General features: G+C 52.2%; 5 protein-coding genes across 13 annotated transcripts in view; 2 read left to right on the top strand and 3 right to left on the bottom strand.

Moving 5' to 3' along the window:
* The window catches only part of CDA (cytidine deaminase), a 20,592-nt gene extending 1,148 nt beyond the window's left edge, over nucleotides 1-19,444 (top strand). The window contains exons 2-4 of the mRNA XM_060080456.1: nucleotides 9,706-9,817; nucleotides 15,390-15,447; nucleotides 18,922-19,444. Of these exons, the coding sequence (XP_059936439.1) occupies nucleotides 9,706-9,817; nucleotides 15,390-15,447; nucleotides 18,922-19,038 (287 nt within the window). The 3' untranslated portion in view covers nucleotides 19,039-19,444. The remainder of the gene's footprint in view (nucleotides 1-9,705; nucleotides 9,818-15,389; nucleotides 15,448-18,921) is intronic.
* Nucleotides 19,445-29,422: 9,978 nt separating this feature from the next.
* On the top strand, nucleotides 29,423-46,080 carry PINK1 (PTEN induced kinase 1). Of its 2 annotated transcripts, XM_060089087.1 has the most exons (8): nucleotides 29,423-29,875; nucleotides 35,206-35,487; nucleotides 36,886-36,986; nucleotides 40,481-40,663; nucleotides 42,007-42,170; nucleotides 43,123-43,250; nucleotides 43,589-43,825; nucleotides 44,642-46,080. In XM_060089087.1, the coding sequence occupies exons 1-8, from the start codon at nucleotides 29,480-29,482 to the stop codon at nucleotides 44,897-44,899; spliced, it is 1,749 nt and encodes a 582-aa protein (XP_059945070.1). In that variant the 5' UTR covers nucleotides 29,423-29,479; the 3' UTR covers nucleotides 44,900-46,080. The 2 variants fall into 2 exon arrangements, with proteins under 2 accessions (XP_059945070.1, XP_059945071.1); XM_060089088.1 differs by lacking the exon at nucleotides 40,481-40,663.
* A 371-nt stretch (nucleotides 46,081-46,451) lies between these two features.
* On the bottom strand, nucleotides 46,452-55,959 carry DDOST (dolichyl-diphosphooligosaccharide--protein glycosyltransferase non-catalytic subunit). Its single transcript, XM_060089089.1, has 11 exons — nucleotides 55,711-55,959; nucleotides 55,369-55,479; nucleotides 50,501-50,587; nucleotides 49,536-49,639; nucleotides 49,307-49,401; nucleotides 48,918-49,011; nucleotides 48,504-48,652; nucleotides 47,972-48,119; nucleotides 47,218-47,338; nucleotides 46,989-47,095; nucleotides 46,452-46,881 (listed from the first exon to the last, which is right to left on the bottom strand). Exons 1-11 carry the CDS (start codon nucleotides 55,865-55,867, stop codon nucleotides 46,732-46,734), a joined length of 1,323 nt encoding a protein of 440 aa, XP_059945072.1. The 5' UTR covers nucleotides 55,868-55,959; the 3' UTR covers nucleotides 46,452-46,731.
* Nucleotides 55,960-58,812: 2,853 nt separating this feature from the next.
* KIF17 (kinesin family member 17) lies at nucleotides 58,813-107,111 on the bottom strand. 2 transcript variants are annotated; one of them, XM_060080479.1, is made up of 15 exons: nucleotides 106,881-107,111; nucleotides 100,910-101,056; nucleotides 99,888-99,989; nucleotides 94,242-94,431; nucleotides 90,302-90,754; nucleotides 85,276-85,385; nucleotides 80,359-80,506; nucleotides 78,263-78,816; nucleotides 77,251-77,331; nucleotides 75,753-75,958; nucleotides 73,228-73,459; nucleotides 63,118-63,376; nucleotides 61,933-62,000; nucleotides 59,959-60,076; nucleotides 58,813-58,991 (listed from the first exon to the last, which is right to left on the bottom strand). In XM_060080479.1, the coding sequence occupies exons 1-15, from the start codon at nucleotides 107,109-107,111 to the stop codon at nucleotides 58,813-58,815; spliced, it is 3,078 nt and encodes a 1,025-aa protein (XP_059936462.1). The 2 variants fall into 2 exon arrangements, with proteins under 2 accessions (XP_059936462.1, XP_059936452.1); XM_060080469.1 differs by having other exon boundaries at nucleotides 61,933-62,003.
* Nucleotides 107,112-108,533: 1,422 nt separating this feature from the next.
* Nucleotides 108,534-121,329, bottom strand: SH2D5 (SH2 domain containing 5). 7 transcript variants are annotated; one of them, XM_060080514.1, is made up of 10 exons: nucleotides 121,260-121,329; nucleotides 116,725-116,853; nucleotides 116,309-116,392; nucleotides 115,472-115,813; nucleotides 114,549-114,695; nucleotides 113,016-113,264; nucleotides 112,689-112,863; nucleotides 112,210-112,318; nucleotides 111,558-111,717; nucleotides 108,534-108,618 (listed from the first exon to the last, which is right to left on the bottom strand). In XM_060080514.1, the coding sequence occupies exons 2-10, from the start codon at nucleotides 116,809-116,811 to the stop codon at nucleotides 108,553-108,555; spliced, it is 1,419 nt and encodes a 472-aa protein (XP_059936497.1). In that variant the 5' UTR covers nucleotides 116,812-116,853; nucleotides 121,260-121,329; the 3' UTR covers nucleotides 108,534-108,552. The 7 variants fall into 7 exon arrangements, with proteins under 7 accessions (XP_059936497.1, XP_059936515.1, XP_059936487.1 ...); XM_060080532.1 differs by lacking the exon at nucleotides 108,534-108,618 and adding an exon at nucleotides 108,671-110,893 and having other exon boundaries at nucleotides 115,739-115,813; nucleotides 116,309-116,389; XM_060080504.1 differs by lacking the exon at nucleotides 108,534-108,618 and adding an exon at nucleotides 108,671-110,893 and having other exon boundaries at nucleotides 116,309-116,389.
* Nucleotides 121,330-130,745: the final 9,416 nt, after the last annotated feature.

A 130,745-nucleotide genomic window follows, 5' to 3' on the forward strand; every position in this document is an offset into this window, starting at 1 on the left:
CTCACTTGTGTGCCTCTCATTGGTAACCCTGCCCACACCCACATCCCCTAGCAGCCCCGGGCCAGGTGTGAGCCCCTGCCTCCACCACTGCTCAGCTGCGAGTCTGGCTGGGAGCCACATCTCCCCCTCTATAGTGGCCCCTCTGGGCTGTCCTTGAGGTTCATCTTATCTCTTGTCTTTTTGGTTCTTTCTGGTTTCACGAGTCACCTGGGTCTTAAACATCTTTCAGCGGGAAGGACCGTGACTCACGTTATCCATCTAACCTTTCCAGTCTTTCAAGGCAGTTATTATATCGGCCCTTTGCAGAGAAGCAAACTGAGGCTCAGAGAGGTTAAATGCCCAAGATCACAAGCTGAGATGGGAACCCAGAGCTCCCCTGACTCCCAAGTTTGCTTTCCTGTGGGGAATAAAGAATCTCTGAGTGTCATGTGGAAATTCAGTCCTGGCCCGGGGGCTCAGATGAGCATTAAACATTAACCACCACCTAAAACAACGTTGCAATCCACACTGCCCCATGTCTCAGGGCCTTGAACATGCAGTCAGCCATTGATTCCTTCCAGCGTTTCCATGCCCCCTCCAGCTGGTGTACAGAGAGGGGCCCTCCCCACCCTTGCATTGATTTATTCATTCAACAAATATTTGCCAAACACCAATTACTAGGTAATGTACCAGGTGCTGGAGATACCACTGTGAGCAGAAATGACAGTCCCTGCCCCCACGGAGGTCCCCTCCTCTTGCACAGGCCATGGCTCAAAGTGGGAGCCTCAACCAATGATTGTAGGAGAGAATGGATGAAGTGAGCAGAGGTGTGGCCTATTTAAAGGGCGGGGAAGGACCTGATGTCACCGGAAAAAGGGTCATGTGGTGGGCATTTATGGAGTTCTTATGGGATGGGGTATAGGCCCTGGAGGAGTTAAAGGCTCCTGGGTTTGCATCCTGGCATTGCTGTTTCTCAGCTGTGTGACCCTGGGCAAGCCCCTTCACCCTCCTGAGTCTCAGCTTACACATCTGTAAACCGAAGATCACAATACCGGCCTTTCAGGATGGCTGTGAACAAAGCTGGTGTTTCTGGCCTGGTGGTCCTCCCTGATTGTTGGTGCCTGTGTTGCATTAGTCATTAAAGATGTTGAATTTCACCCCCGCTTGTGAGGCTTTAAATAAGCTAATGCCTTTAAAGGAGCTAAAGTGCTTAGCACAGTTTCTGGACCAAAATAAGAATATCACAAATGGCAGCTGCTTTTACTGTTAATGGGGTGATGATGATGATTTGGAGGCAGATTGTGGAGCACTTCTGAAGGCCAGGTAGAGACACTGAGATTTGATGAGGTAGCAAGTAGGGAGCCAAGAAGAGTAACAGGAAAGTGGGGTTTGAGGACAATGAGTCTGACAGGTACACAAGGAAGACCGGGACAGAGGAAAGAGTGTCAAGGGGACAATGTCTGTCTTACTCACTGACAGCATGTTGCCTGGCCTATAGTTAAAGTTCGCTGAATGCGTGAATGAGTGGTTTGGCCTAGGACAGTGGCAGATGGGATGAAGAAGAAGGAAAGATCTGAGAGGGCTTATACAGGACTAATGGACTGGGTCTAGGGTGGGCAGTATTAGAATAAAGGAAAGGAACATGGTTCTAGGATTTCCAGCCACGGAGGCCAGGGAAAGGATGAGACAGAGTTGGATTGTGCTGGGGACATGGTGGGCAGGGACCAACAGCCATATTAATAACTACAATGGATTAAGCATTCTCTAAGCACTTCTATGAAAGATCTTTTGTAATCTCACAGCCACCACATGAGAGGAGACAATGAGAGTCACATGCACTAGTCAGAGCACTTTGAGTTGCAAATGCCAGAAACCAACCAGAACCACAATGGGCAAGAGTAGGTCTTGCCTCAGGGACAGCTGGATCCAGGAACTCAAATGCCACCACGCTCTTCTTTAGCCTTCTGGATGCTGGTTTCTTTCTCTTATCCTAAAGGTGGGCTTTCTCCAGGCATCAGGGAACATGAGTGCAGGCATCCCTAGTTTACATTCTTATAGCCTTAAAAGCAGAGAGGACAGAACTCTTCCCCACGAGCTCGAGATGGAAAAATTCCAGGGAAGGGCTCTGATTGGTCCATCTCCAATCACATGCACATCCCTGGGCCAACCACAGTTGTCGTGATGGGGTAGCATGATGGGGCCAGCTGATTCACACACATATTCCTTCTCAGTGCAGGGTGGGTGGGTCTATTACCACAAGAGGGACTGCGGAGGTGCCAAGCAGACCAAACCAAGAGCCAAACACACATTTTATAAATGAGATAACTGAGGATCCGTTTTATCTGCTTCCAAATTCCTTGCTCTTTCTGCTGCCCCTCGCTGCATGAGGATATGTGGATACACAGAAGGGGGCAGAGAGAGTTGTGCTGAGGAGGGGGACACATGGAGGGCATTTACCAGAATCCCTGGACCTCCTTACTTAGAAGGAAAGAGAGGGTAGATGGCGGTGAGGCAGGGCTTGGAGAGGAGGGACCTTGAACAACCAGAGGAAACCTGATAGGGCATCAGGGGGTGAATTAGAGACGATTAGGAGGCAGAGAGGGCACAGCTGAACTTAGACACTGAGTTTACAACTCATAGCGGGACACGTCTGCCCAGTTCTGTAACTGTCTCCAGCTGAACAAAAGACCAGCCTCCGTGGAGTTTGCACCCTCAGAGGCAGCTGGTGTTCTGTCCAATTCAAAAGCAAGTCTGAGGGCTTCCCTGGTGGCGCAGTGGTTGAGAGTCCGCCTGCCGATGCAGGGGATACGGGTTCGTGTCCCGGTCCGGGAAGATCCCACATGCCGCGGAGCGGCTGGGCCCGTGAGCCATGGCCACTGAGCATGCGCGTCCGGAGCCTGTGCTCTGCAGCGGGAGAGGCCACAACAGTGAGAGGCCCGCGTACCGCAAAAAAAAAAAAAAAAAAAAAAGCAAGTCTGAGAGCTTTGCTGTCACAATCTCATAATAATGATCTTATTTCCTCTATTACCCCTGACCCCGGCCAGGGCCTTGTGCCCCTCGCAGCTGGGCCACCAGGATGGTAGTTAATAACGACAACAATTACCTTCTGTCACTGCTGTGGGGAGAGCGACAGAGAGAGGAGGAGCTCACCGGGGAAGAAAGAGATGCTGGGGGAAGGGACAGTGAGGACACAGAGAGAAGAGTTAAGATGGGACACAAGGGGGGGTGTGGGGGGACGAGGTCAGCCCGGGGCCCCCCACGTGATGGTGCTCAGCCAGCAATGGTGGATTGCCGGGTGGGAGGGTGTGGAGGAGACTCATGGAGGACCACCCTCCGGGCATCACCCAAGGGACGGGGGAGTTTCTCTTCTTCAGCTCATGCTCTTGGGGTGGTGGTCGGTCTCTCCCTTTCCTCAGAGGGATTGCAGCACTCCATATTTGGCGGGGAGGCAGGGGGAGCACTTTTCTGGATCATGTGTAATTAATTTGGGAGGGAAAAAGCCATGTTAAAAAACAGAAAAAAAACGTTTAAGGACGTCCTGGTTAATTGCTGAATTCGACTTGGCTTGGCTTAACCTTTAAACCTAATCCTTCATCCGTCTTCCCCCGACCAGCCCCTGATTCCCTCCCTGGGATCCCTTTCTCCCCCAGGACCACCCTTTGGAGCTCTATATGGCCCCGCTCCACAGCGTTTGACCCAATGCAGGCTCCCGGCCCCACCCATAGCACTTCTAGGTGAGTCAAAGCAGGCTTCCCTAACCAGCTTCCTCTCCTTACAGCCCTGCCCACCCTCCACGCCTCGCTCCCGCTGTGCCCCCCACCCCAGCTTTGTCCACTGGTCCCCTGCACTGTCACTCGAAAGCAGCTTATTACAAAGATGAGCTTCACTAAAATCCCTCGACTCTATAGCTGAGTTGGAATAGAATGCACTCGTGAAACTGTGCGTTGCATTTGCAGCAGAGGCAGGAACATGGAGAGAGTGGAGTATTTCTTCAAGCACGTGAACGTGACAGTTCTCTAGTCCAGTGATTCCCACGTGTGGTCCCAGACCCACAGCCTCAGCACCTCCTGGGAACTTGTTAGAAGTGCCAGTTAACGGGCTCCAACCCAGAACTACTAAAGCAGGAACTCCAGGGGTGGAGCTGAGAAATCTTTAAGAAGCCCTCCAGAAGATGCCGAGGCCCACTTGCTCGAGTGTGATGAACCCCTGCTCGAATCTTAAGATCCCTCGGAAGGCAGAGCGGACGCAGAGAGGGGGGACATGCTCTCCGGCAGTGCTCTCTTCTCTGGGGGACTGGGTCCCAGTCACCTCCTTGTGAATTTCTTTCCTGGCTGATGTCTCGATGACATCCGACTCCAGCCCTGCCTTAAGCAACAAACCTCCTCAGAACATGGCCTCACTGAAATGCCACAGAGAAAGACATTTCTTTGTATCTGTCATGCCAGGATGTGAGTTGACTCCCTGACCCCCACCTCAGATTTACCCTCTGTAAAATGGGGTTAGAATAGGATCTGCCTTACAGAGTTGTTAAAAAGGTTAACAACAGAATGCAGATGAAGTGTTCCACGGGTGTCTGGCAGATAAAAGGAGAGCAATTAAAGAAAAGATTAAAAGAAAGCAATGAGTAATAATAGCACTATCATTGTAGTATTATTTCTGGTCCAATCTTATAATTACGGATTTCTAACTTGGTGCCATCCCAGCCCGTCTCTCCTGTGTGTTTCAGAGTCAGTGAAGGGAACACAGGGAATAGAGTTGGTTTGCCTGTATGGATGACGTTTTGTACTCTGGGCTATAGGGAAGCAAAACAAAATTGTCTGGCCTTTCAGGATCAATAGTTTATGGGTTTCCTTCCTCCCTTCCTCCTCCTCTTTTTTTTTTTTTTTTTTTAGAAGCAAGACTTGGAAATTACACTTGAACTTGCCAGAGGCCCCACATACAGTTATTCCTTTGTATCTCAGAGATTTAGCACTAAAGTGGGAAATTCCACTCTTTCGATAATAAGTAACTGAAAGCCTCACTGGCCTCACTGTTTTAGGCCCTGGGCACACTGGCTGTTCCAGGCCCTGAGCATACAGCAATGTACAATATAGACAAAGTCCCTGCCCTCAGGAATTTCTACTTGGAGGATAATGGGGGAATTAGATATTAAAGACATTCATTTCAGGAAAGTGTGAAGTGTTAAAGCAGGATAAATGGATTAAGAGGGTGGGAGGTGAGGGGGGAGGAAACAATTTTAGATAGAGTGATCAGGGAAGGCTTCTCCTGAGGAGATGACGTTTGAGCAGAGACCTGGGTAGAGTGAGCCATGTGCTTATAGGGGGAGGAGAGTTCCAGGCAGTTAGAACAGCCGGTGCAAAGGCCCTGTGGCAGGTATATACTTGGGGAACAGCTGGAAAGCAAAAGGAGTTGAGGTCCAGGAGGTAGGCAGGTTGGCACCAGATTACGAGGGCCTTGTAGTCATGGAAAGGATTTCAAAGTTGCCTGAAGGACAGAGACAGGGCCATTGTGACACCTTGTCTGGGAGGAACAGAGAAGCTCAGTCATACAGGCCTTCCACCACCAAAGCCTTGACTTTCATGCAATTAAGAACAGCAGCTCCAGGGCTTCCCTGGTGGCACAGTGGTTGAGAGTCCGCCTGCCGATGCAGGGGACACGGGTTCGTGCCCCGGTCCGGGAGGATCCCACATGCCGCGGAGCAGCTGGGCCCGTGAGCCATGGCCGCTGAGCCTGCGCGTCCGGAGCCTGTCCACAAGGGGAGAGGCCGCAACAGTGAGAGGCCCGCAAAAAAAAACAAAAAAGACCAAAAAAACAGCAGCCCCAGCTGCTGAGCACTTACTCTGTGCCAGGCTTTGTGCTCATTGCTTTACACACGCGATCTCAACTCATTCTCACTAGAGGCCTGCGAGGAAGGTGCTGTCATCTTCATTTTACAAATGAGGACACTGAGCCTCAAGGAAGTTCAGTCCCTTTCCCAAACTTTCAGAGCCAGGAGGGCAAAGGGTCCCAGGGCAGAACGAAACCTACCGGATCTTTCTACAAAAGTCTATTTGAACAGTAGGGTATGTGAGTGCACTCCCTTCTAGAACAAACTCTCCCTCTCCTTAAGTGGCCTGTTGAAGTTTTTACACACAGTAAAGGAAGAGTTCTCTATATGAGGTCATTGTGAACTTCAAAAGCAGACACAGGCAATCATCCTGAGAGTCCGGGCCCTTTGCAGTCTGGCAATTTGCTTTAACATCACATCAGCAAAACCCAAGATTTATGTGAATCACGTCTAATGGGAAAAGTGTCCCTGAGTCAGGGATGAGGCAGGGGTGGGAGGGTTGCTAGACGGGAAGTGGAGTGGGGAGCAGCTCTTTTGCTTCTGGGAGAGGCAGAAGTCAAAGGCAGCAAGGTCACAGGTCAGCAAAGGTGGGAGGGGCAGGCAGGTATGAGCAGGCAAGGGTATGTTTAAAGGAAGCCATTTCCAGCAGGCATCAGGAACCTGGCTGGGGAGACTAGGTAGGGAGCAAGAAAGACTCATTCATTTATTCATTTAACTGTCACTGACCTAGCAGAGAGCCTGAGCATTTAGGGGCCACTTATCCAGGCTACAGTAACTCACATGTGAATATGAACAAATGCTTTGCCAAAGTAGGCAGTCGATAAATATCAACCACTCCTTTCATGGTTGCAGCTCCCTGATGGCTCCCTGTCCTGTATCCCAACTGTATTAACTGATTTCTGTAGGGTTGCAAATGATAGGAATACTATTTTTTAAACTATTTTAGGCAAAAGGAGGGTGCATTGGTTCCTATAACTAAATGGTGGCAGAGCTGGAGTGTTTCTGGGCTTCAAGGGCAACTGGCATCAGGAGGCCAGACTCTTTTCCCACCATCTCTCATCTGAGTGTCCATTTCATTGCCTCCTATGGGTCTTCTCCATAAAGAAGGGAAACTAGTTGGGCCCAGGCCCAGCTCCTGGTGTTAGAGAGGGACTGATGGTCCCTCACAGAGAACTCTGATTGGCCTAGTGTGGGTCAGGTGCTCAACTCTGATTGGCCCAGTGTGGGTCAGGTTTCAGCCAACACTTCCACTCACATCCCATTGGCTAACCCTATAGGACTACCCCAAGCTTCTAGGGGGGCTGGGAAACATAGTCTCCAGCTGGGTAGGCATGTGCCCAACTGAACTCCTGTGGATTCTATTGAGAGTGTGAACACTGGGAACAATTAGTCTTTGCCACAAGACCCCCTGTGGCCTATAAGTATCTGTACATCTTTCTTCCCACATGTAGGACCCACTTATGAACTTTCTGAGGGTGACAACCCAAAGTCCACCCAGTCACTGCATCCCGCTCTAAGAGCAGGATCCCTTGGTGGTGCACAGTCCACCTTCTCAGGTCGGGTGTGGCCTTGCTAATCCAGTGGCCTGAAAACTAAAAAATAATCATCTGCCCCCCACTTCACACACACTCTGGCCATATACAACGTGGGGCAGGAAAGGCTAACAGTCATCACATCTCCCATTAGGAAAATAGAACACCTGTTGGCCAGCAGTCCATGCAGTTATCAGAGCTGCTGGGCAAGAAGTGTGAAAACTCCCTGCCCTGGGGTACACCTTGCCTCCCCTTTCTGCTCTGGGGGTGACCCCCTTGTCCACTGCCCACTGGGGCCCCTGGCTTTGCCCTCTGGGAGCTTCTTCCTTGACCATTATCCTCCTCAGCCTTACCTCTGAAGTGGGTGTTGGAGAGAATGCTCTCCTTGGGGGCACACAGCTCTCTCAACTTACTTCTGATGGTGGAGTCTTGGGGGCCCCTGATTTCTTTAGGAATTGAACAATCACAGGCTTTTGTAGGCCAGACTTTTGGTTTCTCTGACTATCCAAATCTATGAAAAACGTAGAAACCTTCTGGTCTGTTTGCTTCCACTTTCATACAGGAGTAGCACACCCCAAGAATCCTTTCTGTGCAATAGTTCTTAAGCCCGCCAACTCCCTTGTTTACTAACTGGCTTCCCTGCCCAGCCCAGCCTTGCTGCCTCGTTTTAATGGTGGCCACCTTGAGGCACCCGAAACCATGACTGGGTGGAAATGACAGCCTTAATCAGATCTTTGCCACAGGGCTGACTCACATTGCTAGGTAGAAAAGTCCTAAGAGTGTGTACCATGGTTTGCCTTCCAGGTTATTGCAAGGTGGGGTTTTACCAAATAATCTGCCACAGAGTAGCAAGGGCCATCAGCTTTCCATCTTGCCACATCTGTTTTTTCTTTCACATTGCCCAACTGCTAAGCCAAGGCCACATTTTTTTTTTTTTTTTTTTGGTCAAAGCTACATCTTATTTTTAGCACAAATTTCTGTTTTAGTTAGATACAGTTTAAATTACTGTAACAAAAATATCCCAAAATACCATGACTCATACCTGACAGAATTCTCTTTTTCTCTCACATGATGATTCGGAGTTGGCCACGGTCCCAGGTTCCTTCTGTGCTGTTGCTCCTCCGTCCCTATGAACATAAAGCACGTGGTCAAAGCTGTCCCACCCCAACCCAGCCTATGGAGGGGGAAAGAAAGAAAGTAAAGGGCAAGCAGTCTCTTTACAAAAGATGTGATCCAGAAGTTTCCTACCTCACTTTGGGCCACATCCCATTAGCCAAAACTTAGTCACATGGCCGTACTCTGCTGCAAGGGAGGCTGGGAAATATAGTCTCTGAGTGGCCATGTGATCAGCCATATGGGAATGGGAATCACTTGTATTACTTAAAGGAAGAAGGAGAAAATGAATACTGGGGAACAATGAATATCCTGCCTCAGGGAGAAGGGCAAGCTATGAAGAGTGACATACTGAATAAGACACCCTGATGGTCAGGGGAAAGCCCAGCTCCTGTGGCCATTGGTTCATGGCCTCACCTCCCTGAAAATGCAGAGTCTGTCAGCCAATCTGGCTATGCCAGTGCTTTGTCACCTGGGAGCAGCCCTTGCCCATTGTCCCCAGGAACACTCCAGAGAACGCCCCTGGGGTGAAATCCCTTTGTGCAATCACAAACATCTTTCGCAAAGCTTGAGAGCTTTTGTTTGTTAGTTTGTTGGTTTTGACAGTTTTGTTTGCAATACAACTCACAGAGAACCCTGGTTGAACTCTGACAGCTGGTATTCACACCAAAAATTTTGGAGACTTCCCTGGCCGTTGGTCCAGTGGTTAAGACTCCATACTTCCACTGCAGGGGCCACAAGTTCAATCCCTGGTCGGGGAATCACGATCCCACATGCCGCGCCGTGCTGCATGGCCAAAAATTATTTTTTAAAAAAAATTTGTTTTACTCGGGTGCAATCTTTGAATCAGGATCACCACCGCACCCCACCCTGTGGCTTCTGTCTCTGAGACCCAGGGTGGGGGGCTCTGCTCCTCTTCTTACGCCTTGGCATCTCCCTTGGCCCTGACCTGACCTCTGATGGGGAGATGAGGCTGAGTTAATCTGCCCTATGATGCTGCCCCTGCTTCCAGGCTGTGCTTCGAAATGCAGGCATCAGATAAGTGATAAGAGTGGGAGGCTCTTGGGAAAAACCACTGCACCAGTGGGTCACGGAGTCTCCCAATGCTTCTGGTCAAGTTGCCCTCTCCTTGCCCGCACCTTGTTCCTAGAAGCAGGTCCCTCCCAGCACTGGAATGGGGCAAGCCTCTTACTCCACACATACAACAGGAAGTGGCTCTGCTGCAAATAGCACTGGGCTCTCCTCTCTTCTCAGGGTGCAACATAGAAAATGCCTGCTACCCACTGGGCGCCTGTGCTGAACGAACCGCCATCCAGAAGGCCATCTCAGAAGGGTACAAAGAGTTCAGGGCAATCGCTATCTCCAGGTGAGTGGGAAAGGCTGCTCACAGCAATATTCATTCATCTATTCAGCCAACATCCACCACACACCAGTTATTCATCCATTCATTCATCTAACGTGTTTATACTGCGCTTCCTATGGTGTGGGGCACTCTAGGGCTGGGCTGAGTGCTGAGGGTAAAAGATAAATAAGAAATGAACTCTGTCCTTGGTGAGCCTGAAGAGCAGGTAAATAAGCAAGACAACTCTAAGACAAAGGCAGGCATGCTTTTGTTCTAATAAAAGCGCAAAACACAACAGAATTCCTATAAGATACAATAGAAAGACAGCATAGAAACAAAGCTAGAGGGACCTAAAAATCACCTGGTATAGACTTGCCTGGCCACTATACCCATTTTACAGTTGAAAAAACTGAGACCCAGAGACAATGAGCAACCTTCCTAGGAATTAGTGGCGAAGCTGGGACAGATACATATCTAGAGTCTTGACTCCAGGGCTCATTCCACTGTGCCATGCTGTGCCAGGAAAGGAAACCTTCTTCCCTGCTCTTGAGCTGATACTGAGATCCGTCCTTCACTGTGCCAGCTCCTTCACTTGGCATCAATCACCTCTACGTGCAAGAACCAGGATAAAAGGACAAGCTGGTGGGGTGACACCCAGGCAAACCCAGGCTATGGTCTAAACTGATCAGATTCCAGCCCAGGTTCTGGCTGAACAAGAGCACTTATTAACTCTCTCTACAGGCCCCAGGCATAATTATCCAAGTTCCCACTGTGTGCCCGCAAAGGGAATTCGTTGAGTTCTTACTGGCCCTGGACCCAGACTCAGTGGCTTCAGGATTCAAAGCATGTGAATGGGCTCTTTTATTAATTTGGACCCCATTACGTTTCTGATTTAATGACGAATTGTTTCTGTGTGTACTGTTGCATTGTCTATGAGAGAGAGTTCTCGTAGCAAGATAACAGTGCAAGGAAAATAACTTGGGAAATTTTGAATCCACCCCGAAAGAGACTGCAAAGCTGACCAAGTGTTGGTCTTCAGGGACATCTGGGTGCATGGGTCATGGACTAGGTGTAAATGATCTCTTCATTGTGGTGGAGATGCAGGACCTTTCTGGCAGAAATGTTGGGTCTGAGAGCAAGGCCTATGGCGTCTGTGTGACAGAAACCAGCCCCCATTTCTTTTTTTTTTAATTTTAATATTTATTTATTTTTATTTGGTTGAGCCGGGTCTTAGTTGCGGCAGGCGGGCCCCTTAGTTGCAACGTGCGAACTCTTAGTTGTGGCATGCATGTGGGATCTAGTTCCCTGACCAGGGATCAAACCCAGGCCCCCTGCATTGGGAGAGTGGAGTCTTAACCATTGTGACACCAGGCAAGTCCCCCCATTTCTTTTATAAGATCCTAAATTTGGCCTCAGTCTGGCCCCCAAGGTGGTCCACATTATCGAAGGTTTTCTTCCCTGAGTAACGGAAGCCAAGGATGCACTTCTGGAGAAGGGCCCCAGCTTCCGAGAGCTCTCCCTGTGACCAAGGTCTGTCCTGGCTTCCCTCCGGCTTCAGGAGGAATAAATGAGGCCGCCCTGGGAACATTTTGTGCGGACGAACAGGGACCAGGATGTGAATTACACTTTATAAAAAGAGGGTGGGGGTAACTCAATTTCAAAGCTGATCCAAGAAAATAATGATATTCTGGGGCAAAGGAGGCCAAAGTCAACAAAAGGATAATGGCAAGGTGGCCCTGCTCTGTTTAGAATGTTCCAGATGAAAGGCTTTTTCTCTTGGTCATTATCTACTCTTAAAAAACATGACTGAGTTTCGTTAGTGATGATTAGCAAATGTCCTTGTTTACACAAAAACCGCATTTTTCCAGCACCCAACTGCTCCTCTCCGGGTACTCAGCCTGCGCCAGCATTCCCGAGCCAGAAAAGCAGTCATTACTGCACTAATGATTTGTTAAATTGAGAGTGTGGATTTAGAGGGTGAATGGGAGGTGCCAGCTCCCTTGTTAACACTGATGAGTGTGAACAGTCTCAGAGAGGCCCCCTCGAGACCTGTAAAGTGGAAAGTGCACAGCTCAGGTGGGATTTTGCTGACAGAGAGATAAGCTTGCCCCACTGGGGTCCTAGCTGTCATCATCAAAGTCGATAGGTTTCCAGCCTGTCAAGTCTGATAAGCTGGCCTCAGTGTGTGACTAAGGTCAGCACAGACCACAGGAAACTGTCAACACCCGGCACAAGGTGGAAGAGGCAAAGGGCAGCGGAGAGGGAGAAAGGGAAAAGGAGGAGAAAAGGTCCCCGTGCACCCAGGACCTTCTGGGTTGCTTCTTCTCCCAAGCTTCTCATTCTTTCTCTTGGCTGGAATGTTGAGTAATGCTTAGGAGCCCAGGCTCCTGGGTTAGTGAGACCTGGTTTCAAATCCTTCTCCACTACTAACCTTGGGCACATTGCTTCAACAATCTGAGCCCAGCTCTTCTTCTGTAAAGTGGAGGAGAGTAATGCCTACCCATTGGGCTCCTAAACATTACTCAACATTCCAGCCAAGAGAAAGAATGAAAAGCTTGGGAGAGGAAGCATCCCAGAAGTTCCTGGGTGCACGGGGACCTTTTCTCCTCCCTTTCCCTTTCTCCCTTATTTATTGTGTATTAACAATAATTATCATATTGTTTAATAGGTGCCTAGAATGTGCCAGGCATCCTCCGAAGTACCTTACAGTCATCATCACATGTTAATCGACAGACATTTATTTATTGAGCAATTGAGTAGGCATTACTCTCCTCCACTTTACAGAAGAAGAGCTGGGCTCAGATTGTTGAAGCAATGTGCCCAAGGTGATCCTGGGTTCAAATCCTGGTTACCAGCTCTGTGACCTTGGGCAGGTCACTTCACCTTTCATGACCTTTAACATGCAGATGGTAAGAGTACCTACATAGTTCCTGTCTTATAAGATTATAAGGGGTTAAATGAGTTAATACACACGTGGCCCTTAGCCCAGTGCCTGGCCCAGAGAAGTGCAATGTAAGTGTAAACCATTATTATTGAGCTGTCTCCCAGTTCTCAGAGCTCTGCTGCCAGGATGTACCATCTTGTGACTTTTGGTGGTTGAACCTGAGACCAAATCCAACATTCCAGTGGAATGCATGTTCATACCCCACCTTGAAAACCCCAGTGCAGGTCACCCTCTCCAAGGGGCTGTCCCTTGGGCAGTTAGCCATGCATGTCACAAGATTGGGAAAGGAAGTGGTGAGCTTGGCAGGGGCCAGATCATACAGGGCCTTCTAGGCCATGGAAGGGAGGCTGAATTTCACTTAGAACACCTCTCCCGTAACCCTAACCACAGTCTGCCTGTAGTTATGACATTGGCACGCAGATTTTATCTCCCTTCCAGATGGCAAGGTCCTTGAAGTCAGGGATTCTCTGACTGGCCTTTGTTGCTCCCTCCCATGCTTGCCTATCATAGAGCAAACTCTGAGCCAACATGTGTGCAATGAAATAAAAAATAACAGAGGGCTTCCCTGGTGGCGCAGTGGTTGAGAGTCCACCTGCCGATGCAGGGGACGCGGGTTTGTGCCCCGGTCCAGGAGGATCCCACATGCCACGGAGCGGCTGGGCCCGTGAGCCATGGCCGCTAAGCCTGCGCATCCGGAGCCTGTGCTCCGCAACGGGAGAGGCCACAATAGTGAGAGGCCCTCATACCGCAAATAAATAAATAAATAAATAAAATAACAGAGTCCAGCTTCCAAAGAGCTTATGAGAGGCTCTGGCTGCAACATCGGTCACCTGGCAACCAGATGGGTTAAGTTGGCTCAGGGTGCCTCCTGGGCAGGGGTCTCCACCCTCTCACGTTCCCATGGGATCACTGTGAAGCTGAGAGTGTGTTCAGAGAGGACCCACCTTGCCATGAGCAGAAGCTTTCTTTGACTGGACCTCCACATGTAAAAGGGAGCTGTCATGAGGATTAAATATAAAATAGCACCCCTCCACTCTCTCTCCCCTCAGCTGCTTTATTCAATGCATAGCATCTGTCTCTGTCTCCACTTGATACATGGTTGACTGGTTGGTTTATTGGTTGGTTGGTTATCTGGCTCATCTCACTAGCCAAAAACTCCTGAGAACAGTGAATTTTACCTGGTTTGTTCACTGCTGTATCCCCAGCACTGACAGTGCCTGGCACATAGTAGGTGCTCAATAAATAAATGTCTGTCGATTAACATGTGATAATAACTATAAAGTACTTCGGAGGATGCCTGGCACATTCTAGGCACCTATTAAACAATATGATAATTATCGTTAATACACAATAAGGTAAATTAATTATACAATAGTACATAAAGCACACAGTATGTAATAAAACTGTATATGACAAGGTACTAAAATTATGACAGAGCTTATATATGTGAAGGAAGAGTGCCAGTGATTAGCAGAGGTGATAACAATGCGTGTATAGCATTCTAAAGTTTACCAAGGACTTTGCACACCTGATCTCATTTTATCTTCTAAGCATTCCTACAAAGTGGAGGACATTATTCCCCACATTTTAGAGGCAAAGAAATGACCCCTGCATGGGTTAAAATGACTTGGTCAAAGTCTCACGTAGTTAGCAAAAGGAAGAGCTGATCAAGAACCAAATTTTAAATCCTGTAATAGTCCAGAGGTATCACAGAGCTGTGGGTCTCAGAAGAGCAAGGATGGTGGTAGCCACTGGCTTAACCTCTGGGGCTTCATCAGGCTTGGAGGCTCTTACAGTTTACTCTTTCTTTAAACACCATCCTTTGTCCTGCTCAGGGCTGGAGGACTGCCTTCAGGTGCCTTCACTCTCAGAGACAGCCCCTTGGCTGTAAGCTTCTTTTCTCTGACTTTCTCCGATGCAGGGAGCCCAGTTTTCTCGTTGACTCACATATGTCTCAGGGCCTTTGCACATACTACATCCCTTGCCTGCAACACAGAAAACCCCAGAGCTTCAGAGTAGCACTCTGTTACTTCATCTCACTGAATATATGTTCTTGAAGGTAAAATGGTCATTCTGACACTCAGGTTATAGTGAGAATTAAATGAAATAATGTCTGTCGAGTTCCTGGTAAAGAGCTTGGGGGAGAGCAGGTGCTGACTAATGGTGACGTGTGAACTCTACACTTCCTCCAAGGACTGGGCCAAATGCCACCTCCACCATAAAACATTCTCTCTCCCTCCCTAGTCAGGGAGGGTCTCCTAGTTACCATGCATTCTTACTGCATTTTGTTTGAAATGATAACTCATCTAGTTTTCTATGTCACCCACTGGGCTGAGCAATCTCCTGAAGGCCAGAGACCAAGTCTCCTTAACCTTTGCGTCCCTGGGGCGTTGGTAAGAGTAAGTGCTCACTAAACGTTTACTGAACTCACTGATGAAAGTAATGGTCCTGCCCATGGCCTTGCCTCCTGCAAGTGCAGAAAGCTCTGTGCGCTTCTTCTCAGCCTCTAGGATGCAGCACACCTGTGAACCAGGAACTGCCTGGTGGGATTTGACTTAATCTAGAGGCGGGCAGGACTTGGGGCCTGGAGTTTAGCAATTGCCCTCTGGCCTCCGAAGAGACTGATCCGTGTTTGATTCTCTGCTTCCGCAGTGACTTGCAAGATGATTTTATCTCTCCATGTGGGGCCTGCCGGCAGGTCATGAGAGAGGTAAGCAGCTTCCCTTTCTTTCTGGAACGGATGCCTCCCTGCTCTTCCCCAGGCCTTGGGAGCTGAGCCAAGCTGCCAGCGAGGAGACACAGCAACTGTCCTGTTTGCTGGGTTGGCTGATTCCTAAGGCCTTCCCAAGCTTGCGTGAATCACTGGAAATTATCCTTTCATTCAACAAATACTTACTGAGTGTCTGCTCTGTGCTGGGCATTGACCTTGCTCTGGGGAGACAGCAGTGAAAAGACAGGCCAGGCCCTGCACTCACAGACTTTATAGTCTAGAGCAGGAGACAGACAAACAAGGAGCAAAATAAATCAACAGTAGAGTTTCTGGGAGGGGTGAGGGCTACAGAGAAAAGAACGCAGAGAAAAGGAGTCGAGAGTGACAGAAGGGGCAGCTGACTCTAGATCAGTGTCAGAGCAGCAAACAGCAGCCCAGGGGCAAATCCAGACTGCTGCTTGTTATTGTAAATAAAGTTTTATTGGCACGCAGGCACGCCCACTCACTCACACGTTGTCTCTGGCTGCTTTGGTCCTACCGCAGGAGAGATGAGGAGTTACAACATGGACCTTATGGCCCGCAAGGCCTAAACTGTTGACTACCTGGCCCTTTATGGAAAAAAGTTTGCCAACCCCCTGCTTTAGATGGCCAGGAAGGGCCTCTCTCGGAAGACGGCATTTGAGCAGAGATATAAATCATGAGAAAAGATGAGGCAGACCGAGGTCTAGAGGTTTCCAGGCAGAGGAAGCAGCAAGTTTAACGCCCATATACTTGGTGAGTTGGAGGAGTCGTATGAAGGACGAAGAGGCTAGAACACGGGGGCAGGGGTTGGGGGGCGTGGTGATAGGAGGTGAAGTCAGAGGGGTGGGCAGGGACCAGATCACGCAGTAGGCCATGAATGGAGGGTATGTTTTATTCCAAGAATAACGAGAACTGAATCGTACACTTAAAAATGGTTAAAATGATTTTACGACATTAAAACAAAAGTTGGGGGAAGAAAAGAATAAAGGGAATTCACGGGTTGTTTTTAAGAGGGGACTTAAAGGATGTGATGTACTTTTTACAAAGATCTTCTTGGTGGAAGTCTTCAGTTTCTTCAGTCCTGAAAACAAAGGGGTGGATTTGGTCGTGGCTTCTGAATCTGGGCTCGGTGAAGTTTTTGATGTGTAAACATACATTGGGGGAGGGGGGATGTCCGTGGCTTTGGTGGGCTCGCAAAGGGGCCTGTGTCCCCCAGAGTCCCCAGAGGCTAAAGCCACAAGTTTAAAGAATTCCCAGGCCCTTGGGCTCTGATGTGACGTCATTGGCCCCTGTAAATACAGCGTCTCATTTAATCTCCACCCCCGACCTGGAGGGAAGTGTGGGTCATTATCCCCATTTCTCAGAGAAGTGAAAAGACCTGCTGAAGGACATGCAGCCGGTCAGTGGAGAGCTGGCATTCACAGCAGTTCAGGCTGACTGCAAAGCCCACGCTCCCCCCGGAAGCCTCCCTGCCTTTACGGTCCTATAAATGGAACAAATTATTTTCGGGCCCAGTGGAGATATAATGATGCTTTGCAGAATAGGACGTGCTTGTTCCATGGGGGCTTCTACTCTGGGAGCTATCTGAAATGGGGGGAAGTGGGGCTTGCTTCAGTTTTGCTTTTGTGCCTTGGGGGTTTCAAAGCATCTCTCGAACATGCAAACATCTCCGTTCTCCTTCTGCTTCTTGCCAGGACTGAAAATCAGGCACAATTAGCAGAACTCATGTCCCAAATCCAGATGAAAAATGCCACCACCAAGGCACTGAATTCACAATAGGCACTTCATCTCCCGTTAGAGGGGCACGAGTGGCTGCCCAGCACCATGGCATGTGCAAGGCCACATAAGGAAAGCACATCCGAGTGCCAACTCCCTGACCCCCGAGGCCCTGCCTCTGTCCAATTGCTTATTGCTGTTTTCTCCAAACAGATTAGATGCTGGCAGATGAGAGAAGGGGAATGGAAGAGCTGAAGGAGGGAGAGGCAAAACTGAAACCAAAATGCAAATAATAAGAGCTGAAGCTTGGGGGCCAGGGACCTGGTGCTTAAATTCACCTCCACTCAACTCTCACCCATACCCTCAGGCAGAGCCCGCCAAGCAGAAAAATTTCCTCCCTTAAAACATTAATTTTAAAAACCCAGAAAAAGGAACGAAATTGGGTCATTTGTAGAGACACGGATGGATCTAGAGACTGTCATAGAGTGAAGTAAGTCAGAAAGAGAAAAACAAATATCGTATATTAATGCATATATGTGGAACCTAGAAAAATGGTACAGATGAACCAGTTTGCAGGACAGAAATAGAGACACAGATGTAGAGAACAAACGTATGGACACCAAGGGGAGAAAGTGGCGGTGGGGGGAGATGAATTGGGAGATTGGGATTGACATGTATACACTAATATGTATAAAATGGATAACTAATAAGAACCTGCTGTATAAAAAAATAAATAAAATTAAATTTTAAAAAGATAATAATAAAGTAAAATAAAATAAAAAGCCAGAGACGGATTGTCCCTGGTAATAACTTGGTGATTCAGACTGAAGCGTGAACAGCAGGCGGCAAAGCTGAGCGGTCACTAGGAAGCGCAAGTCATCAGTAGGAATGGCTTCCATTGATGGAGTATTTACTATGTGCCAGGCACTGCGTGCAGGCACCTCCAGGACTCAACACTGGCCAGGCAGAGCCTTGGGCTGTCAACTCCAACTCCAGGAGTCTCTCCATTACACCACAGCTGATTTAACTCTCCACCTAGGACACCTATCTTCCTGCCTAATAAGTCTTTTGTCTCTAAAACCACTTCACAGATCAAGACACACACAGAGACCCAAAGAGTTTAATCATTTGCCCCACATCACACAGCCAGCAAGTGGTAGCTCCTGTTATGTAAGAGAAAGATGGGGACACAGATTTGGGCTAAAACTCTGCTTTCCTGACGTTACCCTGCAAAACCTCAGTTTCCTCATCAGTAAAATGGGGATAATATCCCCCTCCCTCAAAGGGTAGATGGCTAAATCCTGCATGTTCAATGTCGGGTGTGTGATGAGGCAGGCATGCCACCTCTCCTGGTTGTCAGGACTTATCGAGAGGCTCTAAGGGAAGCAGATATTAGTTGTTCTTTTTCACAGCAGGAGGGGATCTGGCCCCAGGGGTTAGATATTGTTCTTGTAAAGCCCTGGGTGAGTCCGTAATCAGAGAATGGAGCATTGATTGCCCATTAGCAATGTGCAAGCACTGTGCTAACTGCCTAGTGCCATCTTTCATGGGCTCCTCCCTCAAGCTCTATGCACCAGGTATGATTATTGTCATTCCCATTTTACAGGTGAGAAAACCGAGGTACAGAGAGGCATGTTAGACAGTAAGAGGTAGAGCCAGATTCAAACCCAGGTCAGCCCTCAGCCCTCACCCCTTGGCCACACTGCTTCCCTCACACTGGCTTTGTCTCTTTTCCAGTTTGGCACTGACTGGGCTGTCTACATGACCAAGCCGGATGGCACGTACATTGTCAGGACAGTCCAGGAGCTGCTGCCTGCCTCCTTTGGGCCCGAGGACCTGCAGAAGATCCAGTGAGGGATGGGGAACACCCACCGCCTGGGAGACCCTGGGTTCCCACACGTGCTTAAGGGGACAGCCACCCAGAGAACTTCATGAAGACGTACTCACAGACCTGGGGACGCCTGCCTAGTGGTCCCCAACCCCACAGGCGCTGGGCAGAGATGACTTTTCCAAATTGCACTCAAGCACTGGGGTTTCTACTGAAGTGATACAGGGTTTCCTTCCAGCCTGGGCCACAGCCCCTCCTTGCAACCCTCCTTGTCCTCCCTAGGACTCAGAGCACCCCGTCCCTCCCTTCCTGTGGGCCCTCTTTCAAATTCCAGCCAAGTCTGTGCTATCCTGCTTGGTTCTATCCTAAGGTTCTATCCTGCTGTGAGCGACTTTTCTAATTATAAACATTACAGAACATACTGATTCGGAAGAGCACAGTTTTGCTCTGTCTTAATTATTGTGTAGCTCTTAGGAGGGGCAGGGTGATTTGTCTATAGAAAGACCTGGATTCTTTCTTCTGGGAGAGGAAACAGGCACCTTGGACCTGTGTAGCTGGTGTGGAGAGCTGAGTTTTTAGGCTTCCTGCCCCTGCCTTCTCCAGATGGGAGGCCACTGGGCTGGATCTTACTGCCAACAGCTATTTCTAGAGTCATTCTGGGCTCAGTTAGACCCGGGCACTGGATGCTGTCACCCCCAAGTATAAAGGGGGAGGCGTGAGTTTGTCTAGACAGCATAGCAAATGTCTCTGTGAGGACCTACTCTGTGTCAAGTACTTTTGTGTGGATTATTCTGTTTTTAAAGTACTTGACGACTCAGCAAAGTAGCTATCTCCCCCTTCTTACAGATGAGGGCCCTGGTTGAGTAACTTGCTTTAGGACTGCAGCAAAATTCAAACCAGAATCCAGGTCCTGTTACTCCCACTATGGTCTAGAAACAGTGCCTGCTCTTTGCCACGCGCTGTGATGTGGTAGATCTGGAATCTGAACCAGGTCTGTCTGACTCTGAGTGTTTTTTCCATTCTCCCACAGCTGATGTCTGGCTGCCTTTATTTACTGAGTCTCTTTTATATGCCAAATACTGCAGAGAGAAAGATGTATAAGAAACAGTCTCTGCCCTTGAGAAACTTGCAGTCTGATGGGGAGAGAGAGCTGTAAACAGGACTAATGCACAGAAATACACACTGTGGTCCAGGAGGGTACCAAGTGCACAGTGGGCATAGTTGCCGGGGGCATGCTGCCTTCTGGGGAGTGAGGAGGGTCAGGGAGGGGACTGTTTGTTGGTACAATTAGGGAGGTGAGGACTGAATAAAAGAAGGAGCTAGGCTGGCCCTGTAAAGGGGGCTGACAGCTCTGGGTGTCCTCCCTGGAGGAGTTGGCCTTGGGGTGAGCTTTGGTGGCTGGGGTACGAATAGGGTGTAGATTTGCTCTTTCCCAGGCAAGCAAGTTGCTGGGGGCACAGGAAGTGGACAGGTAATTCACCCCTTCCCTGGGAGTCCTTTCTACTGAGATCAGAGCATCTGCAGGGGTTACTGTCCGGTAAGGCTGGCTTTTCCATTACATACCCAGACCTACCTGCTGCCATCCTGGGAGCAGTAACCAGGAAATACAGGAAAGTATTTCCAACATTGCTGCATGATGCAAAACTCCACCCTGCCTTTCTTTAGAAATGGCTGCTGCGGCCTCCAGCACACTCTTCTGAATGCTGTCAATAAAGAAGAGTGGAGAAAGAAAAAGAAAAAAGGAAGGTGAAAGAAAATAGGCCAAGATGTTAACATCAGTTAAACTTCTGCTTGATGGGCGTCTAGATTAGTGTTTTTTTTCCTTTGTACATGTCTGTATTTTTTAAATTTCCACAACATTTTTTTTTCTATTTAACAAGAAAAAAATGGTCTAGCACAATGGTTAAAAGTTTGAACTTCAGAGTTGAACAGCCTCCAAACTGTGTGGCTTTGGGCAAGCGATTTCATTGCTCTGAGTCTCAATTTCCTCATCTGTAAATCAGAGATGACAGTTCCCAGCGTACAGCATTGTCGTGTGGATCAAAGGAATTAATGCCCTATTGAGAGCCCAGTGCTGGGTCCTCAGTAAGCTCTTGATACATGCCAGCTGTTCCTTTTATTAAGGGTCCTTTGATGATGGATTTGATTTTTGCAAACAGGCTTTTACATTCATTTAGCAATTGTTTATTGAGTGCCTACTGTGTTGCAGGGCTGGGACCTGACCCTGGGGATACAATAGTAAATAAGACATAAAATCCCTGCCCTCACAGGGTTCTGTCTACCTGTGGCAAATGACATCTAAATGATTCTAGTACTTCATGACAAGGGTCACCCAAGTGGAAGAAGGTGCTCCAGGGACAAGTCACAGGAGGAGTGGAGCTTGCCTGAGAATGGGCAGAGCAGCCCTGAGGAGGGGATATTTCAGCCAGGGCACAAGAAGGGTCAGCCCATTAGAGAATGCGGTTTGGGGAGGGTCAAAGAATGAGGACTGTCTGGAGGACGAAGCCCAGTGTTCTTATACTTCATGGAGACAGACTGGGGAAGGCAATTTGCAGAGAAGGATTCCAGAAATTATTTGAACAATGCCCTCTTGGAAGAATGACACTCATTTGGCTGCAGAGAAGCTGGGATGTTTGTTTAAAATAAAAGCACTTTCATTTTGCAGTCCCGCCGTTCTGAGGGCTGTGATTTCAGAGCAGCACGTGCTCTATTGTTCAGGGCTGTCTGTGTTTTTTAGGACCCTAAAGTTGAGTCCCAGATTCCCATGGACATATTCCAATAGAAGCATGTATATTTCTGTGGCTCTTGCCAGCTGCTGCTAATTGCTTATGTAAACTACAAGATTCTTTAGGATTTCCTTTTGGGAGGGAGGAGGGCACAACTATGATTGATGGATGCCAGGGGTACTTTGGGTGCCTGTGTCAGAAATGAAGCCAGAAAATGCTGTTCAAGAATAAATAATGGGGGCTTCCCTGGTGGCGCAGTGGTTGAGAGTCCACCTGCTGATGCAGGGGACACGGGTTCGTGCCCCGGTCCGGGAAGATCCCACATGCCGCGGAGCGGCTGGGCCCGTGAGCCATGGCCGCTGAGCCTGCGCGCCCGGAGCCTGTGCTCCGCAATGGGAGAGGCCACAACAGTGAGAGGCCCGCCTACCAAAAAAAAAAAAAAAAAGAAAAGAAAAAAAAAGAATAAATAATGGAATGGCCTAATAAGTCTCATGCACACACAGTATTTTTTATACAATTATATGAGCACAGAAACAGGCGTGGAAGGAACAACTAGTCTGTTAATAGTTTTTGAGGGGATATGGGAAGGGGAAGTTAAGCGAGGGGAAATTAAAAACCTGTTTCCTGTTCTATAACTGAACAGGAAAAAAAAATGGCATAATGATTGTGTTAGTTACCTATTGCTGTGTAACAAATTATGCCAAAATTTAGCAGCTTGGGACAACAAAAATTTATTATCACACAGTTGCTGCAGGTCAGAACTCTGGGCTAATCTAGGTCATCTCAAGGTTTCATACAAGGCTGTAGTTAAGGTGTCAGCTGGGGCTGCAGGCTCATCCAAAGGCTTGACTGGGGAAGGATCCACTTCAGAGCTCACAGGTGTGGTTGTTGGCAGGATTCCTATGGGCTGTTGCTGTTACCATTTAGTTCCTTGTCACTTGGACCTCTCTACAGGGCAGTTTACAACACAGCAGCTGGCTTCCCTCAGAAGAAGCAAGCAAGAGAGCAAAAGAGGGAGCAAGACAGTTACCAGAGTCTTTTGGTAACCTAACCATGAAGGTGACATCCCATCATTTTGCCAAATTCTATTCCTTAGAAGAAGTCACTAAAGTCCAGCCCACAGTCAAGGGGAGGGGATTCCACAAAGCCGTGGTTGGCGGGGGCGGGGGGGTGTTACTCTAAAGATGTAAAAATTGAAAATGTACATAGACAGGAAAAAAGAAGAAAACAGAAAAGTGGGTAAGGGCGGCAGGAGGACCAGAAGAAGCAGGCCTGGTTGGCCCTGTTAAGGAGTTGACCTAATTCCAAAGGGCAGCTAACAGTTTCAGACGGGGTGGGGTGGGGTGACATGGTCAGCTTTGTGCCTTAAATAGCTCAGTCTGCCAAATCAGGAGATAGTAGAGAACTGAAGGAAATCATAGAAGAAATAGCCAAAGGAGTAAAATAGCATGCCTCTGGGCTTAGAGGGAGTTGGAACAGGAGACCATTTGCTTTTCATGATGAGCCCATCTCTATATACTGTTAGTGTTTTTTTAATCCAAGGATGCATATTACTTTTATTTAAAAGACTTTTTTTTTTTTTTTTTTTTTTTTGCGGTCCGCGGGCCTCTCCCGTTGCGGAGCACAGGCTCCGGGCGCGCAGGCTCAGCGGCCATGGCTCATGGGCCCAGCCGCTTCGCGGCATGTAGGATCTTCCCGGACCGGGGCACAAACCCGTGTCCCCTGCATCAGCAGGTGGACTCTCAACCACTGCGCCACCAGGGAAGCCCTAAATGACTTTTTAATTTAAAAAAACAAAACAGAAAGAATAAAAGAAAGAAGCTTGTAGAAAGGAGGTTCATTTAGCAATAGTGTAGTGTAAATTCTAGAGAGCAAACACAGCAGTTGATTCTGTTGGGGGCGGGGAGTGAGCTATTTGACATTCCTGTTGTTTCCCTCTGGTTTCTCCTCTGGCTCATCCCTGAGAAGGTGGAGTGAGTCATGTGATTGCGAGTTTGAAAGATAGCCCAGCCCCTTCCTCTCTCCACCCCCTTGGGAGGGCTGGAGATCCAGCAGGCCCCATGCTGGGTGCTAGGGGATCTAAGGTTTAAAAATCACAATCCCTGTCCTTACAGAACTGACTGTTTAGAAGGGGAGACAGAGAAGGGGCATCTAGCCCAGTCTAGGAAAGGTCAAAGAAGGCTTCCTGGAGGAGGTGACCTCAAGTATGAATGGGGATTCTTTCAAAGAGGTAAATTAAGACAGAGGGATCAGCATGATGCTTGGGACAACTGCAAGTAATTCGGTATTGCTGGACCACAAAGGGCAGGGAAGGGGCACAGCAAGAAAGATGCTAGGGCCAAAGAGTGAAGCACCTTCTCTGCCAGGCTAAGGAGCTTAGGCTTGATCCTGAGAGCAATGGGCAAGGGCAAAGAGCCTGCGAAGGATTTTAAGCAGCAGGGGACATAGCCATATTTGTACTTTGAATAATCACCGCAAAGGCAACAAACTTATCGGACTGCATAAACCACAGACTGTCTGAATGTCTCAACAACACCACACCTCCACAATCCATCGCCACCACATTTGCATCCATCTTGCCCAGGCAAAACAGAGACACTTCTTCCCAATGAAATCTCACTCTCTGCCCACCATTGTCGGATTCTAACCTCTAAAAACTACAGCTCAGGAGATCCAAGTAGCTGGATTTTAATCTGGCAGCAGCTTTGCTCCGTCAACAGTTTTAGCAAAAACCCCTTCCACCTCTGCTGGCAATTTACAGATAACATTTCTGAAATGGTCTGTGGATAAAGGATGCTGCTGCCCTGGGAAAACGTGTCTGTCTCATGCCAGGAGGAGACAAAGAGCATTGAAATGGTGCCAAAGGACATCGTCCACGAGGGAAGGTCAAACAGCCCTCAACAGTTCTCTTTTTTAAGTCTTGTCTTTTTCCGTTTTTATATTAGCATCAGCCTTTTTCGCCCTCATGTCCTTTGGGGGAAGGTTAAATGATGCCTCTTAGGAATATTATGCACTTTATCAAAACTATACATACAGTCTTGCTGCCTGGAGGGAAGAGGGTACAATGAAGACACAGGATGCCACAGAGCAGAGTGTATACTAGAAAAGAATCCTGTGGCCTCTCCAGCAACCCCTTCCATTCTCCTCTAATTCTTGTGGCTGAGCATAGTAAAGGTTGCCTTGGATGTTTAATAAATATTCTCTGAATGAATGAGACTACTCCCAGACAGAATATTAAATCTGCAGTATAAACAGATATTTTAGCAGAAAAGCATATGCCATATCCCCGAATTCACCTGCATGGGATACCATTATGGGAGAAACTCAGGATGATTCCCCTGAGACCTGAGACATGGTACCACCATGGAAGACTTCCTTCTCAGGAGGACAGATGAGAACAGTGGAATCAGGGCCGTGATCCTTACGAAAGGCAGCCCCTGGGGCCCACACAATAAGGCTGTATCTCTACCCTGAGAAGGGAGAACATGGAAGGAACCCTGTGATCCCTGCTGGAAGCTTCTCTGTGTAGAAATCCACTTGCTTGCCCTTTCTTTTGTTTTTTTTTTTTCTGTTTTGTTTTGTTTTGCTTGCCCTTTCTATACAGAGGTCTGCTGAAGAATTGAGCTTCACGCTGTGTTTGGTTTAGACATGTCACAAGCACCTTAGATTTTTCTACAGAAGGAGAAATGAATGAGTCCAGTGCTCTCTGTTGAACAAGAAACTGCACTGTCTACAATGTACGGTTAATTAATATGAGCCTGGAGATTTCATTTCTACACGTGGGTAGATTAAGCATCACAGGTTCAGCAGGTTTATTTGCAGGTTAGGGAAACAAACCCAAAGGCCAATAACAACTGCACTCTTTAACTCAAAAACATCAATGCAATGTCCCTTTAGTGAATGTCTTACAAGCTTCATAGTCATTACAAGCCTTATGGTAAAAGGTTACATTCCTAGGAGAGTAAAGAAAATCCTTTTCGTTAAAATATTAAATATCTCAGAGAACTTCTTGTTCCTTCTCAGTAAACATTAAAGAGCTGTAATGATAATGACACACAGCAGATGGGTAGATTTAAACTTTAAAGGAGACCTTTGCCCCAACTGACTAAGTTTCCATGGTTGAGCCTGTGGTCACTGGAGTGTGAAGTTTCTCCAACCTTCTCTTCCTTACCTTTCTCCAAAGGACAATTTCAACAGAACATTTTAAAATTGTAATTTAAAATTCTCTGAGATCGATCAAAAAATTAAAGATAATATCTGATTTCCATGTACCTCTATAAATAAATTGGAAGGAAATTCATCTACTTATTTATTTATGTCTCTCCCAAATAAATATGATTGCATATGACAAGGGGCCTGCTATTTCTCCCCATAGGAGAGATCAGAACACACAAACTGCTGAAACAGTTGGCCACCTGTCTCCAGCCAGGGGTCCACACCATGGCCAAGCAAGCCTGGGACCAGAACTCTTCAGATAATTGAAGATCCCTCCAGCAACAGCTGCTATTTACATGTCCCTTAATTTCATATTTAAGCAGGAAGGAAGGAGTGTGAAGCCTTTTGCTTGCTCTGTCTTGGTGTCCCACCTTTTCTATCACACCATCATCAGAAGAATCAAAGTAAAGATGCTCCCTAATGTTGGCGGGCCTTAAACAATGGAAAGTCCCATCCTCTGTTCATTCAGGGAAAGGCTGACTGAGATGTGTGCTACAGCAGAGCAAAGTTCAACTCAAGGTCTATGATACAACAAAGCTCATTATTAAAATGTATTTGTTGTTTGAAACCACTGAGTGCAAAGACAATTAAGTAAATTCTGTGAACTTTATCACACTATTCAAACTAAGTTCATTTTTCAAAAAAATTTGAGACCATGAATAAGTTAGACTGAATTTTTTTTTTTTTTGGCCATGCCGCACCGTGAGGCTTGCGGGATCTTAGTTACCCAACCAGGGATTGAATACAGACCCTCGGCAGTGAAATCTCAGAGTGCTAACCGCTGGACTGCCAGGGAATTCCCTCAAAATGCTTTATTTTATTTTATTTTTTAAATTTGCTTCCACCTTTTCTTTTTTTGTGTCTATTTTTTAAATTTTTTATTGCAGTATAGTTGATGTACAATATTATATAAGTTGTACAACATAGTGAGTCACAATTTTTAAAGGTTATATTCAGTTTATAGTTATTACAGAATATTGTCTATATTCCCTGTGTTGTACAATATACCCTTTTTGCTTATTTATTTTATACATAATAGTCTGTACCTCTTAATCCCCTACCCCTAAGTGTCTGTCAACAAATGAATGGATAAAGAATATGTGGTATGTATATACAATGGAATACTACTCTACCGAAAAAAAAGAATGAAATGTTGCCATTTTCAGCAACATGGATGGACTTGGAGGGTATGATGCTTAGTGAAATAAGTCACAAACATGGATAGACTTGGAGGGTATGATGCTTAGTGAAATAAGTCACACAGAGAAAGACAAATACTGTATGATATCACTTATATGTGGAATCTAAAAAAATAAAACAAACTAGTGAATATAACAAGAAAGAAACAGAGTTGCAGATTTAGAGAACAAACTAGTGGTTATTAGTGGGAAGAGGGAAGGGGGGAGGGACAAGATAGACTGAATTTTTCAAAAATGCTTTCATTACGTTAAAAAGCTTTATGTAAAATGTTTACGGAAATATTACACACAGAAAATTGCACAAATCAAAGTGTACACCTAGGTGAATTTTCATGACATGAACATACCCGGATTAGGAAAGAAAACATCACCAGCATTCCAAAAGCCTCTTCAAGTCTCCTTCTAGTAACTACCCTTCCAAGGGCAACCACTATCCTGGCCTCTAACACTGTAGATTAATTTTGTTGGCCTTTGAGCTTTATATAAACGGAATCACATAGTATTTATTGCTTTTTATGTTTGTCTTCTTTAAATGATCAATATATTTATAAAATATATCTATGTTGTTGCCTACAGTTGTAGACACTTTTATGGCTGTTTAGCATTCCATTGGGTGTATATACCACAATTTATCCAGTCTACTGTTGATGGCCATTTGAGTTGTTTCTAGTTTTACACTATATGGAATAGTGTTGCTATAAACATTCTTGGGGAAACTATATATGCATTTCTATAGGTAAATGCATACATAAAATACAAAGTAAAATTACCAGCTCCCCACTATATGTGTGTGTATATATATATATATATATATATATATATATATATATATATTTCAATATGTTTCAATTCAAAGATGGATCTTTTTGCAGTTGCCTATTTTTATTCGTATTTACTACTATCCCTACTTACTATACAGCACAGAACCAGAGCTGTGCTGAACGTTGTAAATGAGCCCCAAAATAAATGGATTAGGCTGTGCCTTTCTACCCAAGCAATGCTGAGGTGGGTCTCAGGCCAGACAAATGTCTCCTTGCCCTGAAGCTCACCTGTCACACACAGATTAACAGGGCTACACCTACAAAAATATTCTACATCTCTTCCAGGGCCTCTTACCCACAACTATCCTTAGGGGTAAAGAGAATAGAGGTACCCATGATTACAGCAACGTTTTTAAAATGGCAGCACCACAAAATATACCTCCTTAGCCTGGGGAAGGCATAGTCCCTTGTTAAAGAATAGCCCACTGACCAAATAAATCATGTAGACCTTGTCTGGATCCCAGTTTGAATAACTGTAAAATAAGACAAAACAACAGGGAAATCTGAATATTGACTGGATAGTAAATGATATTATGGAGCTAATGTTAATATTTTCAGAGGTGATAATAATATTATTTATGTTTTCTTTAAAAGAGTTATCACAGCAATAGATATTTAGGTATTTATAATATAAAGTCATTACAATACGATGTCTGGGATTTGCTTTAAAGTTGGGGGAATGGGGCATAGGAAGGTATGCATAGATGAATAAAATAACGGCCAGTTGTTGAGAATTGTTGAAGCTGGGTAATGGGTACATGGGGTTCACTATACTATTCCAATATTGTGTGTTTGAAAATTCCCATTTAAAAAAAGGCAAGGAAAAAGAAATCAGTTCGAATCCCTTTATCGGTCATTTCTAACAGCAGCTTTGGGTAACAGGGCTCTGCCACTAACAAGCTGTGCGACATTGACATTGGGCAAGTCGCTCCACGTCTCGGGGACTCAGTTCACTAATCTGAAAAATGTGGCTTTTGGGTGCGATTTCTCTTGAGGTCCTAAGAAGCGAGCAGGGACCGTGGGCTTGTTGAGAGGAGCCTAAGGGCACTGGGAGACAAGGACCCAACAATCAGGGCAACGTGAACTTTAACCTCAGCTCTGACACATACGACCTGGGATCCTCACTGCCCTCTCCATGCCTGTTTTCGTATCTATAAAAATGACATTCCTATCTCATTGGTGGGAAAATTAACAAATGTAAAGAGTCTGGCACGGTGGATGATAATAAATGTTTCCCTTCTTAATTATTCGATTTTGCCCAGAACCAGCGATGTTCACACTGAGGACCACCCTGACACGCTACTCTTAGACCCTGGGTACAAAAACGCAAGAAACTACCCGCCGCTCAAGTGCGCGCCCAGCGCCCTCGCGCGCCCAGCCAGGAAACCGCCAGAGTGGCGGCCCCGCCCATTAGCGACCGCGCCTGCGCAGAGGCGCCGCCCCCGAAGTTTGTTTTGTCGGGCGTCACCGACGCCTGCGGCTCCGGGGAGGCCTGGGTGCGGAACCATGGCGGTGCGACAAGCGCTGGGCCGGGGCCTGCAGCTGGGCCGAGCGCTGCTACTGCGCTTCACGGCCAAGCCTGGCTCGACCTACGGCTGGGGGCGACCGGAGCGGCCGGGCCCCGCGGCGGGCTGGGGTCGAGGGGAGCGCCCGGGCCAGGCCGCGGGACCCGGCGCGGAGGCGCGCAGGCTCGGGCTCGGGCTCCCCGGCCGCTACCGCTTCTTCCGCCAGTCGGTGGCCGGGCTGGCGGCGCGGCTCCAGAGGCAGTTCGTGGGGCGGCCCCGGGGCGGCGCGGGCCCTTGCGGCCGGGCCGTCTTTCTGGCCTTCGGGCTGGGTCTGGGTCTCATCGAGGAGAAGCAAGCGGAGGGCCGACGAGCGGCCTCGGCCTGTGAGGAGATCCAGGTGAGCTCTGGCTGCGGGCGGGGGCCGGAGCAGAGGCGGGCTGGAGTCAGGCTGGGGGGCGGGGCTAAGCGCGTGGGCGGGTCTCGAGTTGGGTGAGGGGCGGGGCCAGGTCTGGGTGCGGTGGGGGCGGGGCTGGGAGGCATGTACTGATTGGGGGCCCTGGATCAAGATTTATCTTGTCGGAGCTGGAATTTCTGGGCAGTCATCGGTTAAGGCTCATTTTCTTTGTTACTGATCTCGTCATACCCGGCCAGGACCTCACTTTTGTTTTACTGTCTTCCCTTCCTCAGCATGTTTTGAAAGATAATGTTAATTATAGCTCCTCTTGCAGCGAGGCCAATGACTTTCCATAAATTTTCTAAAATTTAAGGACAACTAAATCATAATAACACTTCTATTCCTGAGGTAGCTGTCATCCACAATTTATGGATGAGGAAATATACTCAGAGAGGTGAAAGGTGAAGTAACTTGCTGAAGTCACACAGCTAATAAAGGGCAGTGCCCCAAGTCTGACTTTCCGGAGCCTGTGCCCTTAAACCACTGTGCCAGCCAGGCTGCATCCAGTTTAGTCAATTAGTGACATAACTGAAACCACAGTAAAAAGCAAGGACAGCAGGAGAAAACAGCAGACCTAATGGGTTTTAGTTAACCTGCATAGAGTTATCAGAGGTGACTAGAGACACAGGGGTTCTTAGGCTTTTTAAATGTTTTAAATAGCTCAGAGAATTCTGTTTCTGCTTAACCAAAATCTGTATTTCTTCAGAGAAACAGAACCAATAGGATGTGTTTATAAAAAGGGAGATTTATTTGAAGGAATTGGCTCTGCCGTTCTGGAGGCTGGCAAGTCCAAAATCTGCAGGGTAGGTGGGCAGGCTGGACACCCAAGGAAGAACCATTGTTGAGTTCAAGTCTGAAGGCCATCTGCTGGCAGGATTCCCTCCTCTTCCAGGGAGGTCGTTCTTCCTGGGGTTTGGAAGCACTCACTGAGTTAGTACAGCCCGTGCATTTCACAGCTTAGCGCTGAGGTGGTGGAAGGTGGCGTGACTTGCCCAAGGACACAGCTGGTTGAAAACCAAGCAGTGTCTCCCATGTTTCCTGGTTTTCAGCCCAGTTCGTGTTACTCATCACCAGAGTGTCTCACGTTTGCGCTGTCCCCTTTGGGGCTACAGGAAACACCTGACCTAGTCCCCAGCCTCTGGACTTGTCTTTTGCTATAGCTCAACTGGCAGAAGCCAAGGTCGGCCAACTTGACAAATCCTACTTAAAATTAGGGAGGCTGTTTTTAAACTGAGGAGCTTGACCCCCTAAGCTTACCATCCTCCATGGCCTTTCCTCACACTTCACCTTTCTGGGGCTTAAAATTTTTAATTAGTTGCCAATTAATTTAAAAATTTGGGCATTTGACTTCTTTTGAAAGAAAAGCACCAGGTCTGGCAACTCTAGTGCTAAAATCCTGTATGGTGTCATGCTGGGGTAGAACACTGACCAGTGCCTTTAGATGCATTTGGAAAGCATTTGGGGGAAAAAAACCTATATAAAATAGGCAAAAGACATGAATATATATTTCACCAAGGGGAGATACAGATGCCAAATAAGCATATGAAAAGATGTTGAACATCACTAGCCATTAGGGAAATGCAAGTTAAAAATACAATGTGATATCTCTGCATACTTATCAGAACAGCTAAAATTTTAAAATTAATGATAGTAGCAAATGCCTGTGAGGATGCAGAGAAACTGAACCAATGGTGAGAATATAAAATGGTGCAGCCACTCTGGAAAATAGTCGGCTGTTTCTTACAAAGCTAAACACGTATTCGTTTTATGACCCAGCCATTGCAGTCTTGGGCATTTACCCAGAGAAATGAAAACTTATGTTCACACAAAAACCTGTACATGAGTAGCTGCTATGGAAAACAGTATGGCAGTTCCCCCCAAAAATTAAAAATAGAATTATCATATCCCAGCAATTCCACTTCTGAGTATATATTCACAAGAACTGAAAGCAGGGACTTGAACAGATACTTGTACACCTATGTTCATAGCATTATTCAGAGTAGTCAAAAGGTGGAAGCAACCCAAGTGTCCATCAATGGGGGAAAAATAAGCAAAATGTGCTATATACATACAATGGAATATTATTCAGCCTTTAAAAGAAAGGAAATTCTGACACATGCAACAACATGGAGGAACTTGAGGATATTATGCTAAGTGATATAAGCCAGTCACAAAAAGACAGATACTGTATGATTCCACTTATATGAGGTATTTAGTCAAATTCATAGAGATGGAAAGTGAACAAGGGCTGGGGAGAGGGGCTGGGGAGTCACTGTTTATTGGTATAGAATTTCAGTTTTGCAAGATGAAAAAAGTTCTGGAGATGGATGGTGGTGATGGTTACACATAACAGTGTGACTGTACTTAATGCCACTGAACTGCACACTTAAAATGGTTAAAATGACCAATTCTGTTATGTGTATTTTACCACAATTCTTAAGAATAATTTTTAAACACAGATGTTCACGGCAGCATCATTCATAATAGCAAAATATTAAAAACCCAAACATCGGGGCTTCCCTGGTGGCGCAGTGGGTTAGAGTCCACCTGCCGATGCAGGGGACACGGGTTCATGACCCGGTCCGGGAAGATCCCACATGCCGCGGAGTGGCTGGGCCCGTGAGCCATGGCCGCTGAGCCTGCACGTCCGGAGCCTGTGCTCCGCAATGGGAGAGGCCACAACAGTGAGAGGCCCGCGTACCGCAAAAAAAAAAAAAAAAAAAAAAAAAAAAATCCTTCAACAGGTAAATTGTTAAACAAACCCTGGTACAGCCATACAGTGGAATACTAAGCAATAACAAGGAGTCAACCATCGATAGGTAACAACCTAAATGAACCTCAAGGGCATTATGCTTATAGAAAAAAAGTCAGTTCCAAAAGGTTACATCCTGTGCGATTCTATTTATATAACAGTCTTGAAATGACAAAACTGTGGAGATGGAGAACAGATCACTGGTTGCCAGGGGACTGGGACGGGTGGGGGTGGCCCAAATACACAGAGGTGGCACAGAGGAGTTCTTCTGTGGCGACAGAACGCTGTCTTGATTGTGGTGATTGCGTGTATCTGTACGGGGGATAAAATTGCATAGAGTTACACGTGCGCACACGAAAGAATGCAGGTCAGAAAAGATGGTGAGGGACTTCCCTGGTGGTCCAGTGGTTAAGACTCCGCACATCCACTGCAGAGGGCGCGTGTTCCATCCCTAGTTGGGGAACTAAGAACCGGCTTGCGCGCGGCCAAAAAAGAAAAAGTGAAAACTGAGTAAGGTCTGTAGTCTAGTTAACAGTAGTGTACGTTGTCACTTTCCTGGGCTTTGTATTAATGCTTTTTATAAGATGTCACTTGTGGGAAACTGGGTGAAGGGTACACAGGACATTTTGTACTTTATTTTTTTTTCTGCTTCTTGTGAGTCTATAAAAGGTTTTAAAACATGTATCTCATTCTCAAAACCATGGTTGCTAAAGGATTACTCTGCAAGATATTGCTTCCACTCCACAGAGTTTAGAAACTAGTTGGCAAGGCAAGACAGACTTTCGTTTTTTAAAAACATTAGAAGTTATCATACGAGGTGTATTAGCTCATAGGTTCTCAGTGCTTTAGGAACCCTCCAGAAGGAAAGGTTGCTGTGGGCTGGGTTGTCAGGACTGGTTATAGGGGAAGCAGGAGCTTGAGTTGGGACTTGATGGATGAGTAAGGATGAGCAGGTAGAGTGAAGACAATAGAAATAGGGGGCGGGGGAGGGGAATAGTTTGAGCAAAGGTTCAGGGAGAGGCATGTGAGAGACCAGTGTGGACAGTGCAGACCAGCCTGCAGAAACAGTTTTCCCACGTAGGAAGTACCAGGACAAGGTACTGAATAACCTGTCAGGTTCTTGAACCTGATGAGTGACACGTGAAAGCAGTGTGGTTTCATCCGGCTCAGAAGCAGGTGAAGGGAGGACGTGAGTGGGAGAGTCTGGAGCTGAGTGACTAACCGTGAAGAGGGAGGGGTCAGGAGATCAGACGGGATTTGAGGGCGAAGGCAGAGTCTGGGTGACTGTAGAAATGACGTCACCTGCCTGGAGTAGGCAAGAACCCCGATTTGGGGGAAATAGCCTCGATCCCAGTGCATCCCCACAGCACCTGCGTTTCCATCTATGTCCATCAGAACTCTTGTATTCTTGTTTCCTTTCTGCAATCAGAATGGCCCACCAGATTCCTAAGAGGTAGAGACAGGAAGACAGATGTATGGTCAGGCCACTCAAGATGGCCGTCCTCTTGCTCTCTGTGCATCCCCTGCTGGACCAGTCCCTGCTTCACTTACATCCTACTCACAGGAAGGTGCTTGCCCCCTGCCCCAGCTAGCGGTTGTTCTAAGCCTTAGGCCAAAACAGCTCCACCTGCTAGTTTATTAAAGGGAAACATCTGCCCTCGTGATGGTCATTAACCTGAGGGGCTGTGAGGGACGTGCCGCAGCCGCTGGTTTCCCTGGTAACTGATGAGCCAACCTGATACCAATTTCCCTATAAAGGGTAGCCTTCTTCTCCCCTGACTAGTGAAGATTAGTGAAGATTGCTGCCGTGTCCTGCCTGCTGTCTGCCACACACGTTGGGATGTTGCTCCAGGACCTTATGCTGCAGACGTGTAAGATGCCCCGTCCAATAAACCATTGATGTCCTTGTCACTGTCTCCAGGCTCTTTCTTCAGTCGTCTCAAGGCTGGGCAGATACAAGGCTTGCAGGCCTGTGGGCTGCAGCCCAACAACAGGACCTGATGACTCGGCTCCAGGGAGCCCCCTGATTTTACTCCCTGGCCTGCAAAAGCAGCCTGAGGTCATTCACAGGTGGGTGGGGGGGGCTGCTGACCACATGCTTCTGCCCGTACACAGTTCTTGGTAACCATCCAATACCTGCCTGCCGAGGTCTTTGCAGAAGGAGCCGTCTCCACAATCAGAAACCTCCAAGCTTGTGCTGGGAGCTTGACAGACAGCAAAGGAGTGATGTGCCAGCTGCAGAATTTGAGAGTTCTGACCTCTTAACTAATTCATGATGTTCTGTGTTGGGCTGTCTCGGTGACTGCAATGAAGTGACACTTTACGAAGAATTATTCTGAGTAATGAGAGAGAGAAAGCAGGATGGCCTGAGCCCAGGACGAGCAGTGAAACCCAACTTGGTTGTGTTTTTATTGGCTCTTGGTCTTGTCAGTGAAGAGCTCGCCTCACTGTACCTCCCCATCCCTTCACTGAGGCCTTACTGGGCTCCCGGGCTCACGGCACCTGCTTTTTTTCTTCACAGGCAGTTTTCACCCAGAAAAACAAGCTGCTCCCCGACCCACTGGACGCTAGACGCCGGCAGGGTTTCCGGCTGGAGGAGTATCTGATCGGGAAGTCCATTGGCAAGGGCTGCAGTGCCGCTGTCTATGAGGCCACCATGCCTGTGTTGTCCCAGAACCAGCCGGTGGCAGGGAGTATCGGGCTTCTTCCAGGGAGAGGCCCAGACATCATTCCACGAGAAGAGGAGCGAGCCCCCCTGGCCCCTGCCTTTCCCTTGGCCATCAAGATGATGTGGAACATCTCGGTAAGAGTGGGGCCTTCCATCTCTAAAGTCGGCGTTTCTCAAAATGCCCATCTTGTGGGAACCTCACAGCGCTTTGTCCCAGGCAGTAAATAGGAAACAACACAGATTTTCCATAGTACAGGTGCCTCACGCTCTTGCACAAGAGTCTGAAGCAGCATGTCTCAGACTGTAATATGTCCATGCATCGCCTGGGGTCAGGTTAGAAGGCAGATTGTGGGCAGCTGCTGGGGGGTGGAGCCTGAGACTCCCCCCTCCTACTAAGGAGCCCCCAGGCAATGCCCACGCTGCTGGGCCGTGAGCCACACTGAGTAGCAAGTGCCTAAAGCGTCCAGGCCAATCAGTTAATTTCAGGGCTGCAGTCTGCACCGGCCTCTCTCTCCCTGACCTGCCACGCTGGGCACAAGGGGCGGCACGCCTCCCGCCGCCCCTGCAGACCCAAGGCTGGCTTCTCGCCTCCCTGCTCTCAACTCTTGTAGAACTCAAGACTTTGGGAAATTGAGTATTTTTCCCACCTGAAAACAAAGACTTCTGTCCATTTAGAGTAATTTATCTTGCCATTACATGGAGGGTGGGGGAGGAGAGGTTAGGAAATTCATCAAGACCTGATGTGTTTCCTCCTGCCCAGAGCATCTTTCCAAGGCTAAGGTGGGACACAGGCACACAGCTCACGCTGGACACTGAAGGATGCAGGTTCAGGTTTCGATCTGGGGAATGGAGGTTATTAGACTGTATACATCCATGCTGGGCTAATAGCTAGGAAGCAGCCAAATCCTCGACCTAGGAAACATCCAGTCTTAGTATCAAAACTCCCACTGGTTGGGGCACGACAGCAAATGCATTCACAGAAGCTAAAAGACTTGATTCTTAAACTATTCTTGACAGGTTTCACAAGTCCTGAGAGCTGTTCGTAATGAAATGAGGAAAATAAAGTGCTTTTCCTTGTTTTTTGTTTTTTATTGGGTGATGAAGAGGGCTGTTCTGTGATTCGGCACGAGTTTATCCAGCAGGGGCTTGTCGGGCTGGGCCTGTCTGCTGAAGGGAGCCTGCGAGGGTGAGCGTTAGTGCTCGGTGGTCAGGTTTGAGCCTGGTGGTGACCGGAGGCATCTATGGCAGGAAGAAGTGTCCCTGCCTTGATCATCTTGACATCTCCTCCTGCCGTGGGCACCTGAGCTGTCAAAGAGTGTGAGGTGTGGGAGGCGTCCTCTGGGTTGGCATGGATGGCACCTCTGCCCTCTCTCTCCCAGGATAAACTCAGCTTGGCTTCCCACTTCAGAGAGGTTATCTTAGCTTGAAGGTCAAAGCCAATTCTAGGCAGTAGCTGTCCTGGTCCAGATTATAAGGAGGGCCTGGACTTGCTTGGGCCTGTGTAACCCTGGATTTGTTACGGCTGTGTTCCAGGCGGGCTCATCCAGCGAAGCCATCTTTAGCACAATGATCCAGGAGCTTGTCCCAGCCAGTCGGGTGGCCTTGGCCGGGGAGTATGGAGCGGTCGTTCACAGGTAAGCACCCATCTGCCCACCACACAGAGCAGAATCCCCACCTGTGCCCTCACCACTCGGCACAGTGTCTGACACGACACACAGTAGACAGTAAATTCTCACTGAATGATGTAGTCAGTGATGGATTTTCAGTTGGTGGATAATTGGGAAAGACTGTAGACAGTCTGACCGTGGTGGAAGATGCAGGGGGCTGACTCACGCTGGAGTAGGGAGAGCAGGCCATCCACAGCTGCCCAATTCAGAGCGATGGAAAATGGATCTGGTTTCTGATGCCTAAGTCATGCCCAGGTAGAAACAAATCGAACTCTGTCCCCAGCGGAGGCAACACTCACTTCACGAATAGCTGCCGTGACCCGATAGTGCCAAGAGATTTTTTTTTTAATGGCCTGTTCTCCGTGTGACAGAGGAGCCTGAGAAGTCGGGAGCAGAGTCTAGCGTGGGAAGTGCTAGAATAGCGTGCGCTCAGGTGCTCAGGGAGCCCAGAGGTGTGTGCGTTGCAGGGGTTCGGGGCCATTCAGAAAGGCCTCTTGAAGGGACAGTTTGTTCTGCCTCTTGGAAGATGGATAGCCATTAGCTAGGCAAAGAAGTAGGAAAAGAGGCTCCCTCCACAGAGGGGAGAGTCTGGATGGCAGCCTAAGCTCACCTTGGCTTTGCAAACCCACAAGTTGTAAAAGATAATACTTGTGCCAGAGGAGACGCTGTGCTCCTTTTAGTATTTGTAGACCCCCAGGAAGAGGTGGCCCACTGTGTCTTTGGTGACTTACTAGAGGGTTGGTCTGTAGATCAGAAGCAGGAAGGTGGAAATGGGGACTTAAGGAAACATACATGGAAGACCCCTTCCAGGGCTTGGAAGGCTCTAGTGTGACTGAGGGTCGGTGCAGGCCTAGGGAAGTAGCTGCTTGGTAGGCTTAGCCCTGTCCTCCTCTTCTCTGGATTCCTTTGTAGGGAAGGGTGGGTGTCAGCTGATTCCTTTGGTCTAACTTTATCCTCTGGTGCTTCCTTTTGTGGTGGAAGCTCAGCCAGCTGACATGGTGCTGCCGTGCAGACCTGTCACTCTCCAGTCTTCTACCCACTGTAGTGTTTTCACAGCATTTAGCTCCATCTGTCCTTAAATCGTAGATGTCTTTGTCTATTTATTCATCGTCTCTGTGGCTGCACTGTAAGCTCTCTGAGGGCAGGGCTTTTATGTTTGTTTACTGTGTACACCGAACAGCTCAGTGAATGTCTGCGGAATGATTAGGTGAATATGGCAGAAAGTCTGTTACCTAAAGTATTGATGACATCAACTCTGTCTCAGGAGAAAGACTCCAAGACCCTGAGAGCACTGGGTGGATTTCTTCCTAGCCTTGCTCATCCAGGGACCTCAGACTCAGCCCTTGTGATCTGCTCCTGGGGCTGCTTCTCCCACCTGATTTCTTATCTTCTCCCATTTACACCCTATGCTCCACCGTGGTGAATCCATATGCCCTCACCAGATGCACACAGGCCTCTTGTGTGTGCAGTTAGACCCCCACCACAGCCTCCGGTGCTGCTCCAGTTCCCCGCCCCCCCCCCACACACACAGCCTCTGGTGCTGCTCCAGTTCTACACACACCCACACATACACACACCCCCACACCCACACACACACTCTGGTCCTGCTCCAGTTCTGTACACACACACATACACACACACTCACACACACTCCAGTCCTGCTCCAGTTCTACACATACACACACACACACACACACACACACGTCCTGCTCCAGTTCTACACACACACACACACACACACACACTCCGGTCCTGCTCCAGTTCTGCACACACACACACACACACAGATACACTCCGGTCCTGCTCCGGTTCTATACACACACACACACACTCCGGTCCTGTTCCAGTTCTACACACACATACACACACGCCTCCCCAGCACAGCCACACGCTTCCTCTGGGCTCTCGTGACAACCAGGCAGCGCTTTCCCAGTGTGGCACTGACAGCCTTGTGCTGTGATCGTGATTCTCCCACTGCCCCTAATGGCCGCAGGCTAGGAACAGTGCTTCGATTCCTTTGATCGCCTAGGACGGGGGCCCATTTGGGTGGAGTCCAGAGGAGCTGTACAAGGCCACATGGTGGACTGGCTTCAAAGCTCGGAACTGAGGCAGCTCTGAAGACAGGGCATGTGTCGACCTCTCTGTGTTGTCCTGACGTCTCTGGGCTTTGCTCCATCCTCCTCCTCTGCCACCCAGCGTCCTTATTTCCTACCCATGGCTACACCTCTGGCTTCCCTCAGGCCTAAAGTTCATGTGCCCAAAGCACAGTGAGGGCGAACAATACTGAAACATCGGAGTTTGGAGCAGAGAAAGATTTATTGCAGGGCCATGCAAGAAGGATGGCTCATGCCCCCAAAACCCCCGAACTCCCCCAGGGGTTTCAGCAAAGCGTTTTTAAAGGCCAGGTGAGGGGAGGGGGTCACAGCGTATGTGATTGGCTCGTGCACAGTTCTCTGGTTGATGGTGAGGTGACAGGGCGGTGTCACAGGGGTTAACTATCAATCCTTAGGCCCCAGTAGGCCTGGGGGCCATGAGCGGGGGCCATGAGCCCGTGTCTTCCACTTGGTGGGGGGTTGTCACATCTGTAAAACAGCTCAGGAATGTGCATCAGTTACTGTTATCCAGGTACTTCGGAGAGGAGCTAAAGCAGAGGACACGGGGAGGCCCCGTAGGGTCCTGCTCTGTGACAGCATCCTTCCACCCTCAGCTCCATTGCCGACTGCCCAGTTACTGCCACGTTTCTTCACTCACTCACTCCCCAAAGAGAGACAGACTCTCCCCTTTTCCTGCCAGCCACTGGGCCTCAGACATGACTGCAGGCTCGTTGCCCTTGGGGTAGGTGCTCACCCTTAGTCCCAGCAGCTCTGAGCCGGGGGCAGGGCTGGTACACAGCAGGTGGTTTTGCAGCCCTGGTCATGCAATCCCGAACGTGGCCATTGTGTCTGAGCGGCAGATGTGCGCATGGCAGCAGGTGACATGTCTACCATGAACTGCATGTGTATCCATTCACTCAGAGGTTTACTGGGCTCAGACTCCCTGCCAAGTGTTACGCTAGAACTTGGAATCGAGGAGATTCTAGGTCCTTTACAAGCATTAACTGCATGAGGTATGTTACCACCTTATCCCCCTTTTGCATTTGAGCCCAGAGAAGTTAAGCAGCTTGGCCAAGGACTTGGAGTGGCAGGGGTGGGATTCGATCCCAGGCCGTCTGATTCCAGGGTCTCCTCCACTGTGTTCTGCCACCTGGGATGGATGGACAGTGGACGGACTGGTGGAGTCACTGAATGCAATGAGTCGTTGTGGGTTTTCCTTCCAAAACCAGGCTCTGCACCTGGGGCAGAGTTCATAGGAGGAGCTGGGCGCATGAATGCATGTCAGTATTGAATGTGGCCTTAGACTGTTATATTTCCAAGTGTCCTATCTGCTACTGGCCTCATGTTTGTCCCACTTGGCTGAAAAAGAAGGTCCAACGGGGGTCCCAAGCAGCTGGCCGCACACCCCAACGTCATCCGCGTCTTCCGCGCCTTCACGTCGTCTGTGCCGCTGCTGCCAGGGGCCCTGCTCGACTACCCTGACGTGCTGCCCCCGCGCCTTCACCCCGAAGGCCTGGGCCACGGGCGGACACTCTTCCTTGTCATGAAGAAGTAAGTGGCAGGGGTGTGGCAGGACCTGTAGTGAGCAGTGTGCCTGGATCCCGGGGTTGCAGGGGAGAGGGATCCCCGCCCTCTGGGAGGCCAGGCTGAGGGCGTATGTCTGCCCTGTGGAGCAGTTTCCCTTTAGGACAACTTTTCATGAAAACAGAAACACGTGTTGAGTCAGAATATACTTTTCCCCTAGTGCTGTTAGTGCCTTTGGCTGTTGCCCCCTCTATGCCCACCTCACCTGGTTTCTTTTTTTTTTTTTTTTTTGCGTTACGCGGGCCTCTCACTGTTGTGGCCTCTCCCGCTGCGGAGCACAGGCTCCGGACGTGCAGGCCCAGCGGCCATGGCTCACGGGCCCAGCCGCTCCACGGCATGTGGGATCTTCCCGGACCGGAGCACGAACCCGCGTCCCCTGCATCAGCAGGCGGACTCTCAACCGCTGCGCCACCACGGAAGCCCATCACCTGGTTTCTTAACATAAACTGTTCTCCTTCCTCCGTCCCTGCACCCCTGGCATTGCCATATGGGTTTTAAAGGAAACAAGCATCTGTACTGTTACTTTTAATATGTGAGGCCCCAGCTCTTACTTCCTAATTTCAAGATGGTGGGTGGGAACAGAAAGGATACTTGGGGAAAAAAGAAATCAAAAAGTTCAGGAAGGGCTTCCCTGGTGGCGCAGTGGTTGAGATTCCGCCTGCCAATGCAGGGGACGCGGGCTCGTGCCCCGGTCCGGGAGGATCCCGCGTGCTGCGGAGCGGCTGGGCCCGTGAGCCATGGCCGCTGGGCCTGCGCGTCCGGAGCCTGTGCTCCGCAACGGGAGAGGCCACAGCAGTGAAAAGCCCCGCGTACCGCAAAAAAAAAAAAAAAAGTTCAGGAAGAAGAGGAGGGGCTCCCCTGGTGGCGCAGTGGTTAAGAGTCTGCCTGCCAATGCAGGGGACATGGGTTCGAACCCTGGTCCGGGAAGATCCCACGTGCCACGGAGCAACTAAGCCCGTGTGCCACAGCTGCCGAGCCTGAGCTTTAGAGCCCGCGAGCCAGAACTACCGAGCCTACACTCTAGAGCCTGCGAGCCACAACTGCTGAAGCCCGCGCACCTAGAGCCTGTGCTCCGCAGCAAGAGAGGCCACCACAATGAGAAGCCCGCGCACTGCAATGAAGAGTAGCCCCCGCTCGCCGCAAATAGAGAAAGCCCGTGTGCAGCAACAAAGATCCAACACAAACACAACCAAAAATAAATAAAAGATAAATAAAATTTAAAAAGAGGAAAGGCCATCAGAATAATAGGAAGCAAGCTGCTTGGGATCCTTGGTGCACAGTAGCTGAGGCCCTGTCGCCCTCTCTGCCAGCTACTCCTGTACCCTGCGCCAGTACCTTTGTGGGAACAGCCCGAGCCCCCGCCTGGCCACCGTGATGACTCTGCAGCTCCTGGAAGGGGTGGCTCACCTGGTGCAGCAGGGCGTCGCACACAGAGACCTGAAATCTGACAACGTCCTCGTGGAGCCAGACGCAGGTAGGTGCCCCGCTGCACCTCCAGGCGGTCCAGGGCACTCTGGACTTTAGGTCTGGGGACATTTAGGAGCCTTTGGGTCTTTTTTGATTTTTATGTTCTAAGTTGTTATGTCTTAGCTCTGTACACAAGAGATGAGCACTCCCTCCTTCAAGATGGAGGGTTTTGTTCCCTGTGTAGGACCCGTGGAATGGTGGTTAACAGTTCCCAGATTCCTTTTGGTTGTCCGCTTACAGAACAGAAACCTCAGTGGTGGACATTTTCTTGAATAAAGTGAAAGAGAGGTAGACTTTAGCTTAATGTAAGAAAGAATTTTCAAACAGTGAGCACTGCTTGAATGTCAGCCCAGCTGCCCCTGGCAGTAAGCTCCCCGTCATTGGAAGCACTCAAGCGAAGCTGGATGACCACTTGCCTGGCGATCCTGTAAGAGAGTCACACCGCTGGTCAATTTTGAACTAGAAGATTTGAGATAATTAAATATGCAATTCTAGAGGAACTGACTTTTTAAAGGATGTCTGTATGAATCCTTTTACAAATAACTAATTCATAATGCACCTGTTTTTTAGGTTTGGATTTGAGGTTTCAAGTTCAAAGACTCTTGGCGATCGTTTGAGCCAGTACCACCTGATTAGTAAAACAAGAGCTGCTCCTTCGATCTTGGGAGAGCGCCAATTACTAGATTAGTTAGATTGCGCCAAATTGTATCCCGTTCTTTGCTTGGGGACCTTGATTTCCTAGAGGCACATCTGTACTTGTGTGGCTGGCCCCGCTCAGCTCTCCGGCGAGTGGGCAGCTGTCCAGGCCTTGCTGGCCTGTGCTCCTGGGTCAACATGGAGTCCCTGTGAGCCCCTCGCACCCACATCCAGAGGGTGGCTTTAGTGGAAACATAGGACCTCAGGGCGGGGGGGTTGGTGGGGAGAGACTCGGCCACTCACCTCTGCCTGTCCGTCTGCAGACGGCTGCCCCTGGTTGGTGATCACAGACTTCGGCTGCTGCCTGGCTGATGAGCGCGTCGGCCTGCAGTTGCCTTTCACCAGTTGGTATGTGGACCGTGGTGGAAACGGCTGCCTGATGGCCCCTGAGGTGAGTCCTGCTGAGCGTGTCAGGTGCCATCAGCAGAGCCTCTCCCACCAGGTTTCCTCACTGTTTACTCAACACTTTCATCTTTTCTGACCCACGATGTATCAGAAGTCCCTTCCCTGCCTCTTTGCTTAAATCTGGATCTGTCTGATGTTCCAGATGTGAGTTCTGTCAGCCCAAAGCAGAGCTGAGCAGATTCTCCTGCATGTGAGCTACAGTTCACTCAGGTTCTGGGTTCCCTGGGACAGTTCAGATTAGTCTGTGAATCGGGTGCCGTGCAGGAGCATGAATGGTTTAGAAGTACCAGCAGCATGACTGCTCACCGGTTGCTTTCTGAGCAGGTGTCCACAGCCTGCCCTGGCCCCCGGGCAGTGATCGACTACAGCAAGGCTGATGCCTGGGCGGTGGGAGCGCTCGCCTACGAAATCTTCGGGCTCCCCAATCCCTTTTACGGCCAGGGCAGGGCCCACCTTGAGAGCCGCAGTTACCAAGAAGCTCAGCTGCCAGCACTGCCGGGGTCGGTGCCTCTGGAGGCGAGGCAGCTGGCGAGGTCGCTGCTCCAGCGAGACGCCAGCAAGGTGAGGCCATCCCCAGGTTTACAGGGATTGTGTGGATGGAAACCTCGGTTCGTGTTCCAGAGTAAAGGTCAGGGTTGGGCAAGCACTAGAGTGACAGGCAGCTCCTCTGTCTTACAAAGGTGAAGGCCAAGTATAGGAGACTTGCGTATAGATAGGAGTACGGGAGCTGGCCACCAAATTAGTCAGGATCCCAGCAGTTCAACTCCTCTTGGTTTTAGTTGCTTAAAGTTACTCAGAGGGAAAGAGACGCAGTTTCAAGAAACGTTTAATGAAGATGTAGCTTAAAGAATCAGCCGAGATCTAATCAGATGTGATGACATCTCCTAAGAGATCTGGACATTGTGAAATTACTACAAAGGCTAACATACTTGAAACCTGGATTGGAGTGGCAGGTCCGGTTGAGGTGGCATGTTTAGTGCCAACAGCCTGGACAGACCGGGGCTCAAACTGCTGTCCTACCACTCACCCCTCACCGTGCGCAGCAGGCTGTCACGGTCACGGTAGGTGCTCGCTGCTGCCCATCGTTAAGTCGTGACAACTCCCCTCACCCCAGACATGGCTCCTGGGCCTTCCAAGGTGGGGAGGCTCTTCCAGCAATGCACACTGCTCCCCGCCCCCCACCAATTTGTACCCATGGAAAAGCCGGGAGTGTGTGTCAGGTGAGTGCAGGGCATTGTAGGAGAGAGAAGGGTGGAGAAGAATTTGCTCAGGGCCAGAGAAGAGAAGGCCCTGCAACGAGGATGCATTAACAAAGCAGGCTGTGGGTGAAGACTTTGTCACAGGTGTTCTAAGCGTCAGCTTCCCTTCCTGTTACAGAGGCCATCTGCCCGAGTAGCTGCTAACGTGCTTCATTTAAGCCTCTGGGGTGAACATACTCTAGCCCTGAAGGACCTGAAACCAGACAAGATGATTGGCTGGCTTCTCCAACAATCAGCCGCCACTCTGCTGGCCAACAGGCTTGCAGAGAAGAACTGTGTGGAAACAAAAATGAAGATGTTATTTCTGGCCAACCTGGAGTATGAAGCGCTGAGTCAGGCAGCCCTCCTCCTCTGCTCGTGGAGGGCGGCCCTGTGACAGCTGATGTAGCTGGTGAATGAATTACTAAAAGAACTTCCCGTATGTGTCGTGATGGTCTGTGAGTGCTGAGGGAGGGGCTCCTAGGTGAGGGGTGTGGGAGTCAGGAGAAAAGATGGTGCAGGGTGGGCCAGTCAGCCAGAGAGAAGGCCTCGGGTTTGGCAAGTGGAAGGAACAGCTTGAGTTCACAGTCTAGCTACTAACTCGCTCAAGCAGTGTGAATTTGATGCATCATATAACCTGTGTGGACTGAAGTTCTCTTACCTCTAAAATGAAGAAACTGGTCTGGATAGAGGTCGGCAAAGTTTGTCTGTAGAGGGCCAGTACTCAGGCTGTTGCAGCTACTCAACTCTGCCATTGCAGCGCAAAGGCAGCCTTAAATATGTAAACAAGTCAGTGTGGCGGCTTCCCAATAAAGCTTCATTTAGGGACACTGAGATTTGGATTTCACGTGTCACTAAATAGTCTCAATTGTTTTCAACCACTTAAACGTAAAAACTGTTCTTAGCTTGCAGGCCTACAAAAAACAGGCAGCAGGCCAGACTGACCCATAGGCCAAGTTTGCCAACCCCTCATCTAGATGAATTCAGAGGCCCTAACTAACTCTAAAAAGAAACACTGGCTAATCACTAGGCCCCTTTGTGTATCAGTGCTGAAAATGTGACTAGCTCTCTGCGTACAGATCCAAAGGAATGAGCCCACTGTACCAGGCGAGGGGCTACTCGGGTGTAAGCTGCTGACCAAAAAGTCCCACCTTAAGCTCGTGTCCTGTCTTCACAGACCTCTGAAAAGTTAGTGACCGAGCAGGTGAGGCCAAGCTGAGGCGGGTTAGACCTGCGTTCCACGTTAGAGTCTGCATGTTACCTGCACTGAGGCAAACGTTCGCACAAGTCAGGGTATGCAGGTATCAGAGTGAAAAACGCTGAAGTGAGGCCTGAGATGCGGGAGCCTCTGCACTTCAGTCACGCGTCCTGGAACAGCTCTGAGAGAAGCATCGCCATGGAGCTCGTCCAGCTACTGAATTGAGTCTAGCAGGGCTAACATGACTGCTGAAATGGGAATTAACAGTGCAGTGTTTTAAACTTGCTGATTTTCCCCTTCTGACTAGCATTTCTTACAGGAATTGTGAAAAATTAAATGCATATTTACAACTACAGAACATGTATGTGCCTGGAACTGAATACTTGGCTCTAAGAGTGATTCTTATACCATAAAGACAAACGATCAATAACGGGGAAGGGGTTTTACATACAACTTTACACATGCTTTTTAGGAACACAACTATTGTCTAAAGCAAGGTGAACATAATTTAAGGTTCTTTTCAACCAAGCAGTTCTGTAATTCTGTTATAAAGTCAAGCACTGTTGACTTCCTAGATTTCCAATTTCAGTGATTTCCCCACTGGCCTTTATTAACCTTATTTTCTCCCTTGACGTTTAGAAGCTCTGTCATTTCCAGTCTTCAGCAAAACTAAAAAAGGCCACTTACTGTTTTGTATCCAGTCATTTCTCAGCAGCACCCACACCATCAGCAAAGCACAACGGGGGCCAGATGAAGTTTGAGGGGCGATGTTTCTCTTTATTTTAGAAATGAGAGTTGACTTCACATGTGGAAAACACACTTAGCATTCAAGGTGGAAAAACTTAGCAAGTATTCCCTAACCCCCCACCCCTTGGTACTCAATGTTCCATCTCCCCCTGAGGTAAGCTGTGCCACTGTCCATGGCTTTAAAAAAACACCCCCCCCCCAAAAAAAGACCCACCATAAAGGGGAGAAAAAGCCATCCTATCAAAACCCTCCATGTCTTGAAAGGAGTCCAGGGCGCCGGCCCCTCAGTCAGACTTCTCCTTCTCCTTCATGTGTAAGAAGACGACGCTGAAGATGAAGAGCCCCACCATCATGGAGAAGGCGCTGGCATAGTAGGGATAGGCCGAGGGGATGAAGCGCTCGTACTGCGTGTGCTGCAGGGGCCGCACCGACACCTGCGACACGACACGGGTGGCAGCCCTGAGCACGCGGAGGGGCGGGCGGGGCAGGCGGGGCAGGCGGGGCAGGCGCTGGCTGGGGGCGGGGCTGCGGGCCGGCTTACCTGCGTGGAGGAGTACAAGTGCGTGTAGCCTAGCCGGTTGTAATCCACTTTGAACTGGAACACGCCGTACACGTCAGGCAACTTGAACTGGACGCTGTACTTGCCAGCTGGGGAAGAGCCGAGACACGTAACCAGGAGGGGCTTCCCGCGGCATCTGCTGGCCGCACGAGAGCCGGCCCGAGGCAGGGACAGGCTTCCCAGAGTTTTCTCTCGCAAGAACTGCACTTACCTTTCCTTTTCAAGAAGGTCCTCACGAAAGGATCGATGCGGACAAACTCCAGCTGAATGTCATCACCATCAAAGGGGACCCACTTGCCGTCTGAGAGCTGCTCAATCACAATGCTGTACTCCTGAGGCGAAAGGCCGGTCAGCCGGGGTGGCCGGGGACTGGCAGGACGCCCCCAGCCCTCAGCTGCACTGAATCCCCACCGTGAGTCTGGCAGGAACCCCCAGGGGTTCTGAAAACCCGGGCAAGCCCCACCCACCGCCCCTGGACAGTGATGGAGGACACCACCCAGCCAGCTCACCCCCCTGACTCGTACCTGCACCCCTATACAAGCCCGTGGAAGCCTGCACCCAAACACTGCCCTTCCCGAAAGCACCGGGCACTCCTGGGCATCCCTGCTTCCATATTCACTGCTCTCGCCTTTCCCTACTTCTCTTCCTGACGGATTCATCCTCAAGGCCCAACTCAAATGTGGTTTCTCTTGTGAATTCCACTCCTAGCAGAGTGAATCAGCAAAGCCCCTCCCACCTCTGCATTCGCACAGCAAAAGCACACCTCCTCCAAAGAAGGCCGCCTGTTAGGATATGGGTTACTAGGCAGGCTCTCCACACCCCAACCGACTTTCTCACAGTGAAGATGAACTTATTCAGGCTTGTTTAGGCCCCTCAGGCCCAACACAGAAATGTTCAGTAAGTGCTTTTGAGCAGAATCAACTTGGCCAAAACCCGGGGGCCCTCCCGCTCCAAGGAGCTCTTACCACGAGGTCAGTGACAGTGTAGGCGTTGGGTGGGGCTGTCTCGCCCACCCGATGATGGGACACAGGCCCCACACGTAGGACACCCTCCTCCTTGAACACCCAGCGGGAAAGGGCCACAGCTAGCTCATAGTTGCCTGTCTGGGAATACCTGCAGAAGGGGAAACAGGAGAGGCTGGAGCGCTGGAACCAATCACTATCCACCAAGATAAACCACACACAGCCAATTTCTGCCTAGAGGCCATACACATCTAGGGATGCTGGTGAACAGGAACACAGGAAAGAAGGATAGGTGTCAGCTGTTGCTTTGGGTGTCACCTGCACAATAAACACACAATTACCGAAACGTCTCCAGATAAGCCGTCACTACCCTGAAAAGTCTGGACTGCCAACATCAACAATATAAAGTCTTCAAATAATTTTAAAGCACCTGAAGACAACGTAGCCTCTGACACTTTCAGCTAAAAGCCTCCTTCCTCCACATCCACGCACACCTACCGCCCAGACCACACCCCTAAGCACCCCCTGCATCTACCTCGGGGAGCCGGGCGCGGCCTTCTGCACCGCCGAGTTGAAGAAGGCGTCGCTGAAGAAGTCGAGGGAGCCGCTGAAGATGACCCGGGCGTTGTTCCTGGCCTGCAGCCCCGCGATGAGGAGGGTGTTCTTCCCCACGGCATGGGGGTACTGGGAACGACACGGGGCCGTCAGCCGGGAGAGCCAGGGCGAGGGACCGGCAGCGGGGCCTCGGGACAACCTGGGCCCCGGCTGAGGGCAGAAGCTGAGATCCACCCCCTGCCCCGCTGTGGCTGCCCTCGTCCCCCTCCCCCCAACTTCTCATTTCATTGCCTCCGAGAAGGGTGCTCTCCTGCTTGCTTCTCGTTTTCAAACAGAAAGTGCTCCGCTACCAGGCCCAGGGCCAGGCGGCCTCACGGCGGCGAAGGCCCCTCACCTGGGTGATGGGTTTGTCGGGGAAGAAGGAGTAGGAGGTGGAGGAGCCCGTCAGGATGTCCAGCACCAGAGGATTGTCGGGATCAGCCACCATCCTGGAGGACGAGAGAAGGGCCAGCCCGGACCCCAAGGACTCAGCCCAAAGGACCGGGGCCCCTCCAGGAGCCATTTCTTCACAAGAATTAATCCTACTTTCTAAGAGCCAAACACCTAGCACTCTTCTTGCTGTCACAACGGAGCCTAACTCTTAATGTCACATGTTAATCTCATCCACATCCTCTGGGGGGAGGAAAGCCCCCCAGCAGTCACAAGTTCGGGCTGGCTTCCTGACAAAAGAAAGCGATCCCTTCTTCCCACAGGGTTTCTGCGAGCCTGTCGCTGCTCACTCACCCGACACCTCGAAAGAGGACAGGATTCAGAGACGACTTCCCCATGATGGTCGGGGCCTTGAGCAGGTTCTCCGTGTCGGCCACGATGAGCGTATGCTGCAAGGGCAGAGGGAAAACCAGGCTCAGGAAAAGGCGCCCCAAGCCACGGAGCCTCTCCGGACCCCCTCCCAGTTTCTAGGCTGAACTTTGCTGTTAGGGCCTGAAACCTGGAAGGTGACAGTCCTGATTACCTGGCCAAGGTCTGAGATGTCATAGTTGTGATGGTCGATGACAGCTGTTTTCTCCTCGTCAAATTCGATCCCACACTCACTGCCCAGCTCTCGAAGAGGGTCACCTGCAGCACAGACCCAAGAGATGCCTGACTGACCCTAAGGCGGGCCCTGGGCTAAGCAGTGCCCCTCGTCCTAGCGTCCTCACGAGCCGCTCTCTACCAGTCAGCCCCGGGGCCCTGCAGCTTCAGCAGGCCGGGCGCAGCGCCCACTGGACCCCTGGGCGACAGCACGGTGTTCTGCCTGCGGGAGTCGGACCCTGAACTGACAAGTGCCACCACCTGGCCCTCTCCCTCCGCAAGCACAGTGACCTTGGTTCTGCGCAAAAACCTCCTTGGAAGCAAAGTGACTGGCGCGGACGAACTTGATCTGGATGAGCCTGGGCTTCGAGGTTCCTCTCTTCCTCATCATCGCCCCACCAAGAACCCCACCCGATACAGTTTTAAGAACCTATCAACGCTGGAAGGAATGAAACAAGACTGGTCAGTGGTGTCCACTGGTGCAGCTGGGCGGTAAGTACATGGGATTCGGAACGCTGGAACTCTCCTCTCCCTGCTTCTACGTATCTTTGAAAATGTCCGATGTGAGAAACACAAAAATAATCTGTCAAACCTCCCCTCTTGCCTTCTTTTCATAAGAGAAGAGCCACCAAAACAACACGAAAGAAACGAAGGAAAAAGACAAAAACAGAAGAAGGGAAAAACAAACAAACAGGGACCCCAGTCCTTAAAAGGACCCACTTCTCATCTCATGGGCTCCGGTCACAGGAAAACACAGGAGGGACCAAATGGCACTGGAGTTCCCTCCCTCCCTCCCTGGTGAGGCCCCCCTCCGTGAGTGCCAATTTGGCAGCTTCCATTTGTAAAGCCCTCTAAGCTCCCTGGGGAAATGGTGGAAAACACCAGAACTTCCCAGGTCAGACTTACCAATGTCTGAGCTGGCAGCTACCAGGACACGGCCTCCACCGTCGATAAAGGTACTGATGGTCTCCACGTTGATATTTCCCCCGAAATCTGAAAGAATCACCAGACTCGTGACCCAGAAGGTTCTTGTAACTGCCCCTCTGACATCTGGGCAGGGAAGGTGGCCCGCAGACCAGCCGCAATCAATCACAGGATAGCACCCTCTGGAGGCCCAAAACGAGAGGGTCCTTTACAATGCATGCCCCGACACAGGGCAATTCTCCCAGCTTCCCCAGTGTGAAGAGCCAAAAACAATGGCTCAAATTCATAAACCTTTAGAAGTATGAACGAAATAATCAAACACCTACCAATTATAGCTGTCAAGTTAGTCATACATACTTCAAGTCACACATAAACTATTCATCTAGAAATGTCGCATTTTCCCACTCACGTTTCATGAAACAATTTCATTCACACTTGTCACCTGCACCTTTCACATCAGTATCTTTGTCGTCACTTGAGCCACTTCTGGGGTCTCCTAACACAGTCTTCCAGGCCCATCAACCTCACTTCCATCTAAGCCATCTGAGAAGCAGCCCTTTTGAGTTTGAGGATGGTGCTGTCACTCGACACTAGGACTCCTCTGCCTGACGTGAGAGGTTTTTTCCCTATTAATCCTACAGATTCAGATCCAGGACAGCCATAACAGGACCACTTCACATACTGTTGTTTGTCTGTTTGTTTGTTTGTTTGCGGTACGCGGGCCTCTCACTGTTGTGGCCTCTCCCGCTGCGGAGCACAGGCTCCGGACGTGCAGGCTCAGCGGCCATGGCTCACGGGCCCAGCCGCTCCGCGGCATGTGGGATCTTCCCAGACTGGGGCACGAACCCATGTCCCCTGCATCGGCAGGCGGACTCTCAACCACTGCGCCACCAGGGAAGCCCCACATACTGTTTTGAAGTGATCACCAAAAAGGTGCATTAATTTCCAGCACCTGTAATTGCGAGAGCATGCCCTTTTTTTGGTCAATCAGCTGGGACAGCCGCAAGCATCCAGAACTAGCACTGAATGGGGCTACTGCCGGCTCCTGAGTCCTCCCCAAAGTGCGCCCTGACGTTCAGCATAAAGTAATGGCGGGAGTGCTTAGTAATTCACTGATTCATTACATGAAAATTATGTCCTGTGTGCTGAGAAGAAAAATAAAGGGGGGAGAGGGGCTGTGATACATGCACACTGATCAGGGAAGCCCTTGGGAGAGCACAGTGCCTTTGAGCAGGTGCGAGAGCGAGCTGGGCAGATGGGGGCGCGAGCATCCCAGGCATCAAGAAGGACGGGGCGAGGTCCCCGAGGCGGGGAGCAGGTCTCCACTGGAGAGAGCAAAGCAGCGAGAAGCAGCAGAGCAGGCCAGTTCCTGCAGGCTCTGTGGGCCCCATGACGACAATGGCCACCAGAGGAGCCACTGGAGGGCTTTGAGCAGGAGACCAACGTGATCTGTTTATATCTTTAAAGGATGGTTCTGGCAGCTAGGTGGGGAATCGGGCACAGGGGGTGAGGGTGCAAGCAGTCACGGGTTAGGAGGCCACTGCGATCTCCCAGGCAGTGAAGGGTGGTGACTGGACCACAGGGGTGGAGGGGGAGGTGGGGAGGGGAAATGGGGAGGAGGGACCGGCCTACACCTGCATTCTGAAGGCCAAGCCTGATGTGGGGTGTGAGAGGGAGAGATGCACTAAGGACAACCCCCCAGGATCTCTGGCCTGAGCAACTGGAAGGTTGCAGGTACCATTTACTGGGACTGGACACAGAAGTCTGTCCATTACATCCACCGGGCAGTTAGAAATGAGTCCACAATATAACTCTGTGAAGATCTAATAGGAGAACGGCGCTCTTTTCTGAGGCATAATTTTCAGGAGAATAAACTAAAAGCGTCGTGCCTTTCCGTCAGGCATAGACGGAACATCTTGTGTGTGCGGACTCAGCCCTCACAGCACGCTAAGCCATCCATCCACCCTCCTCCAGAGAGGTCAGGCAGATCCTCAGACAGCACCGTGGTGTGGCACAGTGGTTCCCAAGCGAGGCGACTGTGCTGCTCAGAGCAATGCCCGGAGATGTTTCTCATCACGAGGGGGACGGAGGCTACTGCCGTCTGCTGCATAGAGGCCCGGGACAGCACACAGCACAACACTGTCCAGCCCAAAATGTCAAGAGTGTTGAAACTCTAGCGTAGTAACACAGGCTATGAAATTGAGATACCCGAGCTTCGATCCAGGCAACCCCTTCACCTTTCTGAGCCCGTTTCCCCATCTGTAAAACAACTCAGTGTTTCCTGGGTGCAGAGGATGTGCGAAGGATCCTTCTCCTGTAGCCGTTACTGCATGTGCCTTGGGAGCTTCCGGATCCCAGAAAGGACAAGGAACCCACCGATCTCCACATGGAGACGGAAACCAGGCCAGCGTCCTCACACCTAAGGGGACCACGTGGTAGCACAGGAGGGCCCTCGGAGTGGGGGCCAAACTCTTACCCTGAACCCAGCCCCCAGCACGGTAGCCTCCTCCCCAGGCACCCAGGAGGGTTTCCTACGATAGCGTTCCCCACCCTGCAGGGCAGACAGGGTGACAAGAGATGTGGGGTAGGGCGTCAAATAGCACTGCGTCTCAGAGACATCGTTCCCCTTCCAATTATTTTTCCAGCCTTCTCGATCAAAGAGAATGGTCACAGTCCGATAACTGGTCTTAATGCTTCTCTAAACTAGCTCACCTCCTCTTTTAAGAGGACGCCTCGGGCCCAAAGCCTTCAGCAGACTGAGAATCAGCTAGAACTTGACAGTGCTGCATTCATTCTATTTACAGGTACCCGCTACTGACAGCAAATGATGGCACTGGCTTTCCATTTGCAGTGGTGATAATGGGTTCATTGCTAGTTTCCTTTTAAACTGGTATTTTAGTGTTGTTTTTTTTTAAAGCAGGTCAATTTGAAGAAATATTTTATTAGCACAAATGATATGGAAAATGTAAAAATCATGAAGGGAGAATGGAATTGACTGCGATCTGTGAAGCAGTTTTTTAGGCTCTGCCGTTTCTCCCACCAAGAGCAGCCTATCTCAGCCTCCTCCCAATCTACCTGCCACTGCTTCCCTGCCCCTCAGAGACACTCCGGAGCACAATCTGCGCGGTCCCTCCACTCCATCTTGGACATCCCAACACGTGGTTTGGTAACTCCTTTCAAGTCCTGATTTTTATTTATTTTTACTTCCTCACAGACAGACTGAAAAACTCAAGGGCAGGCTCTGTGTCACTCTTCGGTACCGATTTCAGAGTTCCACCACAGCAGCAACCTGGCAAACGCCAATTAACCTGCTAAAGGCTCCATTCGCCTGCCTAGTGACTTGAAGATTTTAACTGGTACAACTACACTTGCCTCCAAAAAGCCAATTCCAAAGGCCCATGCTGCAGGGGAGGTGGGGGCAGCTCGATAAATAAAGGGAACTTGGGGAAAATACGTCAGAGATTTGGCAGAACCCCGTCTCACACAAACCACAGAGAATAAAGTTGATGCCAGTGAAGCGAAAGCCTTCCTAAGCTTCATCAGCTGAAGGAAGAGATGGCAGTACTGTCTTACCCCAGACACGGACAACTTGTGTCCTGTGAGAAGAAGAGAAACTGAAGCCACTAAAGAAGAGAATGGGGCTTCCCTGGTGGCGCAGTGGTTGAGAGTCCGCCTGCCGATGCAGAGGACACGGGTTCGTGCCCCGGGAGGATCCCACATGCCGTGGAGCGGCTGGGCCCGTGAGCCATGGCCGCTGAGCCTGCGCGTCCGGAGCCTGTGCTCCGCAACGGGAGAGGCCACAGCGGTGAGAGGCCCGCGTACCGCCAAAAAAAAAAAAAAAAAAGAAGAGAATGACTGGGATGCTCACAAAAAAAACACGACAAAAGGGAAACAGCCAAAGGAACAGGGGTATTTAGTCTGGAGAAGAAACAACTGAATGGGCCCTGATTATGTGAAGGCTATGTCTGTAAGCAAAATAAGCATTAGACCTATTCTCTAAGGCCCTGGGGAGTATCAGAAACCCTTTCTCTCCCTGCCCCCAAATAAAGCAGGAAGTGGGAGACGAATTCCAGTTTAATATAAGAACTTCTTAACAGAGTTGTCCAGTGGTGGAGTGGGTTGCCTCGTAAGATAGTAAGCTCTCTGTCACAGGAATGTCAATTGGAAAATCTAGTGAAGATGTTCATTCTGATCAACAACCAGCCTTCTGCTAAGCCCTGGACATATCCACCCAGCCTCAAACAGGGGGTAAGACTAGGTAATCACTAAAGGTTCTTTTCAGCCTAACTATGACTCCATCGGAATTCTTAGGATTAACTACCATCAGTGCCCCTTAACAGCAACCATATTTATAGCATGCCATTTCCTCTTTCCACACAGGCAAAACCAATGGGAGGGGGAGTGTCCATCTTTGTTATCAGGCCCTTTAACAGAGAAAACTCCCTTCCCTAAGTAGCAGAGCCAGGAGGTTTTGGTTTGTTTTTGTTTTTTGTTTTTTGGCCTCGCCGGGCGTCTTGTGGGATCTTATTTCCCCGACCAGGGATTGAACCCGCACCCTCGGCCGTGAAAGCGCACAGAGTCCTCACCACCAGACCGCCAGGGAATCCCGAGCCCGGAGTTCTATGGTCTGCAACAACACTCGATCCCACAATCCTCAGCTGTGTCTTCTGGAAAGGAGATGTCCTCTCCTAAGCCCAGGTTAGAAGTAAACATTTTCCTCTTCTCTGTTGGCAGCAGCGCCCAGGGCTGGCGACTCACCCCATCCCAGAACATGCCCAAGATCCTGAAGAAGGGGATAAATCAGTCCTGGGCCTCGAATCCCAGTTCTGGGAGCGACCGGCAGCCCTTACCTTCTACCGAAGGGGAGAAGATGATGAGATTGTCATAGAGGAACTCCCCGTACTTAATGAGGGACAGGCTGGGGTCATCTGCGGTCTTGAATGTGAGTACAAACCCCCGATCTGGAGGAAAAAAACAACGAGCTGAGGCAGATGGGGACGCAAAGGGAAACCACCGCTGCAGAGATCATGACCGTTCTCCGCCCCCACCCTCCCGCCCCACTAGAGGCAGGTCAGACCTGGACGGCCAGCTCATGGAAAACTAGTGGGAGGCAGGACGGCCAATGTCCTCGGGCTTGGGGACCTTTCCAACCCCAGACTTTCACCTGCCTCCCCCTCGAACCCCAGTCTCACCCTTCAGGCTCCGGAAGAAAAGCGAATGCGTCTCCCGCAGGTTGAGGTTATCCAGCAGCACCAAGGTGCGGGGACCGCTGGCGCCGACCAGGCCAAGCAAGGGCAGCAGCAGCAGCCACAAGAGGGACCAAGCACGGGCCGCGGCGCCGAGCCCCATCTTCCTGCTCCTGCCAAAGAACCCAAGCACCTGGACACCGGAAGTGCCCCTTCCACAGTCGCCCAATCGCAGCCCGTGGTCATGGAGTACCACCCGGAAGTGATCCGGGTACGTCGGGGCTGGGCGTTCGGAGCCGCTGTTCGGACGGTGAGGAGCGGGGAGCGCGGCCGGAAGTGCACCGGTAGGAGGCGGATACTCTGAATGCTATTGGTAGAAGGGGCGCGCGGCTCCGCCTCTCGAAAGGAAAAGGCTCAATCCTAGAGAGACAGCTCTGCTGCCGCGGCCAATCAACAGGGTTAATAGCCCCTTGGTTCCGCCCATCCTGGGCTTCCGCCTAGAGCCCAGAACCCGCTTCCCGCCGGAGCTTGGGACTGATGGGCGGATCCAGCCTCTTGAACTTATTCGTCCTGGTCTGGGCTGTCGCGTTCAGGACAGGGTCTGGGGCAGTGGCGGCGTCAACTCGGGCCACCTCCTCTTCACTGGCCCAGGACATTCGACTAGGAACAAGGCCCCACCCCCACTGTCTCCAGGGAGAAAGTGGTTGGAAAAAGATCAGGGACCGCGGAGGAGGTGGGGGATTTGTCCTGCAGCTCAGAGGCCCAGGGCCTTGGCGCGGGCCTGTCCTCCCCGGCCTGGTGGACCACACTGGAGGCAGTGTGGATGGGCGGCGGACTGGCCTACCAATCAGAAGCTCTAGCTGAGTTCATTTCGAAGCCCCGTCTCTCACTAGCCCTGTTACCTGGGCATTTCCCTGGTCTCCAGGCCACTGTCCTAGGCTGGCGAGGCCCAGCTCTCCTACTTACCTGTGTGCCTTTGGAACAGCCTTGGCTCGTGGGAGGGCTAGGGCGGGTTTTGAAGCACTTCGTGCAGAGCCAGGCTGAGCCTCCACTCAGTACTGCTGGCCCCCGCCCCTTCTAAACTGACACAGGGGCAACCCGCTCACCTCAGACCTGCCTCAGTCCTACCACGGCTCTAAGTAAAAGCTACCACAAGCATCTCCAAGACTTCAGCTATTCTCTGGGTCCCAAACACAATCCCAGGGCAAATGGTGAAGGTAACTGGAGAGAGAAGGTAGCCGTTCTTTTCTGACCTCTTATACTTGTCCACCAAGCCAAGAATGCGGGGGCAAAAGTCAAAAAGTCTCACTGTGCATCTCCTTAATGGATTCTACCTCCATCCCCTGCATGGAAGGTTAGGGCTGCACGGAAAGTTAAGCCTCACCCCTAGCTCCTGCCCCGCAGCCCAGCCCTCCTGTCCTCCTGCACACAATGCCACGTCAATCCACCTCAAGCTCAGACCTGATGGTGCCGGCCCGTTGCTGAGCAGTCTGCCACAGCTCAGGGGCACCCAAAGGCTATTTACTCAGGTCTCCACCTAAACTCATCTTGGCAGCCTCATCAGCTTCTCCATCCCTGCTCAGGGCTTCCATGGAACAGTTCTGCTCCCACCTTTAACATACCCTGAGCTTCCCCACCTCCTGCCTTTTGTTCATGCAGCCCCCTCCACCAGGAACCCTCCTCCCACATTCCCATCTTAAGCCCCAGGATCTTCTCCATCCTTTATGGTAGCCCTACCCACTGCTGCTCCCTTCACAAGGGCACCTTGTTCCCCATAAAGACCTGATCTTACATCCTCTTACTCAAAGTATGCACTGCGGCCTGACTTCCCTTAGACTGATCTCCGAAGTTTCCTAATCACCTTCCAGCCTAGCTTCTCCAGGGCGTGAGCTCCTTGACCCAGACATGTGGCTTGTGGCAGGTATCACAGTAATTAATACAAAATATGGAGGGGGAGGATTTAGGGGGACTAACGGAGCACCTGCTATGCACTGGGAACTTTACACACTATCTCATTTAACCTTCACGATAACCCTATGAGGTTGGTATCCCCATTTCACAGATGAGGCTCAGCATGAAATGAGGCTTAGGATAGCACCAAAGGCCAAGACTTTTCCCTCAGATTGTGGGCCCCTCCCACAGGGCAGGCCTGGGATACAATGGGCAAGGGGATGGGTCTGTCTTAGGCAGCTGGGGTGGCCTGGGTTCATTTCTGGCCATGTTAGGACATGCAGTTCCAGCACAGCCCCTGAGGGCCATCAAGGCCTGGGTCTTCTCTGGGCCTCAGCAAGATGTGGCCTCTATTTTCCAAAACAAGGACTCTGCTTTCCTGGACCACAGATCCTTCGAGAATCTAACGACAGTTCACATTCACATGCTCTCCCCAGAAAAAAATGCACTTATACTCACAATTACAGGGGATTGCAGAGACCCTGGAGCCTACAGGCAGTTAAGGATCCCTGCTCCAGAAAGAGCTTCCCCATGAAGGCCAGGCAGTGGCAGGGAGGGGCCCCAGTGATGCTATCAGAGGATCAGAGAAGGGCAGTTCATCAGTTAAAGGCAGTTTATTAGGGCAGCTTAATGTGGTGTGGCCTCCTCTGGGCCGCAGACCAGCTGGGAGTAGGCAGTGCGGGAACAGCTGCTCCAGGGCTCCTGTGCCGTCCCACAGGGCTTCCTCACCAAGCGGGGCCTACTGGATGGAGGCACAATTTTCAATCACCAAGACATTGAACTTGACCCATGTGGAAGTCACTGCCCCCCTCTATCGGGCTGCTAGTGAAGGCCTTGAGGCAGGGCTGAGGTTTCTGAGCCCACGGAGGCACAGGACAACACTGGTGGGCACAGTGGCGGGCAGATGAAAACACTGACGTGGCGTGAAGAGCCGGAGCAGGTCTCTCCAAGGATGGTCCAGCCTCCGAGGAGCTCATGCCCTGGGTAGAGTGGACTCTCTGGGTAGCAGGGAGGGGACTGTGCTTTCCCAGGGCCAGGGCCCCCTCGGGCACCCCCAGTACTGTGGGGGGCAGGTGGGAGGAGACCTAGCTGGGTCTGCCCCGGAGGGGCCTGGCAGTCTCACAGAACCCGAAGGCAGGGCAGCAGCAGGCAATGTGTTCACAGAGGCTCACCACCAAAGCTGCTTCTGCTTTTCTTACGCCTGGCCTTGGTGAAGGGGATGTCAAGGGACTTAAGGCGGAAGGGCCGAGGCTGGAGCATTTCAGGGGCCTGGGTGGGTGGGATGGCAGAGCTGTTGCCAAGTGGGGAGCTGAGGCCTGGTGGCGAGCTGTGACGTGCTGTGGAGAAGCAGGGCAGAAGCACTGGTCAGCCAGGAGCGCAGAGGATGGAGAGAAAAGACTCCATGCGTGCGGCGTGCAAAGTCTGGTCCACCCCCCACCCAGCCAGAGGCCCTGGTCCCGCAGCTGGGACCCCAAGCTCTGAGAAGCTGCTCTGGTTGAGGCCTTGGACCCAGCACTAAGGGTCTGCATCCAAAGGGTCTGGGCTGGGAGCATGGAGTTTTAAAGCCTCAGGCTGAGGCAGCCTGGACTGTCAAGCCACACAAGCCTGGTTCACATCCCTGCTCCACCACTTCCTGGAAGTATAACCTTACGGAGCCACTTCTCTCTGAGCCTCAGTTTCCTCATCTGCAACATGGGCATGATGCCAACTACTCGACTGATGTCAGTTCCTTTCCTGTCCAGCTTTTCCCTCCTTCTTCCTCAACTCCACCCATTCTGTCTCTCAAATAACCTCTGTGTAGAAATGAGATTTGCTTTTTATTGGTATTTTATTGGAAGCCCCGTGGTCTTTGATTTTAGTTTTAAAAGCAGAGGAACAAAGTGATTTTCGATTCTTGCTTGTAAAAGTGTGTTTTGCTTTTGTGGTCCTGTTTGCCCCCACTTGGCTCAGTGGGAGAAAGTCACCATACTGGCATCTGAGGAAGCTGGTGAGCAACTGACCAAGTCCCAGACAACCAGGCTGGGGCCCAAGCTGTGTGCTGAGGACCTTCTGCGTGTCGGGGAGACAGAGGATCCAACCCAGCACCTCCCCACCGGGAAATGGAGCAGGGGAGGAGAGGGGAGGCTGTGTACTGAGCACTTCCCACCTCATCTCACCTCATCCTGAGGAGAAGGCATACACCCCTCAGTTTACAGCTGAGGAAACTGAGGCTGAGAGAGGAAAAGGGGTTTCTGACTCAGGCCTGTGTGACTCGAAATCCTCTCAAGGAGGGCCTGGAGGACAGGAGGCGGGCAGGGTACTCACCGAGGCTCTTCATGGGACCCGTGCCGAGGATCTGGCTGGCCCGCTTAGGCCGGAAGTAGTTACTGGCAATGTTTTCGCTGTCACTCCGACTGAGCATCAGCCTGTAGCGGTCTTCTTCCTGCTGAGATTCCAAATCCTCACAGGTTAAGACCCCTTGTTTGTGCAGTTCTTACCTGGCCCCTTACCCCGGCTTCAGCAGGCTCTGCCAGCCTGGGTGGCAGGGCTGCCCTGAACCTCACGGCCCACGTTGGTGTACCCTACACTTCAGACCCCAGACACTTGCAGTGGGATCTAGGCAGCTCAGGGCAAAAGGGTCACAGTCACCAGCCAAGCCTACACACGCTCCTCCCCACCTTCCACCCCCATCTTCCTTGGGACGGGAAGGGCCTCATTCCTCCTGCAAAGCTCAAAACAAGGTCCATCGGGGCAAGGATGATACTGCACACCCTAAACCCATCACAATATATTCATAGAACAGGTGATACAGTACTCAGCTCACAAGCTTACTTCTGATCATGAGAACTGGAGTCCCAACATTTTTATCGCCAAGGACTAGTATTTTTCACTGCTATAGTGGATTTCTTTTCTTCAGCCTGAATCTCTTCCTTCAGGGAACTACCCTTCTCCCACTTGACATGGTCCTGGTGGGGTGATCATTCATAGCACCCTAATATCACCACTCCCACCTGCCCATCCCCTTGCTACACAGCTGGACATGTGATCCAGACTGGGCCAATCACAGAACTACATCTTCTGGATATAGTCATTGGTCCAAGAGTAGGCCCATGACCCAGGCAGAGCCAATCAGAATCTTGCCACAAGCATTGGTTTAAGGATGCTCTAAAAGACCAGGTCTCTCTTCCTATTGGATCACCAATTGCTAGCAGCCATCTTTCCTGCCACATGGAGAAAGCCTGCCTGAGTCCAAACCTAGGATTCCAAGTGAAGCAGAGCCAAAAGGTCAAGAAACACACAGAACCAGGACTGGTTGAGCCCCTTGATCCAGCCATGCCTGAAACTGGTGCACTTAACATGAACCAATAAATTCCCTAGTTTGCTTACTGGAACTAAAAGCATTCTAATCTAACCCATTTGTGGTCCCAGGTTAAGAATGTTTGTTTCCGGAACAACTTAACACTTTTTTTTTTCTTTACAAAGTTAAGGCATCAAAAGCAGCCGATCAGAGCTTTAACCAGCCTGAGTTGCTCAAGAGGAGATGCTTAGCTGGAATTCATTAACCTATGAGTGGCCTTATCATGACTGCAAACGTATTTTCTGTGTAAGTTTTCCAAAATATCTGTAATGGTTTAAGGCAGGGATCAGCAAATTACAGCCTATGGGCCAAATCTGGCCCACAGACTGTTCTTGTAAAGTTTCATTGGAAAGCAGCTGTGCTCATTTGTTTACATATTGCATATGGCTGGTTTTGTGCTATCATGGCAGAGCTGAGTAGTTGTGTCAGAGACCATATGGCCCCCAGACCCTAAAATATTTACTGTTTGGTCCTTTAGAGAAAAGTTTGCTGACCTCTGCTTTAAGGATATATATTTGTTGTAATACAAAACAAGGGAGATATGAAATAAAGTGACTTTAGAATCCCAGTGACTGTTTATGGAAACTCTGAGGATGCTTTCAGTCCAAGGGTACCAGCTGGGACTAAGGGAACCAGAATGAACTCCTTGGCCACTGGGATTGAAGCTGAAGCTTTCTGTCCTTCACCAGCAGGGTGGGCTGCCTTGAACCCTGCTTTTCCTCTGGTCTTTATGCACACAAAGGGCTTTTGAATGAGGGCCAGAGGGGGTGGAGGGTCTGGGTGCAAAGAATTACACAGAAAGGGTCCTGGCTCAGCCCCCCACTTTAATCATGAGGTGGACAGAAACAGAGTCCAGTTTCTACAGCAGCGCTGACCCACTGCACCTTGGGGGCCAAGCCTGCCCGGTGCCAGCTCTCCCCTCGCTCTCCCAGAGACCTTACCGTGCCTGGTTCACCGTTGTCCACTGTGGAGGTTTTGCGGGCTGATCTGTTCTGTAGCCCTGTTGAAACTGCTATGAGAAAACAGAAGCTGAGGTCACTGCTGCCTGGAATGAGGGCCAGAGGGACAGGGGGCTGGGCGCTCAGGCCTGGCTCAGGCTTGGAGCCAGGGGAGGACACCTCCCAGGCCAAGCAAGGGGATGGCTTTGGGAAACAGACAACAGGAGGGCTCAGACCATAGAAGCCACTCCACTGCCTCCAGGCTAGAGAGCAGGTGGGCGCAGGGAGAAAGGCCACTCTGCCTGCAGACTGTGGGAAATGGGGTGGCTGGAGTTTCAGTAGGGATGGTGCCAGTGCCGTCTGTGATCGTCAGAGATGTAGGACCTGGATGGATACCCTCTGACCAGGTGAGGACCGGTGAGGGCCCCGTGGGATGTAGGAGCCTGCTGCTCCCTGAACGGGCAGAGCCAGCACGTGGCTGAGGAGGATCCACCGCAAGTCTGACCCTACTCTGACTCAGCGGAGGTGGGGAAGCCTTCAAGATCATCTTTTCCAACCCCTTCTTTGTGAAGATCAGGGGACCAAAGCCCAGAGAGGGACAGTGACCAAGATAAGGTCACACAGGAGGTCAGTGGCAAAAGCAGAAGGTGAACCAGGCCTGAAACTTGAACAGCTAGTTTCTGTCCCTGGCCTACAACTCACCGCTATGACTGTGATTTTGGATAAATCACTTACATTCTCTGAGATTCCTCATATGTAAAACAGGTGTAAAAAATCTTTGTCCTTCACAGGGTTATTGTAGGATGAAATAATGACAATGATGATCATGATAAGAAAATGTACCACACATTTAAGGTGCGCCAGGCATGGCTCTAAGGGTTTTACATGCACTAACACATTTTAAGCCACCCAGCAATCTTTAAGGAAAGTGCTGTTATGAATCCCCATTTCACAGAGGAGGGCACTGAGTCCCCAAAAGGTCACACACAGAATGGTGGAGCCAGAATTCCAACCCACATCTGTCTGACTCTTAGGTCCCCAACATTTTGGGTACCCAGAGTCACATGTCTGCTGTACCCACAGCCAGCAGGGAGAGGTGCATGGCCACCTGTCAGCCTGCAGGAGGGCAAACTGTGGAGAAGGGCGGGGACAACTGCCGGGGGGGGGCAGCGCAGCACAGTTCCTGACCTACTGGGAGGCTGGTTTTTATGATGATGGGCTGGGGGATCTTCCAGAAGCCATTATCCTCATCCCAGCAGGACTCGCGCCTTATCTTCTCCAGGTTGCTATAGTTACAGTCCCGGCGAATCAGGGGCTGCACCAGCTCCAAGAGCTGCTGGAAGAGCTTAAAGTCACGTTCCTGCCGACGGATGGTGGCCAAGTAATCGATCTTCTCTAGCTCGAACTCTGACTGCAGATCTTTGATCTCCACCTCTGCTGCTCGAAGCTAAAAACAAAGGATGACAAGCAGTGAGCAGGAAAGACATCGACACATTTCACCATCCATCTGACCTCTGCATCCGCTCCCTGCCCCTCCGGCCAGCCACTCATCCTCTGCTCACTGATCCGCTCACCCGTCCATTCTGATCTCCACCGTCGGTCCTGTCATCCTTCCATTGATTCATTGACCTTCCCTCCCACCTCTCCACTCAGTGTTTAAATGAGCACCTACAGGGTCCACAGCCCTGCAGAATGCAGGAAGAGAGGCTGATCATCAACCCCCACTGCCAGCCCTCAGTCTCTATCCCACACTCATACATTTTATTCAGGAGCCTTTTAGAAGGCTCCACACATAACACTGTAGTCACCACGGTCCTACAAGATCTCAGAGAACTGTACAAATGCTTTTTTCTAAAAGAAGCAATAGGCATAAATTCTCAGACTCAACAGTCCTTGCTCTCCCACTGCCACAATCCTGTTATGATGTGACAAACACCAGACTTAAGAATCAGACCCACTTTGATTTAACCATGGGTTCCAGATTTTTTTGATCTCCTGCCCAGGTCTGCCAGACTGGCCCTCCATAGCCTCCTAAGCATGGGGACTCCCAACTCCAACCAGGCCCTCCCTGAACCCCAAGACACCTTGGCGCAATCTGTTTCCTCAAAGAGCAGGGACAGTTTGATTAGTAAAGAAGACTGTTTTAGGGCTTCCCTGGTGGCGCAGTGGTTGGGAGTCCGCCTGCTAATGCACGGGACACGGGTTCGAGCTCTGGTCCGGGAGGATCCCACATGCCACGGAGCAACTAAGCCCGTGGCCACAACTGCTGAGCCTGCGCTCTATAGGCCGTGAGCCACAACTACTGAAGTCCGCACGCCTAGAGCCCGTGCTCCACAACAAGAGAAGCCACCGCCATGAGAAGCCTGCGTACTGCAACGAAGAGTAGTCCCTGGGCCTCCCTGGTGGCGCAGTGGTTGAGAGTCCGCCTGCCGATGCAGGGGATGCGGGTTCGTGCCCCGGTCTGGGAGGATCCCATGTGCCGCGGAGCGGCTGGGCCCGTGAGCCATGGCCGCTGGGCCTGCGCGTCCGGAGCCTGTGCTCCGCAACGGGAGAGGCCACAGCAGTGAGAGGCCCGCATACCGCAAAAAAGAAAAAAAAAAAAAAAAAAAAAAAAAAGAGTAGTCCCTGCTCACCGTAACTAGAGAAAGCCTGTGCACAGCAACGAAGACCCAAGGCAACCATAAATAAATAAATAAAAGACTGTTTTAAGTTCATGGGAGGGCTTTCCTGGTGGTGCAGTGGTTAAGAATCCGCCTGCCAACGCAGGGCACATGGGTTTGAGCCCTGGTCCGGGAAGATCCCACGTGCCACAGAGCAACTAAGCCTGTGCACCACAACTACCGAGCCTGTGTACCACAACTACTGAAGCTCACACGCCTAGAGCCCATGCTCCGCAACAAGAGAAGCCACCGCAATGAGAAGCCTGTGCACCGCAACTAGAGAAAGCCCATGCACAGCAACGAAGACCCAATGCAGACAAAAATAAATAAATAAAATAAAATAAATTTTTTAAAGAATTTTAAAATAAATTCATGGGAATGATAGTCACATGTAACCAACTGAGAACACAGGATGCCTGGTAGGACACAGGTGGGCGGGGAGCCATCAGGGAGGGGTGGGTACACAGGGCCTTCAATTAAATTAATTATGCTCCATGAATGTAGCTAGATAATAGATACATGGCATTCATGGTAACAATCTTAATATATTTTTGTACATTTGTAATCATTCACAATGATTTTTATAACAGCTTTATTGAGATATAGTTCACATCATACAATTCACCCATTTAAAGTGTACAATTTAGGAATTCCTTGGTGGTCCAGTGGTTAGGACTCCACGCTCTCACTGCCAAGGGCCTGGGTTCAATCCTTTAGCAGGAAACTAAAATCCCACAAGCTGTGCAGCACAGCCAAAAAATAAAATAAAATAAAAAATAAAGTATACAATTCAGTGGCTTTTAGCATATTCAGAGTTGTACAATCATCACCACCTGTCTACTTTCTGTCTCTATAGATATGCTTATTCTGGACATTTCATATAAATGTAATCATACAACATGTGGTCTTTTGTAGCTGGCTTCTTTCAATGAACATAGAGCTTTCAAGGTTCACCCATGTTGTAGAACATGTCAGTACTTCATTCTTTTTCCTGCCAAATAATATTCCATTGTGTGGATATATCATATTATTTTTTCATTCATGATTGTTTTCATTTGCAGCTATAATAAATAATGCAACTATGAACATCAGTGTACAATTTTTTGTGTGGATATATTTTTGTTGTTCTTGAGTGTAACTGCTGGGTCATATGGTAACACTATGTTTAAGCAATTGAGGAACGTCCAGACTATTTTTCAAAGCAGTATATGGGGGCTCCACATACCCACAAGCAGTATATGAGGCCTCCAATTTCTCCACATCCTCACCAACATTTGTTATTGTATGTCGTTTTTACTACAATCATCCCAGTAGGTGTGAGATGGTATCTCACTGTGGTTTTGAGTTGCATTTCCCTAATGGCTAATGATGTTGAACATCTTTTCATGTGTTTATTGGCCATTTGTATATCTTCTTTGGAGAAATGTCTGTTCAGATCCTTTGCCCATTTTAAAATTGGGTGGTCTTTTTATTCTTGAGTTGTAAGTTTTTAAAATATTTTCTAGATGCAAGCATCTTATCATACTATATGATTTGAAAATATTTTCTTTCATTCTGTGAGATGTCTTTTCTCTTTTTTGATAGTGTTCCTTGAAGCACAAAAGTTTAATTTTTTTTAAATACCTGCTGGTTCTTTTTTTGTTTTACTTTGTTGTGTTTTGGCTGCACCCTGCAGCTTGTGGGATCTTAGCTCCCTGACCAGGGATTGAACCTGGGCCCTCAGCAGTGAAAGTGTGGGGTCCTAATCACTGGACCACCAGGGAATTCCTACAAAAGTTTAATTTTGATTAAGTCCAATTTATCTTTTATTCCTTTGTTGTTTGTGCTTTTGGTATCATACCTAAGAAAGCATTACCTAATTAAAGGTAATAAAGATTTAAACCTGCATGTTCTTCTAAGAGTTTTATAGTTTTAGCTCTTCTATTTAGGTTTTTGACTCATTTTGAGTTAATTTTTGTATACTACATGAGGTTGGAGTTCAGCATCTTTCTTTGGCATGTGGGTATCTAGTTGTCCCAGCATCATTTGTTGAAAAGACTATCCTTTCTCCATTCAATCATCTTGGCACCCTTGTTGAAAATCAACTAACTGTAAATGTGAGGGTTTATTTCTAGACCCCCAGTTCCATTCCACTGATTCTATATGTCTGTCTTTACACCAGTACCACTCAGCCTTGATTACTGTAAATTTGTAGTAAATTTTGAATCAGGATGTATGAGTCCTCCAACTCTGTTCTTTTCAAGATTATTTTGGCTATTCTGAGTCCCTTGAATTTCCATATGAACTTTAAGATCAGCTTGTCAATTTCTTCAAAGAAGCCAGCTGGTTCTTTGAGAGTGATTGCATTGAAATCTGCAGATCAATTTGAGAAGTATTGCCATCTTGTCAAAATTAAGTCTTCCAATCTATGAACATGGTATATCTTTCCATTTATTTAGATATCCTTTTCTCTCTCTCTTTTTTTTTTTTTTTTGGTCACGCTGCGCAGCATACAGGGTATCTTAGTTCCCTGACCAGGGATCGAACCCATGCCCCTTGCAGTGGAGGTGCAGAGTCTTAACCACTGGACCGCCAGGGAAGTTTCTATTTAGGTATTCTTAATTTCTCTCAACAATGTTTTATAGTTTTTGGAATATAAGTTTTGTACTTCTTTTGTAAAAGTTTTTCCTGGGCTTCCCTGGTGGTGCAGTGGTTAAGAATCCACCTGCCAATGCAGGGGACACGGGTTCAAGCCCTGGTCCAGGAAGATCCCACATGCTGCGGAGCAACTAAGCCCATGCACCACAACTACTGAGCCTGTACTCTAGAGCCTGCGAGACACAACTACAGAAGCCCGCGTGCCTAGAGTCCGTGCTCTGCAACAAGAGAAGCCACCGCAATGAGAAGCCCGTACACTGCAACAAAGAGTAGCCCCCACTCTCTGCAACTAGAGAAAGCCCACGCGCAGCAACGAAGACCCAACGCAGCCAAAAATAAATAAATAAGTTTATTTTTTTAAAGTTATAATGGAGAAGGATACCCCATAGAGGAAAGCAAATAAAATAAAATACCTAAGTGTAAAATTAACAAGATATGTCTAAAACCTATATGAGGAAATCTATAAAATTCTCCTGAGTGACATAAAAATTGATTTGAACTAATAGAAAGATATGCCATGGATGTTCCTGAACAGGATAACTCAACTTCATAAAACTGTCAGTACTCCCAAGCTAACTTATAAATATAACATAATTCTCCCCAAAATTCCACCCGCTTTTTTCTTTTTCTTTTGAGCTAACCCAATTGTTTATAAAGTTCATTTGCTGGGGGGAAGCAAACAAGAAAGAATAGCCAGGTAAAACCTGGAAAAGAAAATCACTAAGAGAGGATTATGAGATTATAAAACAGATTATAAAGCCTCTGAATTTTAAACAAAGTAGCTGACACTGGTACATGAATAGACAGAGCAAGAGAAATGAACAGAAAATCCAGAAATACATCTAAGTACATACAGAAACTTAGCATACAAAAGAACAGCACTGAAGTCAGCGGAGAATAAATGGACTTTTCAAAAAATGGTGCAAAAGATAATATTGAATCAGCTCCTCACATGTGCACCACAATAAATTCCAAGTGGATCAGAGATTTAAATGTAAAAACAAAAAACAAAAAACTCCATACAAGTTCTAGAAGAAAACACAAGTGAAGATTTCCAACTATGACTCAAAATCTATACGCAATAATTTAAAAGTTGCTCAACTTGACCAAAAAAAATTTTATGGAAAAATACCATAAAGCATAGTAAAAAGTGACAATAACAAACTAGAAGAAAAAATATTTCCAACTTATATCACAGACCAACAGTTAATATCTCTAATATAAATTATAATACTTCTTATATAAAGAGCTCCTACAAGTAGAGAAGAAAAAGAACCACCATCTTGTGAACACAGTTCCGAGAATAAAACCTGCAAACATCCCTAAAACATATGAAAAAATGCTCAACCTTGCTCACAGTATAAAAAATGCAGATTAAAACTGCACTGAATCATAAAATAAATGTCTTGGGAATGTAACACACAGCATGGAGACTACGGTTAATAACACTGTGTTGCATATTTGAAAGTTGCTAAGAGAGTTGATCTTAAAGGTTCTCATCACAAGAAAAAGAATTTGTAACTGTGTGAGGTGATGCATGTTAACTAGACTTATTGTGGCGATCATTTCACAATATGTACAAATACCCAATCATTATGTTCTATACTGAAACCAATATAATGTTATATGTCAATTATATCTCAATTTTTCTTAATGTAAAAAAGGAAACTATGGACTTTCTTGGCAGTCCAGTGGTTAAGACTCCGTGCTTCCACTGCACGGGGCATGGGTTCCATCCCTGGTCAGGGAACTAAGATCCTGAGTGCTGAGCAGCGTGGCCAATAAGTAAATAAATAAATAAATCTGGGGGGAATAATGTGAGGACTCCATTTTTTAAAAAAAAAAAAGAAAACTGGGCTTCCCTGGTGGCGCAGTGGTTGAGAGTCCGCCTGCCGATGCAGGGGACACGGGTTCGTTCCCCGGTCCGGGAAGATCCCACATGCCGCCAAGCGGCTGGGCCCACGAGCCATGGCCACTGAGCCTGCGCGTCCGGAGCCTGTGCTCCGCAACGGGAGAGGCCACAACAGCGAGAGGCCCGCGTACTGCAAATAAATAAGTAAATAAATAAAATAAAATAAAATAATTAAAAAAAGAAAACTACACTGAGGTACTACTTCTTATCTATCAGAATGTCAAAAATCCAAAAAATTTTCAGTATAATCTGTTGGTGAGGCTGTGAGAAAACACACGCATGTGCGCTAGTGGAAGCACAAAAGGACACAGCCCCCATGGAGGGAAGTTGGCAATATCTAGCAAAATCACACATGTATTTACTCTTTGTCCCAGCGGTCCCAGTTAGAGGAGTTGATTCCAAAGGAATCTACCAAAAATATAAAAGTAGTATGCACAGACTATTCACTAGAGCACTCCTTATTGTAGCAAAAGACTGGAAATGTCCATCATGACTTTTGAGTAAACAATGATACAGCCTCACGGTGGAGTACCATGTAGCAGTAAAAAGGAATGAGGAATATTTCTAGATATTGCTATGGAGTGATCGTCAGAATATATCATTATGTGAAAAAAAAAAGCTAGGTGGGGGAAGTGTGTATTGTACCTACTTTTATCCAAGAAGAAGGAGGATATGTATGGGGAGAGGGACGGGTGTACACACACACACACACACACACACACACACACACACACACACACACACGTTTGCCTATATTTTAAAAATATATACACAGATACCTAAATCTGAATCTCCCCAGAGAGAACCTCAGAAAAACATACAGAACAATGAGGAGAAAAAATAAAACCATCCTGAGCCCAGGCACTGATCGGGAGACAGAGAACACTAGAAGCTTCAAATTACCAATAAATTCAGCAGACAGCTCCTAGCCCACCCCACAGGGGGATAAGTGGAGGGCACCCAGGAAAGCATAGAGTGGAAGGACAAGGTGACAGAAGGCAGTTAAATCACTCCCCAAAGAGAAAGCCCCACTCTGACGGTGGGAAAACACTGAAAACAGATCTGACATTGGGAAATTGATAGGAGAGACTGAAATGTGTGCAGGACTCAAACTATTAGTCTCTCTAAGGCACTGCTCTGGAGGTCATTTAGAGAGCACTTAGAAGTGGGAGATGCCCCTTGAGGTGGAAATTAAAAGTCCTGCAGAAACAAGAGAAAATTACAAAAGAAGCAATGGCCCCTCTCACCAAAATAAATAAATAAATAAATAAATAAATAAATAAATAAATAAATAAACTGCTTTGGAAGGCAAGATTTTTGCCCCTACGATTTTCGTCCCCTGGCGTTATGCCTATGAGTATGTTATCTTAAATGGCAAAAAGGCCTTTGCAAATGGAATTAATGTTATTAATCAATTGACTTTAAAATAGGGAGATTATCCCGTATTATCAAGTGGGTCCAAGGTAATCAAGTGTGCCACGTGGGAGAGGGGGGCAGAGAGATGGGCAGAAGAGGTGCATTGGAAGGGAGGCTTCACAGAAGTAAGGCAGGAGGAGAGTCAAAGAGATTGGAAGCAGGATTCCCTGGTGGTGCAGTGGTCAAGAATCCGCCTGCCAATGCAGGGGACATGGGTTCAAGCCCTGGTCCAGGAAGATCCCACACTCCGCGGAGCAACTAAGCCCGTGCGCCACAACTACTGAACTCGTGCGCCTAGAGCCCGTGCTCTACAAGAGAAGCCACTGCAATGAGAAGCCCACGCACCGCAACGAAGAGCAGCCCCTGCTCGCTGCAGCTAGAGAAAGCCCACGTGCATCAATGAAGACCCAATGCAGCCACAAATAAATAAATAAAATAAATAAATTTATTTTTAAAAAATCCATTAAAAAAAAAAGGAACTGGAAGCAGGAGAGGGACTCTATCATCCAGGCTGCCTTTGAAGGGGGACAGGCGCCAGGAAATGCCGGCTGCCTCCAGAAACTGAGAATGACCATGGCTGACAGCCAGCAAGGAGATGGGAACCTCAATCCTACAGCCACATAGGAATAAATTCTGTCAGCAACCTGCAAATGGATTCTCCCCTAGGACCTCCAGAAAGAAATGCAGTCCCGCCATACCTTCAGTTCAGCCTTGTGGAATTCTAAGCAGAGAAACCAAGCCACGCTGTACCTGGAATCTGACCTACAGAACTGTGAAATAATATATTTGTGTTGTTTCAGGCAACTAAATGTGTGGTAATTTGCTACAGCAGCCATAGGACACTAATGAAAAGCTGTATGTAAAGCTGCGCTTCCGCATGGCCAGAAGAGTGTGCTATCAAATAGGAAAGCCTAGCAAGGCACCCCGAACCTTTACCTCTGTATGGCTGTTAGCATAACTGATGCCATCCTGGGCCCATTCAGTTCCTCCTGTCCTTTCACAGACCCTACCTAGGGCTGTACAGGGTAGTAAATCTCTTCTGTGCAGGGCTTTGTAGTTAATAGATACTGTTTAACTATGATGAAGTCCAGGTAGCCTCTATGCTCTGGTAGTCTCCAAACAATGAGGAAGACCTTTCCTGACGTATTCCCACTGCCCACAAGACTAGTTACCCATTCATAAATCTTGACTTAAAAGTGCTCCTCCTGTTTTCAAGTACCTACCCCCACACGCTAGGTAAATACAGAATTGTCCCAACGCCCCCTCGGTGCTGCGGAGCGCGGCTGCGAATGCTTCCGAATTGCCACCTGCCCAGTCCCACCCTGTGACTACCTTACCCTATAATCAACTGATCCACTGATTATATGGAGCTGCCTGCCTCGTTTTTCTTTCCCAAGGTGTCTCAGTTTGGTGGGTACTTTTTGTTCCCTCCAACCTCCAACAACCTCTGCATTCAATTGTCACTGAGGCTGCAGAAAAACAAGACATTATGAAATCAACAGAAGAGAGCAGATGTATCTAATCAAAGCTACTATAAGATACAGAAAATGGAAATCAAAGCATTTCAGCAGAAGAAAATTCCCCCCAAAGCACAAGCACACGGAACCAAACAGATTAAAAATATAACTCAACACCCCAATGTGAATAAAGTTTCCTTAAAGAAGCACTCACAGATGTGAAATTTGCAAGTCAGAAATCCAAAATCTTGAAATGGATAAAAATGAAGAAGATGTCAAGTGGGACATTAACACAAAACGAGGAAAGAATTTTTTAAAAACTTAAGATATGTGGACCAAAGTACAAGAAAGACCAAATTCAGTTAAGGACATAAGGGGTATTAAGAAAAGGCATGAAAACAGCCAAGAAAAAATGTAAAACTAAAGACGTTTAAAGAGGAAAAAGTATCAGCTTTATGCTTTGGCAAGATCCCTTGGTTGCCTGTGTTGAGTGGGGGTGCGGAGCGGGGAGCAGGTGGCCAAGGAGGACATTACGAGGCCCAGGCCACCCGGAGGATGGACTGAAGGACATATGTGTCTGTTCACAGATGGCAGAGCCTCATTCTCCTCTAGTCCCCACTCCCCAAGCTCAGCCAGGTAACTGCCTTTCTGTTCCCCGAACCTCGGACCTCATTCCGGGCACTGGACAGTCTCTCGGCCCAGACCGCTCTTCCATCAGGTCCCACCTGAGAAGTCACCACCTCCACAAGAATGGCCCTGTCCCCCCCATCTACGGTGGCCCCAGGAACTTCTGGGGTTCTGCTAATGCTCGGTGCCTCCGTCTGGGTGCTGGTTGCACAGGGCACTCACTTTGTGGAAATGAATTCAGTTGTGCATTTGTGATTTGGGCATTGGTGCTTTAAAACAAGTAAAAAATAAAGCCGCCCCTACCTCCTGCCCCCCACCATTCTCTTCATCGGGCTACCCCTCCCTAGAGTCTCTTGCTTCTTTCTCTGCTGCGTTGTTTCTTACACACACACACTTCCCCTGGAACGCGAGCTCCAAGAGTGCAGAGACGCACCTGTCACCGTGACGGCTTCCAGAATAGGGTGTGTCATACAGCAGGTACTGGAATACATACACGCAGGTGTTAAGACCAGGTGTGAAGGCCCCGCCCAGCGTTGCCTGCATGTGGGGGTGGGGCCAGCGGGGGCGCGGACTGAGCCCAGGGCCTCACCTTCCTCTGCATCTTCTCCAGCAGCTTGCTCTTGGCCCTCACTTCCTCCTGGATGGAGTCGTAGACGTTGAGCAGCACCCAGTCCCCGCTGTCCTCGTCTGAGTTCTGCAGGGCCGCCACCAACTGCTTCTTGCGCTCGTCTGCATACCTCTTCCGCCGCCTGTGCTTCTCCTTCAGGTCCTTGTTCTTGGCCTGCTCCCCACCGACCACCTGCTGCTCCAACAGCTGCAAGCTGCCCTCGTGGAGGAGAAAGCAAACGTGACAAAGTCTGCCGACCACTGAGCACTGGATGTCCAGCCTGATCTCATCGACTCCTTCCAACAACCCCACTTCACAGACACGTAAACTGAGGCCCAGAGAGGTGAAGCTGCTGGCTCGGAATCAGACCCAGCATTCCTGCCAGGTCTCCCTGACTCCAAGCCTGTGTGCTCAGCCACCCAGCTGGTTCTGCCCCACGAGAAGGGCGAGAGTCTCCCTCTGGAGCCAGAGCTGCTCCACCCGCCTCCCGCCTCCTGGGACTGATGGTGCCACCACAGGGCAGGCTCGCGGCCGTGCTCCCAGGCAACCTCAGGGATCAGAATACCCCTGGGTTGTGGAGAATGTTCCATACAGTCAGTACAAAATGTTTAATCAGGGAACATTAAGAACAGTTCGTTTTTTTAAATATCTGTATCTAAAATGCTAAAAAAATGTTTAGAGTTTTGCCTTTAAAAGTACGAATTTGAGGGGGCTTCCCTGGTGGCGCAGTGGTTGAGAATCTGTCTGCTAATGCAGGGGACACGGGTTCGAGCCCTGGTCTGGGAAGATCCCACATGCCACGGAGCAACTGGGCCCGTGAGCCACAACTACTGAGCCTGCGTGTCTGGAGCCTGTGCTCCGCAACAAGAGAGGCCGCGATAGTGAGAGGCCCGCGCACCGCGATGAAGAGTGGCCCCCGCTCGCCACAACTAGAGAAAGCCCTCGCACAGAAACGAAGACCCAACACAGCAAAATAAATAAATTAATTAATAAACTCCTACCCCCAACATCTTCTTTAAAAAAAAAAAAAAGTACAAATTTGAAATAACTACAAAGGCTCATGCAGAACTCCCTACTCTCTAATAAAGCACCACAGAAGTATTTTAGACTCTGCGTCTTTCCAAAGGGACATAAGGGGAGTGTAACTGAAGACGTTCCCAGGATTCATAACAGGATAGGAGATCATGCTCAAGGGAAAGAACAGAACCACGCAAACTGAGCAGCCGGGCCCAGACCCGCTTCAGGCTCAGTGCTCGGCTCAACGGCAGCCAGGATACAGGGGAGTCACATCCAAGTCACTGCTCTGCTTAAGCCCTTGTAGGGTCCCCATCAGGATGAAGGCCAAGCCCCGGGGGCACATAGGGCCTCCCTGTCTCACCTCCCTCTGCCCCCACCACCCCTAACTCACTCCAGCTTCAACTCAGGGCGGCTGCTTCTCCAAACACCCAGACTGTTTCCACCCCCTGCACCTTTGTGCCACCTTAGGTGTGCCCTGTACCTCAAATGCCACCCCTGAGGCATCCTCGTGCAAACCTTGTTCAGGTGTCCCCTCTTCTGAGAAGCCCTCCCCGGCCACACTCCAGACCACACCGTGAAAAACGCCACATGTGCCATGTGTTTTCTGTGTGCGCGACACCAAGCTCCCGCCTCTGTAGGCGTCGTCTCATTTGACCCTCACAACAAGCTTCTCGAGATTCTCACTATCACCCACTGTATAGATGAGAAGCTGTGGCACAGAGAGGTTAACCTCAGCCTAGGTGGCAGAGCTGGGAAGCGGTGGAGGCGGACGGGAACCCAGGCAGTGACTACACCGAACCTGGTTCTAACTGCTCCAGAACCTGCCTCCCCGGGCCTCGTGTACCTGCCTGCCCCTGGACTGAGAGCCCCTTGAAGGCCAAGGCGACATCCCATCTATGCTTGCATCCTGGTGCCCAGCACATAGTAGTTGCTCAGTTAATGTTTGAACCGTGGACTGTGGGGCCCGGAGGGGGCTGAACCCCTGGCCGTGGGGCTGACTCTGTCATGGAGGTGAGCCTGACAGTAATCTCATCTACAGAGGTGAGAACCAAGGCTCAGAGATGTTAAGCGACTTGCACAAAGCTGCAGAGCAAGTGAGGAAAGCCCGGCCCCGCAGGCGCCCCAGGGTGTGTTTGGGGTGGCTTGTCCCTAGGGGGAGCACATCTTCCATCAGGGAGGAACTGGAGGCTTGGCTGGGACCTGGGGAAAGCCTGCATCGCCTGACCTGAGCTCCTGAAGCCTGCAGGCCTGGCCCCTCAAAAACCAGGCGGGGATCTGGTGGTCCTGTGCTGCTTCGTGAGCAGAGCCCTGCCACCTGACTGACCCGAGCACCATCCCTATCCCGCTGCTCCTGGAGAGGATCAGCCACATCAGGAGAAGACCTGGGTGGGGCTCAGGAAGAATCTATGGGCACTTCCACCCCTGCGCGCAGGGCATAGCTCCCTCCCGCCCCACATGGGGTCCCCCCCCCCCCGGGCTCAGGTGCTTACCGGGCAAGCACCCGCTGCTGGTCCACAGTGGGCAGTAGGTCATCGGTCAGCACTGCCACCTCCATACTGTCCCTTCTCGCAGTTGTCATGGCCAGCAGAGACTGAGGCTGAGCCTCCAAGGCCACCTGGGCTTCACCCTCGGCTCCCACACTGGGCTCTGCTGCCAACACCACCTCCTTGGTCACTCCCGGGCCCAGGTCAACCTCCTGAGCACAAAGAGAAACCCAGGTGGAGGCGGGAGGCCAACACCTGGACACTAGCTCACAGTGGCCTCAATCCCAGACGGGGGCAGCCCGGCCCCTGGCAGTCTGGGACGGATCACTTCTGGCTCGGGCACACCCAGTTCTACAAAACTGCACCATTTTCACCAACACCCCCCCAAAACGGTCCCCCAGCTCCCTCTCCAACCCCTCACCATCCAGGCTACACAGGGCAGCCAGCGGGATTTTCTTAAAATATAAATTGATCCTTCACAGCTTCCCATCACATTTGCAGTAAAATCCAGTTCCTTCCATGGGCTGCCACACCCTCCATGCCCGCTCCCTGCCTTCTCCCCCCAACCCCATCCATCCTGCCACTCCTCTGACCTCCTTTTCTGTCACTGAGAAAGTCAAGATCTTTCCAACCCCAGGACTCTGACACTTGCTGACCCCTGCTTGGTGATCCCCCCAGCACCTACCTCCTGCTTTGGTCCCATCTCAATGTCACCTGCCGGCCGGGGTGTCCCAACCTCCCTGTCTCCCATCTCCTAAGAACCTGCAGCACCGGCTCCTACCCGGAGATCAGGTCCAGAAGCCGGCAGATCGCTTTCTCTCTCCACAAACGTGGGCGGATTTAAAGCCTTCCTCCCAGTGCCCTTGGCCGGTTGTGTTCTCTGAAGCAGAAGAGAAAACAAGGGTGGGGTCTGAGAGCAGCAGAGCTCAAAACGGGTCCCCCACCCCCGCGGGGGTTCCCTGACGGTGCCTCCGGGGCCCCCAGCCCCTGCTCTGCGGCCCTCGCCCACTGCACATGCTGGGCCTCTATGCTTTAGACAAGGGCTCCATGGCTGAGGACAGTTTGAAAATCGCTGTGGATCAGTGGCCTCTTATTGACAAATCGACAAAAAGAGAGGTGATGGCTCCTCTGATTTGCACGCTGCTTTGAGATGGGGATAAGCTGGGGGAGGGCTGGGGTTGTTGTCCCTGGTTTTTTTTGGGTTTGTTTTTGTTCTTTCTTTATTTATTTATTTGGCTGCACTGGGTCTTAGTTGCGGCCCATGGGATCGTCACTGCCGTGTGCAGGACCTTCGTTGCGGCATGCTGGATCTAGTTCCCCGACCAGGGATCGAACCCGAGTCCCCTGCATTGGGAGCGCAGAGTCTTAACCACTGGACCACCGGGGAAGCCCCTGTTGTTCCAGTTTTACGAGTGAGGAAACTGAGGCCAGAGAGGGAGGAGACAAGCAGAAGCATCCGGGAAGAATCAGGCCCCTGGAACTGCCCCCGCCCATCAGTACTCACAGTCCTGGGCAGGTGGTCGTCGGCCACCTCAGCTTCAGACCTGAGGTCACCAGGCTCCAGCAGATCTGTCCGGGAGGGGTGCTTGCAGGAGAACGGGGGCAGGGGGAAGAGGAGAGGTTGGGCCAGAATCATCCTTTCCTGCCCTGTCCTGCCCTGACCTCCCCCTTCAGCTCCCCACCTGCTCACCAACCCCACCACCTCTTCCTGAGGGAAGGAGGGGAGACTAGATGAGGGGGGAGAACAGGGGAGAGAGGAAATGGGGGAGAGAGGAGAGACACTGCTATGTTGCAGGAGTGTTACCTGCATGACCTCACGTGAAGCACGTGTCAGCATCCCCATTTTACAGATGAGGAAACTGAGGCCCAGAAACGTGACTGGACAAGGTCACACAACTGAGTGAGTGGTAGATCTGGGATCTGAGCCCAGGTCTGATTCAAAGGCCTGTGGTCTTTATAACCACACAATCACACACACACAGGGAGGGAAGGGAAGGGAAGGACAAAGGAGAGAAGAGAGAAAAAAATATTTTTAAACATAAAAACAGAGGGTTGAAGAGGGAGAAGGCACTGGACAAAGGGGCAGGATGGAGGAAGAGCAGCATCTCAGGATTCCTGGGTAGCCCCTGAAAGGTAGCTGGATTCTCACAGAACCCCCTCCCCGACAAGAGCATGAGGGTTGACCAAGGCCACCTCCAGCTCCTTCAGGCCTGGAGCTCAGTGTAACCACGGCAACCAGCAAACTCCCTGCACAGATGTCCCTCCGTCAGCAAAACAGGTGCCCAGCTGGCATCGCCTGGGATCTCAATCCCAACCTTCCTACTGATTTACAGAGCATTAGACAGAGCCTCTCTTTCCCAGACCCCTGAACAGCTGAGCTGTTGCCACGCCAGAGCCCCCGCAGAGATGGTGCCGGCGGTGCTGGAGCGGCAGAGGTTAGACGTCTGCACATGCCCAATGACCTCTGTGCCCCAGCTGAGCTCTGCCCCCATGGCATCCTGCATGACATCAGCTACCTGTGTGGTGACCTTGGGTACGTCCGCCTGGGGCACGTCCAGCCTGGCCACCGTGGAGGAAAGTCTGGCCAGCTTGGCTTCCACGGCAAATGGGTCATGCAGGCCCGGAAGTAGCTCCAGGGCCTTCAGGTGGGGCTCTTCTCCCTGGAGGAAGGGCTCCTCCTCCCACAGGGGCTCCGTGGGCTCCCGGCTGACATCCTCATCTAGGAAGTGTCCACTCGGGGCCTCCACCTCAGGCACAGGGACCTCCAGGCTGGAGGGCTCCCTGGGCCCAGGGAAAGCCGTGGAGATGAAATTTTCTTTGAGCGTGGAAGACTCATCAAACCCAAGAGCAACCTCCGACTTGGAGGCCTCCACCTTGGGCAGTTTCTCAGACCTGGAAGAAACCTCAGTCTTGAAGACACCCTCACTGGGCAGGGTGTCAGGCATGGAGTAGACCTCGGGTTTCACGGCCATCTTGTACTGGAAAGTAGGTGAGTACTCAGAACTGCTGGCGAACTCAGCCCTGGACGTGACCTCGGCCTTGTAGAGGACTTCTGCCTTCAGGACAGCCTCTGCAAATAGAGACCTTCCTTTAGCTTTTTATAGGGTGGACAGGCAGGACCCTTCCCTGGAAGCTGGCCCCAAGCTCACCATCTCCAAGAGACCAGCTTAAGAGTCAGAGCCTCCCAGGCCCCTAAATACTGGCTTCCCATCTCTGCCCGTCTGCGCATCAGAACTCGAGCCCTGTCTCCTCCTACCTCTTCCAGGAAGCCTTACCTGACCAGCTCCATGATCTTTCCATTCTCTGACCTCCCCAGCCAGCCATCAAGTGCTGGGCTCTTACCACTCTGCCTTGGGTCTGCTCTTAATACATAAACTGACTTCCCTGCAGGTATTATTGTCTCCAAGGCAGAGAGCTCCCAATCAGCAGATTCCACTCCCAAGACCCTCAGGGGCCTCGCCAGGGTCTCAGGGCCCTTGTCCACAGGATAAGCTAGAGCCATGGGATATAATGAATGCTGTAGACGGATATTAGCGAGACCAAATAAAATCCCTTGGAGGCCTGATATTCAAAGTGGACTGGAGGGAACTCTTCCAAGGACAGAAAGTGCTAGAATCTGCCCTTCCCTCTTCTTCCAGGTCTACACCAAGAGCGGCATCTCCCTGCCATCTGGGATGGGAGATGATCGCACAGGCCTCCTGCTCCCAGCTCATGGGCAGTAGACCAGCTCCTTTACATCCCAGCCTCTTCTTTGTCACTGTGTCCTGGGCTCCCCTGAGAGGGTCCTGATGTCCCCTTTGCTGAAAGAGACATCCACTCCCTGGCTCATGGCCTGAACCTCTCCAAGCCTGAGTCTGCACACCTGCAATGTGAGGATGCGGTGAGTCCCAACTCACTGAGGGAGTTCGGGAGAAGCACCTACCTACCCAGTACCTGGCACACGCAATGCCCAATAAACGGTACCAATGATATGAACATATCGTCATCATTACGAGGTGGATGTTATAGTGACTGAGTATAGTATTTGAGTATTAGGAAGTCTTGGGCTGCCTGGCAGCACAGGTGTCTGAAAGATACTGGTGGGATGGAACGTTCTAGAATGTCAAATAGAAGATAAAAATTTCCAGGAAGGTAAAAGTTCTTGCTGATGATTAAATGCTTATTTGGGGATGTGGTTGCTTTGGTAACAAATGGCCTCAAATGTGAAAAGAGACTGTAGAAAATGTAGAAACTGGGGGAAAGGACTTACCCATAAAACATGGGTGATATGTTATAGCTCTAAGTCAACCTTGGGTGGCGATCCAGCCTGTGGCCAAGGCATCACGAGGCAGTGCTGTGGGTAAGAATACTGGCTCTGGAATCAGACTGCTGGGTTCAAGTCCTGGTTCCGCTTTACCAGCTGTGTGGCCATGGGCAAGTTACTTACCCTCTCTGGGCCTCAGTTTCCTCATCTACAAAGTGAGGGTGACTGTGGTGCCTGCCTTGCTGGGCTGTTGTGAGGACTAAATAGAACTGAGCCTGGTGCATGGAAAGTGCTCTATAATGCCAGTCAGTGGGGTGAGGAGGAGAGCAGGCTGGCCTCCCTCCCGACGGCTGGGGGGGCGGGGCCCACCTGTCTCCTTGCGCAGGTTCTCCTCCAGCGTGGACAGCTTCACGTCGTACGAGCTGCGCAGGGCGGTGATGTCCTCCTCCAGCCGGGCCCTGGACTGCTGCTCTGCCTCATAGTCGGCCCTCAGCCGGGCCAGGCGCTCTTCGTACTCCTGGCAGAGGTGGGGGGATAGCAAGAGGGGCAGCATTTTACCCCCACTTCCAAACGCAGCTTTCAGTAATCCTCTTGTGTCATTCAAACAATCCAGGAAACACAAATAAGCCAAAAGAACAAAATTAAAACTACCTCCTCAACACTAGGATGATTCCTGGCTGGTGAAGACCCTTCTGCACTTTCCTCTATACACTTTTTTTTTTTTTTTTCTTTTTGCAGTACGCGGGTCTCTCACTGTTGTGCCCTCTCCCGTTGCGGAGCACAGGCTCCGGACGCGCAGGCTCAGCGGCCATGGCTCACGGGCCCAGCCGCTCCGCGGCATGTGGGATCTTCCCAGACCGGGGCACGAACCCGTGTCCCCTGCATCGGCAGGCGGACTCTCAACCACTGCGCCACCAGGGAAGCCCACTCTCTATATTTTTAACGGGCTAATAATATGCATATCTGTCTGTAATCTATTTTTTCCACAGAGCAATAGATCATGAACACCTCTCTGCATCAACAAATATGTTTTAACCAAAATAGTCCTCAAGCCGTCAAAGACGAGCTGTATTTTCAATGCATCTGCTTCTCTCTCCATCTTTGCCATCAGCACCAGCTCTCTTCCGGACCTGGTTCCCCACCTCCACTCTTGCTCCAAACCTTTCTCCACAAGGCAGCTACGCATCCATAGATCGTGTTTCAATGGCTTCCCACGTTGGAGGATAAAAATCTAACCTCCTCCACTTGACCTCCAGCCCCCAGTGATCTGGACAGCCCACCCCACCTTTGCCACTCTTGGGCACGCCAGGTGCTTTCCACTCCTAGACACGCCCACTCCCCCCCAGGCCCCCCACCCCGCCAGCCTCAGGGCCTTTGCCCTCACTGCCTGGCAAGCTCGTCCCTTCAGGCCTCGGCTTGGTAACAACCTCTCAGAGAGGCCTCCCCTGGTTACCCTCTCAGAAGATCGCCACCACCGCTCTCTGTCACTTCGCTTATTTCTTCTTAGCCTGGATCATAAGTTCCATCATTCTCTGCATTTGTTTGACTAAAGATTAACCGTCCAGCTTCCTTGCAGCCTCGGTGCCGCTGAGCAGAGAGGAGGGACTCGGGGCAATCGCTGCTGAATCAGCAAGTGCATGAAGCAGAACTGCTAGGCAGGCTATTCAGGTGTCTGATATGCGTCCCCCACAGGGAGGGCTGGGCCTTTAGGAACTAATGTTCGTCTGTGACCTGCTGTCTTCTGGAGCTGCTCCTGACAGAGGGGCCTGCAGCGGCAGTAAGCCAGAGGGGTGGGACGGGGTTAAAGATGGGAGAGTCCCTGCACACACCCACCCCTCCAGATCCCCCAGAAGTACAGAACCAGCACAGACTCCTACAACAGCACAGACAGCAACAGCACAGACGGCAAGACCTGGGCTCTCGGGGTGGAAGAGGAGACAGACCACCATTAGAATTTAACGTTTTCTGGGACTTCCCTGCTAGTCCGGTGGTTAAGACTCTGCGCTCCCAATGCAGGGGGCCTGGATTCGATCCCTGGTTAGGGAACTAGATCCTTCAGGCCTCAACTAAAGAGCCCACGTGCTGCAACTAAAGATCCCACATGTGGCAACGAAGATCCTGCGTGCCGCAGCTAAGACCCGGCGCAGCCAAATAAATAAATATATTTTTTAAATGTAACGGTTTATGCAGCACAGTTGAGATGCATTGAGCCTCAGGGCAATACCTGCAACGTTACTGAGACCCAGGGAGGGTCCAGACTTGCCCAGAACCACGCAGCTCTCTGATGGCCTCATGGAGACCTGTAGCCCACGCCCCGTCTGCTTTCTCCTGCCCCTGCCCCCACCCTCGCCTTCCTCCTCATCCAGCTGGGATCCCAGGGCCCAGCACTACATCCATCCCTCAGCAAGCACCCCTGACTCCCTCACTTCAGCACCCTCCCCTACTCTCTCCAGCACAGCCCTGACCCCAGTTAAACCCAAGCCTAGGCCCAGTGGCTCCTACACGCCCACAAGACCTGGCTGGAGATGCACACGTGGGCCTGCACACACGGACCTGCGCACTCGCACACACGGCAGCGCCGGCTTCCTTTCTCACCTGTAAATGTGTGACCCCGAATCTCAGAAGGACCTCTAAGTGGTGTCCCACCCTTTCCTAGTCCTTCCACCTTCCCTCTCTCCGAAACCCTCCGCTCCCCCCATTTCCTGGCTGGTCCTCCACAGAGAGCCCTGAAGCGGGCAGAGGTGAACTCCCTCACCTTCCCTCTGCCCGAAAGCTCTGTGTCCTCTTGTGATGGAGGACAAACCATCCAAAGCCGAACCCCTCACAGGAGGACTCTGCTCTTTCAGTCCCCCTCCCTCCTATATCTCGGACTTCTCCCTCAGCACTAGATCATTCCCCACAATCCACAAAACATGCTCTACTACTTCCTTTTTTTTTTTGCCACACCATGTAGCTTGCGAGATCTTAGTTCCCCAACCAGGGATCCAACCCAGGCCCTGGCAGTGGAATCCTAACCACTGGACCACCAGGGAATTCCCATGCTACTTCTAATATTAAAAACAATAAAACTCTGCCTTGGGCCCACCTGCGCCTCTGGCTCCAGCGCCCAGCGCCTAGTAGGTGCCCAGAAAATGCTTGTTGATGACTGAATGGGGTAGGGGGGCTAGAGCGCAAACCCAGACCTCCGAGCCCCGGCTGGCACCTGTTACACAGCCCAGCCTCTTCCAGCAGCAGGAAAGCCGCCTTATACCCACTCTAGAGGTGAGGAAACAGGCTTGGAGAGCTTAAACAACCTGCCCGGGCACAGAGCCTGTAAGAACTGGACTCACAGAATGTAAAAGCTGGATGAGCCCTAGGAATCTTCTAGTCCAAATCCCCTGGTACAGCTAGAGACGGAAGCCCACGGAGTCAAAGCTGCAGCCCATGGCTGAGCCGACTCCTGGCCCGGCACCCTGTCTGTTACACATGGGGGCCACCTCCCTCATCCTCAGCATCCTGACTGGTTCAGGAATGGAAAGGAAAGCACAGTCTAGGCACAGAGAGAGTCTTAAGTGCAAGAACAAATGGGAGGACAGACCCCCTCAACTCTTCCTCTGAGTGTGGCTCACAGAAGAAACTCCAGGGACATAAAATAGACTTGGTGGTGGCAGCCCCAGGGGACAGCGGTCTGACACAGCGTCCACTAGGCTGCCCTTGAGGAGGAGGCAGGTGACCCCCATCCCCAGAGCAGAAGGACCCTCCAATCACTGGCTACTCCAGCAGCCGGCCCAGAACAGCATTCTTCTCCCTTATGACCACTAGGGGGCGACAGCGCCCTGCATATCACACAGCCAGGATGCCCACCCGCCCAACCTGGCTTCCTCAGGGAGGAGGCTTCCATCCCAGCCCCAGGCCAGGCCCCATGCCCCACGCCCCCCTTCCCCGTACTGCTTTGTGACCAACGTCCACCTGTCCCTACGAGATTCCAAAACACACCCTGAAGTGCAATCTCTCTCATCCTGTGGGCTTGTGCTCAGCCATCCCCAAAGGCCCCCTCCTTCCAGGACCTCCCCACCCCACCCTGCCCGGGGAGCCAGGCCCAGGGCTCCAGAGCTAGCCTGCCCCTGCCCCTGCCCCAGGAGCTCCCAGAGCAGTAGAGAAAAAGGCAGAATTAGTGGCTGAGTTCCCAGAACCTTGACGGGGCCCGGATGGGGCCGTCCAGGAGCTACAGTTGAGCCTCTCCCCAAACAGTAAAAGCCTCCACCTGTCATGGGCAGCCCTTGGGGGCTCTTTGGTCGATTTCTCCCAGCCCTCCAGCCCACAGGACTGAGATTCCCCCAGGCCTTACCCAGTCTGCCTCCCAGAGGCTGGGCCTCAGGCCCCCGCAGCCTGCCCAGGCTTCTGGGGGCCCCAGGGCTGCTTCCATCTGAGGTCATAGCTGAGTGGCAGAGGCCCAGCTGCAGACACGTCCAGGCCCCAGTCTCCGCAGAGCTGTCCTTCCCTGGCATTAGGTTTTCCACCAGGAAGAAGCCAGTGCCCTACTTAAAGGGACCATCGAATGCCAAACCCCACCACATGCTCAGGTCTCAGAATGCAGCCCTCAAATGGCAGAAACCTCCGGAAATCAACAGAGACTGGAGTCGGGACGGAGCCTAAGCCAGGGGTAGGAGGCGCTGCGTGTCTGGCTGTGTAAGTGCCCCTGAGGTCAGCTCCGCATCTGTATATCAGGGTGCTACCTACCCTGCTGGGTCCCAGTGTGCTGGAAGCCACAGTTGTGGGAGGACCCAGGTGCCCCGAGGTGACAGCTTTTGCTGGGGGGCTAACGCCCCACTTATCCACCGGCCAAGTCAAATGGGTGCCCAGGGGTCCCCACGGCCCACTCAGGCTGCCTGCTCTCAGCCCAGAGCCCTTCCACCCTGCCCTCTTCGCCGAGGCACTGGCCGTCCCTACCGCCAGGGATGCCCTCTCCACTGCCATCAACCCACAGCCAGCCCTTCATGCAGTACAGACGAGAGATGGCGCCCCTGCAGACGCCCACAGCCCTCTCTGTTCTGCGCACAGAGGCACCGACGGGGGACGGACTGTACTCTGGAGTCAGGAAACCGAGTTCAAATCCCGGCTTAGACTCTCCTTAGCTGTGTGACCTTGGGCAGGTCATGGCACCTCCCTGAGCCTCAGCTTTCTGAGCTCCACGGGGAGATTGGCGTACCAACCCCAACGTGATGGTGGCGGGGAAATGGTATCTGTTCTGGAGACGGTCTCCGGCTGGGCCCCACCTGCCCCTTCTCCACCTGCCCAGGGCCTCACCTCCCGGATCAGCTGCTTCTCGGCCTCCGTGTCGTGCTGGATCACAGATGGGGGCAACAGCTTTTCTTCAATCTGGACGGGGTTTGGGGGAACCTGATTGTTCAGCAGGGCTGAGAGAAAAGCAGAAATGAGGGGCTGAGACCAAGGTGCACATGGTTTGCAGGAACTAAGCAAAAATCCGTAAAAAGGCAACTGCGTGCTCATTCAAAAAAGACCTCAAAGTACTGAACTTATTTCAAGCATGTCTCTGTATAAGATGCTCATATACTCATCCAACAAGTATTTCTTGAGCACCTACAGGTTCCAGGGCCTGGGGGGTTGGCACTAAACAAAACAGACAAGACTCCACACACACATTGTTTTCAACTGGGGGAGAAAGGTAAGCAAAATGCATAACATGTTAACAAGGTGATATTTTCTAAGAGAAGGAAAGCAGGGAGGGTGCTGAGAAATAAGGGTCAGGGGGAAGGGCTGCAATTTTAACAGTGTGGACAGGAAAGACCTCTTAGACAAGGTGGGAGGAAAGCAGTTACTTGAAGGAAGTGAGGGAGTGGGGTGGGCAGAGATCCTGGGGACAGACAGAAGGGAATGGTGAGTGCAAAGGTCCTGTGGCAGGCAGGGGCTGTGACTGTTCCAGAAACAGCTGGGAGGCCACTGAGGCTGGAGCAGAGTGAGCGAAGGAGAGTACGAGCGCAGAGCAGGTCAGAGAGGGAAACTTGCAAGCCGTGGCGAGGGCTTTAGCTTCAACTCTGGGTTAAACCGGGCCATTGGAGGGTTTGGGCAGGGCAGTGAAAGGACTTGTATTTGAACAGGAGCTCCCTGGTTGCTGTGTGGAGAATGTACTGGGGGGACAATGGCACAGATTCTGGACCTGCTTTAAAGGTAGAGACAACAGGATCTACCGCTGGATTGGATTGAGGTTTGAGCAAAAGTGAGAAGCCCAGGATGACCCCAAGGTTTCTGGCTTGAACACCTGGAAGGAGAGAGGTGTCACTGGCTGGGGACAGCTGCAGGACAAGCAGGTCTGGGAAAGGTCGAGAGTTCAGTGTCCAATGTGTTAAGTTTGGAATGACAATTAGATAGATGGCCAGATGGCCAAGTCTGGAAATCAGACGACATGGTTTATCAATCAGGTTTGGGTTTTATTTCCTGGTATTTTTGACATCCTGGGGGACTTGATGGCCAGGAAGAGACTGCCCCTCCCAGGGCCAGCCAATTCCTAGAGGGAGTAAACAGCTTGTCCGGAGCCCCCCTTTCATATGCAAACCAACCAATTCCGAGTCCACACCCACCTCTATCTAACTCTTCCACACAGCCAGTATTTCTCCTGCCCAAAGTCAACCTGGGCCAGGACCAGGCAAGCAAGGACAGCCCTTATGCCCCAATCCTGCCGGGCTTACTCAAGCTAGCCAGTCCTGAGCTGTTTTTCCTGCACGGCTGTGTCTTTCCACCAAAACCCCGATAAAGGCTCTGGCCCGGGCTGTCCCTCGCTCCTCTCTGCCTCCTGACCCACACTGGTGCTTCCCCCTGTGGCCCTGAATGGCTTGCCTCTCATTTCCAGGGTAACTGAGTAACATTACCCTTTCTTTCAGTGACATTGACCTCTCTGTGTCATCACTCAGTCACCTTTATAAATTAAGACCTGGACATGTATCTATCACACAGCCAGGCTGGGGGTCCACATGTGATAATCATGAGCACGGAGGTGGTGTTTAAAGATGTGAGACCAGGGCTTCCCTGGTGGAGCAGTGATTAAGAATCCGCCTGCCAATGCAGGGGACACGGGTTCGAGCCCTGGTCCGGGAAGATCCCACATGCTGTGGAGCAACTAAGCCCGTGCACCACAACTACTGAGCCTGCGCTCTAGAGCCCGCGAGCCACAACCACTGAGCCCACCTGCCACAGCTACTGAAGCCCATGCGCCTAGAGCGCCTAGGCGTGCCTAGAGCCCACAACAAGAGAAGCCACTGCAATGAGAAGCCCGCGCACTGCAACCAAGAGTAGCCCCCGCTCACCGCAACTAGAGAAAGCCTGCACGCAGCAACGCAGACCCAATGCAGCCAAAAATAAATAAATAAAATAAATTTATAAAAATTAATAATAATAAAAAAATAAAGACATGAGACCAGTAGAGCCCACCTTAGGAGTGTAGAGAGAGAAAAGGCTAGAGGACCGGCCCTGGGACAGCCTGACATCAGGAGGTTAGGGATGGAGAGACTCGCACGAGGGAGCTGAGAAGGAGCGGCCGCGGAGGCAGGAGGACTAGGAGAAAGGGCGCCCAGGAAGCAAGGGTTTCAAGGAGAAGGGAAGGGATCACCTGAGTCAGCTGATGCTAAGAGGACAGCTGAGGCCTCCTGAGGACCGATCACTGGATTTAACAACCAGGAGGGCATCCATGACAAGCGCAGCTTCAGTGGGATGGGGGCGCAGGGCCTGCCTGGACTAGGGGCACGAGAGCAGAGCATGGAGGGCCAGTGAAAACAGACAAATGTTTCCAGTTCTGCTGAAAGTGGGGAGAGGGAAATATGCCAACGACCAGAGGGAGAACTAGGGCTGAGAGGGCAGCGGCTCACAGTAATGCCCGTGGCGGAAACACCTGGAGCTTTGAGTCAGGCACGCCTGGTGTCAAGACCCAACTATAAAGTTAAAGCATCCGGTGTCGTCTGTTGAGCCTTACGTGCCAGGCTCCGTGCTGAGCCCACACGTGAATCATCTCGTGCAATCCTCTCAACCACCCCACAGCAGTAACAAGGCAGGTGCTGTCATTATCTCCACTTTACAGATGAGAACGTTGAGGCTCAGGGGGGCTAAGTTGCTTCCCCGAGGAGCCAGGATGTGAACTGGTGATTACTGCCCTGATCTCAGCTCTCTGCCTGCCCTGCATCCGTCATTTCAGCTTGCTGGGCTCCATGCTCCAAATCCAGGAAGAGGGGATGCTAAGAGCCCTTACCCAACAAGGCTGCCGTGATAACCATGGGAAGTCCGCAGGCATGTCAGCTGCTGGGTCAGGGGAGCCACCGGCGGAGCAGCCCCAACTCCCTCCTGGTGCCTCTCGCCATCCCTCCATCTAGCTTCCCCTCACTGCTCGGGGGTTGCTAAGCAAGGTCAGGGGTGGGGCAGGAGGGAAAGAGGAGGAAGGCAGATTGCCCAAGTGGAACCCCTCACGGTGGTGTTCAAGGGCCTCTGCACTCCAGGCCCGGCCAACCCCTACATAGCCATCTCCCACCACCCGAGCCGCCAGGCAGTCGGCAGAACACCTGTGGGTCCCCAAACAGACCTTAGAGCTTTGTGCATCTCTGCACAGACTGACCACTCTCATCCTGTCTAACAGGAGACTTCTCATCCCCCAAGACTCTGTTCAATCACCCCTTCTCCTCTGTGGAGCCTTCCCTGACTGACCACACCCTACCCCCAGACAGCCTTGGCCACACTCTCCCTTCTGCCCTGCAGCGCCCTGTACAGCTCTCTGCACCAGACGCACACGATGCTCTGCTGGAGTGTCTTTCCTCCCCCAGGGAAACCAGGTACACCCATGAGGCAGAGCCTGGATCTGATTCATCTCTGTGTCCCCATGCCCAGCACAGGTCCACACACAGAGCAGGTATGAATGGATGGGGGCGGGGTGAGAGGAAAGATAGATAAAAGGACGGATGACAGGACGGAGTGAATGAGTAGGTGGACATGTGGACGGTAGGATGGATGGGTGGGTGGATGGATAAACAATGGAGTGGGTGGGAGGACAGGTGGGTTGAATGGATGGGTGGATGGATGGGTAGGTGGATGGATGTGTGGGTAGGTGGATGGATGGGTAGATGGATGGATGCCTGGGTGGATGGATGGATGCCTGGGTGGATGAGTAGATCAACGGGTGTGTAGAATGGATGGATAGAGAGGAAGGTGGGTGGGGAGGTGGATGAACGGGACAGATGGACTCAGGCTCTTTAGTGCTCCCTTCTCCCAAGGGATTCTCAGATAAAGAAAACTCTGGGGACTTCCCTGGTGGCGCAGTGGTTGGGAGTCCGCCTGCCAATGCTGGGGACACGGGTTCGTGCCCTGGTCCGGGAAGATCCCACATGCCGCGGAGCAACTGAGCCCGTGGGCCACAACTACTGAGCCTGTGTGCCACAACTACTGAACCCTGCCCGCCTAGAGCCTGTGCTCGCAAAAAGAGAAGCCACCGCAAGGAGAAGCCCGTGCACTGCAACCAAGAGTAGCCCCCGCTCACTGCAACTAGAGAAAGCCTGTGAGCAGCAATGAAGACCCAACACAGCCATAAATAAATAAATGTATTTTTTTTAAAAAAAAAGAAAACTCTGGAGTCCCTTGGTTACAAGGACACTGCAGGCCCATGCTCCAGGTATAGATTTCTACCTGCCAGATGACAGCCAAACACCTGGGTGTGAGAGCAGTCATCACAAGGTGCCTAACTGGGAGTGGGCGTGTGTGATGGGGGAGGGTGAGTCACCTAGCTGCTAAGCAGCACAGTGTCACGATGCTGCCATGGAGACAGCAGGCAGACAGGAGGGAGGACGGGTGTGCAGCCTAGAGGCAGGGAACGGGGGACAGAGCCTCCAGCTGATGGGACAGGCCAGGCAGACGGGCCTCATGCTGGGTCATCGGCAAGCAGAAACCATCTGGGCCGTCACCAACCAGGGCTCTCCCCGGCTATTCAAAGATCTATGCTCAGGGGCTTCCCTGGTGGCACGGTGGTTGGGAGTCCGCCTGCCAATGCAGGGGACGCAGGTTCGTGCCCCGGTCCGGGAGGATCCCACATGCCGCGGAGCGGCTGGGCCCGTGAGCCATGGCCACTGAGCCTGCACGTCCAGAGTCTGTGCTCCGCAACGGGAGAGGCCACAACAGTGAGAGGCCCGCGTACCGCAAAAAAAAAAAAAAAAAAAAAAAAAAAAATCTATGCTCACGTGAAGTTGCGAGGAGGTGGGACATTGCTTCCATGCCCCAGAAGACAAAGGGAGAGGGCCTTTTTCGTCCCGGGCCCTCCCTTCCGCTCCCTCCCCCTGCCGCCCACCTGACAGGTTGCTGGGGCCCATCTGCTGAGCCAGAATCGCCTTGAGCTTCTTGATCTCCTCCTGGTACTCGCGCAGGAGGGCATCCTTGGGGTCCTCGTTGATGCGAGGCTTGTTCTTGATGTTCTTGGCTCGGTTGGCGTAGCGCAGCGTGCTGAGGGTCTCGTCGTAGTTGTCGTCAGCGGGCGACAGGCAGGCCACCATCAGCGTCTTGGTGTTGCCGCCCAGCGAGTCCTGCAGCAGCCGTGTCAGTTTCGAGTCCCGGTAGGGGATGTGTTTGCAGCGCCCGTCCACCAGGGCCGAGATGACGTTGCCCAGCGCCGACAGCGACAGGTTGATCTTGGTGGCCTCCCTGAGCCGCTCCCCCGTGGCACCCGTCTTGGACTGCCGCTCGCTGCCTGCCAGGTCCACCAGGTTTAGCTTGCCTGCCCGGAGGTGGTCCTTGCCCCGCTCATCTGCAGACAGACCAGGCAGAGGGGTGAGGGCCCTGGGGCGAGCCCCCACGGCAAGGAGGCCCTGGGTGCTCCCCACCCACCGAGGGTCTCATCTCAGCTGCACAGGAGCCCCGTGGAGGGGGTGCTAGGATTGTGCCATTACAGATGAGAAAAGTGAAGCTCAGAAAGGGCAGTTAACATGCCTAAGGTCACACAGCTTCCAGGAGCAGAAGCCAGGGCCAACTGACTCCAGGGAGCAGGGGCTGGGAGGCACAGGCTGCTCTCTGAGTGCGGCAGGATTTCTTACGGCTACTCAGACAGCTCTTACAGATTCCTTGTGAGGCAACGGCGGGGCGGGGCGGGGTGGGGGCAGTGGGCGGCAGTGAGGGGCTATGACTGGGTCACCAGGGAGCTGAATCCTTCAATGCAAAAAACATCGGCTTTGGGGCTTCCCTGGTGGCGCAGTGGTTGAGAGTCCGCCTGCCGATGCAGGGGACATGGGTTCGTGCCCTGGTCCAGGAGGATCCCACATGCCGCGGAGCGGCTGGGCCCATGAGCCATGGCCGCTGAGCCTGCGCGTCCGGAGCCTGCGCTCCGCAACGGGAGAGGCCACAACAGTGAGAGGCCCGTGTACCCGGAAAAAAAAAAAACGGCTTTGGAGAGCCTTGGACCCAGTTCCCATCCAAGTCTTGCCTCCTACTTGCTGTGTGACCTTGGCAAAGCCACGCACCTCTCTGACCCTCAGTTCTCACATCAACAAAATGAGACTAACGATAGCTCCCCAGCGGCGCTGGTTGTTAGAAGGAGTAAACGGACAGCACACTTGTACGGAGTCCACACAGGGCCCAGCACACAGCAGGGATTCGTTTGCCCTGAGAACAAGCCCAGTTCTGCAGCAACTGCAGCTGTGCTGGCAGAGTAGCCCCGTGTGCTGGGGGTGATGGGAGCTGGGCACTGGCTGGGAGCAGGGGCCCGGAGCACGGGTTTTGAAGGCGGAGACCTGAGGGATCCGATCTTGATTCTATCCCTCGGCAGCTGTGGAACTCAGGGAAATTAACTCTGAGCCTCGGCCTTCTCTTAGTAACACGGGAATCTAAGACCCACCCTGAGGGCTGCTGTGAGGATTACACAGAGATCACGGGCGTGAGCGGCTTGGGGTTATGCCTGGCACACAGCAAGTGCTCCTTAAATGACAGCTTGCGGCTCTTGATACTATTAATAATTCTTACTGTCACCAGAGGACATGGTAAACGGTTCCAAATGAAATAGGGTGGAGGAGCAGGGGCTTCCTCCTTAGTTTCCTGCTGGTTGAAACCAGAATTGGCCTGGTTTTGCCCAGGAGCACAGCTACCTGGAGTAAAAAGGTCTGGCTGGCACCCAGTGGAAGCTTGGACATGCAAGGGGCTTGATTCTTTGGGCTAGTTTTTTCTTAAGGAGCAGCAGGAAGGAGGGACTTGGAAATGCCCTTTTGGAAAGCTCTTTGCAGAATGTACCAGGAGCCTTAAACAGGTTTGTACCCTTGCCCCAGGAGACCTGCTCCAGGGAATCTAATCTGAGGAGATGACTCTAAAAGCAGAAAAGGGGACTTCCCTGGTGGCAGAGTGGTTAAGAATCCGCCTGCCAATGCAGGGGACACAGGTTCAATCCCTGGTCCAGGAAGATCCCACATGCCGCGGAGCAACTAAGCCCGTGTGCCACAACTACTGAGCCTGCACTCTAGAGCTTGCAAGCCACAACTACTGAAGCCCGCGCCTAAAGCCCGTGCTCTGCAGCAAGAGAAGCCACCGCAGTGAGAAGCCTGCGCACCGCAACAAAGAGTAGCCCGCGCACCGCAACTAGAGAAAGCCCGTGTGCAGCAAGGAAGACCCAACGCAGTCAAAAATAAATAAATAAATAAAATTTTAACAATAAATAAATAAATAAAAGCAGAAAAGGCTTTGTGCACAAAGATGTTCATCATGGCATTATTTACAACACTGAGAAACCGGAAACAGCATTAAGAGCTAGTAGAGGGCTGGGTAGAGGAGGGCGCTGACTGATGCACGGTCCTTCGGCCACCTCCCATGGTCAGGAAGACATGGCAGGAACGATGAGGGAACATTCTCAGGGACGGCATGGGAAATGAAACACGGGGAAGAAACTTTATATAGAGCAGAAGATTTCAAGTGTGTTTAAAATTTACACAGGGAAAAAAAAGGATTAAAAGAACATATGCTTAAATGTTAACAGTTGGTTGTTTATGAGTAATTTCCCCTACCTTTCTCTAACTCCTAAATATCTTTATTGAACTTATTTTATAATGGAAATAAAAAACTTCTTTAAAATTTTTAAAAAGCCTGTTTGCAGGCAGCCTGCCTCATCCTTCAAACCCATCTGCAGAGACCAAGAGGCACCCCACAGGGCCACTCTCTCCTCCTCCCTCCTGATCTGTCCTCTCAGGCCCTAGTCCCTGCCCCCACCTACAGCATCATCATATGAGGATGTGATCACACCACCCGCCCTCCCCGTATCATCACCCCTGGGGGAGACTCTGACCCAGCCAGCACCAGGGGGTTGGCCTGGAGCCAGGTCACCACACAGGTGGGCAGTGTGCTGCTGAGGGTTCCGTCAACCCAGGCCTTGACCTTGGGCTGGGATCTCTCCACAGTTATGTTCCTAGTTGGGCTGAGGCTGCTTCCTGCTCCACTGCTCTCCGGAGTTCTGTTTGTGATGAACCACAAACTTGGAGGCAGCTGCAGTGTTAGTGGGAAAAACCCAGATGTCAGAGAAACCTGGGTTCAAATCCCAGCTCTACCACTTAGCAGTTAAGCGGTACCTTGAAGCACTTAAGTAAGACCTTGAACAAGCAGGTCGCTTGACCTCTCAGAGCCTCCGTTTCCTCATCTGTTAATGGGAATTATAATGCCTGCATTTAGGCCTGTTGTGGGCTTTAAATAGAATGAGGTGTGTAAAGGACTCAGCACAGCATCTACAGGTGCCCTGAAATAAACGAGTTCCTTTCCTTCTTCTTCTCTTTCTCAGTAACTCTTCCAGAAATGTAGGAAGAGTGAGATGGCTTTGGAGTAGAGAATGCTAAAGAAAGAGGAGAATCCAAAAGTTCTGGGTGGCACACACTCTGGGGGCAGACCCCTGGGATAGAGGCCCAGCTCAAAGACTTTCTAGTTGTGTGACCGCGATTTCCTCATCTGTAAAATGGGGATGATATGAGTATCCACCTCATGGGGTTGCTGGAAGCAGCAAATGAGCTAATGCAAATACATTGCATGGCACGTAGTAAGTGCTCAATGGTAGCTACCAGTATTATTATTGTTGTTGTTGATGAAGCTGTTTATCCTGGAAACGTGGGTCCTGGCACAGGGACAGTCCTCTTGTGTTTCCTCCAGGCGACGCCAGCACCTCTTCCCAGTTGGGGCCCTCGAGGCTCCGAGTGGTGAAGGGTCTGGGCTACTAGGAGCAGGCACCCGGCTTGGTGGTCCGGCCCCCTCTGCCCCCACCCGGCCCCACATACCCACCGCGTAGATCTCGATGCTGATGGTGAAGATGGAGTGGGAGCGGGAGGAGTCCTTGTTCATTAGGGTGTAGCCAACCGAGCGGTTCTTCCAGCCCGTCTCCATGACGCGCTCGCACTGGGCCACACTGTGCACTGTGTGCATGGAGAGCCCCTTCACGTACGCCCCCTTCTCCGGGTGCTCCTTCAGCTGCGGGCAAGAGGCATGGGTCAGGGGCTCCCCAGGGAACCTGAGGGAAGGGCCCAGCTCCCAGCACCTCTGCCCTCCTGCAGGGCGGGTTGGCACCTCGGATTCCCTGTCACAGGTTGGGGGTTTGTCCTAGGTAGAACCAGCCTCAAACCCACCCCCGCCTCTTCCTTGTTGTGGGACCTTGGGTCAGTGACATCATCTCTCTGAGCCTCCATTTCCACATCTGTAAAATGGGTACAAGGTACCTATCCCTTAGGGAGGTGGTGAGGATTCTGTAAACTAAGGCTCGTACAACGCACAGCATGATGCCTGGCACATGGTAACTGCTCCATAAATGGCAGCTGCGGTCTCACTGTTGTTGTTAGTGCAGTGGTCGTGAAGGTGGTTTCTGGTCTGGGGCTTCAGCTCCCAGGGGCCGACCCTGTCTGTAGTCATTCACCCAAGGGCTCTGAGTGCTTCTCCCCTGACCTGCCAACGTGGCTTCTGCTCGCCTCCCTGCCGCGGCTCCAGGGTAACAAGAACATTCCCAGACCCTTGGATCATGGCGGGTGAAGGGCCATTTGCTGCCCAGAATTCCCACTGGCCCCCAGCCCTCAGCACGATGGCAGCGAGTAAATCAATTTATCTGACTGCTGCATGCTTGCTCTCCAGGCAGCTAAGCTGTTTTGTTGCTGACACAGAGCTGTGAAAAGCAATGTGAGAGGAAATAAAACCACTCTGGGAAGAGCAGCATGAATTAGGACAGAAGTCATCTGTCCGCTGGTCTGAGCCAGAGTAGGCTCAGATGCTTTGCCCCAGGCAGCTTCAGCGTCCCAGGTGGGGCTGGGCCCCTGCTGCAGAGCAGGGCAGGGGCACGGAGGGGGGCACGCACAGGCTTGCCCTCTCTCCCCAAGTCTGGAGAAAGAGCCGGACCCAGACCGAAGGACTGGGTTTCATGGAACAGATAAGCGACGGAGGCACAGAAAGGTTAAGTGGCTTTTTGAAGGTCACACAGCTATTAGTGGCAGGGCAACACTGGGGTCACCGGCAGTGGAAGACTCCAGAGGCAAGGCTTGGAGAGAGCCTGCAGCGTCCTGGAGTAACTGAAGTTTGATATGACAAAGGGCTGACCTTGACCTAGAAGGACGGAGCTCAAAGGACAGGAGCAGGAGAGCCTGCAAACAGAGCAGGGCTTGATGGTAGCCTGGGATGCTGTGTGCCTGCTTCGGGCACTGCCACACTCTCAGAGGCTAGAGGCCTGCCTGGTACATGGTAGGCGCAGGTGACGGATGGCTGCTCCTGGCCTCAGGAAGAACGCAGTTTCCTATTCAGTCAGACAGACCCGGGTTAGAAACCTGGTTCTGTGACTTGCTAGTTGGGGAAGTCATTTTGCCTCTCTCAGCCTCGGTTCCCTCATCTGTAAAATGAGGATGATAAATCCTATTTCCACAAGACTTTTGGGAGGATCGAAAAGAGAATGGACGTGAAAGGAGCTCTGGGGGGGTGGTTTGGAGGGGGTTCGGTGAACACAGATACCAAGAGGATGAGGCCGTCCTCTCCAGCCTGAGCAACCTCACGAGCAGGAAAGGAGGGCAGGGGAGGCAACACCTAATGTAGGGGTCTCCCACCCACCCTATTTTTAGGCCCAGGAGGGCTCGTCCCCGTCACCTCCTGACCTCCTGGATCCCTCCACCCCTCCCCTGCTGTTCCGGCCTCCACCCACCTCTGGAGTGTCAGCCGCCAGCCGTGCCCCGCATTCCTTGGTAACTGTTCCTCCGGGATGCCAGGCGGAGTGAGGTCGCCATGGCAACCAGCTGGGATGCGGCCGGGTGGCGGGGGTGGGAGGGGGCGCGCATGCAGGGACCACAGCCGGCCGGGAAACGCCCCCATGGAGGTGCGGGGTCCTGCCACTGGCCCGATGCTGGCTGTGGGAACCAACTGGAGAGGCCCCTGAGGGCCCCACCTCCGCCACCCAGCACTGAGCTGGGTTCCGTGATGGTGGTTCGTGGTGCTGGGGGAGGGGGTGTAATCTGCTTCCCCAAATCCCTTGCTGGCCCTCGCTGATCTAACCACTCTCATTACCAGAATTACCAGGCCCTGTGCTGTGCTGTGGAGCCTGGCCACCTGGGTGCAAATTCCATCCCCACCCTTTACTGACTGTGCCCTCGGGCTGAACAGCAGCTCCTCCTAAGGCTGCTGTGAGGGTCGTACAGAACCCAGCTGTCCCTCCTCTGAGAGAGCTCCGTGCACCCACGGGGAATGTCTCTGAGCACATCTGTCACTGGCGGTCCTCACCCCCAGGCAGCCTGGCTCACCAAGCCTGAGGCCCGTGGTCCAGCTGGGCCACGTACAGGCAGCTGCCAGCCCTTGGGCCCGCAGGGCCTGGGTAACCGAACCCATCCTAGGGTCCGTGAGATGGAGGAAGTGGAGGGGGGCGGGCCCTGCTGCCCCAGCTCCGGCCGGCAGGGGCCCTGATGCTGCAGGCTGGCCTTTCGGGGCCAGCAAGTAGGAGCAACACCCTGTGCCTTCCTCCCCTCCCCATGTGCCTGTGTGGGGGCTGAGTTATGACTCAGCTGCTGCAGCTCCAGGAGAGAGAAGACAGTGGACAGACCCCAGCTGGGTGGCTGGAGGGGCCTGTGTAGACAGGGCAGAGCGCTGCTGTGTCTGCGAGGAGGTGAGGAGGAGGGGGCTGGGGGCCAGTCCCGGTCTGGATGGGGACCGGGGGTGGGGGGGAGTTCACACCCGTGTGGACCTGCTGTAGTCTGTGGCCTGACCTCCAGGGTTTTCCCAGTAAGTCTCTGTTGAATGGATGACTCAACTCATGAATGTTCCTCCCTCAAATGGAACCCCACTACTCGCTTCTCACTGCCCCCCGGGTTTCCTATACTTCCCACCCGGAAAAGTCTGGGAGGAAAGCACCTGACCACTCAGACCCCACATATTCTGGTATTAGCGCCATTACTAGTAATTTTGCTGTATGACCTTGGCCAAGTCCCTTCCCCTCCCTGGGACTCAGTTTCCTCATCTGTACCATGAAAGGACTGGACTTAGAAGCTCTCTAAGGGTCTTTCTGGCTCAAAATTTTAAGGATTTTCCCACTATCTGGCCAGCACAAGCAAGTTTTTTTTCAAAACAGCTGCTCCCTGGGGTCGGATTTGTTCAGCTGGGCCATACAATGGTTGCGGGTCAGAGAGGAACTCACAGTCCCTCCAGATGAAGCCAGGACAACTGGAAGGCCTAGGGCCAAGTGGGGGGCTCTGGATCTGAGCAGGGAAACAGCCCTGCCCACATGGATGGGGTGGGACGGGACCCAGGTGATCCCAACGTCCTGTCCAATCTAGAGGTCAGTGAGGGTCTGGAAGACTGGGGGGCATCGGCAGCAGCCCCTTTATCTGGTTCTGCGCCCCCTCCCGTGGCTGTCAAGGCCTGTGCCCTGGGGAGATTTAGGCAGTTGGGCCACGGAAAATGTCCAACCCTGACTCTGTGGCTTCCTAACCTAGTGGCCACAGGCAAGTCACCTCCTCTTTCCCAGCCTCCTTTCCTCATCTGTAGCGACCTCCCAGGATTGATGCTCATTAATGACTGACATTCCCCCAGCTCAGGCGTTCTGACTCTGAAGGAGGTAGGTCAACCTCCACCGCTGGTTGTGGGCCTCTTGTGGGGGGCGTGGAGGGGGGCATTGGTTTCTTGGTCAGATAAGAAGCCCCAGAGTCTGGGGGCAGCCACCAGCATGCTGGCCACAGATCTGGGTCAGTCTCCCCTCATTGGGCTCCTCCTTGGACTTTTTTTTTTTGGCCACGCCGTGCAGAATGTGGGATCTTAGTTCCTGACCAGGGATGGAACCCAGGCCCCCCACACTGGGAGTGAGGAGTCTTAACCACTGGACCACCGGGGAAGTCCCTCCTCCTTAGACTTGACCTGGCCCATCCAGCATTCAGAGAGTCCCAGATAGGAGACATAACCAAGCCTTGCCCAAAGCTCCCGGACCTGGTCCAGCCTTGCCACCAACTGGCTGTCCAGTCCTGGCAGGTCACTTGACCTTGCTGGGCTCCCCAAAGGGTCAGCCACATTCTGCCTATGTTTTTTTTTTTTGCGGTACGCGGGCCTCTCACTGCTGTGGCCTCTCCCGTTGCGGAGCACAGGCTCCGGAAGCACAGGCTCAGCGGCCATGGCTCACGGGCCCAGCCGCTCCGCGGCATGTGGGATCCTTCCGGACCGGGGCACGAACCCGTGTCCCCCGCATCGGCAGGCGGACTCTCAACCAACGCACCACCAGGGAAGCCCCGTCCTGCCTATTTTGATAGAGCCCTCAGAGCATCTAATTCTGCTTCACCCAGCTGGGAAATGATGTTCTTTCATTCTGATTCTAGCCTTTCAGGAGACTGAGGACAATTTACGAGATGAGCAATGTTCAGTGACCAGTTGGGTCAGCCCTAGTTTTTTCTGTCTTGAGTCCATTTTGCAACCCCCAGTTCATATTCCTCATCCTTTCTCGGAATCCCAATGGCACGAAAGAGCTCACACATCGAGCCCCTACTATGCGCCGACCCTCTGCTCAGCAGCTCACCCTTGTTACCCTCTTCAATCCTCACAACAACATTCTGAGGTCATATCATCGAGCTTTGGACACCTCCACACCAGACCCCTTTCAGAGGGGAACAAGGTCCCAGAATCTGAGCCCATCTGCAGTGGTAAAGTGGGATGTTCGCAATGCAGGAACTTGATGTCAGACAGATCTGGGTTCAGCTCCAGGTTTGGCCAGCTTCCTGCTGTTGAAGCTTGGGCAAGTTAATTACCCTCCGTAAACCTCTCTTCCCACATCGGTAAACTGAGGATAATAATATGGGTATCCCCAACTTTCTCTAAGTTCAAGTCGGAAAGAAATCCGATTTTCACTTTTACCAAAAAGGCCTTTATCGTACTAATGTCAGTCTTTCATAAAAGCAAAGTGGAAACAAGATTTTGGAAAGCAGGGGATACTCTTCCCTTTATGCTATTTCAGCTTACAAAACACTCGCTCTGCTTTCTGATAGTGGGGGAAACCTGTATCTACCTAACAAGGTGACTGGGAGTATTAACTGGGATAACATGCCTAAAGCAGTCAGTAAACAGTAAGTGCTCAATAAATTATCACTATTACCTTTTTAGCTTGAAAGTCCCTTAGAATTTTTCAAAATAATTTTTTAGAAGTGGAACCCTTTTTTCAAATGAAATCCGTCACCAAATTCCATCTGTTTCAACAGACGTAAGTGGCACTGCCCCAGAGAAGGCCTCCCCTCCCCTTGCAAGGTGCATTAACCCCTCCCCTGCCTCACAGACTCTGAGACTACTCCAAAATTCAAGTTCAAAACTTCCCATTCTAGTCTGAACCAGCGCCTGTGTCCTCAGGACCCTTCCCCATATTTCTGAGGGAGCACCCCCAATGCCAACCTCCCCCTCTAGCTGCCCCCACCCACCCCTGCCGGGGCTGCACCCACCTCCAGCTTCTGCTTGGTGTCAATGCCCAGCAGGTCACGGACATCTTCATTGTAGATCTCCAGGTAGGAGGCCCGGACCAGGAACTTGGTGTTCTCTGCACACTGCAGGGAGAGCAAAGATACCTGAGCACCCGCGGCCTGGACATCACAAGAGGACATCGTGGCAGGAGGTGTCCCCAACCTCACCTGGCCCTGCCTGCCTGGCAAGCTCTCCCCTCCTCTCCGGCTTCTCAGAGTGGCATCATTTTCATACTGCTATGGACTCATGCTCTCTCTACAAGCCTCGTGGGAAAGTAAATGGGAGAGGCCTCCCCACTGTTCAGGTAGAGAAATCAAGGCCACGGGTAAGGCCTGGACCAAGCACTGGCCCCGGGCTAATCCCCGGCAGTTCTTCCAGTTGCCTGATGTTCCTGTGGGTCATCAAAATGGGTTCCAGGTGTAGTACAGTGGGCTCTGCAGCTGACTGGTCCCTGCTTTGCCATTTCCCAGATGCAGGAATCTCTGCGCATTCACGAGTGGTCAGAAGGGCACGTCTCACCGGCAGCCTGGACACTGGGATAACTGGTCTGGGCCCAGCCCATAAGGGCTCCAAGCCTTGGCTTCCCTATCTCAAAAATGAGGATAACAGCTACCTCCTGGGCCAGGGTGGTAGTGAGATAATTATGCAAAGGGCTTTGCACAATGCTTGGTCTGTAGCAACTGCTCAATTAAAAAAGGAAGCTATGATTGTTTACAGCCATTTCTTGGGTCAGCACTCTGGGTCATCATATCCATGTGAAGTGTTATATGAAACGTTAAAATCCAAAAATGGCAGGAGGAAAACACAGCAGGTAGAATTTTCTCAGCTTTAAGTTCTCCCATCACCTCTTCAGAAACCAGAGCCTTCGTCTGCTCATCTGTGCCGCGTCAAGGCCGCTCTGATCTCATCCCACAACCGCTGCCCAGGTCAAAAGTGCTCTGGGACCATTCACGGTAACGCCTGGGGAGCCCAACCCTGCCCCTTCCGTCCCTCAGGCCCATACCTGGACGCTCTCGAAAATGTGCTCGAAGGCCCTAGGGATGATGCCTCTTTGGCAGGGTGGGTCCGGCAGGCCCTGCATGGTGAAGGACTTCCCGCTGCCTGTCTGGCCGTAGGCAAAGATGGTGCCGTTGTAGCCCTCGGTGACACCCTGTGTGGGAGGACACAGCCCAGGGCTCAGCTGGCTGAGCTCAGCCAGGCTTGGGGCCAGGCCCGGGGCTGCAGGGCTGCCTCCTGACTCACAGACTTAGGGCCCCTCCCTGGCTCTCCCACCATGGTGGCACGGGGCTGGGGGAGGGCAGTGCAGAGATGAAGGCGGCACAGCTCTCTCCTCAAGGGGGTCACTGCCCGGTGGGGTAGGAGACTGTCCCTGTGTATGGCTAAGAGCCTGGCCGCCACCCTTTACTGACTGTGCCCTTGGCCTGTCCTTATTCAGGCACATGGAGCCTCAGCTTCCTCACCTGTAACAAAGGGTAAGAACAGCACCTCCTCTGAGGCTGTCGGGAGGTGTACACAGGAATTATTTCACGTGCTGGCACACAGAGGTAGGCGCTCCCTAAATGTCTGCCTGGAATGTGCGGGAGACAAGACATATACACGTGATCCTCATGTGAGGTGGAGGTGCATGTAATGATGGCGTACAGGACGGGCAAGGAGACGGAGTGCCAAGAGGGGGAGAGAGAAGGTGCAGGAAGAGCCAGGCAAAGCTTCCTGGGCAGGTGGAGGAGAAAGAGGGAGCAGAAAGGGTGGCTTGGATTTTAACAGGTGACAGGAAGAGGAAGGCATTCTAGGCTGAGGGGACAGCCTGAGAAAAGACCAGAGAGGTGAGAGGCTGAGAGCAGGTGGAACTTGGGCGAGGGGGATGGAGACGAAGTTGGGGAGAATTTAGAGGCAAACCAGGTGGCATCCCCGAGGGCATCCTTCATTCACTGATGCGACTGTTCTTTCCATAGGTACCGACTCTCTTCTCTGAGGGGGACTGTGGCTGGTGACAGAGCCATGAACAAAGAGGACACCCTAGTCCCTGCCCTCACCCAGCTCATGAGATCACAAATTCTAGAACTTAGTATGGGGGCAGGGGAATCCTGTGTTAGAATGTGGGCCCAGAGAGCCGTGCCCGGGCCCCCAGGGCCCAGGTGGCATCTGCGCCCATTTCCACTGCAAAGACACATCCTGTAGGGACTTCTCTGGTGGTCTAGTGGGTAAGACTCCATGCTCCCAATGCAGGGGGCCCAGGTTTGATCCCTGGTCGGGGAACTAGATCCCACAGGCATGCCGCAACTAAGAGTCCTCATGCCTCAACAACGATCCCGGGTACTGCAACTAAGACCCGATGCAGCCGAAATTTTTTTATTTAAAAATATTTTAAAAAGGGCTTCCCTGGTGGTGCAGTGGTTAAGGGTCCGCCTGCCAATGCAGGGGACGCGGGTTCGTGCCCCAGTCCGGGAAGATCCCACATGCCGCGGGGTGGCTAGGCCCGTGAGCCACAACTACTGAGCCTGCGCGTCTGGAGCCTGTGCTCCGCAACAAGAGAGGCCGCAACAGTGAGAGGCCTGCACACCGCGATGAAGAGTGGCCCCCGCTCGCCGCAACTGGAGAAAGCCCTTGCACTGCACAGAAATGAAGACCCAACACAGCCAAAAATAAATTAAAAAAAAAAAAGTTAGCTACCTTTCTAAAAAAATATATTAAAAAAAAAAACAAGAAAGACCCATTCTGTAGACCATTGCAGGGCTCGGGATCCCCAGGGACCGCTGGGGAAGGAAGACTGGAAGTCACGATCCGCAGCTCATCAGAGGGCCAGGTGCTACACACCAGGATGAGCCCCCTGAGGTGTGGGAGAGCCGTGGCAGACCAGTCACCCAACCAGGAGCCTCAGAGGCAGGGCATGCGAAGCCCCAGGGACAACACGGTGCAGTGCCTGGACCATCGATGTCACCCAGACCAGACAAGGGATTCTATATCAAAATAAATATTTTATATTCACTGTCCAGTAGGGCAGCCACCAACCACACCAGAAGTGGGCCTGATGCGACTGAGGAACAGAATTTATGTTAATTTATATTTAAAAACTGAAGCAGTGTAAAATATTTTCCCATCAAACACAACTTTATTTTTTTGTGTTTCATTTCATTTGAACTATGGACACTTAAGCACCTGAATTGAGATGTGCAATAAGTATGAAACACACACCTGATTTCGAAGACTTAGTATGAAGAAACAATATAAAATATCTCCCTAATAGCTATTATACCATGATAGTATGTATTATTATGTTTTATTGAAATGAAAATATTTTGGATACTATTGGGTCAAATAAAATGTATTATTAAAATTAATTTTAGGGACTTACCTGGTGGTGCAGTGGTTAACAATCCGCCTGCCAATGCAGGGGACATGGGTTCAATCCCTGGTCCAGGAAGATCCCACATGCCACGGAGCAACTAAGCCTGTGCGCCACAACTACTGAGCCCGCGCTCTAGAGCCCACGAGCCACAACTACTGAGCCTGCGTGCCACAACTACTGAAGCCGGCACGCCTAGAGCCCGTGCTCCACAACAAGAGAAGCCACCGCAATGAGAAGCCCGCCTCCGCAGTGAAGAGCAGCCCCCACTCGCCGCAATTGGAGAAAAGCCCACGCGCAGCAACGAAGACCCAACACAGCCAAAAATAAATAAATAAATTTATATTTTTAAAAATCAAATAAAACTGTAATTCAGTTCCTCAAAAGCACTAGCCTCATGTCAAGTGCTCACTTGCCACATACGGCTGGTAGTCCCTAATTGGACAGCCCAGAAACAGAACATTTCCACCACTGCAGAAAGTCCTGTAGAACCACACTGCTGTGAAGAAGACAACTTTACATGCATTAAGGCAAAACATAAGATTTCAGAAACGCTTCACCCATCAACTGATACCTCCAGACCCACCAGAGACGTGCGCACACGTGGAGCAGGTCCTAAGCGTCAGCCACTCTGTCCACCCCGGGCTCTGCCATGTTCCCCGTGTTATTATTTACTAAATGATTTTCATGAAATCAAACTGTTAATTGACTCTCCTGTTAACTTGATGTCATCCTCAGCAATAATTCCCGTGAAGCTGCGTTACAGGCTGGACATGCTAAATATTTCTTCTACTTCCCATTAAAATCAACGCATAACTATTGAAATTGAAATAACAGCATCTGTGCTAAATTGCCTCATGTCCCCTTTCTGTCTTCTCCCAAGTTCTGTGTTCCATCCAGGGGCCAAATCCTACCGCATCAATGTCTCTGGACACCAGGCCTGTCCTCAGTCTGTCCTGGTAGAAGCCACGGTACCTGGTCCCCGGGTGGGTTGGGTGGTGGGTCATCAGAGGCGACTCTAAGGTCATGGGTGTGAAGCGGGGAGGACGGGGAGATGGCAAAGCCACTGGCTGGGAAAGAACCCACAGACCAGGCAGCGGGCCGGGTGTGGAGGTGAGGAGATCAGGGTAGGACATGCTGAGTCGGCTGAAAGGTGGGTCTGAGGTGGACAGCTCCCAGGAGTGTGGAAGAGGTCACCCAGTGACAGAGGAGATCGGGAACAGAGCCTGGATTTAAGGGTGGGGGTGGGGGTGGGGGTGGGGGTGGGGAAGGGAAGGGTCAGTCCGAAGTGCTGGAGGCTTCGTGCAGTAGGAACTGAAGGGAAGGGCCTGGGCAGGAGGCCGCCTAGAGGTGGTCAGAGCCCAGCAGGACAGACACACAGCCGCCCGGCCTCAGGGTGCAGCTACTCCTGGCTCCAAGTTGCTGAACCGTGCTTTGCATATGAGTCACATGCCGCTCATTTAATAGAGGCAGCAGGATGGAGCATGGGGACCTGGCACTGCGCTGGGAATCAAAACCACCCCTAACTCATTCTGTGACATTCAAGGTCTCCGTTTCCGTTTCAGGAATGATGCCTCCAGCTCTACGTATGTCTGGTGAAGATCAAATGCTACGTGCTGGTCTCCACCTGAAAGGCCCTTTCCTCCACCTTCTTGCCTGGCTGACTCCTCTCATCCTGGTCTCAGCTTAGATCTCACCACTTCCAGGAAGTCCTCCCTGCCTTCCCATCCCCTCCAAGCCCAGGTTTGCTAGCCTTCTCTATGCTGCCAAAGTCCCCCAGGATTCTCCTCCCACTCATCACCCTGGCTTGTAGCTACTAACTTAGCTGCTCCCCCACCTGATCATGAGCTGAGGGCAGCGCTCTCCATGCCTAGGATGGGGCCTGGTATGAGAATACTATTTGTTAGCTGAATGAATGAAAAGGAACATGTCATGTTGAGTTTGAGGCTCTGTGGGATGACTGGAGGTAGGGGTCTGACAGAATCCCCTGTAGCAGTGAACTTGGGACAGAAGTGAGAACTGGGGTTTGAGGTAGCCACTGTCTCCTTAGGTCTCCCCCTCTGGGCTGGGGCTTCCTGGGAACCCTGACAAGGGAGGCTTGCTCAGGGGAATTATTTCCAAGATGTGGAGGGGAACCCATGAGCAAGGCTGAGGCCCTGGAAAAGGCAAAGCCAAGGAGAACTCAATCTCGGAATCTTCCAATCTCCGAGGGGCGACCCTGGACGAGGAAGCAGAGGGGCCCTGGGGACAGAGCTACAGCAGGTTGCTGGAAGCATCAGGGTGGCTGACTCTGACTCACCGTGCAGAATGGTCTTCTAGGAGCTAAGAAGCCAAGGTGGAGCAGGCAGCTCTGGGAAGAGAGAGCTCCTGCCATTCAAGGGCCATTCAAGGTGGACATTCAAGGACCTGGGGTGGGGGTGGGGGGCTGGACCAGAGGACCTATTCTGGTCCCTTCCAGCCTGGGAGTCCAGGATGGTAGTACAGCCTGGCCATCCCCAGAGCGTGGTACCACCCTCTGGGGAGAGCTGCCCTCTTTCCCTGGGCATCTTCTACAGTCACGCCCTCACCACTCTGGGTTCCAGAACACTTCCACCCTCACAGGCGGTTTTGACTGCAGCCAAAGGAGGTGCTCTGGGGAATGTTAACTGGCCTGCCGGCCAAAACAAAAAGGTTCCATGGGCAAATACCTTCTGGAAATGCTGGGTTAAATAAGCCAAACTATTTTCTCCACTGCAAGACTCCCCAGAGCCTCAAGTACCCTAATGGGCAGCTTCAAGTGAGGGAGGGTGTATGCAGCACTTCCCAAACTTTTCCTTTTTTCCTGAAACAACCTGTGACATCTCACTTCACTAGCGATTCGATGCACAGCTGGGGAGATGGTGGTAGCAAGGAAAGAGCCCTTGGGCCAGGAGTAGCTCCAGCCCCACCTCCGCCAGAAACTCACTGTGGGAGCTTGCCATGTTTCCTCCCTATGGGCCTCAGTCTCCCCATCTGTGAAATGTGAACCTCCCTGTCATGCAGCGCCAAGGAGCTACCTAGTGTGAGAGTGTGAAAAAAAGCAAAAGCCCTATAAGGGGCAGAAACTGTTGTGGCCTCCCTGTTCTTCAACCGCCAAGGAGGAAGGTAAGTCAGACCAAAGGTAAAGGGTTTCCAGTTCTCCAGGACCAAGGCCAGGCCAGCAGCCTTCTCTCTGCAGAAGCAGGGAACTAGTGAGGGGGCGGAGGAGAAAGGAGAGGGGGAGGGGGAGGAGGAGACCTGGGGCTCTTGGGAGAAGAGGAGGAGGCTGGGGAAGTGGCTGGAGCTTTTAGAGAAGTCCTGAAGGTGTTGGGTGAGGGTGGAGGGCAAGTGGTCTTGGGGGCTGGAGTTCCTGTGGGAAGCAGGCTGGAAGGATGGGGGTGAGGACCAGCCTTGGCACTGGGGGCAGTGGAGACCCGGACAGACATTGTAGACAGGTTCCAGCTGTCTGCTGACAGGACAGAAGTCTTCAGACCAACCTGCTGCTGTCCACCTGCGCCCCTCCAGAAGGGCCTTCCCGCCCGGCTTGTGGGCAGGGCAGTCCCTCAGGACCCCTCCGAGTGGCCCCAGGTCCTGCCCAGTGGGTCCTCGGAGGCGGCCTCGCGGGCGTCCTCACCTCCACCAGCGGGTAGGCGATTTCGTTGTAGATCTGCTCTGTAAAGTGGTCCATGTAGTAGGCGCCGTCGAAAGTGAACTGCTTGGGGGGCTGGTCGACGGCGCCCGGGTTCTGGATGAAGCACTGGCCGCGCGCGGAGTCCACCGTCACCACAGGCTGGCAGTTCAGCTCCCGCTCCCGCTGGTTCATGGGGCGGCAGCGCACCACCACCTTCACCGACTCCGAGGCCATGGCGCCGCGGCGGGGGTCCCCGGGGTGCGGCCTGACGTGGACGCCTCGACCAGGACACAGGACCTCGGGGCAGGGGACGCGGGGGCGCCGGAGCCGGGGGGCGGGGCCAGCGCCCGGCGCGGGGGGCGGGGCCTCGCGGCGGGGGCGGGGCGGCGGCGGGGGAGTCTCAGGACCCGACCGGAGCCGCCGCCTCCTCCCGCTCCCGGGCTCGCCCGTCCCTGAGGCCCGGACCGGGCCGGGGCAGTGGGGGATCAGCGCTGCAGGCGCCGCCGCAAGACCAGAGCCCCCGGAGCCGCCCCAGCCGCCCGCTAGCACGGACGCTGCCACGGCGTTTGTGGTTGCTGGGCAACGCCTGGCGTCACAGCCCGTGCTCCCGAACGTCCGCGCGTTCTCCGCGCCCAGCGGGCCCCGAGAGCATCCCCCGGCTGGAGGCCGGCGCGCGGGGGCGGCCGTCGGGGAGGACCGGCACTGGCTTTGCTGGAGCATCTGTCGGCTCGGTGCCAGATGCTGCACAGCCGTTCTCTTCTCCAGTCCCCACAGACCCAGTCCAGAGAGGTTAAGCAGCTTGCCCGAGGTGGCCCAGGGGAGGCCAGGCTTGACTCCACCTCGGAGAGAAATACTAGAGCGGCCTCATCCAGGGGTTAGAGACCTACTGAGAAAGGCAACAGGACCTTGCTGCCCTTTATCCACATCCCTGTATTGACTCGGGAAGGCTGCCCCAGAGCCTATCACAGCCCCGGGGACAGAGCAAAGCTTCCCTCTAACGCTGCCCCTTGTTTTAAGACTCAAGATTGAGAAACAAAAAAAAAACTTTGAAAGCTGGTCTTTTGGTTGGAGAGGGTGCCTGGCCTCTCTCCCCACCCCCACCCCGAGCACAAGTCCCTCCAGAATAGCGGCCGTCACACCTCCTCTATGCTCCCCTTTGCACAGAAATTGTCAGCTACGTGCCTGCCGGGCACGGTGATAGACGCCGGGAGACAGCCCAGTCCCTGCCCTCCAGGTGCCCACAGTCTAGTGGGGGAGGCTGACATTTGAAACAAATGTCCCACAAACAAAAATCCCATAAATAAGCGTGTTAACAAACTAAAGGACCAGTTTTATGGAATATCTAGCCAGGAAACCTCGCCCAGGCCAGGCACGGGGTCAGGGGGCAGTCAGGGCAGGCTTCCTGAGACTGAGAGATGGTAAGGTTGAGGAGTTAATCAGGTAAAGGAAGAAGAGGAAGACGAGGAGGCCTGTGCAGGCTGTTCAAAGACCCTGTGGCATGTTGCAGGAGCAGAAGGAAAACCCGAGTGGCCAGAATATAAGGACTTGAGTCTTTTTCCTGTAGGAAATACCCACTGAAGGTTTTAAGCAGTAGAGTCATTGCTTGAATCTACCTACCCAATTCTTTCAAGACCTCCTGAGCCCCGGAGGACAGGATCTCTGTCTGGTTCATCATTCAGCACCAGTGGAAGGTATGGCTGGCAAACAGAAGCGAAGCCGGCAAACTGGACAAAGACCTCGCCTTTCAAAGGAAAAGTCTGTACTATACAATCCAAAGAAATGCATTTTATTTATTTCAAGTCCACACAGTAAGGAGAGCTGGGCTACCCAGGTGACACTGGTTGGAACAGAGAAAACTGTGGTCTATAATTAAGACATTGAGGCGTCTGCACATGTGGGTCAAAAACCTTTGTATTGTGTGATCCATAAATGCTGTGTGAAGGAATGTTAAAGTACTTTGGGAACATTCCTGACACCTTGTCCACACAGATAACTTGTGCAACAAAATCCATCCCTTATAGAGGTTAAGACCAGTTATCAGGTCTTCTTAAATGTGCGAGACTCCAGGGCTGTAATCCTGGGCCCCGTGTCACCAAACCCCTCTCCTTGCCAGGGAAATGTGAGCCTGGGGCCTCCCACGAGGGACCAGGACTTTGCCCAGGGAGGAGATGGGTTCTGGTAGTAATGGCCGTAAAGTGAGGCTGGGTTCCCACTCACATTCAGTATAAAATCAGTACTGTGGTTCCAGTGAAAAGAACCCCCAAAGGACAGCCTCTTCCTATCCCTTGTGACAAGAGTGACAAGGCCCCAGCCAAGACCATTTGCTGAGCTGGAGGTTGTAAGCTGGGAACACCAGGCCTGAACTTTTGAGGCTCCTCCCTTCTTTTTATTCCATTGGGGTTGCCCTCTTCCTTCCAGGAGTCAGAAGTCTGTTACTTTCAAGGTGCTGAGCAGTCACATCCCCTCCCCAGATGGGGGAGAGGGCAGCCCCCAGACTCATGACTTGGCCTCTGCCTCAGGAATAGAAGTTCATCCAAAGTGAACTTGCTCCCTATCTTAATCTGGTAGATTCATGCCTGTCTGTCAAGTTTACTTATACAGGGGAATACCCAGATCCGTTGTCAATCACCACAGGGCCATTGCCTTAGACTAGCGTTATTTCCCTGGATGGACCCCCACTGCCCGCTGAGGCCAAGTACCCTTTGGCAGGGCCCACATCAGTTCTACCTTTGGATGATTCCTCCCTGACCCCCATCCCCAAGGGGGCTGGCCTAGTGAAGTGGCCCCTGACAGATGCCCATTAAGGGAAATGCCACCATTGGGGGGCTTCCCAGGCAGCCACCAAACCCAGTCTGGCCTGCAGAATGAGTGGAGCAGGACCCTGGTCACCCCTCTAAGCCTGCAGCTCACTGCTGGCCCCTCCCGGTCAAATGGCCAAAGAAAGTGAGCCTGGTGGGGCAGGGGTGTGTGGGTGGGGATAAGACTGGGACATCCCTTCCAAGTAAGCAGGAACCACAAGTCCGTGGTTTTGAGTGGAGAAAAACCAGCCTTCCTAGTCTGAAGGTTCACTGAGATTCTCTGCCCTGTCGGCCCGTTCACAGTCCCTTTCTGCACACAGGTGTCCACCTGCGTGTGGGCTTTGGGTGGCACGGCTCTTTGTCCGTCCTGCCCTTTCTGCACCCTCTTAACCCCCACTCTTCAGAACTCAAGGGAAGACTCCTTTAGCCTCAAAGGACATGGGAAACAGGGCTCGCTCCGTCAGCCTGGATGTAGCCTCCAAGCTCCACCACGTCATCCCTGTTTCTCTCACGGAGGTGGCTCGTCCCCATGCCTTCGCCCAAAGTGAGAACTCACTCCTGCCTCCCCAGATACCTCTCCCTCACATGTCTGGCTGCCTTGGTCAGGAGCTCTCTGGAGATGCCCAGTCAGGGCCCCAAGGCCTGGCCTCCTTAGGAGAGGGCTCCACCTCTGTTGGAGCAAACCTTCCCGCCCACCTTGGAAAGCTCCCCACCTAGGAGTAAGGTGAAGCCCAGAGAAGACAAGCATCCAGTCACCCAGCAAGTTCATGGAAGCCTGGAGCTCTGCCTGCCCCTCCTGCAATCCTGACGGGGGCCCGTGTCCTGTCAGAAGCCACTGGCAATCCCCACTCTCGGGGCTCCGCCCACAGGCAGGGTAGTGATGGAAGACTGGTCCAAAGGGCAGTGACCGGATGGAACTGGTGCCTAGCGGGGTGGGGGAAGGGCAGAGCAGAGAGCCTGCTGAGGCCCAGGAGCCAGGGTGAGGCGGGGCCTCCTGGCATGGGGCTCAGCGTCCTAGCCCAGGCCCTGCAGTTCTGCCTCGGACTTAGCATGGCCAAGGGGCCGGAGCATCCGGGGAAGCCTGCCCTCGGGCCCGCAGTCCTGCTCCTCGTAGCCAGGGTTCAGGCGGCCCATGTCGAGGGAGCAGAAGAGGCTGCGCTCCGTCCCAGCATGATGCTCCACCAGGGCCTCCAGGCTGGGGAACTCAGCCGGCAGGTGCTGGTGGGGACGACGAGGGGAAGGGACTTCAGCTCCAGCTCCCCCTTCCACACAACCGCCCCCTCACACAGGATCCTGCCCCAGGAGGGAGGAGGATATTCGAGCCCAGAGAGGACACTGTCCTGCTCACAGCAGAACCACACCCCGGTTCCCTCCCTTTCTCTCCTCCCAGCCTGGACAGGACTGAGGCACTCAGCGTGGAAGTAAGGCCACACATTTTAAAAGTCTTTCCTGCCCACCGGTCCCTGGAAACCTGTGATCAGGCCAAGACTCCAGACCTAGAGACTCGGAGGCTGTGTGAGCTTACGCAAGCCTCTACCCTCTCGGATCAGTTTCCTCTACCGCTAAAAGATGTGGGAAAGCGTGACTTTTTAAAAGCCGGGATTTCTGTAAAAATGTGAGGCACGACCCTAGCCCAAGACTCTTACCTCCCTGGAGCGAGAGGCCTTAGGGTGGAGCCAGCAGAGTACAGGGGGGGCCAATAGGCCAGTGGGGGCGGGGCCAGAAGGGCCAAGGACGAGAGAGCTGGATGGAGAGTTAAATAAGGGGTGGGGCCAGAGAGAGCCAATGGGGGCCCGGGATGAGGGTGAGGAGGGCTCAGGACCTCAGTGGCTAGAAAAGGGCGGGGCTGGAGGGCGAGGGGCAGGGCCAGGAGCGCTCTTACCTCCACGCAGTAGCGGCCGAGGTGGTTCCGGAAGACCTGGTGGGGCACCACGCCGCACTGTGTCCTCACCGACAGGCACCACTGGCCACTGGTGCCTGGCTCAGGCCACAGCAGGAAGGCCCCGAGCACGTCTCTCCGCAGCAGGGCGAGGGCACTGGGCCTGGGAGGGCAGAGGGGAGAGGCTGAGGGCGGGGCCCCCACTCAGGACCCAGCCTCAGCTCACTTAATAGCATCACGGCTCCACAGCATCGTAAACACACTGCCTGCCCCACAGTAGGCCCGCCACGGAAGGAAGCTTTTAGCCTTCCCTTCTAAACGGTTTCCAAGGGGGTCCTAATTGCTGACAACTTCAAGACCCAATCGGTAGAGAGCTGGCATGTCGGGAGCCATTCCCTGTGACAGGCCAGGCGCTGAAGGCTTTACCTGAATGACCTCATTTGATCCTCTCCACAGCCCTGCAGTGAAGGTCCTTTTATTATCCCCACTTCACACTTGAGAAAACTGAGGCCCACGGTGGGGAAGCCCCTGGCCTGAGGTCCCGAGGTCAGGAGGCCTCCGCCCAAGTGCAGGGATGGACACATCTCAGGGCCTTAGGGGAGCCCACAGCCTATTTCTCTGACGCCCCCCAAAAGGGCTGGGCACCCCCTCCTACCTGGAGATGCCAGCAAAAGCCCAGATGTTCTCCGTCAGGCTGCCCTCGCTCTCCACCAGGCATGAGGGGCCCCCAGGACCCCGGGGCCAGGCCTCCCACGCGTCAGGAACTATGGAGACCATCCAGGGCTCAGAGGAAGAGAGGTGGTCCCCTCCCGCGCCCAGCCCGGCCCACGCCCACAGGCCTCATCACCCCCGCCGCTCCCGGCCCAGTCTGCACACATCCTGCTTCCCCAGAGGCACAGCGGCGCCCAGGCACATCCCCAGGCACAGCCACTCCCCAGTCACAGCACAGCGGCAGCTACGCAGTCGCCTCTGCAAGCCCCTGGGCACGCAGACCCGGCTGCGCCCTCCCGCCCTCCCTCGCGTGGACACGAGGCCTCAGCACTCCCAGGCGCAGGCATCGACAGTCTCGGCCCCGCAGACGCGGACGCTCAGGCCCACCCTCCCCGACTCGCGCACCCGTGCCCGGCCACTCACAGGCCTCCCGAGCCGACAGCTGCAGCTGCGTCTCGTAGGTGCAGGCGCGGTAGGCCCCGGAGCGGATCACCTTGCTGCGGATGGCCTTCTTGCGCACCAGCGTGGGCGAGCAGTACGGGTTCCCCAGGCGGGCGTGGCGGGCGCCCCCGCGGCTTTCCGACTCCGGGGGCTCCTTCTAGGGCACCAAGAGGACCCCGCAGGGACGGCCAGACTCAGGCCCAGCCATCAGCCCCTCCCACAGAAGTCCAGCACCCGCCCCTCTTGATCCCCAAACCTTCGCCCAGTTCCCTTGTCCATGGCCCACTCCCTGGCTGGCGTGCCGCGTACCCCACTGCCCCCAGGCCCCTCTGCTGGCAGCCGCCCGAAGGAGACCAGCGCGTTAACGTGCTGGGAGAGCTGATCACCGCCGAGGGGTTCCCGCACTAGGCCAGGGGTGCCCCCAGGGCCCGGCAGGGGCTTCAGGGGCACGTCCCCTACGGGTCCTGGGCAGGGCTCAGGCCGTGCCCGATCCTCAGGGTGACGCAAGAGGTGAGCGAGCTGGAAGGAGCGGCAGAGCAGCAGGTGCAGGATCTGAACCTGGTGGGGGAGAGGGAGGCGGGCTCAGCTGGGGGAGGTTTCCTGGGGGCTCCTCAGGCATCAACCCACTCCCCAGGCGGGCATGCAGCCCCTTGGCTTGGAATGCTCTTCCCCATTCTTCCTGGGAAAACTTCTTATCCCTCAAAACCTCACCACCGTGCAGCATCCCCGACCAGCTTCCTCTATTCATTTAACAAATACCGATCGTCTACCTTGTTCCAGGCATCATGCTTGGAGCTGCGACGACATGGGCTAAATGCACTCCTACCCCTAGGTTTACTACCCTCACCCTGTGCATTGTACCCTCTTGGAGGAGTGGCTAAGAGCCCAGGCCCTGAAGTCACAGAACCTGGGATCCAATCCTGGCTCTGTCACTTAGGAGCTGCTGTGTGACCCTGGGTATAGCATGGCATCTCTGCGCCTCAGTTTCCTCCTCCCCACCTCCCCGTGCCCCTTTAATGAAATGGACAACAGAAACCCCCCTGGAGAAGCCCAGCACTCTGGGGCCCACACATTCCATCTGCGACACACATCATCCAGGCCTAACACGTTGGAACTGTGAGCTCCAGAAGATCAAGGGCCACGTCTCAGCCACCTGTCACTCCAGTGGCCGGCACAGGGCTTGACATACAGGGGTGATGGCAAATGCTTGCTGCGCGGAACCAAGCCCAGCCTCTGCTTGCCAAACAATTGGCTGCCGAGGCTCCACTGTTCATGGCGGCCACACTGGCTTTGACTTTCGGGATGTACCCGCCCACCCACTCTCCCCACGGGGCCAAGCACCGGAACAGTTCAAGGCCCGGATCCAGCCTCTGCTCTCAAAGAATTCCAGTGACCGTAGTTAGGGACAGACCGGTGACAGAGTGCAGTTCGTGTCACAGGACCGCAGAAAGTGTGGGGGGCAGTCTGGAGGATTCAAGGTGGGCTCCACAGACACACGGGCTGAGCCTCAAAGGGCGAGTTGGAATTTGCCAGGATGAGAAGGGGAAGCGGTTGCAGGCAGAGAGAACAGCAAGGGCAAAGGCCCGGCAGTGTGACCCTCCGATCTCTAAGGGCACAGCCTGGTCCCCACCTCCAAGCTCGGGGAATGCTGAGGCCACTGACTCGCTTTGAGGGAGTCCTCAGAGGGCAGGGCCACAGAAGGAGCCAGGGTGGCAAGGGGTGCATGCCTGGAGGGGGCGCAGGCCAGCTTGGCTGAGCCGTCCAGGGCCTCGGTCCCTGGAACCCACACTGATGCACAGCACACCCCCCAGTGCTGCGCCCCCTGCCCTGGGCCCCAGGTACCTCTCCAGGCTGGCTGCCCACAAAGAGGTGGCAGAAGAGCTTGCTGGCCGGGCTCCGGGGATTTCGGGCCATGAAGGCAAACTGGCAGTCGGCTGGGCACCAGGTGGAGTAAAGTATGCGCCTCAGGGCGTGAGCCATCAGGAGCACCTGGGGGTGCAGCGGGCACACCGGCCTCCATCAGACCCGCCGCATGGCCTGCAGCCGCCCGCCCAGCCTGTGCCAGCCCCGAGGGCCCCGCACACCCGCTGGCAGGCCTCCCGGGTCTGCTCTCCAGCCTGCACGCCCAGCTTCGGGCCCACCCTGCTCCTGGGGTGAAGAACTCTGCCCTCCTTCCAGGCCTGCCCAAATCACGCTTCACATGGGAACCCTCATCCTTCACAGGGGACCTGAGCTCGGGTCCCTTGCTCCCTGCTGCCAACCTGCTGGCTGGGGTGGTCATGCCAAGCTATGGAGCTGAGGGGCAGAGGGTTCACAGCCTGCGGGTCACGGGGACAGGCAGTTGTGGCCAGCCCTGGGCTTGCACGCCTGGTCTCTGGAGTCAGGTGACCGGGATCCAAATCCTGGCTCTGCCACTCACTCTCCGGGTGACTTGGGCCGGTGAGGGCAGCTCTCTGAGTCCTTGTTGTGACAAGTGGGGCTGGGGGGTGAGCGAGACCTCGTGCAGGTGGCACAGGCCCTTAACCCAGGGCCCCGCAATGCACAGCTCTGCACACATTTGCACCAGTCCTAGGTGAGTGGTGCCGGAGTCGTGGGTCTCACAGTCTGGCACGTGGTTTAGTGTTCATCAAACACTGGTTTGCACCAAGAGGAGGATGGCAGACCAAGCAGGGGCTCCCAACTGGCCTCCAGCCTGCCTGGCCCTGTTCCACAGTCATGAGAGGCTAGCCACAGCCCACTGGCCAAGCCCGGGGACCCACAGAAACCTCATGGGGCTGGTTGGTCCTGATGCTCAGGCCAGGAGGTGGCCCCCGGAGATCCTGGTGGGCTGGCGGCCGGCGGGTGAGGGAGGAGAAACTGTCATCCACGCTTGCCAGGGCGGGAGGGCCTTGGAGAGGGGACATCCAAAGGCCCAGAGCAGGCTGGGCAGCTGGGGAGGCTGGAGGGGCAGTGCAGGGCTGGGGGGAGGCGAGTGCTTTCCCAGGGAGTAGGACACCTGTCCGGTCCTCACCTGCACCCACACGGGTTCCTACCTCACCCTCCCCGCTGTAGATCTTGAGGCCCTGAAGGCTGAATTTCAGGATGACAGCCCGGCGGCGGGGACAGTCCTGGGGGGGGAGACAGTTGGTGGGGGGCAGACATTACCTCCCAGGCCCTGCCCTGCCCAGCCCAGCCTCTGTACTAGTCCCCCTGGGCTGGTCAGCCAACTCCACCCCAGCGGCCAGGGGACTGAGCCCTGGACAGGGAGCCCCAAGGAGCCGGGGAAGTGTGGATGGCTCCTGGTAGACCAACCCCTGGGCCATGTTATGACCACCCCCCCATCTCTCCCACCTGTGGCTTCCACCTGTGGGGCACAGGTCATGACCACCCAAGGGAGGGGGCCCCGGGGCTTCAGGGGCGTGGCTCCAGGAGCCCGGGTGTGGTCCTGACTGGGCCCATCTCTCAGAACGGCGTTGGTCCTGCCCCTCTCTGGGCCTCACTTGCTCCATCTCTCTGAATGGAGGTTGGGATGGATCACAGGGTCTCGGGGCCATTCCCAGGCCGACACCCCAAGGCTGTGATCCCCCGCAGGGAAGTGCGCTCCCCAGCCCCCAGCCCCCTACCTTCAGTGCCCACAGCTGTTGCTGCACCAGCCACGCGCTCTCCTGGGTGTCCAGGTCGTCCACGGGGAAGGAGCCCACGTACTGCTTGGGGGTGGGGGGGGGGGTGGGAGGGCGGCGCGGGGAGTCAGGCCCATGGCTCCTGACCCCCGTCCTCCAAATCGCCCTCCACGCACGCACTCTGCTCTGTCGGGTAGGCTGTGGATGGTGACAGAGCGCGGACTCGGAGTCCAGGCTCTGCTACTCTCCCTGGTGAAGCTGCTCGGCCCCTCTGCGGCCCCATCGCCTCATCCGTGCACACACACTCCAGAGCTGGGGCCACCGAAATAGGCCCGTGACCCACGGCTCCTCCCCACCCCCAGGGCCTGCCACCTAGTCACGGCCCATGGGAGCCCACCGCGTGGGGCGGCCCCACCCACCTGCGCAAACTTGGTGATGCACCTGGGCCGATGAGGGGCAGGGCCGCAGTCGGAGGCTCTCCGGCCCCCCGCCCCAGGCTTCTGCATGGCCCCCAGGGTGCCCGGCTTCAGGGTCCGCAGGAGAGAAGGCTGCAAAGGGCAGGGGAGGAGGGCTGGTGCCCAGGCGGTCGAGCCTCAGAGCGCCCGTCAGAGGCCACCAAGCTCCTGCATCCGACAAACCCTGCCTGAGCACTGGCTGTGTGCCAGGCAGCATCCCGGGCGCTGGGACCCAGGGGATACACGGCCCTGACCTAAATGACAAACTCCCTGCCTGCCCTCATGGAGCCGACAGTAAACTAAATAATAAGTAAGATAAGGAATATGCTAGATGGTGATAAAGCAGAGAGGAGGAAATGAAGGGCAGGCCGGGGGTGACTGCAGCCGGGAAGGCCTCGCTGAGGAGTGAGCTTCAGGAAAGAGCTGGAGGAAGGGGGTGCGGACATGTAACCAGCTTGTGCAAAGTGCCAGGGGAGGGGGACAGCCTGGGAAGGCAGCACCCAAGAGGAGGGCTGTGACAGCAGCGAGAACAGAGTCTGCAGAGGCACGGAGGAGTGAAGGCAGCTGGGGCCCTGAGGTAGAACTTGGCAGAGCAGCAGCCGGGTTGGGATCGATCGGCCTTAAATGTCACACTGGGGCTCTGCCCTGTGGGCAGTGGGGAGCCACAGCAGGTTCCAGGGCAGGAGCTCTGGAGTCCACGGGGGCAGGGGGCACTGGATGGCCAAGGCTGCGTCACGGGGCCCTGGCTTCTTCCGCCCAGCCTGACTCCAGCCCTGCCAGAAGACCCCACCCCAACCAGACCAGACACTGATGCTGAGGCAGGGGGTAGGGAGGGTGGACAATTGCCCCGGGGGTGCTGAGGAGCCCTGCCCCAGCCCATGCCAGGCTCTGGTCTTTCCTAGGGCCCCTCTCCCAGATCCACCAGGGGGGGAAGAGGAGGAAAGCTGCCTTCTAGACCGTCCTCAAGGGCAGGGAGAGCACTTACTCCCTGTCGGAGCTCAGACCACAGCTGGTGCTCAGTGAATGTGGAATAAATGCGTCACAGACAGAATGGCTGAATGCCTCTGCCTAGGTCCCAGGGACTCAGCTCCCTCAGGCTTCCCTGGGGCCAACTTAGACCCCCACCTCCATCCCCCATCCTGGCGGGCTCCGTCTCACCGGGCTACTTGTAATCACTGCACTTGGGATCAGAGAGACCTGGGTCCAAATCCTGTGTGACCTTGGGCAAGCTGCCTCACCTCTCTGAGCCTCCATTTCCTTGTCCCCAAACCTGGGATAACATGAGGAGTCAATGAGAATTGAATGGAGGCACAGAACCCAGCACGATGCCTGCCAGGCTCGGAGCTGTGATCAACAGGTACAGTCTCACGAGGAACGGGGAACCCCCAAACCTGATGGTCAGGCAGGAGCTTGGAGGACAGCGAGGTCTCGCCACTTTCAGTGTCCTCCTTGCACCAGGCCACACCTGAGGAGAGACCACCCAGTCCAGGAGGGGGCCCTGCCTGAGGGCCATGATTCCTGCCAGGAGAAAGCAGGGATCAGACAGGGTGCTGGGCAGGAAATGGGTGCATCCCAGGTGTGCTCTCGCACCTGCAGGAGTCCTGGAGAAGGAGGGTTTGGGTGCTTTGGAGCTGATTCAGCGCCGAGGGCCCAGGAACGGCTCCTACCTCAGCCTGCCCCTGACCTTCAACCCCAGGCTCAGGCCAGGTGGGGGCACCAGTAGCAATCGACCACGTCCGGTGAGCGACCAGTAAGGGAAGAGCCAGCAAATAAAGGCTGCATGGTCCCTTTGAAGACTTCCTGGTTCCGCCCTCCTGGCACCTCTCTACTTTTTGATCCTAATTATTTTTCACATCACGTCCGTTACCTACTGTCATTTTACGTTTAAATACAGCAAGTTAGGTGTGTAACTGGCACAAGAGCTCCGTGGCCTCGGTTCCAGGTATGGAGACGGGGCTTCCAGGGAACTCGCCTTTCAACTTCATAATCACATCCTGGGCTGTGATGCCCGGAACCCGTGGGCGGGGCGGGGTGGGGGAAGGGGGTGGGTGCGGGCGGGACAGAGGAGGCAAAGACCAAAAACCAAACGGGGCAAAAGGGAGAGAGCGAAGGAACCCAGGATGAAAAGGCAGCCAACAGAAGTGGGAACAGAGGAGTGGGCAGAAAGACAGTAGAAAAAGAGATAAAGGAGAGATGGGAGGAGGGAGAGATGGGGAGCACATTTCACATGCTGCCTGCGCTGCTGACAGAGCCCCTCAGATGCTAAGAGTGTTAAGATGGAAAGGAACCACGAGGGCTATGGCACACACACAGGCCAGGACAGCTGTGTCTAAGGCTGTGAACAGCCTCCTCCCTCCAGATCCAGAGCCGCAGCTTCCTTGGGGACACCCCAGGGTGCAGGCTGTGGGGTGCGGGTGGGGAGGCCACTGGCCCTCTTATGGGTCCCCCCTCACCCCCATTACCTGATCCTTCCCCCACCCCGGAAAACTGGAAGTTTCTTCCCCCCAAGCCTGAGAGGTACAGTGCATTTCGGCTCCAGGCCTCAAGTTGGGGGCTGCCCAGGGGACCAGGGAGGGTGCAGTCTCACCCTAACCCTGGAAACAGATCCGCTTACCTGTTCCAGGCACAGACACCCACTTATCCCTTTGGATCAGACCTGTTTTTCTGAGGTTTTGCACAGGAGCCTGGCTCTGGGCCAGAACCTTCCTAAGCGGACACATTTGAAATGAGACTGGGGCCCTTCTCTTGCTCCTCTGAGGTTTTCCAGGTGGCCCTGCTTAGAGACCGGGAACTGGATGAGTTGACTACCTCGAGGGTCACAGACAGAGGCCCTCTGCTGCACTGCACTGTAGCTGAATGGTTGTCATAAGGAGGGCCCACCTTCCAGCATCGTGGGAGACCACTCAGCCTGCAGACTCTGAGCTTAGCACATGGTGGCTCAGGAGGTGAAGTCACTTGCCCAAGGTCACACAGCGTACGGGGGAGCTCGGAAGCAAGCCTGGGTCTCTGGGGCTCTTTCCCCAGGCCATGGCAGCGCCCTCCCCCAAGTGAGCAGGGTGTCCACCTAAGGAGTTTGGTGGGTCCCAGCCTATCCAGGGGCAGGTGAGGCGAGGAAGCAGGGGCAGTGGCCCGGAACACCTCCGGTGCTGGGGGTGGATCTGATCAGCAAAACAGCTGCTTTCTCTCTCCGACTGCCTCCTGGGCCAGATGGTCTGGGGCTGCCAGGGCCATTTCAGTCCCCTGCTTCAGCTCCACTAGCTTTGGCTCAGCAGCACAGAAGAGCCCCCTGCCCCCAGTACAACCCCTGGTGCCACCCCTACCTGCCTGGACCATAGGGTGGGAGAGATTGAACCACGCAGCCTAGGGTCAAGATCGTGGACTGTGGGGTCCCACAAGGTTGGCTGATGTAACCAACAAGTCACAACCTCTCAGACTACATTTCCTCAACCATAAAGTGGGGTAGTAATAGCGGCTGCCTCCTGGGGTTGTTCATCTATCTGTTCCTGCTGAGAATATTTCCAAGCGCTATGTGCCAGGTGAACAAAACAAAGTCCCAGCCCTCACGGAGCACCCAAGCTGGGTTGGGGGGACGGCACTAGAAATCAACAATTCAGGAGGGGCTTCCCTGGTGGCGCAGTGGTTAAGAATCCGCCTGCCAATGCAGAGAACACGGGTTCGAGCATTGGTCCGGGAAGATTCCACATGCCACAGAGCAACAGCCAGTGCACCACAGCTTCTGAGCCTGCGCTCTAGAGCCCGCAAGCCACAACTACTGACCCCAAGTACCACAACTACTGAAGCCCGCGCGCCTAGAGCCCGTGCTCCACAAGAGAAGCCACCGCAATGAGAAGTCTGCGCACCGCAAGGAAGAGTAGCCCCTGCTCACCGCAACGAGAGAAGAAAGCCCGCGCACAGAAACAAAGACAGGACGCAGCCAAAAAAATAATACATAAAATAAATAAATAAATAAATAAATTTAAAAACCCAAACATTTCAGGGGGCTTAAGTTACTTGGAGGAAAATACAGCAGGGTGAAGAAGATACGAGATGTGTGTGCGTGTGGGGTGGGGAAGGCGGTGCTATCAGTACAGGGCGGTCTCTCCGTACAGACGACATTAAGCGGAAAGGGCTGTTTTCAGGATTAAGTGGAGCCAAACCACATACGGGGCAAGCGCTCAGGCGGTACGGAGCGCTCCACAGCGTGGGTATTTATTCCTGGGGAGCGCTGCCAGGGCTTTCAGCTGACAGTCCGCAGCCGGCCCGGGGCGGAGAAAGTCCTCGGACCGACGGAGGGGCGAGCGAGGAAGGACGCTGGCGGAGGGGCAGTGGAAGTGACGGATGGTGATGGTGGAGGTGATGGATGATGACGGTGATGGGGAAGGGACAGAGGTGCTTCTCCCCATCCGAGAACCTCCCCCATCTCCGCGCCTGGGGACCGAGTCCCGCTCCCACCGGTCAGCTAGTCCCAGCCCCTGCCTGGCTCCCCGGCGCTCACTCACCGCGGCCGCCGCGTCTCGAGTCCCGTCCTGCAGCTCGGCGCTGCGACCCCCGCGCAGCCCCGAGCGTCTCCACCGCCCACCCGGGAGCCCGCCCCGCCCCTACCGCCTCCCCCCCAGCGCCCCCTCCTCCCCGCGCACCCCCCACGTGGCCGCGGGAACCAGCGCCCAGCTCACCTCGGCCCTCGCCCACCCAATCGGCGCCCGCGGGGCGGCTCCGCTCGGCCACGCCGTCCAATAAGCGGCCGCGAGGGGGGTGCCCCCGCCGTCTCGCACCCGGGCGCTCCGCCTTAAAGGGAGGGAGGTGGAGCTCCCTCTAGCCGAGGGCGCCTCTTCCCGGGTGGGGGACCTGAGTGCCTCGGGCCTCGCCGAAGGTTCCCTCCTCCTGGAGAGTCTTTCCCGTCCCGCCCCCTAGCTAGCTCCTCGTCGTCCTGTCGGCGGCGGCTGCGGCAGCTACCCCTCCGAGAAGCTTCCCTGACAACCAGTGACTCCTCCACCTCCTGAAGAGCCCTCGCCACTCCTGCCCGTCATCCTACTCCTCTTACTAGAGTGCGAGCAGCCTCGGCCAGAAGGGCCTCCATCCCCGGTGCGCAGGACAGCCTGGCCCGCGGAGGCCTTCAGGGATTGTCATCTTGATGAGTGAATGAAAGCGCGCAGGGCCCGGCCTCTGGGGAACTCGGCCAGTCTCTCCCTTCCTTCCCTCAGCCCCAGAGGGGTGGGAATGTGGCGCATCCCTTTCCTCGCCCTCTTCCCAACGGCCGTTCTGGGCCTTTCTTGTAAGAGAGTTAACTGAGCCTGCCCAGCCCGCTCGAGAAATCTCCGCACGAGTTATCACTTATCACTGCACGGGGCCGTGACCATGTCCTTCGGGTTACACGGAAATCCACTGAGATTGGGGAAAAGTGGTGAGCAAATCCAGCCCAGGGTGTCAGCCACAGCTTGGAGATCGAGAGCGCTTTTGTTCCCAAAGGGCCCAGAACCTAGTAGGCACCAAAAAATAAACAGCAAGCCCGATTCAGTCCGGCCTTTGGCGGGTATGACACCTGAATTCTGCAGAGGAAACACCAGCATTGCCACACGGCAGGAAAGCAGGGGCACAGGGGCGGCACAGGCTGCACCCCCACAGGTGGGCACCCTGACAGGGGTAGGCGGGCACAGCAGAGGTCTGAGGGCCTCAGGGGAGTTGGGAAGGAGGCATGTGTGAGCCATGCTGGCCTGCAGGGCATCGCTTTGTCTCCCCAGAGCACCTGGATGCCCTTCCAAGAGGCCACAGTGAGGTGTAATGCTTTGAGGCTTGGTCCCAAATTTGGGCACTTCCTCTGACTAGGTGTGGGACGTTGGGCAAGCACCTTAAGCACTTTAATCCTCCAGCGCCTCATCTGGAAGCGTTACTAACACCTGACTCATAGGGACGTGAGGGTTCCCACGAGCTAATGTGGGCAAAGTGCTTGGCACAGTGCCTGACCCATAGTAAGTGAAGTGCTCCGTGGATATTAGCTGCTGTTAGAGTTTGCTGTTTTTCTTGAGTTTCTTTTATACATTATTGAACGGCAAGTGTTTGTTGAGTTCGCATGCCAGGTGCTCTGGAAAACCCTTCACCGAGGCCATGGGACAACCCTGAGTCCATTGATGAGAAGGATCGATTGATTTACAACTTGGTCCTGCTTTCCGAAAATCCCAATTTATGAAACTCAGGGTACACAAAGGAAGAAGCGTTAATTCTTACTAGCTTTCCTAAAAAGCATGTAAATTTTAAATAGAGGACTTGCCAATTACTAGACCACAGTCCCCATTTTGAGACTCTTCAGAGAAAACAACACAAGCCACAACAGAATTAACTACTGGCTCTAAGGAGTTCCTGAGGCACACAATTCATCCTGATGTCTATAATTTAAAAAATAGCAACAGGAATTTGTTTCAGGTCAAAATGAAAAAAGACCAAGGAATTAAATTCAGATGGTGAAACCATTAAAACCAGAGGGAGAGTTTTGCCTTCTAAATCTTTCTCAGGAGAGAGGGACAGAGGGTGAAGATCTGAGTGGCCGGCACTGTGCTAGACCCCCGGGATACAGAAATTTACAACAGGACACCACAAAAACCAGACCTGGGAAGATACATGTGTGGAAAATGTCCATGACGTTGACTCCTGACTTTGTGACCACCGAGGATCCTCTTCTTATTGGTCTTCACCAATACACTCACTCAGGAATATGATGTTTCAAAACCAAATGGATTTATACATTTGAAGTTCATTTCTTCATTTTTATTTGTGTACCAGAGTAATGTAACCACCCGTCTGAGCTCAGGTTACCAAACTCAGTGGACCTAATTCCACCAAAAGCACAGAAACTCTGAGCTTCTACCATGCATGTAGCCTTAGTAAATGTACAATAGATGTACAAGCTGAGAGGTTTGCACCAAGGGAAACAAACTTCAGTGGGAGTCAGCCATCTCCTGGGTGAGCCAAGCTAGTTCCGCTCAGGGCTGCAGCATGAAACGGCCACCACCGCATCATTATCTGCCCCACATATCTCATCCTACATTCCTGACAGCTCTTGGGAGCCATCAGGTATAGAACCTCAACCACTGGATTAATGACTCACTTTTGCTGGAAGACCAGAGAAATCATCTCTATTAAGCAGGGGAAGGAATGACAAGGCAAGCTAGGGTGGTGGGGTTGTGATCCCTGAACAGGTGAGGGCGCATGGCCCTGTCATGGCATTTCCTGATGAGTCAGTGACAGTGACTAAACCATACAGGTGTGATCTTGCTATCACAATCTTCCCTTTTCACTAGAAACCCCAGAATCTGGTACTGGAGTTGCCAGCTGGTGAATGTGAGTGGGAAGTAACATCAGATCCTTTCCAAGCCCGTCTCCAACAAGAGGACTGAAACTGGAGCCAAGATGGTGAGCTTGGAACAGGCCTCAGCACAGCATCCCATACGCATCTGGCTTTTACAGCGCACGTTTCCATGTTTCCTCAGCAATACCTTCCCACGTTGGCAGCTACTTTCAACCTTGAGCACCATGCTTTCCTTCCCTCGGGTGTGTCCTAATGGCCATCCCTGCAACTTACCCCCCTCCCCCCAACATCTTGCACACCCCCTCAAGTAAGTGACCTAGAACAGAATTTTTTTTTTAATTCTAATATATGTTATGGGCTGAATTGTGTCCTTTCTCCCTAAATTAATATGTTGGAGTCCTAACACCTAGTACCTCAGAGCATGACTGTATTTAGAGACAGGGTCTGTAAAGAGGTAATTACATTAAAATGAGGTTATTAGGGTGGGCACTGATCCTATATGACTGGTATGCTTATAAGAAGAGGAAATTTGGACACAGACACACACAGAAGGAAGATGATGTGCCTGCAGGGAGAAGACAGCCAACCACAAGCCAAGGAGAGAGGCCAGGAGCAGATCCTTCCGTCCGCCCTCGGAAGGCGCTAACCCTACTGACACCTTTATCTTGGGCTTCTAGACTCCAGAACTGAAAATAAATTGCTGTTGTTTAAGCGCCCTGGTCTGTGGTATTTTGTCATGGGCCAAGGAGACTAATACAGTGATTAAAATAAGATTCCTTTTCATTCATTCACAAAGCAGACCAGACCACAACATTCTACAGTCAGATCCTCTCTCCTTCCGGTGTTTTCTGGGTGGCAGGAAGTGTGGAGGTTACAGGATCAGATAAATGTTATCTAGTTCAACTCTCTCTCGTTTCCAGTTGAGAACCAGAAGGTTCTGTGGCTTGCCTGAAGTTGCAGTCTTAGTTCCAAAGGGGCACAGAATGCAGGCACCTCCACCCACCCCCTCAGTCACGGTTAGGGCAGTGCTTCCAGTGTTTTTGGAGAAGAGGGAACGGGCACTCCCTGGGGATCACCTGGTAGAGCATCAGTGCCGCCGCTGCTTTATTTCTAGGAAACCTCGTTTTATCTTAGTGACTATTGTGGACTTTGTACTTCCTTCTACTTCTTTTGATATTAACATAAAGCACTGCCCCCAATACTTTGTAATAAAACGAGTGCCCCAGAAATAGGTATTTAATCTTGTTGCTACCTGTACCCCATTTGAGAAGCAGGGAAACAAGGAATAGTCCCTAATACTTTTCCAACTGGAAAGTACAGGTTTAAAGAGGACCCCTCCCCAGAAACACTCGTTAGAGGCTTTGTTGTCAGACAGGAGTCTAGGGGTGCATTTCAGAAAGTGAAGGCAGGTAATATCAAATACTATCCAAAATAACGTCTGTGTTGAAAACATAAGCTGGTAATAATATTTAATGGAGATTTTAAAAACATTGCACATCGGGCCTCCCTGGTGGCGCAGTGGTTGAGAGTCCGCCTGCCGATGCAGGGGATACGGGTTCGTGCCCCGGTCTGGGAGGATCCCATATGCCGTGGAGCGGCTGGGCCCGTGAGCCATGGCCGCTGGGCCTGCGCGTCCGGAGCCTGTGCTCCTCAACGGGAGAGGCCACAACAGTGAGAGGCCCGCATACCGCAAAAAAAAACAAAAAACAAAAAACAAAACATTGCACATCGAGTAGCTGCAGTTTCTCTGCAGCCCTGCTCTTCATCCACAGCCAGCTAAGGCCCCAGGTTTGGCCCAGGTGGCAGCCGATGGCTACCAAGGCCTCTGGTGACCCCAGCCTAGAAGGAACTCACTTCTCTCGTCCACCTGGCTGCTCTTCTCTCCTGCTCCCTGGCATCTGTAACTCAAAGCTGTATTTTTTTCCTGCTCATCTTTTAACAAGTAAGTTCCTAGTGGTTTAAAAATCTGCTAACTGGAAGAAAAAATTTCCGTTAGGGCTTCCCTGGTGGCGCAGTGGTTGAGAGTCCGCCTGCCGATGCAGGGGACACGGGTTCGTGCCCTGGTCTGGGAAGATCCCACATGCCGCGGAGCGGCTGGGCCCGTGAGCCATGGCCGCTGAGCCTGTGCGTCTGGAGCCTGTGCTCTGCAGCGGGAGAGGCTGCAACAGTGAGAGGCCCGCGCACCGCAAAAAAATAAAGAAAAAAATTCTGTTAACCACTGCCCATTCATCTATGGTCTGTCCCTCTTGTAACTTGTTGCTAGACATCTTCCTACCTGAGCTCTCAGTGTATAAACCCGCTAAGGAAGGTGGGGCAGCAAGGTGATTGGTCGAGTCTGCCATGCCTTGGTTTACGTCTAACTCCACCACTTACTACATGTTTAATTGGGGGGAAATTAGCAAACTTTGCTTCTGAAAATTGGGGATAATTTCACATACTTTTTAAAAAATAAATTTAATCTATTTTTATTTTTGGCTGCATTGGGTCTTCGTGCGGGCTTTCTCTAGTTGCGGCGAGTGGGGGCTACTCTTCATTGCTGTGCGCGGGCTTCTCATTGCGGTGCCTTCTCTTGTTGCGGAGGACGGGCTCTAGGCACGTGGGCTTCAGTAGTTGTGGCACACAGACTCAGTAGTTGTGGCTCGCAGGCTCTAGAGCGCAGGCTCAGTAGTTGTGGTGCATGGGCTTAGGTGCTCCGCGCGGCATGTGGGATCTTCCTGGACCAGGGCTCGAACCCCATGTCCCCTGCATTGGCAGGCGGATTCTTAACCTCTGCACCACCAAGGAAGTCCAGTATCACATACTTTTGAGAATATATTTGTGAGGATTTGAGATAGTGTGATTAAAGTGCCCAACAACAGGGAACTACAATGAATGGTAGTTGAAACAACAAAACCAAATTCTTGTGAAATTGGATGTTCTGTCTCATTTAAAAAGTCTTTCCTAAAATTCTAAAATGCCTTAGTAACCTCAGTGAACATGGTTCAGTCTTTCTTTGATACTTGATCATCTCACATTACCTTTGGATGGCTATTCTAAAAAAACCCCCAAGAACTGTGGACTTGAACCCCTTTATTTTACAGATGAGGAAATCAAGGCTCAGGGAGATTGTCTTAGCCAAGGTCACATAGCTGGTAAGCGATACAGCCCCCAAAGACCACTGTGCAAGACCACAGCTAAAGATGTTATTAGTATGCTGGGCTGAGTCATATACTCTAACCAGGAGTCAATCCCACTTTGAAATTAGTGAAAATGTCTTATTCTACATACCAGCGAATTTAAGTTACAACGTAAGGATTTAGGTTTGACATGAGAAGAATTTCATCAGAGTAAAAGTTCTTAAACAGTAAAATGGACGAGCAAGGATGTTGTGCAACTCTAGGTTTTAGGAAAAAGAATTATCTGTTGGAATTGGGCGAACAAAGCAGACAGAGATGGTAGGAGAGACCGGATGACTAAGAATCAAGGTCAAGGATTTCTAATATTCCAGTTCATGATTACTAAGCCGGTATTATATACAAAAAATTCAGTTGTCAGACAATCCCCGTTCTGGAATTTCTCTTGGTAGGCCTCATGGAATGCAAGTTTACAGTCTATAGAGGGTAAGAGCACTGCTCACTTAGCAACATAAAAGTTCTGATAGAAGCTGTGACCCCTGGAGGGAAAGTGCTCACAACTATCAGCATCCTGTGAGCTCAGAGAATTTGCCTGGAATAAGTAAGTTGTGAGGAAACCAGGAAGTGTCCCACGGCTAGGATTTGAGAGTGATCAAGTGCCTGCACAGTGTCTTAAAAGAAAAACAAACAAAAGACTACCTTAGGGCAGCCTAGCTAACATTTTCCAGTAATCCAAGATCTAATTTTGATAGTTCTTACCAAACTTCTTAAGACAAAAGTCACAGACTCCTAATTAGCAAATTTAATAATTTAATCTCACTTCCAAATCCTCTGCACTCTTAAATCCTTTCTTTTCCATGAATAGAACATAGAGTCATTGTGCTGTAAGATAAAGGGAGAATTCAGAAGCTTGAAAAATTGTCAAGGGGAGACAGTGGAGCGGAGCGGCGAGAGATGGCTCTGCATTCAGAGTGCCTGGGTTTAATTCTGTCTTTGCCACTTACTGTGTCCTGAGGCAAGTTTCTCAGCCTCACTCTGTGCCTAAGTTTTCCCTTCCGTAAAACGGGAATAATAAACAATGACCATTTCATAGGGTTGCTAGGGTTAAACAAGGTTAACATATGTACAGAGCCTGTCACATAGAAAAAATTCATTTAGTGTTTATTTAGGTATTACAGCTATTACTGTCACTATTATTAAAGTAATAAATCAAACTAATAACTACGCTTTGTCAAAGATATTCAAGGCCCCCTAGAGAAAGAACTCTTCTCTAATAAACAAAGATTTAACAGCAAATGGTGTAAATTCTACATTCACATACAATATCAAGAGTTGCGATTTGTGTGTGTGTGTGGGGGGTGGGCTGAGCTGCGGGCATGTGGGATCTTAGTTCCCAGACCAGGGATCGAACCTGCGCCCTTGTAGTGGAAGCGCGGAGTCTTAACGACTGGACCGCCATGGAAGTCCCATGAGTTGCAATTTTTGAGGAAAACAGCTTGGGAAGGTACCTTTAGAAACCTCCTTTGACATACCTGTTGTTGACAAAACAAATTAGAAGCAGTTAAAACTAAGCTAATGAATTTAAATAAAAGTAGAAAATTACTCCAACAGAAAAAAAAAAGCCTTCAAAGTTAAGAATCTTGTGGAATTGATAGAAATAATACAGTAATAAAGATGGTAGAGATTAGTTTCTTAAAAAAGGAAGGGGCCTCCCTCGTGGCGCAGTGGTTGAGAGTCCGCCTGCCGATGCAGGGGATACGGGTTCGTGCCCCGGTCTGGGAGGATCCCATATGCCGCGGAGCGGCTGGGCCCGTGAGCCATGGCCGCTGGGCCTGCGCATCCGGAGCCTGTGCTCCGCAACGGGAGAGGCCACAACAGTGAGAGGCCCGCATACCGCAAAAAGAAAAAAAAAAAAAAAAAAAGGAAAACTCAGGGCTTCCCTGGTGGCGCAGTGGTTGAGAGTCCGCCTGCCGATGCAGGGGACACGGGTTCGTGACCCGGTCTGGGAAGATCCCACATGCCGCGGAGCAGCTGGGCCCGTGAGCCATGGCCGCTGAGCCTGCGTGTCTGGAGTCTGTGCTCCGCAACGGGAGAGGCCACAACACTGAGAGGCCCGCGTACCGAAAAAAAAAAAAAAAAGGAAAACTCAGCACAGCTGAGGGATGCCGTTTAGCATCTCTCCTGGCTTCCAAGCACGTGTTCATCAAGGAGTTCCTAAGCCAAGAGCTTCAACAGTTCTAGCTCTTCAGCTTCAGCTCTGCAGAACTGACCATCTGTTCCACCACAAAAATGCAAAGCAACTCTACACGCTGGAAAGTAATGTCAGTCAGAACCTCTGACTGACTGGGGGTAAGTTTAATAATGGTCTTTATCCAATTAAGAATAGACTTTCTCTTCATGGATAAGATTAGAACTTTTGCTTAACCCAAAGAACTGTGATTTATCAGGTTCCAAAGATGAGAAACTTCAACTATAATCCTAAATTTTTGGATTAAGATTTCTTTTAGTTGGCTAAGTACAGCAGTTCATGTGTAAGGCTGGCTTAACCTCTTTCTCCTGACAGATCAGAACGCTAAGGGAATCTCGGCCTGAGCAAGGATAACTTCTTAGGTTCTTTAAAGTAGGTATAAGGGGACTTCCCTCGTAGCACAGTGGTTAAGAATCTGCCTGCCAATGCAGGGGACAAGGGTTCGATCCCTGGTCCAGGAAGATCCCACATGCCACGGAGCAACTAAGCCCGTGCACAACTACTGAGCCTGTGCTCTAGAGCCCGTGAGCCACAACTACTGAGCCCACATGCCACAACTACTGAAGCCCGTGCGCCTAGAGCCTGTGCTCCGCAACGAGAAGCCAATGCAATGAGAAGCCCGCACAACACAATGATGAGTAACCCCTGCTCACCACAACTAGAGAAAGCCTGTGCACAGCACCGAAGACCCAAAGCAGCCAAAAATAAATTTAAAAATAAATAAATAAATAAAGTAGGTGTAAGGATAGGTTAGCAAGCCTATCCTGGGGCTGACAAAATTTTATAAAAGAGCAACGATGGAAAAAACATCAAAGGTATTAGTATATTACCTAGCTCTTGTTTCCAAGTAATTTTCCTGTTAGCTATAGGCAATAGACATGACTGGACCAGGCCTCCTTTAGGTAAATCTGTGTGCATGGTTAAGACAGATTTCTACCTGTGTTGAATGCTTTTGTCACATTACTAAGGAAAGGACTCCACCCTTCCTGCAATGGTATATCTCTTCTTTCTCATTTGAGCTTTAAGAAGCCAACAATCTCTCTCCCAGCACTCTGTGAGATTCATTTCTCAAAGACAGTTTGTAGGTGGTTTAAGGACGTATGAAACACTGTAGCTGAGCTCACTAAAAGCCACTAACAGAGAGTACTGAAGCCACTGATCCACACGAAGAATTGCTGGGTTATCTCTTGGGTTTGCTGTTTTCCTTTCTGTAACATGGAAGTAAAAATTGTTTTCTGCTCCTTGAGAATGGCTGGAAGGGAAATAACCCAAACATCTTTTTGTCTCAACGTCAGGAAGGTGCATGTCTTTGACAAGCTGGGGA

The sequence above is a fragment of the Mesoplodon densirostris genome, chromosome 2 (assembly GCF_025265405.1).
Source record: "Mesoplodon densirostris isolate mMesDen1 chromosome 2, mMesDen1 primary haplotype, whole genome shotgun sequence".
Taxonomy (NCBI): domain Eukaryota; kingdom Metazoa; phylum Chordata; class Mammalia; order Artiodactyla; family Ziphiidae; genus Mesoplodon; species Mesoplodon densirostris.

Coding starts and splice junctions, on each gene's coding strand:
- PINK1 (XM_060089087.1), top strand. CDS start 29,480: ATGGCGGTGCGACAAGCGCTGGGCCGGGGCCTGCAGCTGGGCCGAGCG. Junction 40,664..42,006: donor CTCTTCCTTGTCATGAAGAA/GTAAGTGGCAGG, acceptor CCTCTCTGCCAG/CTACTCCTGTACCCTGCGCC. Junction 42,171..43,122: donor CCTCGTGGAGCCAGACGCAG/GTAGGTGCCCCG, acceptor GTCCGTCTGCAG/ACGGCTGCCCCTGGTTGGTG.
- DDOST (XM_060089089.1), bottom strand. CDS start 55,867: ATGGGGCTCGGCGCCGCGGCCCGTGCTTGGTCCCTCTTGTGGCTGCTG. Junction 48,120..48,503: donor GCCGCGCCCGGCTCCCCGAG/GTAGATGCAGGG, acceptor CCCCTTCTGCAG/GTATTCCCAGACAGGCAACT. Junction 47,096..47,217: donor GACCTTCTTGAAAAGGAAAG/GTAAGTGCAGTT, acceptor GCTCTTCCCCAG/CTGGCAAGTACAGCGTCCAG.
- KIF17 (XM_060080469.1), bottom strand. CDS start 107,111: ATGGCCTCGGAGTCGGTGAAGGTGGTGGTGCGCTGCCGCCCCATGAAC. Junction 99,990..100,909: donor ACATTTTCGAGAGCGTCCAG/GTATGGGCCTGA, acceptor CTCTCCCTGCAG/TGTGCAGAGAACACCAAGTT. Junction 60,077..61,932: donor ACAACGGTGAACCAGGCACG/GTAAGGTCTCTG, acceptor GAATCTCAGCAG/GAAGAAGACCGCTACAGGCT.
- SH2D5 (XM_060080493.1), bottom strand. CDS start 116,811: ATGCAGAAGCCTGGGGCGGGGGGCCGGAGAGCCTCCGACTGCGGCCCT. Junction 114,696..115,471: donor GGACCAACCAGCCCCATGAG/GTTTCTGTGGGT, acceptor CTGCACCCCCAG/GTGCTCCTGATGGCTCACGC. Junction 112,319..112,688: donor GCTGTCGGCTCGGGAGGCCT/GTGAGTGGCCGG, acceptor TGGTCTCCATAG/TTCCTGACGCGTGGGAGGCC.